This window comes from Xiphias gladius, chromosome 14 (assembly GCF_016859285.1).
Source record: "Xiphias gladius isolate SHS-SW01 ecotype Sanya breed wild chromosome 14, ASM1685928v1, whole genome shotgun sequence".
In the NCBI taxonomy this organism is placed as follows: Eukaryota; Metazoa; Chordata; class Actinopteri; order Istiophoriformes; family Xiphiidae; genus Xiphias; species Xiphias gladius.
The window spans coordinates 17,964,390-18,086,285 of NC_053413.1; the positions used below are offsets into that span (position 1 = coordinate 17,964,390).

A 121,896-nucleotide genomic window follows, 5' to 3' on the forward strand; every position below is an offset into this window, starting at 1 on the left:
TTTAACTCAGTAGTAACATGGCTTACAGACAGGGGAGCGCGAAGTGCCAAGGGAGAAGTAGGTGACTACCTATGGATTCACAGCAGCACATCCCAAGACCTTGGACTTGGGATCGTAGGGCTCTGTAATGTAGTAGCTTTGAGGCATGCATCCCATCTTAAGCTGGCGTAGTGGGCACTGGTCACAGCGCTAAAAAATGGATTCTCCCACCCAGATGATCTACTCCAGGCGGCGATAGCAGAGATGGGTACTAATCATGGCACCTCTCCTATCAGGTTTCGACCGGGTAAATTTGAAACCACAGGTGAAAGTGCTTACACATATTGTGGTGGAATCGGGAGCAATTCCTACACTACTTGAAACCATTCGAGGTCAGGCAGGTAGGAGCACTCCACCAGAATGCAGCCCATATTGCTGAATTTGTGTATAAAGACATGAGAGAAAGAAGAGACACCAGAGGATTGGAAGACAAGAGATCTTATCAACATGTCAGTGAAAGGCGACTTTAGCCTTTGCAAATTCTACAAAGGAATCAAACCACTGTCAGTCCTGGATAAGGTCACTCACAGGATTTCTTTGGAAGGATGAAAGATGTCGGTATAGGGCCAGAGGATGAGTGACCAACAGGTAGGCTTCTGTATTCCTCTTTTCATATTCATCTCAAGGACAACACATAATCAGACACTCCAGGAAAGACAGTTGAAATTTTAGGAACTCCTAGGCAAGATTTTGGGTCAACTAGGAAGAACTTTTGGGGAAAACAAAGTCAGAAAGAGGTGCTTGCTCTCACCATTTCTGCTCCTTATCCTTGTCGATTGGTTCACGAAGACAGAAAAGAAGATAGAAGATGAGATCAGCAAGGGAAGGATATGGATAGGGTACATGATAAAGAATACCAGCAACTAATGGTGCCACATAGGAAACAAGAGGAAAATGGAAAGCTAAAGATCAATTAACAGCCACGGAAGGGACCTTTGAGCTCTGAGCGCTACAGACGTCATGTAAAACTATGGCTCAAACTCTGTGGAAAGGACAACAACTTTATGTTCCAATATGCATCATTTTTGAAAAAAAGCATTGTGTAGTCATTCATTTATATCTGATTTTATAGAGTATACAAAGTGGTCAAAAATGCTGGTATTCCTTTATTTACCAGTACTGGTAAATTAAAATCTTAACCTTGAAGAACAAAACATTTATTCTTCAGTCATTTCTACAGTGTGTGTAATCCCCTATACTTATAAACCCACGTGATTTTTGAGTGATCTACCTCCTCTAATACGGAGTGATAAGGACAGAGGAGTGGGGACAGATGAAGGGGACTATTGATGCTTTTTCTCAGTGTCACTTTCATCAGACAGACACTAATTGCTACTTGAGAACATTTTGTTTCCTACTTGGGAACCACAAGGAGGGAAAATGTATCGAATCTTTGTGCTGGATGGGACTCCAGACTGGGCATCATAAACTCTCTGTGAAATTAAAAAAATATTTGAGGACACGTGCTAAATCATTGCTGTCCTATTGTCCTCAAACTACTCTCTCGTGAAGTCTTGGTCTGAAGTACGTGTACACAGAGACCATTTGCAGAATCATTTGTGTTCCCTTTTGTTTATGTGAAGATGTGTGCACCAAGCACAATGTCTCTCCCATTGGCATGCGTTGTATAATGAGGCCTAGTTTATGATAAGGAAGTCAGTTTTATTATCATCATTTCTGCCCCCAAGTTGATTGTCTCTTAAGGACATAGTCCAATTTAGTTTCATTGTTTCCCCTCTCAGTGTGAAAACAGATGGCCTTACACACCCATACTCATGCCTACTCTCTTGTGCATCCAAACATTCTGAACAGATGTACTGCATGTTTAAAAAAGTTGGACCTAGTGACCCCTCTTTATTCAGGGAAGGGCTCGACCTTGTCTCTTAACGCTGTAAGAGCTTACCAGTTATGATCACTCATACATGTTAGATCTCCATTTTTTTTAATAAAAACTAGTTGTCTGTAAATCGGAATGAAATGTGGACACATATAATTTGTGTGTAATTATATTTTATTTAAATAAAGGGGGTTGAGAAACACAGACGACTGATTGGCAACAACTTTTAAGGACATTTCCCAATTGGCTTTTTTTCATATCTGAACAAGCCTCTGTGACCAGTAAGAGTTTAGTAAGAAGGGTGTCTCCATCAAAAATCCGAGAACGTCAACCTTCCGGGGCAGCAAAGTATCCACCCTCGTCTAGAGACATTGCTCTGTTGCTGACACAAGGCTTTGACCTGTGACCAAGCAAAAGGAGAGATTACGTCACCATTGTTTTTAATCACAAAAGCAAAGGAAGGGTTTTCTTCTGACAGATCTAAAATAAGTGAAGTTCATTTCATGCAAACGTGAGTGTAGAGAGGGCTTGATGAATACTAAGCAAAATTTTCAGTTAGACAACCTTGCCAAAAGAGAGAGAGCAGATAATACTCATGATGTTTAACACAGATTCCTGTGGCCAGAACTGCGGACAGAAAAATTGTTTCTGCTATCTGATGTGCCTCTGTTACAACACACAATTACTCGCTGCTTTGTGTAGCTTAACAGTGTTAATTTATTTTCCTCACATTGGCATTTGTGTGAAATGTTCATCGAGATGTGTTAAGTTTCAGCTGTGGTCAGGAAATGTGATACACAATATTCTGCTATGTGATATGTCGGAATTTCTGCAGTTTGATTTGATTTGATTTGATTTACTTAATTGTTGCTATGGGGGCTCAGCAATGTGTTCATCCTGTTGATACTGAACAAATGTGCTGTTGGTATCTCCCATCAAGGAAGAGAAAGCCCTTCTGTTATATTTATGATAGCATTCATATATATATATTATATTTGCTAATTATATATATATTTGCTCATCTGAAAGAAATTGAATTAAATTGTTGATTTTTGCAGATTCAGCAGTTACTACTGCAGTGATCAGTAATATGTCAACGAGATAGTCGTGTTTTAGAACCAAGAAATCTTAACTTAAACAACACTTGTTTCAATTAATTGTTTGTGTATGTAATGTATTTTCTTCAGATTAGTCCTGCAATATGATTGCTGTTTTCATTTATTTATTATCAGGAAGCACCCAGCCTAGATATTAAATAAACCTTAAATTATCTCAGTGGCTATGCCTGTAAAATACATTGTGATACTGAATGTAAAGGATAATTCTTTGATTCGTTCTGCCTAAATAGAATGAAATAATTCACCTGATTCACTGGTACCATTTGTTATTTCTATTTCATATCTCAAGCACTTTAGAGTTGCTAAGTTTTAAAAGTATGAATGTTATGATAAAATATTCACTACATCACTGCTAAGATTTATTGCACATAGTATATGAAGAATCTCACTTTGACCTGAGAGAGACCTTTCTACAATTTACAGTTTAACAACTGATATATGAATACACATCAGTGTATATCTTGCCTCCCAGTGAACCACGTTTTTGCCAAGGAACCTTCCTGCAGTTTTAAGTTTAAGGATCTTGTCAGGTCATAATAAATAACTGCTGCTCTGTTTGTAATAAAAAGATCAAGCAAACCTCACCAGAAGACATACACCAGCATTCATCTGCCATAAAAGCAGCTTACCATCGGATGAAATATTGTTTTTTCAGATTTGCTTTTGGAAGGATATATGATTTTGTACACATATCCGTTTTTTTAACAAAATTGTGTAAATTTCAAGAACGCAATATTTCGTTCTGTAGAAATTATTGACAAGATAGTTACTTTAAAGCTATACCAATCAATACTTTTCTATAAACAATGGATCAAAAGATTGTATAATTTGAAAGGGGTCAAGCATAATGACAAATTCACACATAATTATAACCCCACTCTTCAATTCCCACCAGCTCTGCAGAGCCCACAGCGTTACTGTTTTGGTACACTCTCGCTGCTCTCATCGACCTTGTTTCAAGCTGCAAAAAGCAGGTGTTTTCAGCTCTGATAAATCGAATGAATGCCACGTGACCAGCACCAAATGGCATACGAGCAAAGTCTGCAACTTGCTAACAAGCTAAAGAGCCAGATATTTCCCTCAGGATTTGGTGGAGACAGCTAAGAGGAGCGTGAATATTGGACTTAAAAGTGGGAAAAACATGATCCAAATGATTGCTAACGCTCCTCGTCTGCGGCTTAATGTATAAATCAAGCCCCTGTTGCGTTTGCTAGCAGGTTGAACATTTATAACTTTATAAGGTGATAATATGTCAGTGTTGGGTTAACAGTTTGTTCAGCTTTAAATTAATGTTGTAATTGTGTGAATAAGATGTTTTGATTTCACAGATGTGAAATGCAGTACCTTTATAAATCAACCTTATTAATCAATAAAAACAAATTTTCTCTTCCCTGAGCACTTCTGCCTTTTCACTTGACAACAAATGTAAATAAACACATCAAACCCAGTTGCTCTCATGAGGGAGTTTAGGGCTAATCGTTTATCAATATCACTATTGAATTAAAGCCAGAGATGAGTTCGCAAACAGTATGAAGTCCATCCTTATCAGTTGGCACTTTGCATTTTAGTATTTTATAAACTTGTTTTCATGCCAGAGCGTTAATGTTATCCTGAAGCACCAGATCACCATAAAGACCTAATAAAGTGTAGTGTTATCTAGGGGGGGAAATAGATTTTATTGGGAGACATTACTATTCTACCATGTCATCGCAAAGTCATCACAAATGAATCTTGTGTTTTGTCCATAATTGTGGAAAGCAAAAAAAAAGGGTATCATTTGCACCATCAATTAATCAATTAGTCTTTTCAAACAACAACAACAACAAATCTGTTTGCTTTCACAAATCTTGTGATCAATTTCACATTAAAGTTTTCCTGTTGGCAGCTAAGAATATATTCAGCAATGAGCCACTGAGTTGTTCCAAAATCCTAATGTGGTTAGTCAGCAAGGTCTCCTCGGTGATCTCTCCACAGAGATGCGTAAAACATGATATGGTCTTCGAAGTGGGAAGATGTCTAAAATGTTGGAGCTGTTGTCATGGCATCACAGACCCCCGACTAAGCCTTTCAGAAATGTTTTTGTATAGGTTTTGTAGAGGTGGGGGACACAGGCAAGGGGCTTTACAATGCTATTAAAAAGGCAAAGAGCCAGGAGCCGCACGTAACAATTGAGGGGAACTGATCCCTCTGATAAAAGGCCCCCTTCGTGTTTGCAAGTCTGCCTGTCTCAAGAGAACACACAGAGTGGAAATATAAATCTCGTCGGAGATGGACAAATATATGCATCAGCCCGGGACCAAACTGCTGAGGCTTGTTCGATGCACCAACTCTCAAAAAAACTCGTAACCAAACAAAATGGGTTTTGATCAGTCTTGACAGTTCACCACAGTTGCCTCATTTAAAGACCTGAAGAAGCTGTGTGTCAACTAGCGAGCACAAAATCCCTTCAAAGACTAATCAGTTAATGTTTAAAGTTATATGAACCCACCAAAGATAAGACACTGTGAAGCTGTTGCAATTATTGTAAAACAGTCTGACGGTGCTAAAAAAAAATGATTTGTTACACCAAAGAGGTTTAGATGCCTTTCCTTTGCACAGATAAAGTAGATAAATACACAACCCAGGTGTTAGACTGAGTTATAATACATTTATTTGTTCACGCAGCTTGTTACACTAAAGTTGCTTTTATGAACAAACAGCTGATCTGCACAGTTGGCCTGGAGGAATTCACGCACTGAAGACCTGCCAAAATCTCTGATCAATGGTGTAGAGGGGCAGACAAATTTACTACTGTTCCTCCGCCACAAGACACATGCAGAATAAGAGGATATCCTATGATGGCTGTTGCAAAAATAAACAGTTTCACCTTATAACTCACTAATTACACTCCTACTGTGGAAGTCAGATAAGCCAAAAACCATTAAAGCGACATTAGACCTGCTAATGCTTCCTATCCTGAAAGAGCCACACCAGACATTACACCTTGGATATTTTCTAAACAAATAAAAGTGACGCAGAGGTAGCAGGAAATTTCTGGGATGTCATAATTCACCTGTTCCATCTAACAATATCTGGACTCAAGGCTACTTCGCCACATTGGTGTTGTTGAGAAAAACTGTCCGGTCGTGAAGTAAACAACCTTAAGATCTTAAAAATAGCCCATGAATGTAACATGCCTGACGAACCTGCAGGAAATTGTTGACGTATCCTTTTCTGATGATTCGGTTTTTTAAAACACCAACAACGAGAATATTGAGATGATAATAAGCCAAATTGGGCCAAGCCACTTTATTTTGAGAAGCTTCATGTTCGTTACATAACTGCAGTCTAGTCTGGGGCAGCTCAGCAGCGCACTGACCCCAACTCTGTAAGCGGCAGCAGTCTCATGACTGTGATTTGCTAGCTAACGCTACTGTCTCCTGGGGTTGAATAGAAGCCATTGAAGGAAGCTGTTCACCGGTGATAATGTCAGTGTGTGTATGCAGGGCTGTGACAATTGGTGTGTGTGTGCGTGTGTGTGTGTGTGTGTGTGTGTGTGTGTGTGTGTGTGTGTGTGTGTGTGTGTGTGTGTGTGTGTGTGTGTGTGTGTGTCTGTGTTTTTTTTCTGGGCAATGCAAAATACACGGTAAGGAATCTGAGCCCTGGCAGATCTTTTGATTGGTCATTTGGCTCTTTTGTCACTGTCCACTTTCACACGCTTGTAGCTAAATTCCTCTCCTTGTCAGTGTGAGATCACTGTGAAGAACGACCTCTCTTTATCCTGGCAATCAAAACATCTGTTTAGGAACAAAATTACCAGCCTTGCCACCAAGCGACTACTCTCTTTTTGTTTCCATTTTGACCTTAACAAAAAAATATGCTTTTTTCAGAGACGCAGGCAATGATGCAAAAAGTGTCGTATTTGCTTTGCTGTGAATAATTTTTTTTCTTTGGGAACAAAATACCTTGTGATTGAACTGTAATTAGATAAGTCTGAGCAATTAGTAAAATGAGTTCCTAACTGTCACAGGCGGTTTCGCGGGTCACTGGATTTTTCTATGATGTCCATGCTCCTCAACGTTTTTACCCCTCAGTCTGTTTGTTCAACCACCAACCCAGCGTATTTCCGACAAACACTCGGCGCATGCGTATGGTTAAATTCCATATTCCCCTTTTTCACTGCATTGTACCACTTTCAATTACTTTGGGAGAAACAGTGGGGTAGGAAAAGCGAGATTGGTATCTGTAGGCCAAACCATAATGACTCTTTCCTGTCGAAATTTTACGACATTTGTTGTGTTATTCGTTGTGGCCTGACAATTGCAACCGTGAAAAATGTCTATGAGCAGATGTCATGATTCCTGCCCCTGTCCTGTTCATTTTGCCCTTTCTGCCCCTCAGTCCCTGTCAGCCACAGTCTTTTACCACAGGAACTTTTATCGACTGTCATTCTGTCTTTCCCTCCTGTCCCAGTCACCTGACTTTCCTCTCCCACTCACACAACTGTTCCCAGCTTCCCACTTATCCAGCCTGTTCCACCTGCTCAGTGCCAGATAGTATCATGTTTCAGTGTCCTGTCCTTCGTGCTGTTCACGCTTTGGACTCCCGTTCTTGCCACTGTCGTGTTACCTGCCTGCTTGTCTGGAGGCCTTTGTTGTCATCATCAGATTTACCATTAATGTCTCTGAATTCCTTTTTGCGTTTGGGTCCTCCTTCCTGTTGCCTGCATCAGTAATTGTGGCAGTAGTTCTAATATTTCCAAAAACACAAACACAAACACACACACACACACACACACACACACACACACACACACACACACACACACACACACACACACACACACACACGCACACAATGTATCCATCATGTACTGCTTTCAGTCAAAGCTGGCACTTTTTTGATTAAAACTTTTTCTGCATGGCTTTTCTAAGTTTTCTCTTTTCTTGTAGTACGAGAATAATGGTGTTGTGATAATGCAGATAAGTTAGAACTTTAAATTAACTGGTGCACTCTTGCACTTTTTTTCTTAAATAAAAAGAAGGGAACTCCATCTACTCACATCCACCCAACAGCAATTTCTGCTGCCGTCAGCTGGCTGCAGATTCGAAATCTGTAGTATAGAAAGAAACAGCTTTATTCTAGAAAATGGAATGATTTCTATACAACCATTTGCATTTTGAATAAGAAACAGTTCCACTGTTTAATGCCCACAGGCTAGAGAGGGTTTCACTTTGCAGTTCTTTACTACTTTTTGATCAATCTACAAACTTTTATTACAGCTTGTATAATTATTTATTGCCCTATGTACAGGCTGAATGCCTGGTTGCATTATTAAGGCATAATTCCAGCAGTCTCTGTCTTTGCCATTTGACACCTTTGAACTCAAATACCAAACAAATTTCTCATGTGATAATCAAGCCCACCATGACCTTCACCTCCCCTTAACATTTACTCTTTTCTCTTGTTGTAGCAGTCAGTTCCATTAGCTGGAAATTTTAAAGGTTTTCAGAACACTCATTTCAACTCTTACATAAATCACTTGCACGGGTGTTTATACTTTGTGTGTTTTTAAGCATTCTCCACATTCCTTCAAATGGTGGTCCGAGCAGCTCGCTATTCAGTCTGATGTGCCTTCCCTTCACAAACTCCTGCAGGGGTATGTTTTGGAGGAAACGTAAGCAGAGGCAAAGCTGGAGTTTTTTTGAAAGTCTGATAAGATGCAGAGACATCCATCATACTATAAGCTGCGAAAGATTTGTGAATCACTTACCATAGCTGATGTCAAAACAGGCCACACCTGGATATGTTGATGTTCATCTTCTATTAGGATGCAGCAACACAAAATTAAGTTGATAGGAACAGAAAGTACCATAGAAAAGTAATTGGTTCTTATTATGGTATTTTCTGTGTTTTTATTTATTTTTTTCATCATTTTTTTGGTTACAGTTGACTTCAGACTGAGGTGATGGTTAAAAAAAATTAAAAGTATTATGATAGTGTTGAATATAATAGATAAAGGGCAAGAATACAATCAATCAGGCATTTCAAAAAATGTTTTAATATCTAGCTGACTCACAATTCTTTTAGTAAATATATGCACTTATAATTATTTTTCGCGACCTGAACAATCTTCCTCAGTGGAAACGCCTTCTTCTGAGGAAGTGCCATCCTCAGAGGAAATAGTTTTTTCTACTCTGAGGACATTTGAGTCATCTTGGTGTCCATGCAGAGAAATCATCGTGGTTCCCACAGGTTCAAGCAGCTTGAAATTGAAATTAAGTCTCCACAATCTAATTAATGACAAAAATGCAGAACTTCCATTAGTGCTTTCACAGATCTGATCTCCATCCCTCTGGAAATATTGGAGCAGTGTGCATGGCTACATAATTGTAAGTTACACATTACATACTGTATTATGCAAGCTCACTTCAAGATGCATTTTTTACAGTTTCCATCTGAAATCAGACCCTCGTTCTCTTACATTGTCCTCATGTCTTTGGCTGCTCAGTCATGGCGAAAGATGAGAGAAGATGATAGTAGTGGGGGAATTTAAGCATACATAAGAAAGGTTTATCGGGTGTGACCAATGGGGTGTGACAAATGGGAATTAATAAATTATTTATTAGTTATTTTATCAGTTATAAAATGTGCTCTTCTAAATGCTAGTAAGTCATTACTAATGTTAGTAGGTCACCTCTCTACTGCAAAGGTGCCAGCTGGCAGGGACCACGCTGCTTTGAAGGGACTGAGAGGAGCTGATATGATTGACTGCAAGTGATGCCAGTCTCGACGGTATAGTGCATGGCTCCAAATCCCGTCTTATTTTTTTACTGTGCTGATTGACTTGCACCGCACGCCCCCCTCCATGAGCTGACCGAACTTTCACCGCTCCCGCGCGCCGACAATTTCTTCCGCGTTTCCGTTATGAAACGATTTCTCAACCCTAATCTTTGGGCCACACCCCTCCTGGAACTTTCTGCTCTTGCGCTACTCTTGCACACCAAATGCAATAAAGGAGTCATAAATATGTGTTGCACTTAATTGCACCAGGCATACAAGAGTAGGCCTGGAACCAAATGTGCACAGAACAAATCTGGCTTGAGATCTGGCCTGAGAAATGGTCCTCCATCCACCACATTAATCGCTTGTGGATTTCACTTAAAGATGAATGCCCATGACTCAAGTCTGAGCGGCACTGCAAGTAAAAAAGTAGAGGCTTTAACCGAGTTACTTACTTGTGGTCAAAAATAGGGTAAACATAACCAAACAGACCTGGATTATTTGTCAGTCTGTCAAAGTACTGTGTAATTTATAAACTTTAGTCTAATTTCTTACACTCTTATGAATCAAGGCATGCTCCAGTATGGTCAAACAATGAAATGGAAGCAAAACATGTATTTTATGTATTTTGCATATTGTCTTGGCGGACATTGGAGGAAAATTAAGGTGATCAATGCCAAAAATAAAGTTCCATTTTCCTTCTCCTATTTTGTAGCGCTAATAAAATGCTTCCTGTCCACTACCACACATCCGTCCGGTCATTAAGTCGATTATCAAACAGATCAGGTAAACGCGGGTCACTGGGGAACTCAGGTAACCGAAAGCTGTGCAAGCAGTTTAATCACTATTACCTTAAACAATGTATTCACAGTAACCACAAGTACCGTATATGCGTCAACGGCTTCTGCCTCAGAAGTACATCATTGGCTTCATCCGCAGTTCATCTGGCTCTGTTGTACTTCGGGTTCAATGCCTTCATTAACATGCGACTCTTAGCATTGCAGTAATCTAAACATGATATTTGCAAAATGTATAGCATGCAGTAATATGGATACTGCCTCAGCGTGCAGCCTGATAAACTACAGATTAAGAACAGCTTAAAACAGCAGTACAGTAAATACTTACATAAGTGCAATTTTGTGGCACAAAACATCTGATTAGTTTATACAATATGATGCATTATTACAGATCAAACTGCCCAACATTGCATATAAAATAAACTCAGCATCACCTTCACTAGATAAAACATTGAAATGTTCATTTGCAGTCCCTGCACCAGTACTAATAACCCTAAAATAACTAATAACTCTAAAATAATGTACCTCTGACAGGGGGGATTCGGCAAAATACAGATATTTAGATCACAGGTTAGAAGGTTAGACGTTAGATCACATTTTTGCTGATAATCCTTCAGTACGTTTACTTGATTAAGATTTCAAATGCAGGACTTTAACTTGTAATGAAGTAGCCTATTTTGGTAAATGTCAAATGAGACTTTAGTATGCCTGCTAGTACCTCAGTGTGCTGCAGTATCTCTTAGGTATTTTCGAATGAAACAGTATTTCGTACAGGACTACAGGGGATATGCCATCATTCTTTACTGACAAATGGCCCTTATCTACATCCTGTTCCTGGGCAGCAACGCTCAGTAAAGGAACATACAAAAGACTGAGCTCTTGGTGTGTCCTGTTCAAAAATTTGATGTGATATTATGTGAAAGTCAAAACAGGTATTTTTATATCTACACCTCTTTTCCCATTTGCCCTTAAACTAAAAACTGAAGGCGTCCTTTGGTCTAAGGTATAAATGTTAAAAGAAAAAAAAAGAAAAAATGACTGCTCTTAGCCATATGCCGAATTTTGGTTGATATTCAGTTACTGAGCAGGGGGAATGGACTGACAGCCACCAGTTTGTTATAAATTACAAAGGAATAATAACGCTTGAGTCATGTCAGCTAAAAATGTATAAGAGTCATTTCATGAGTAATTCCACTGAAATGGGAGAATTGGGACACGTATCTCATTCAGACAACCGACGACCCAGCACTGAGCTAAGCGGATTTACGCAACATGCGTCATTTGAGTGTAAGGGATGGGGTGGTGTATGTTTCCTCACTAACAAGGAAGAGCCAAATGCTTGCACCGTTAACCACTGAGAGGTCATAAATCTGTTTGACAGGTCACCTTCCCTCATCCGTCTTTGATGCTGCTTAAAAACGGCCACTTAAACATGTGCTGCAAAGACAGAATCAGACACAACTATATTTATTCTATATATATATATACTGTAAATCCTACAAACTGTGTCAGCATCCTAATGTTCTATGGTTGCATGGCAAAGTGTACATTGTGACCAACACCAAAGGGAATTTTGTGTTTGGGTAATACAGTTGAATTTGTTTAATTTGGATTTGAATCAGACACTTGAGTGTCCTCAGAAATTTAAACAAATAAACTCATCCATGTAAGAAAAGATCACACATGCAAACACTCACAGTTGTAGCAAAGTAAATTCCAGGGCATATTTTGCAGTAGTCAGCCAGCTGTTTGTTGTCACACCCCCTTGATTTGGGGGCCAGGTGCAACAGGCAGCTCATTTCTCAGAGTTGATGTTTTACCCGGCGTCAACTTTTTGCCTTACAATACATCTAATGATTATTTAAAAAACATCCTTTCAGTTAATGAGTTATTGTTGTTGCTCCATCTATAAGAAATGTGTCCCATTTGTAAAACAAATTCTCTTTGCGCTTTTAAAATAAATTGCGTGTTTTAATTTGTTTGTTCATTTTCTAAAAGCTGCCTCCTTTAGTTGTCATCATGTGCTTCTTTTGAAAGTTAAAAATACCATTTTATTCAAATATAATATAAATATATTAAAAAAAGAAGCTCGCTTTTATTTGTAAATAAAATAAATGCATTTTCTTTTTATACTTTCAGCCTTGTTTCTGTGTCTCAAAGTGTGTTTCTCAGAAGTGACGTGAGAAGTCGTTTGGAGGGTCTTGTAAAAGCTTGAAAACCTTTTCTGTGAAAGGAAGGGTGAGACCTGAAATGACTATTTTGACAAAAGACACAGTTATGGAGAGTTTTTTTTGTTTGTTTGTTTTCTTGTTTAGTTTTTTTTACAGCTAAAGCAAAAACATAAATGGGACAAATTTGAATTCAAAATCCTTATAATTCACATGGATTCAAAGCAAAAATATTTTCCAACTGAAAACTCCTAATAAGAAGCTCTGCAGTACAACTGAGAGGAAAATGTACCTTTGGATACAGCTATTGTGGGACGCAGTTCTATAAATCACAAAAGTCCAAAGAGCAGAAAGTGGTGCACAGGGAGGTACTGGGAGAGGGGCTGGAGGACAGGGGGAGGAGGAGGGGGGGTGAGGGAGCAGAGGGAGGGAAGCAAGAGACCAGTCTTTTGGATTTCTCATTAATTCAGTGTGGCCCTCTCTTTCAGTTTTTTAAAAGCCCGCCCACTGACTATTATCAGCCCTGGCCTTATATATGCAGCCTGTTGCTGTTGTTTGTGAGTACAGACGCTTTACAGAGAAGCAGCTCAAACCCACAGCCGGACAGCCACTCTGCTGCCATCATGAGAGAGTTCAAGAGCAAAGAATTCTGGAGAGCTGTTCTGGCCGAACTGGTTGGCATGACCCTTTTCATTTTCCTTAGCATCGCCTCTGCCATTGGGAACAAGAACAACACTAGCCCAGACCAGGAGGTGAAAGTGTCTCTGGCCTTCGGATTGGCCATTGCCACGCTGGCCCAGAGCTTAGGCCACATCAGTGGAGCCCACCTGAATCCCGCAGTCACCCTCGGGATGCTTGCCAGCTGCCAGATCAGCGTGTTCAAGGCTGTCATGTACATAGTGGCCCAGATGCTGGGTTCGGCCCTGGCCAGTGGCATTATGTATGGAGTGCGTCCAAATGCCAATGATGCACTGGGGCTCAACACTGTAAGTAAACCCTCTCATAATGTTGTCGCTGACCGATCATGGGATAATGTGTGATTTAAAACTGGCAGCTCTAAAACACCCCACACTGCTAAGAAAAGTGACGCACTGCAATGTGATGCAATAGTACATATTTAAAGTTCCTAACCTTGACCTCACAGGGAAAAATGAGACTCTTGTGAGGAAGTGAGCACTGAATTGGCACTGTTTGTGTTGTTCTTTGGACAATCTGTCACTGCTTATTATTGAATAGTGATGACACATGATTAAAGCACACCACAGTGCAACAGCTTAAGGAATTTGCAAATAAAAACATGCAGTGCCAACACTCTGACATTTCAACTCAGCTTTTACGGTAAATTTGAGGGGTTTTTTTTATTCTAAAATGCTTAATGCTACGGTTTTCTTTGACCTGTTGGTAAAGAAGTAATATCAGCTCTCTTCTCACTAAAAATCTGAAGACTGAGGAGGCATAAAGTTTTCGCACTGTGGAGAAACTGTTCTGCCCCACACAGGGTGCGCTACAGCTAAATACTAATGAATAAAAAACGATCAGGTTTTTCTACAAATGAAATACGGAAAAGCAGCGTGGTACTTCTGAGTCTCTGCCAAATTGCTGTCGGACTTCAAGGGGCGATGGCAGCGGCCGCTAAGTGGGAAGTGATGGTGATGGGAAACTGTCCATCGAACTGACACGGACTGACTAACTCTTGTTGTTCTGGGTGCCTCTCTAACTCTCGCAGCTCAACGGCGTTACTCCCAGCCAAGGCGTGGGCATTGAGCTCCTGGCAACCTTCCAGCTGGTGCTGTGTGTCATTGCAGTCACTGATAAAAGGCGGCGTGATGTCACAGGCTCAGCGCCCTTGGCCATCGGCCTCTCGGTTTGCCTGGGACACTTGGCAGCTGTAAGTTGCACCTTACAACCAATTCCCCAAGCAGTGTAATGTTTATCTAGGATCAGGCACACTGCATTTGAGCAGTGTAAACCGGCAGCAAACATGACAGAGCTCCTGCCGTGGAAGAATTTCGTGCATTTTTATTGTTTTAGATTATACCCCTCACCCCCCGCCAGACCTTATTATGCCACCAGTTCATGTAGCTGAAGATATCCTCTTGATATCCTGTTGTCTCTTTGCTGTTGATCACAGATCAGCTACACAGGCTGCGGTATCAATCCTGCTCGGTCCTTTGGCCCGGCTTTGATCCTGAACAATTTTGAAAACCACTGGGTAAGTCCAAGAGGGAAGCAGACAAGCACCTTACGTGTGCCTCACATTTTTCTGTAGGCATATTGTATGTCAAGTCTAAATAATTTAAATTCCATAACAGACGGATGACTCCATTTCTTTCTTTCTTTGAGTTAATCAGTTATAGCATTCCCATTGTTTTACAATTAGCCCCGCTAGGATATCGACAAAAGTCAAACCTTTGAACCAGCATGGTATCTTTGTGTTATTCCTGTTATTTCCTCCTGTCATAATGATGGTCTGTGCGTCACACGTGTTGAGGAATACCGACCCAGGGATTGATTGAAGTTTCTCATTGCAGGTGTACTGGGTGGGGCCAATGTGCGGTGGTGTAGCGGCAGCTCTTATCTACGATTTCCTGCTCTCCCCCAAATTTGGCGATTTCCCTGAGCGCATGAAGGTCCTGGTCAGTGGTCCAGTGGGTGACTACGATGTTAACGGAGGCAATGATGCCACAACTGTGGAGATGACGTCGAAGTAGCGCTGTGCAGTCACAACCACTCAGTGTCCTTGCACATGTCTATACGCCTGTAAAAAAAAAAGTTCTTGAATTTAGTGTAGCATGTCAATGTTTTTGTGCTCTTTTTGAAATGCCAATGCGGACTGTGGTTGGGGGGGTCAGTTAGTGTCTCGTTCTAATTCACTCCTTTGTTTGACCCCGCACACAGTTGTTATCCAAGCTGACACTCAAACATACAGTATAAGTCAAGGTTGTGAACATCTTGACTGGGCAGTGTGTTGAATTTCCCATATCAGTATTCTATGTTGAGCCTTTTTTTTTTTTGTATACATATTTTTATGTGCCTCTATCATTTCTTATTTCTGATGAATAATGTGTTCTGTGTACACTCATGAAATGTCTGTCACTTTTTTAAGTAAATAAAACACTGATTGTTAACAGTTGCTAATCTGTTCTTTGCTATCTGTGGTTACAGATGTGAATTTTTTTTCTCTACGCAATCAGCACACAAAACCCTTGAGATTATGACTATAAGTATCAACACTTGCTTACACACTGGACAAGTATTTGCTTGTTAAAAAGAGATAATATACAATTACATTGTAGAATCTGTTTCACCAAATCAAATTACAGGAAAATATATATTGAAATTTAGCAACTTGTCAGTGTGTTTTCCAGAGTATTTCCAGGTGAAGGACCTCAGGGCAAAAATTTTCTATTGAGATGATTTTACAGAATAATTTAGAACCCACATTAGTTGATATTGTACTTTTAATGGTGCAAATTCAAATTAGCAGGTATTCAAATAACAACATCTGGGGCCCCTGATGTTTTCTCAGCTGGTAATGCAGCCTTGGATTTATCTGATGAGAAATTAGTGTGCGGAGGTGTGCCCCCCTGAATAATAATTGAGCCAAGACATCTAACGTATTGTTTATTGGCCAACATATTTCATCTATGTTCTTTCTTGATGCCAGGATAACTGAGCAAAATAATAAGCAAAGTTGTAATCAGTAAACAGTCGTACATGGTGGATGCTATGAAAGCTTCATCCTGAACAGATGATGCCTTTACAAAGAAGAACTTACTTACTAGTACACAGGGAATTACAGGAACAAGCCATGAATCAAATGTAAACAACAAAAGGGTCAGCCCCTTAAATTAAAAAAAAGGAAGAGAAAAAAAGAAAACGTTGTTTTGGAGCCCGGTATTAGACCCAAATGGATTGACTGGCCATTAAATACACCAGATTTTAAATATAAATATTAGAAAAGAGCGATTAATAGTTATCTGAGGTTGATTAAATCAGTGCGTGTGCAAACACAGGAGAATGGTCCCGTAATACACAGTCCTATATCTTTAGTTAGGACACACAAACGTTGAATTTTTTTTTCCATCTATAAGTAAAGCTCTTCAGTTATATTTGTGAATATACCTACAATTTATAGGCTCAAAATGACTGATGTGAGCCGGATTAATATAAACTTTAAATGGCAATCCTCCTCATCCAACATACACTTACAAAAACTTTAGGGTGCAGGCCAAATCCAGTGTATCTCTACAACTATATAGCATGTTTCAACTTGTGATTTTTTTAAGTTGAGAGAAAGAGAAAAAAGAGACAACATGATTAACTCTAACACACCTTGACAGTGTAAATCCTTAGCTAGTGTGAAATATTAGCCTAAATTTTGGCCCTGGTTACTCAGCTATGCTTACTATCTTCTCGTGTTTTCTTTGTAGTGCCCAGCTGTTGGTGCTGATTGATGGACCGCTTCTCCCAGTTATGTTTTCAACAGGTGAAGCATCCAGTGGCAGGTTGCCAGGCTGCTGAGAGTGTCCTTCAGCAGCCAAGAAACAGCGCATACACAAGACTTCCCTGACTCAAACTCTTTCTCCTTCTCATCTACTCCCCCATGGGTCAGCTCATGGAAGTTTGCCAGTGGAGAAGGATAGAAAAAGACTGAATAGCTTTTTGGCTTTGAGTCTGCAGCCTTCTGCTCATCCTTTGACCGAGTACGTTGGTATCAACCTTCCGTTATGTTCACACACGAGCAGAGCAGGAGTGTGGCTTCGCTGGGTCTAGGCCTACCCACTTCCTGCCTACACCCAGCCAATCAAATAGCTTTTTTTTTTTTTCTCTCTCTCTGCTTTTTTCTGCTATTTTTAAAATGGCTTCATGCGTGGTTTGCATTCCTGGTCTCTCTATCTCTGTCTATTTATGTGATATGAATACTCACCTTCATTTTGAAATTGGTCTGATGTGAAATATAAGGGAGAGCATGGGGTATCACTTCGGTACTGATTGGACGTACAATCTGTCTATCATTTATTTACCAACAAAAATTCTTTGTATTTTAAATCATAGGTGACATGTGCTGTGATTGGCTGTTTGTTCAGTTAGCGTTGCCATCTGCCATCTACCACAGTACGGCGAGATTGCGCCAAATTGGTTGTTTTCCAGAAACGAGCTTAAGCGAGTTAGTTCTACCTAATATCATTCACTTAAAAACAAGTAACCAACAGTTAACCTACCACTGGCTAAACAAATTGTACATTGCACATTATTTATGAAAACATTCCTACTTTCTGTTTCTAATGTAATGTAACGTTAGTTAATACAGGGTTTTCTCCGCCAACTATGCAGAGAGTCCTCTGCCAAGAGTAAGGATACGTATCGGCTCTATTACAAGACCATGTTTTTTCAGGACTAGACAACTGCATGTGGAATCACTACCAGAGATGTTCTTTTTAAATTGAGAGAGTACCAGTGTAACTACGGTCTTTTACAGTGGTGCAATATGGGTTGTTTTTAGCCTTAATGTCGCAAGGCTAGCAAGTGTTTTCAAGTCTTTGAGGTCGCAGGATAAACAAGCACCACACAAACCTCAAGTGAATTTTTTTTTTTCTTAAATCTTTCAAACTGTCAACTTACAAAGTATCAAAAGATAACATCAGAATCTTACATTGATTGCTGCTGGCTCATTCATATTCCTATTGGGTATTCTGACATGAGTACTAGGCATACTATAATTCACTACCAGTCGTACCACCATATCAATCTTATACATATCTAAGCTCAAAAAATTCAGGCCCATCCTGATTTTTCCAGGCTCAGTCCTTAGCCACATTCTGGATACTACTGGAGCAGAGTGTTCCCTCCAGTGAAATTTAGGAACTGCTGCACAATGGTGAGCCGACTCTGAAAGAGCAGGCAGAAAAATGAAACCACTTGCAGGGTATGGATAGGGTACTGGGTTAAGGTTCATTTTTGCTTCAATTGTTTGCTACAGAGAGGGACATTAGACCTTATCACGGTTTTTTGGAGGCCCAACTAGAGGCGGTTGTGTGAACAGAGTCATACTTAGGCTGCTAATGTGTGCCTTTGTTATGACATTAGGACAAAAGCGGTGGTGGATGAAGCATGGAACTGTCCCCATTTTTATCATCTACTCTCTGGTTTTTTTTTTGTCTTTTTCATATGCCCTTCTTTTAATTTGCAATTTTATTTTTACTTTTAATTGTAAAGCACTTTGAGCTACATCTCTTGTATGAAAAGCGCTCTATAAATAAAGTTTCTTCTTCTTCTTATTATTATTATTATTATCATTAACTAATTCAGCCACCGCTCATTCAGAAGCTGGATCATGGGCGAGATCCCAAAATGTTTTAATGTTGCATTCAGACTGGCTTTAGCCCAGCGTGAAAAAATACAGCCCTCTCACTCACTTGAATGGAGCCTGTTAAGCGACACAGTGGGGGTGCCAATGCAAAGGGCTCCGGGCGAAAAACAAGCGGTACTGCAAACGCAGCATCAGCCGGCAGTCAAACGTTTTTATCTGAAGTATTTCACAATTTACCTCTCACTGACCCATTCATACGCCCCTCGATGGCAGCGAGCTACCATGCAAGGTGCTGGTCTGACCATCCGGAGCAATGTGGGGTTTAGTGTCCTGCCCGAGGAAACTTTAACATGTGGATGGGAGGAGCAGGGTAATCGAACTGCCAACCCCTATGATTAGTCGAGATCCTCTCCACCCCAGTGGCTGGTAGATCATGTGATTGGTGAATTTTTACCTTGCAACCTTTCCCTTTCACTGCTTATAAAGCAAAGTTGATGGGTTTGCAAAAGTGACCCACTGTCCTGCTCAGTTACTTCATCATGTGGCTTTTTAAAGGTGCTCAGTCAACCTGTATTCGTACCCATTGCCCCACCCATGATTAATCTATTGACTCCCTCACTTGTTCTCTCTTTCTTCTTGCTTCTTCTTCATCAACATCTATATAGCAGAAAGCCAAAACTTCCCTTCATATAGACCCCAAATTATAGGGCAGGCAGTTTGATAGGATGAATGGAAGTGCCAGATTGTTCAAACATTTTTAATGGCTGTTTTGGTTTTTAGTTACGCCTACCAATGCATATATATATTCACAGATGAATCACATCTGGTCTTAGAAATAAACAATGTACAATGTTTTTAGCACTTGTATTGATTCATCTGTGTTTGCTTATGTGTTATGTCTACTGGCCCTTACAACAGATGATTTTATTGTGGGTGGCGACAGACCTTGGACAGTTCTTAAACAGATGTGATGGGGATATAATATGTGATTAGGAGCCTTATTTAAGGAAAACCACCAAGGCTTAGTAAGAGTCTTTTCCCCAACGGTAGACCTGCCCCTGGGGCTGTAATCTCTGGATTCAACTCAAGCTTTCGACCTACAGTAGACTCTGGATGAACTGCTAGTGATGAACTGGAAAATCCAAACTGGACCCACTGAACACCAGAAACTAATTTTTCACCATTTACGTCATCTTAAATTCATTTTTTGGATGTTTTTCTGTGGCCACACTTGCTATTTATACACCATGTTATGATTTTATGTTTTCACTTATTTTGAGCAACTGAGAGGGAAAACCTTTGAAGTTGGAAGTACCATTTTACTCCACTTGACAGACCAGTATACATATCGATTATATACTTGACCTGCTTCCATTTCTGCGTGATTAAATACTCTGCGTTCATCCTATAATCTCTTGAGTTAAGTTAAAGTCCAACTCTCATGACAGGCCGCAATAATAAATCCTCTCCGGGGCTCTTCAGAACACCTCCAACGTGATGTTATTTATGCTTCTGGAAGACTAAATTTGGGGGATGATTCATATTTTTGTCTTATTTACATCTGAAGGCCAAGCCGGGGGGGGGGGGGTATCCATGAGCATCATGAGTGAGTGAAGGTCACTCACGTAATGACATGTTCATACTGGCACAGGATCAAAGGAGGTTCTGGTGGGATCCAGAACTCTCCTCAACCAGAGACAATGCTGGAACAGTTGAAAGTCTTCCGTCTCTCTTGCCAATAAACTGGTCGGAAATAAGTCAGTTGTTTGATGAAATCAAACCACAACAAACATTTTTAGATTTTATTGGGAATTTGTATGAATCTCAGTAGAGGTGAATTTCTTTATAATTCCTTATTGCATTACAAAAATAATTCATTGATGAGTTTGTCGTTATTTCATTATTTTATTGAGAAAGGAGTGAGACCAGCTGTGCGCTGATTTGGTGGCTGTCGTGATAATTATACTATAGCCTAAGTTCAGTTAACCAACTCATGCGGAATACAGTATTATGTGAATATAGAATATGTACAGAGTTGACGTTTGGGCGCTAGACTCTGACCTCTTGACCCCCCACAAGGGAACGCCAAGTGAACAGCAGGGAGTGGGGGGAGTGATGATTACAACGTAGACTCAGACCTGATGCTGGGGTGGAGATGCGGCTTATTAAATACTATACGGTAGAGTAGTACAGTTTTAAAAAAGACTTTTGTTTAAAAAAAAAAAAGTAATGGGCAGTGAGTGTCCTTCAGACTTCTGATGGAGGTCCTTAACATGTGCCTGGAATTTAGCCAAATGATTGAAAATATATGCCATAATATTAAGATGCATTGCTTTTTTTTTTAAATTCCTGGATAAGTTGAAGTTTATATTTTCATTACTATGTTAGAGCTATACTAAAAATACTAATTTATAATTTATAATTTGAATATCTGCACTAAAACCTTGATCTCTTCCTTTTTATTCTAAAAAAGCACTTACGTCATTTAACACATTGTTTTTTTGAACATTTTTCCTGATCATTCATTTAAGGCTGTGACACAGTTTTGATGTGGTCTTAAATTAGTTCTGAGTAACAGTTAAAAGCAGCACCACATCCTGTTTAACTGGAAGAGCTGTGAGCAGAGCAGGACACTCTTGAGGCAACTTCCAATGGCTGAAATGCATATCTCTCAGCTGTTTCCAATTAGGCCTGATTCCTGAAAGGCACACACTTGTTGAACACTGGTGAATGTCACTCGTGATATTTCCAGCTGGGCTGCTGGTGGAACCAAATCTCTGCTTGTGCCACAGTCGTGGTGTCTCATCCACATACTGACCCAAAATCTGTTTGGTTAGCATGAGGTTATGCAAGTAGGCATGTCAGAAATTAAAATGTGGGCTTTCTGGAGGGCAGTTCTTGCCGAGTCTCTGGGAATGATCATCTTTGTCTTCATCGGCCTCTCAGCTGCAATAGGGGACAGAAATAATATGTACCCTGACCAGGAGATAAAAGTGGCTTTTGCCTTTGGTTTGGCGATTGCAACGTTAGCTCAGTGTATAGGTCACATTAGCGGCGCCCACCTGAATCCTGCCATCACCCTGGGCCTCCTGGCCAGCTGCCAGATGAGTGTCCTCAGAGCCTTTTTCTACATAATAGCTCAGATTTTGGGAGCAGTGGTTGGTAGTGCCATCGTGTATGGTGTTAGGCCAGAAACAACAGATTCACTTGGTGTTAACAAGGTAAGGTGGAATCCTCATGCTCACAGTTTTCCTGAATAATGTTTCCCTTTAATAAATGACGTTTAGTACTCGGGTTGAGTGGCATTTGGGGAATTGCCTCCATCCTGATCCAGTTTTCTGTGAAAGCCACTCATTGTTTAAAGTTTTGAATTCTAATCTCTAAGACTTCCAAATTTGCTAAGTGCTGGTGAAACATTGTCCAATTTAAATGCCAAATTTTAGCTATCACTGGTGTGTAGCTGTAATGCTTCAAAGGCAGGCAACTAAAATACTTGGGTTTTTTTTTTTTTTTTTTTTTTTTTTTTTTTTAAAGCATGCTTACTTCCAATTTAGGTTTTTCATAAAGCAGGAGTTGCAGAATGTGGAAGCAAAAGAATCACCTACCCATAACTATATATTTGCAGAGGTGAGCAAACTGAAGTGTTTTTTTCCTTTTTTCAGCTAAATGGAATCAGCCCAAGTCAAGGTTTTGTTATAGAATTCCTGCTCACCCTTCAGCTGGTCCTGTGTGTGCTTGCAGTCACTGACAACAGGCGTGATGTCAGTGGCTACGCACCTCTGGCCATCGGACTGTCTGTAGGGTTGGGACACCTCGCTGGGGTACGTACATCAAAACATTCCTTTATTTCCCCCCCTCATTAATTTGGTAGATGGTTTCTCCATCTTGCTGTGGCCTGATACAATGGCTTTACGTAGGATAAACTGGCTGTGAATCAGGCTTGCGTGTACAGCCAGAGGGGCAATTGCTGTTTTTCCTCTGATGTTTTACAGATCCGCTACACAGGATGTGGTATCAACCCAGCTCGATCCTTTGGGCCTGCAATTATACAGGATTCTTTTGATGATCATTGGGTATGTATTGAGGAGATGTAAATCAAATATTTTAAGTGCTGTATTCATGAGTCCTTTCTATTGGAAACAAGGACGAGCCTGTCCCGTTTTGTTTTCCAGATATACTGGGGAGGACCAGTGAGTGCTGGTGTGGTGGCGGCTCTTCTGTATAATTACCTGCTGGCACCCAGAGACGAGCCCTTCAACGTAAAAACAAGAGTCCTGTTCTGTGGCGGCTCATCACCAGAAAATGACATTGAGGAACCAATTCTGGAGAACGCTAAAGATGTAAAATGGTCAAAGGAGCCAGTCTGAGTGGAAATTACTCCTGTATACGGCTTATTTGTATCAAATAAAATACTTTTTCAACACCTTCTCCATGATACTCAAACGTGTGACCTGAAATCTTGTGCAGCGCATCTTTTTCCTGGTTCACCCCCCCCCCCCGCCCACAAACCTCTTCACTATAAATACTGAAGCAGGTGACACGCTGGTTTAACACAGCAGACACATTTGAAGCAGAGATGGCAGAAATAAAAACCTGGGTGTTTTGGAAGGCTGTGGCGGTAGAATTTGTTGCTATGTTACTGTTCATATTCACTGGGATATCGGCTATCAATCGGAAAGAAGAGAAGAATGATCCGGACGAGGTTGCTCAGGGGCTGAAAGTCTCTCGCTGGCCATCGCCACAGTTGCAGAAAGTGCTATTGTGAATGGATATAGCCAAACAGTATCCCTTGGTGTTAATGAGGTAAAGGGTTGTCCTTGTCTGACTGCAGGACAAAGCTCTGTCATCGAGTTCCTTGCCACCCTTCAGCTGGTTCTGTGTGTGATAGCTGTGACCGATAAGCGAGTGAGAGATGTTAAAGGCTTTGCACCGCTGGCTATTGGGCTGTCAGTGCGACTCGGGCGGGCACTTTGCAGCTGTAAGTGAATCACAATTCTATAATTCTGTTACATCTGTGGTTGAATTTTACAACAGTTTTGACAAGACCAACTGTAGATTGATCATAACTAATCTGGAAATCTCTCCTTTCAGTTAGACCATATTTACTCTTTTAGCTCATAACACAGTAGGGAGAGAAAGGGGTTTCATTTTAATAACAGTGGCTGGACAACATGAAACTATTATTCAATGAAAATAGTGAGTAATGTTTTTGTTTTTTTGTTTTGTCTTTTTACAAAACCATCTGCAGTGTTGTAAAGCAAATATCCTGTTCAGTCTGTATTGGTGAGGGTCCACTGCATGATGCAAGACTTTTCCTCCCTGCTTCATTACATAATTTTTCAGTTTGTCCAGCTGATGTGCCAGCAGTTCAGGAAATCACAATGACACGAGTGCCATATAAAACTGAATAAAAATTAGCAGCGTCAACGTTGAGAAATGGCTGGTAATCACCAGCCATTTTCTAAGTGTGTTTTCCTGGCAACATAAGGCCGCTTGCAGAGGGTCACTGTCTAGATCCCCAGTGCCAAAACTAAATATGCCATGTGGCCACGAAAAAAGGTCACAAGCAGACTGTTACCATGGACAACTTTTAAAGAATTGGAGAAATACAGTACATCGCCATCAAAAAAAGGGTTTATTTTGGTCAATCAACATATCTGAAAATCTCAAATAGATTTAGTGCAGGGCTACTGTATTGTGAGGTGATTCTTTAATTTTTTCTCCACTGCCAGCATATATTCTAAAAACTAATCAAGAATGGCCTGCACAGTTGATTTATACACAGCCAACATGAACGATTCCATCCATGATTATAATTTGGTGAATAACCATTACACCTAATTTGTTGCCCTTTTCAGATAAGTTTCACTGGAGGTGGTATCAATCCTGCTGGCTCCTTTGATATGTAGTAAAATGCAGAACCACGGGGCAATGTCAGCAAACAGTTTGAATCTTTTTGTCTAAAAGCATTTTTTTAAAACCTATTATTTTGTCAAAAACAAATGCAGCTGATCTCTGCTTTCATTCCAGGTGTACTGGCTGGGGCCAATGTTGCGGAGGAATAGCAGCAGCTCTTATCTACGATTTCCTTCTGTATCCACGAACACCAAACTTCAGAACGCGGAGGAACGTCCTGCTTCACGGCCCAGAAGATGAAAACGATGCAGTTGAGATAAATGGAGAAGACAACATCAGCCCAGAGCCAAGTCCGTGGCCAAAACACTGAACAGCAGGCACATTTTAGCTTTTCTGTCTGTCGGCACATTAATAAACTACAAGTGATCTACAAATGCGCCTTAGAAATGGCTATTGATTGTATTTTTAGTTTTGTAGTGAGTAATTTTATGGTTGTCTTTATATCATGTTTTTTTTTCTACCAATGAAATCTTATAATAAAAATCATTTTTCATTCATTTTCAGTTTCGAAATTGCAAACTTCAAAGTAAGGCTAACATATCCTTGTTTATATTGAGCAGTTACCAGGATAACACAATGTATGTATATTTAGATCTGGATGACCTAGCCACTAGCTTCTACATAATGTATCGCATACTGTGAACTATATTTTTCTATTCAAGGTGTTTGGCCACAGTCCCAAAAATCTCTCTGCAGTAAAACAACACAAGGATGTGAATCAGGTAATTGCACATAAAAGCACTTGAAATTCTTCATAAGAAAAAGCATGATTAGACAAGATGTGGCCATCATGGAGATTTCCTGTTTGGCTTTGTCGCAAGAATGCCCTTTTTCCATCTACGCACATGGCCAGTCTCACATCCCGTTTTATGGCATATGGAGTATTCGATGTTCCCCACACCCTGGGCTAATCATTGAATAACCATCAAATGACTTTAAACTCAACAGCCAAACATTTCCCAACAGAAAGCCTGCCTTCTGAGGGCAAGCCAGCCAAGGTTGTTTAAGTAGATGCAAGTTATTGTTAGCTGAGCACCAGTCAGGAGCAGGATAACCGCTGTGGTTGGATGCACATCCCCTTGTCGAGCATTGCTATTATTCTGCTCTGTGTGAGATGATCATTAACAAAATGTCTGTGTCCCACATAATTTTACAATGTCCTGTGAGGGAGTTAATACTGTCAGATCCCACTTCCACTTATTGCCACAGAACTGGGCAGGTGAAATCCCTGATGAAAAATCACGCTGATAAATGTGAAACAGAAACTTGAATGGAACATTAAGCATAAAGCATAAAAACAGACAGAGGTGGTGATGGTGTGAGCAAGGGAAAATATAATAAACCTACAGAGCCTGCAAAAATCCACACATTTCATTATATTTAATTGCAATGGCTGGAACAATTGGATGAAGAACATTCATTTACATTCAGTCTATATATCATTCTCTCTGGCTCTCCTCCCTTTAAAACCAAATGTTACTTTGCTCTGGTGCATGTTATCACAACAATGTCCATTTGGGTTCTCATAAACCTGTTAAGGTGCACTGGGCTTCTAAATGTGTCCATGAAGGGTAGCTGTGCTGATGGGATTATCTCACTTATATGACATGACACTTCTTCACATGATTTTTTATGTTGGAATCTCAGAGGCCGATCATGTGACCGAAGCCAATCTAAAATCTCCCTCCTTTGTGTGCTTAACCTCGGAGGTCAGAGCATTGTGTTGAGCCCCTTGTTTTGAAGTTTGTCCTCCACAACATGGACAATGCTCTTTTTGTTGCCCCTCAGTCATTTTGTCTGAGAGTGTCCTTCATCAAATTATTTGGCTCTCATGTTCAGCTTGATTATTCCATGATTTGGCATGGGAGAGCATTCAGTAGTCCTCTCATTATATTTATCTGGACAAATAAACAATTCGGAATATGGGCCTGATTTTTAACTGATTTCAGAGTGACAGGTTAAAATTGTAATATTCAACCCAACAATATGGCAAATTATGAATAGTCTTGACAGTTTGTTTGATAGAAAACGAGTGTTCTTTCTTATCACTTTACAAATTATCGGTAATACATTACACGATAACGCTGGCAATATTCTATATGTTTTTTATTGTCAAAAAATCCCATGAAAAGACCAAAACCATAAATGAATTGATTGTACTAACAAGTATTGTCTGTATAGCTAAAGCCTGAACGTGCAGGGCTGAACATCCAATGTCCTCTGTGCCATGGATGTCAGTTGTTGTCCAAAAACGATTATAAACACATTAATGAGTCACACCATTGAACTCTGTATTATGTTCCTTCATTACAATGAAGAGAACACTGTAGTTTATTTTTAAGACAATCTCACAAACACTATCATGCTGCATTAAATACTCACTATAGCACCAAATGTGTATTAATCTGCGGCCCAAAATAGTCCCTGACAATTACACTGTTTAGTCCTGTTTGAATAACATTTGCTAGAAACCACAGTTCCCAGCCATTTTAGAAAATTATGTAGCTTTAAAAAAAAACAAAAAACTAGTGACCTGTTCTTAAAGGTTAACGTAATTAGTACTGACAAAAATGTGGGGGGTTGTTATCCAAAAGAAAAATATAGAATATTACCTGAAATACCCTTTCAAGGGGCCGTACACCAGGTTTCTTAGTACCCAGCAAAACATGTAGAGTAACATCACCAACTTGAGGACTACTTGCATTTAACCGTTATCTTAACGCCACTACTAGCCCTCCTCACCCCACTCACTGATGCTGGGCCCCTATCTGTGACCCGGGAGCTACTTGCCATGCTCATTCCCTTTCTGCTTTTCATCAGTTATGGGCAATGGTTCAGTAAATGCTGTGTCAGAAGGGGGGAACTGTTGGAGGTGGGGCACAGTTAGATATCTGTCGAACTGTTTGGTGAACTCTGCTTACGGGAACCCATGTGCCAATCAAAACTCTAGAGTAAAAAAGCTCTTGCTTCCCCTTTTTATGACCACAGCGATCACACAAAAGTGATGAAAATGATCCCTACGCTCCTTCTTCATGATTTGTACTGGCCAAATTTTCACAGTTTTAGTGTTTTTCCCCAAACATCAGCAGAGCACCTTTAGGTTCAGTTAACAGCCCCTGTAACTGCACGGCTATAAACAGTTGTCAGACGGTGCAGAGGGTGAATGATCCCACTACTACAAACTACTTCAGAGGTCCTGACCCGTGAAACTGCTGGTAAACACAGATAAACACAGGCCAAAGTGTTCCCATTGGTTCTGCCAAGGTTAAAGGCACAGTACATGATTCATAAACAAACCAAAGGGTCACCCCACCACCAAAATCCAAAACAAGGGTTTAGAACCTGCTATCACTCTCATATGATTTACAGGTTGTTTTTAATGCACAGACCAACACTTGGCAACAACCAAATTAATGTTATTAATATTGTTAATGTTTTATGGCGTGTTAAAGGTTAGTTTACATAAGTAATGATCGTAAATACAGCATAAAAACAGGCTTATATTTTCAATTTAGCCTAAAAAAATTAGAATTAAATCAATCAAGCATGTTTATAGGCCTTGAATTTATGTGGTCAAAAAATTATGGACTGGACCTTTAATGAGATCCGGTCAACGAATTCAATCCCTGCAGCCCAGTAGTTGTCCTTTAAATCATATGCCCACAGCACACGGAAATGTGCGCTCACAAACACACAAATAAACACACAAATGTGACTGCTGTGACCTCTGTGAAGCGTTCTCATAAACGCTAAATGCCAAAAAGGACCTTAGCCTTGTCCCTAGCCGGAACCCTAACTACTGAGGACACATACAGTGTGACATTGTCTGCCAATAATTAATAAGGAAAAGAATGAACCTTTCCATTTCAGTGAAGTTTTGAAAACAAATGTATGGAATGGGGACAATAAAATAGACAGAGCTGCTATGTCAAGTAGGAATTCAATAGCTGCGTGTTCATACAACGTAAAATGCTGCAGGGACAATCATTAGGAAAGGGTGGATTTCAGGTTTATCCTGCATTGGGTACATGACTCGCACTTACACGCACAGAGCCAACACTTGGTATTTCATGTGTGCAGACAGAGCAAGACTGCCGCCCTCTGGTCTAAATTGGATTTCGGCCTGCAAGCTTATAGTCACTCTGATGGTCATGCTGCAGTTATATCAGCAGCTAACAAACTAGAATTACACCATCATCTTGATATGTTCCATCTAAATATCAGAATTAATCTTAATTTCCGCAAAACTATGTCCCTCTCCATTTCACTCAGGCCCTTCAGAGACCCAAGTGAGCCAAGTGAAGTAGGGGAGAAAAGGTTCAGTTGTAGCCCTCAATATCACCAATTTAGAAACATGTTTGAGCGATTATAACCCAGCCTCCTTATGCTCAGAATCATGTCTTGCTTGCAAACCAAGATGTGACAGTTTCAGACATTTCTGATTTTGAAGAAAGCATGTTTTTGTTTTTGTTTTATTTAATATTTTCCTCCGGTGAAGGTTTTGTGGTTTTACCAGCCTACAAGGCAACTGGTGTTAGAACTGTGTTTTCTGAGTAAAAGCATGATATGCAATGATTTTAGGGCTGCCACATTTGGCAATTATGTTCTCACTTAATCAATTAGTTCTCTTTGTCTATAAAGTGACAGAAAATTGCAACAAATGGCGATTACAGTTTCAAAGAGGCCATGGTGACGTCTTCAGGTGCCTTCAGGTTTTTTTCAACCAATAGTCCAAAGCCCAAAAATATTCAATTTACAGTGGTGTAAAAAAAACAGAGCTAAGCAGAAAATCCTGAAACCGAAGAAGCTGGAGGCAGAAAATATTTGGAAGTTTTTCTTATATGACTCCAATGTTTAATCCATCATCAAAATAGTTGCTGATTAGTTTTGTCCATTGACTAATGAATAATTAATCAACTAACAGTTTCAGCCATAAACAATTTACATTTATAACTGATGGAGGGATTTGTTTCTGCTCATATAAAAATAAATACTAGGGGGCACCTGCATTAGGTCTGGCCATAAGGCAACCATTAAGCAAAAATTAGCTAATTTAATATCATCTATTAACTGAACAAATGATTGATGATGAAAGATATGCAATTACAACAGAGTTGTAAAATTAAATAGACTTAATTTAGACAAAATACAAGTTATAAAAGTACATAATATGTCTTTAACTGCATAGTGCATAAAAATGACAAGTACCTCTTTTGGAAAATGATGAGCTTTCTATTTAATTTTGTACTCTAATTTTATATATCTTTTCTTTCTTTCTTTCTTTATAATTTTATAGTTTTGATGGTAACATGTGCCACTACATGTAAAATGATAAAACAGCTGGCCTAGTGCTCTGAATGGGAAGTGTTACTTGTAATTTTCTTCATAAATTCTTTGTTTTATAATTTTATAATAGATATTTTTTTTATAAACAGTATAAACACTGGGTCAGAGGGCTCCTGAATGCACCCCTCCCAACAGCGGCAGAAACCGGAAGGAGTATAGCGGCAGTTCCGGTTGCAAATGTGTAAAGATGTCGGCGTCCGTATTTAATTTTGTCGAAGCTAAAGACAAATTTACGGTGAGAAATCGCTGAATTGTCTTCCCTTGTTAAAATGTGTGTTATAATACAGCTTATGCCGTGATTTAAATCATAGCTAGACGGCAGCTTTGTTACTGCAACTTACTGCTTGTTCTCGTGTTATCATAGCATGTAGCAGATGCTAGCTAAGCTAAATATAAACGCTCTAAAACGATGCATTATCCCTCTTAAACGTTTTCTCCTTCTCTCTCACACAACTATAGGCTTCTGCTAGATTTGCCCTATCTAGTAAAACCAGCAAACCTTTGATAAATGCTTTCAACCAGATCAACGGCAAGTAAGTAATGTTTATTTAGCCTCTGCAGTTGCAGGCGATGAATACACCTCATTAACCTCATTAACCAGGTTAGTAACTTATCTATGCACGAGTAGCAATCACTTGTTTTTCTTCTATGTCACAGTGAGACGGAAAAGAAAACCACTCTTGACCAGGCTCTGAGAGGTTCTCTTGGTGATCAGATTGTAAGCAAATTAGTGGCTGTGTATTTCAGTCCAGCTCAGTAAACCTCTATGAATTAACCTGACTGCTGTAGGAACATGGAAAGCCTGAAATGAGTGTTTTGTTTTTTTTTTGCCTGTAGATTGAGCAGAAGGCGAGCTGTGATGACTACCTGTCCCTCATCTACCTGAGTATTGACGCCGTTAAAGAGGGTATGTTCCTCAACCAGTTGACTTAAAAGTGTCAACTGGTGGGGTCACCTAACCCACAGGAACCCTACATGCCAAAGCTAATGTTGTTGTCATGACAGGACACAGTGTTCTGATAACAAACAAATTGAAATTTTTTTTTATTATTGAGTGTTTTGTAAAGTGTTTATTTCTAAGCAAATTGACCTGAACTGCTAGTGTGGAAGTGTCTTACGTCTTGGGAGCAAAGTCTCTTACTGCACCCAAAGCTTAAGGTTTGTGCTGACCAAGCTTTTGCCCTCCTGTTTTCCTCCCTCCATGCAGGTATCTGCTCTGCTACAACACCTTTCCTGCTGCTGGGAGATGTATTGGACTGCCTTCCTCTTGACCAATGTGATAAAATATTCTCTTTTGTCGAGGAGAATGTCTCCACCTGGAAGTCGGTACATAAGCTACATCCTCTCAGTAAAGTCAGTTGAAGTATTTGTCCAACCTAATCGATGTCATTGATCGCTATGTTCTCTCCCTTTTCCTAGAACTCCTTTTACACTGCCGGGAAGAACTACTTGTTGAGGATGTGTAATGGTAAAAATCATATATCACGCCCGTTGATGAACAAGACTTTTATGTTTAAAAGAAAATAACTGCTTGTAACACACCTCTCCACCTGTGTAGATCTTTTGAGGAGGCTGTCCAAATCTCAGAATACAGTATTCTGTGGGCGAATCCAGCTTTTCCTGGCACGCCTCTTCCCTCTGTCGGAGAAATCAGGTATGAACAGTAATATCTGTATGTTGTCTTTGAGTAAATAAGACAGCATCAGCCCATCAGACCCTCAGAGATGCAGTTTACAATAAATAGTCTGTTAAATAAATGTTTCTGTTTGTGTTTTTTTTCCAGGTCTCAATCTACAGAGCCAGTTTAATCTCGACAATATAACAGTTTTCAATAAAAATGAACAAGAAAGCACTCTGGGCCAGAAGGTAAAGTGTCGACACCTGATAATGATTGCGGGCATTTTGAATTTAATCTAAAAATGTCGGTTTAATCTTATTTTATTGTTCCGTGTTAATAGCACACAGAAGAAAAGGAAGATGGTATGGAGGTGGAGGAAGGAGAAATGGGAGAGGATGAGGCTCCTGCACCATGGTAAGTTTAAGTCTTTCTCTAAAATACACCATAAAGTGTCTCCATGTGTCATGTCATGTTTTGTTTTTTTTTTTTTTTTTAATTATTATTCTTATTTAAATGGTAATCTGGTTTGTCCCTGTTTATTAAAACTGAATCAAATTTTACTTTTAGTTCCATTCCGATCGACTACAACTTGTACAGGAAGTTCTGGACACTGCAGGACTACTTCAGAAACCCTGTGCAGTGCTACGATAAATTCTCTTGGATGACGTTCCTAAAGGTAATACACCTGACCACAAAAGCAGAGAGATTTTTTTTTCTCCCTTGCTCTCCATTTGTCAGATCATAAGAAACACTAAAGCAGATGTTAAAAAAATAACAACTCACTGCCAATGTGGACTCCTGTTTGTCCTGCTCAGTACTCCGATGAGACCTTGATAGTATTCAAGAGCTACAAGTTGGATGACATGCAGGCTTCTAAGAGGAAACTGGAGGAGCTGAGAGCATCTGGAGGAGAACATGTCTACTTTGCCAAGTTCCTCACAAGTGAGAAGGTGAGAAGACTATTTTTACCCTGGGAATCATTTGCAGTTTGTGTCAATTTATTCAGCTGTGAGACTGCTCAAGGGCTGGATGACATTTGAATCCACTTGGTAAACAATGAGCTGGTGTACTAATCTCATTTTTCAATACAGCCTACTGCTTCATTTTTTATTTAAGTTGTATGCAAATTAATAGTGACTTTGTGAATCCCCCAGTATAATATCAATAACACAATAGTCATTAAATAAAACAGTTTTGCATACCAAAAAAAACATAAATCCTCCTGCCGTGGAGATGACTACACAGTATCTGTTCTTTTCGCACTGTGTTGAGATCACTATCTTCTTTTAATGTATTTAAATTAATTATACTATTGTGTTGGTATTGAATATGTTCACTTGTATTTGCTAGTGAAAAACGAAAATCTCCCACAAGCATAGGTTTGACATTATTTTTTATTTTCTCTTCTCAGCTGATGGATTTGCAGCTCAGTGACAGCAATTTCAGGCGGCACATCCTACTTCAGTACCTCATTCTCTTCCAGTACTTGAAGGGTCAGGTCAAGTTCAAAAGGTGAAGCATTCCTCTGACCTCGTGGGACATTAAACAAACTTTCATTTGTATGGGAAAAAAAAAAAAAAAAAACATTCACCAGTTGTTGCAGGTTCATATCTTGTATGTCTTTGTGCTTTTGCAGCTCCAACTGTGTTCTGAATGATGACCAGACTACGTGGATAGAGGAGACAACTGAACTTGTTTATCAGGTCAGGCCCTAAATCTCATTGACATAATCATACATGCTAGTAGCTACTTTAGATAAATGTGCCTCACTGTCTTCCCATTACCTTACCCTTTTCTATGTTAAGATTTATCTGCATCATTCTAGACTAACAGTAGGTACTTAGAAAGGGTCAGCACACTGAAATCAGGAAAGTCATTTTTCCACTTACCACCCGCGTTATCTAGCCATGTTATCTGCCATTTAGACCGTTCCTCTTTGGTGGTACAATGTCCAGAGAGAGAAAAGCAAACCTTTTATTAATCCGTGACTGTTCTGTCGTAGCTGCTGAGAGAGATCCCTCCTGATGGAGACAAGTTTGCCACCATGGTTGAGGTAAGCCATATTCTGGGCTACTACTGATATTAAATGAGGCTAGTCTGTAAACACTCACATTCAGTAAGGTTTGTTATTGGGAGTTCTCCGTCCACAAGTGACACTGGAAATGTATCTCATTTTTGACAGCATATCCTCAACACAGAGGAGAACTGGAATTCCTGGAAAAATGAGGGGTGCCCTAGCTTTGTCAAAGAAAGGTACAGCAACCTAAAGTTAAAACTTAGTTACAAGAGAGGAGATCATTATTTTCATTTTTTATTTATTTATTTTATTTTCGATTGATACATTGAGTTGTCTTTTTTTTACAACAAATGAATGTGGTGTGTGAGCCCAAAGCTCACACACCACATTCATTTGTTGTGTGTGAGCTTTGGGCTATCATGCCAAATGACATTTGGCCCCACTTGTTTCCTATTTAACAGGACAGTAGATGACAAACCCAAAAGACCCAGCAGGAAAAGACAAGCACCAGAAGACTTCCTTGGAAAAGGGCCAGACCGCAAGATCTTCATGGGAAAGTATGTGATCTAATACAGGGCTGAGTAGTGCAGAGGGGACAGAGGTGGTGATATTAAAAAAAACAAAAAACAACAAGTCTCAGGTTTACTTCTATAATTAGGGCTCTTCTGTGTTTTGTTAGTGATGAGTTGACTCGACTGTGGAACCTGAACCAGGACAACATGGAAGCCTGCAAGTCAGACAGCAGGTCAGTGGTTCGGAGGACAAAGTAGCAGTTCCCATCTACAATCACATTCACCATTTTGTAAATATTTGAATTTTTTTTTTTGTTTTGTTTTTCTTCCAGAGAGTTCATGCCATCACTGGATGAATTTTTTGCAGAAGCCATTGAACAGGCCGACCCTGCTAACATGGTGGAGGACGAGTACAAGTAAGTTTCTACTGTCACATGTGCTGTTAGAGCTTTTGAAAGTCAATTTGCAAGAACAAAATGCTGTAAAAGTCCAGCACGTTAGGGACTTAATTCCAAGTGTCCTGTCGGTATCTGTTTGCATTACTCTTCTGCTGCTTCCTGTAAATCTATGTAGGGTAGTACGGAACCCAAACTACGGCTGGCGTGCTCTGAGGCTGCTGTCCAGGAGAAGTCCACACTTCTTTCAGCCAACTAACCAGAAGTTCAAGAGCCTGGCAGACTACCTAGACAGCATGGTCAGCAAACTGGCCAAAGAACTGCCGGTGAGGATTTTAAAAAACAGTATTCATCATCCTAAAAAAAGACTGTATGCTGCCCATGTTAATTGTTGACTAACACTAATATCCTGATTTTTTTTTTTTTTGTTTGTTTGTTCCCTACATGCAGAAGGATATCCCTTCTGAAGAGATCAAGACAGGAGAAGAGGATGACGACGACAATGGAGACAATCTTCTCAAAGACAGCAATGACAGTGAGTTTAAATTGTCAATAATTGAACACAAATGAGTGTTGAATGAGTGACCCTGTCTTTCAGGGTCGCATCAATTGTTAAGACCAAAGTCATTTTTACATCCTAACATGCGTCTACAGTTAAATTTCTGAGTTAGCTTCAACCCAGCTTGATCTGTGTCGTTTTAGATCCTAGTTATGATAACTAAATTACCTCATCCACCACGTGTCCACTCATTTCCATCCTTTTTATAGATCTCGTCTATTTTTATCCTCCCTATTGTGTCTGTCTTCCAGGTCCAAGCATACAGAGCAAGTTGGTGACAAACCAGCAGATGGATGACATAGCAGCCAAACTAGGCTCTCAGTGGAAGATGCTGGCTTCTCCTTTGGAGATGAAGGCGGCAGAGTTGCGGGAGATCGAAACAGACAGCGAAGATGTTGACATGCAGGCCAAACTGCTGCTTGTAGCCTGGCAAGACAGAGAGGGAACACAAGCTACTGTGGAGAACCTGATCACAGCTCTTAATGCTGCAGGATTCTCCCAGATTGCAGACAGCCTCAGTGAGGCTTAAAGATCATTGATCATTTGTTACTTAAATCAATACCTATTACATTGTTGCAGCATTGATTTTTCTTACAAAAAAAAACAATTGGATACTGAAATTTTTGTATGTAGTTTAAGTTGAAAACCCTGTTTGTTTTTTTTCCACTGTAGAAAATCCAATAAATGTTTTTTTTTTTTCCAAATAAAACATTTATTAGACCATTCATTATCACATTCTTACATAGAAGAATCTCACATTTTGGTATAACAGTTTATTTTCACCACCTATGAAAAGCAGTCAATAACTTATTACAGAGTGTTGATGGTTAGGGCTTACACATTGTGGCAGGGTGAGCTGGAAACCTGCACGGAGAAACAAAGTGAAGCATAGCATTTAAACGGGATAGATGTCAAAGTCTGTAATTGGTGTCGGCAAGAACAATGTTCAAGGCTTGTCGAGTTAACCATCGTGGCTGAATCTTAAATCTTTATTTAACTGCGCACAGTTCACCACAGGGGCAACCTGTTCTGAACCAGTTCCCCACACACTTCCCCCAAAAGAGCATTAGTGAAGTTTTGGCAGACATAAGCTCATCTGTCAACACATCCAAGAACAATTCCAGGAGATGATGCGAGCCAAGCACTTAAGACAAGACCTTAGATTGAACCCAAATTTCCCAGAGGGCCAACAGGTGAACAAGGGCACAGCCTTTACAGTGTCAAGTGAAAATCTCCATAATACATCTGAGAAGATACAAGCCAGAATGTCAAGAACAACAGCTTGGCTAGGCATTGTCGTACAGGTTGATTAAATGACTAAGAATATTTTGCTTTTATGATATGAGCACCTTATCAAAGGCTTTAAAAAATATACAATGTGTATAAAACATTTAATGAAACTGCAAAGCTAGACTTTAAAACCTCTTTCAAGGATCCAGTCCAGAGATTACCTCTCCTCAATCTCCAATTTCAAAGCCCACTATTGTTGAATATTTAACACCATTTGACAGAATTTGTTTTACAAGCATCCGTGTTGATTACAAAAAACAAAACGAAAAAAAAATTAAGGTCATGAAATCTTTAAAGACACCAGTTTTATTGCACATCTATGCAGACAGTGCTTGGAAATGGCAATTTGTATGTGTGTTGGATGTTGTCTTTGTCTTCTAGGAAATCTTCCACAACTACTGTTCCTTTTCAAGTATTTCCAGCCGCCGGGGGCCATACAGTAGAACATATGCTATATGCCAGTCTCCGCCACCAGACAGTCGCAGGATATCCTCTGGAGACACCAGACTCACCTTGTCATCATCAAACTTGACCCACTCATCTATCAGAGCGAGAGACCAAAGGAAAAACAGGAAACCATAAGTTCCTGAACAATTGTGTACACTTAGGATTTGTGAATGGCACAAACATGCGGAAGGTGCTGCAGTACGAAACACCCGCGGTTACCTTCTTTCCTTTTGACCCATCCCACATAGTGACCTGATGAGCTAGAGCGGCCTTGGTGTGTCAACACAGCCTGCAGGTCGTAGTAGCCGCTGTTGTTGGAACCAACGTCTGCAGAAAAAAAAGCAGCAGTGTATTACAATTCAGCTTTGGCTCATAACTGACGGAAACTGGTGAGCCTTAAAAAGGAAAATCCAACCTCAAATGCTACTGCACTTCTAGATACCCAAAAATAGTACTTGGTGTTGTGGGACTGAGTTTTGTGACCGCTATATTGCAGGGACTTAAAAAAAAAAAAAAAAAAAATCTGACATTTAATTATGAATTTGTAAAGTTCAGGTTCAACAAGAAATAGTTTTAGCAGTAAGAGAAAATTGCCATCTGCCTTTTGTAAATAGGGTTATAGCTAAATATTAAATATTGGTGGAAAAATTTAAAACCTAAATTAAAGTCTTTTCTGCTTCTGGAGAAGTGACACTAAATCCTGATGCTAATGATTCAGACAAGTGAACACGCTAAAATTGAGCTAAAATTGAGCTCATACACAGTCTATTTATATAAATGTCCATATTTATTAAAGGATGTTTACTGTTCTATGCTTGAATGAAGGCATGTTTCTCCTCTTATGTGGTGACATGTTCTAAACTTCTAGGAACAAACATTGACAAAAACATTTTTAGCAGCATGCAAGTGTCTTGGGGAGGAATCTCCCTTTAAAAAGGGTGCAGTGGGTGTCAGTGTCATGTCTCCACATACCCTCAGGAAATGAGAAAGGCTCATATTTCACTTCTTTTGCTCCATCTGGCTTCTTCAACAACTGTTACAAAAAAAAAAAAAAAAAACTGAGAAACTGTACAGAAATGACACTATGTTCAAGTAGGAACTTTTCTGCTACTAAATTAGACACCAAAATAAGACGTATACCTATATCGGCCTTACCTTTTGCTGCTGTTTCTCTAGCTTCTTGTCCTCAACTTCCTTAAACTTTGACCTGATGGGCAGCATTTTCTCTTGGACCTCCGCAGTGCACAGCTCATACACATCCAGCATGAGTGGGAACTTGACATCCTTGAAAAAAAAAAAAAAAAAACAATGCAGTATTGTTTCAGCGTTAAACTGCCAATTAAAGTGACCTCTTACAAGAGCTTTTAGTGACTCAAGGCAAACCTTAAGGACTTTTGCATTGACAGACTCCTTCTCTTTGTAGTAAAATCGGACCATTTGAACAGTCAAGTAGGCAGGGAGGCGGCTGAGTTTTGACTGGTGGTAGAGGAGGTAAAAAAAGAAAAGAAAAATACAGAATTTAAATAAATTTCAAACTCCAGTTTTCAAGCACAGCAGTAAATGAGATCGCATCTTTCAAATGTTCAAGGGAAATTACAAGGAAAGAAAAACTTACAGATTTTATATACAGGGCATTTCTCTCCAAGGATGGAGACATTTTTGTGATTTCTTCCTGCAGTCTCTGCCGAGATAAAATAGGCAGAAACATGATTAGATCCTCATTACAATCATATGCCAGTTTGTCATATGTATGTTGTGTTCATTTCTTTCACATTGACTTGACCTGGACAAACATACAACATCCAAGTATAGTTTTAATATCAAAGATACCCATGGTGCATGACTGGTTTTAAAGTTGATACTTCACTCATGAAGGAATCTCACACAATCCACTGTTTGCACACCCCAAAGAAAGTACTCAGTTTTTTTCAGAAAGTTATTTTCTGATACCTACCAGCCTTAGTCCTGTTGCAAGGTATTTGACCTCTTGGTTGATGAAGCAACTGAGCTGGAGCTGGTTTTCCTTGCCCTTGATTGGCTCCTCTTCCTCAGACTCTGTGCATTTCATGCTGAACAAGAGAGTTAAGAAAAAGCCTGGCAGAGTGATGCCTCACTGCTCCGAGACCTTCACTGGATATTACTTTGTTTCAACACAACTATGATACTAAAGCTTGCTCTTTGTGATTCAGACATATAGGGTCAAACAACACTAAACCGAGAAATAAAATGCTTAAAAAAAAATAAAGAAGGAGGCACACTGCAAGGATACGAGGTTTCAAATTCTACGCCAAAATACTGGTCGATGAAGTTCTTCTTCATAGAGGCAGAAGCAGCTCCGCTCTCAGAGTCAGTCTAAAGATTGAGAGAAGATCTTACATTATTTGTCATCAAATTATGAATTATGCAGACATCCTGTCATATCTTTTCATTATCAAAAACAACCCAAGGTTAAAAAAAAATAATTAATAAAAAAATAATACTTAAGAGGACTAACCTCCATGGGAGTCTCTGGCTCTAGTGGCTCCAATTTTTGCTGAAGCACTCTCATCATCTGCAGCCAGCACTCGTTCGCATCCTGAAAGAAAGAAAGAAAGAAAGAAACAAACAAACAAACAAACAAACAAAGAAAAAAGCAAAACAATGCCAAGAAGTGAGACCACGTGCTTTGTGCTCTTTTAAGAACATAGGTAGAAGACGTATGGCATGGCTATATCAATTTCAGTGATAGTAAGGAGTGAAGAACTGCGGTGAAGAGTTTCTCACCTGCTGGAGGTATTGTCCCTGGTCCCCCTTCTCAGCAAACTGTGGAAAGGCCATATGAAGGAACTGCAGCAAAATAATGGGTGGGAGGCTGGACGAGGTCTTGTCCATGGTCTCATATAAGTCACGAAGGGCTGAGGACGCAAATATTACATTACATTAATTAATTAATTAGATATGTATTAGTAAACTGAAGACATTAATATATACCTGTGATTTCACAAGGTTAAGAATTCACTATGCCTCATACCTGCTGTGATATATTGCGATGGTGCATTTGCCCCTGAAGATCGCAGAGCACCTGAATACCTGTAGAGGGAGACAGATGATTTTAGCAGAAGCAAACTTACAAAAACAAAAAATAGGGAAAGGGAAAAAAAGGCTTAGGCATTTAACAATTTAGGACCACTTAAACACAACATCTCAAACTTCTGAATATATTGCTGAGACCCAAAAATAGCAAAAAACCCCACCTTCTGAGGGCAGTTTTGAGCTCTGGCACAGAGCGCAAACACTGCACTGTGGCGTTCATGTAACAGGTGTTGCCCAAGTTTGTCAGCCCACAAGGCAGCTCCATCTGAAACGAACAGAGTTGGATAAGTTCCTCTACAGTTACCACGGTAAAATACAGACAGAAAAAAATATATTACAAAATAGAAACACAAATGTTTTCTTTCTTCTACTTTGTTATTAGCCAAGCTTTGTTATGAACAGCCTGTATTTGTCTTTCCTGAGGGCTGACAATACAGGTGGACCAACATGTCACTTGGTTTGTATAAAGAGCTGACCATGTCCTTCAAGTGTTCAATACTGGCGAGTCTTGTCATCCTCTGTCAGTGTGATAGAGGCCCCTCCCATCAGCAGAATTATGATTTTTCCTTTCTAAATTTTTTTTTAAATCAAGTAAAAAGTTCAATTAGGTCTTTGAAAATTCATCTTTAATTAACAGGCTTATTTCCAGTATCCCAGAGTTTCCATTAGTGCTGAGCAGCTGCAGTGAGTCATTCTGCTGTGAGGACTTGCTAACACACAAAATAATTACATTTGGGTTTCAATGAAGAGCTCTAGATGCTGGCATCATCACAGGCAATCAAATCACAAACTTGCACTCCATTTAAAACATGACGCTGCAAAGAGGAACTGATCACTTCCTAACTGAGATGAGACTGCAGACCAAAAAGCAGCACAGTATCAGTTTGTAATTCATACTACACTTTCTTAGTTTCTTCAGTAAAAATATTCTGTAAATAAATGGCATAAACGTATGACAACAATACACCTTGCTCGTAATGACTCAATTTCTCACTGAACCTCACGAAAACTGAAATGATGGAACATGTCGTTTTCAGCAGCAGATGCAGTGAAGGACATATACTGTATATTTAGTTTATTATGTACTCTACTCGGTACACATCACATTGAGGAAAGCACATTTCAAGCGGCCACGTCAGCATGGAAAGCAACAATCACGTATTTGTTTTAGGCGTACTGGTAATTTTGAGGCTTACTCACCGCTGAGGCCAGCTGCTCCTCGGTCATGTCTTCTACAAACATAGGCCGGACAGCAGGCTCCTCAGGCAGGGCATCTGCTGAGCCCATCATCAGCAGGGTCATTCCCTAAGAAAAGAATAGAAATGCACTCGAATTTACTAATTTGTGTGTTAAAATGCTCTGCAGACTAAAAACTGCTTGTTGTTGAATATGCTTCCTAACTAGGTTTAAATACTCACATTTTTCAGTTTAATGTTTCCCCACTCATCATCCTAGAATGGACACAAGACATAGATTAGCAACAAATCCCATGAAAAGACCAAAACCAAGAATATGTTAGTACATCTTTCACTACTCCTGACTTCCGTAGCCAGTCTTTAGCACTCACCCCCATGTCCATTCATTCATACTGAACAGGTACACCCCCCCCCCGCCCCAATGGTCACAAATATAGTTTCTTTTTTTTTTTTTTTTCCAAAAATGCTCAGTAAATTCCTAAAACAGCTGAGCACTGTAGTTTAAAAAAAAAAAAAAAAAAAACACTAGAAAAAAGCGTAAATAAATGCATTTGTCTGGGACAATTTTCTGATGTGAATTAATACACATTTGATGCTATAATGAATATTTGACAGCAGGATGTCATGTGTGGGATAAACTCAAATTAAACTACAGTGCCCTTGTTTAGCATAATAAGATAAAGGAACATGTTAGTGCATTCAATGGTGTGGCTCATTAATGTGTTTTAATAGTTTTTCTACAACAGTGGAAGTCAATAATGCTAGCTTTATATAATAATGCAAGCTTTCCTTTTTAGTAGGATCAGTTAATTATTATGATCATTATTGGTTTTGGTCTTTTCATGGGATTCGTTGACAGCAAGAAAATATACGGAATGATGTCTTATCCTATAATAAACGAAAACCTGTAGCTCAGTTTTGACTGTTGTTTACATGAGTACCTTCAGAGTGCCTCCCTTCACCATGACCTTCTGTCTGTCTGGCTGAACTCCTGTCAGGGCAAAGAGCTGAGCCTTGAAAACCATGGGTGGCTCCTCAGTGTTAAGCTCTACTGCATCAAACTTCTCTTTGCCCCATTTCACATTTACTGAAAAGGAAACAGTGGACATACACACCCATACGTTAGCCTCCCAGAATAAGTGTTGGGAACACGCCATAACTTTGTAGAAATGCTGACATGTATGACACAGCATCTTGTTGGTAGAAGTTAAGTGTTTCAAGAAATCGTGCAGCTAACGGACTGTCCAACTCACTGTCGGGCTAAAACAAATGGTCGAAAAGGCTAACGACTATACAGTTGTTTAGCTGCCAATTTAATGCCATAAAGCCATTTTAGAAACCTATATAAGATGACTGTCTTTTTAAAACGGCAAGCTAGTGTGATTTGAGCGTGGCTGATCTCCAGCAAACCCCGACTGCAGTAAAAAAAAAAGCGTATAAACTGTACACTCATCATTTGGCTAGCCTTGTTAGCATTGCTACCTGAGCTAGTAAAGGCGTGATTCAGTCTTTTTCATACTAGTTCAAAATTAGACATGTGAATGGCTTAAAATGACAAGAAAAGAAATCAAGTAGCTGCGCTGCGCAAAGAAACAATGGCTTGAAACGTCTACTTTAACTACCTTAGCTACTTATCTGTTGCATGAATAGCCTGGCTAGCTGACAGTTAGCTAGTTGTTTTCTGGTTTGTGTCAGATGGCAGTTAGCGTAGCCGGCTTCACCTAGCGCATCGTCTAAACACCGCGAACAAAGAGCAACACAGGTAGAGCAGAGTAACAATTTTATATGTTCCCTTATGTCAAAATATAGTTTTCCTTTTAAAAAAATAACTCCAATAGTGGCCTTATAAGGCTGACAGTATGTTTGCTACAGTTAGCATGCTAACTGCATATCATGCTAAAGCGAGCTAAGCTAACAAGCTAATGTAATTTACGCTGCTGCACTAAAACACGTGTAAGGATTCGTGTTTTTATTCTCTTTTTCCATGGCAATTGATGTGCTGTGTTAAAATGATATCATACCTGTAAACACCGGCATATTTGGCAAGCTTTCACTTCCTCAACTCTTTATTTTTTCCTGTTTCACTCCACCGGGGCGCGAATGAAGAGTTGGCTAGTTCTCAGTCTGAACTTCATTCAAACAGAATGACGCTGCAACAACACGCTGGGAACTTATCGATGCGCTCTGACTTCTGCCAGCCACCCTGCTGCATGCAACGCACCCAGACTAAACACACCCAGATTATTTATGGGCTTATCATTTTGAGACACATTAATTACAGTATGTATGCAAATTAGGGTTATTGTTACTGAGGCTTGGTCAGTCTGAACAGGTGATCGTCTTGAAAAGAAATTATTGTATCTGAAGTGAAAACTAGTATACAATGAATGATAAAGATATGTTTATTGACATATCCATCAGTGCGGACTCCAATGCAATTAACCATGCAAATTATCCAAGACAAGAGTAGATCATAGTTCCAGTGCTTTTTTTTTTTTTAAACCAAACAAAAAGTTACAAATGAAAAGATTGCGGAGGTATTCCATAATCCTTATGTCTCTCTTATTATATACACTGTTGGGGGGGGGGGGGGGTCTGCATTAATGGGACATTACCGTGTTAGAGACACAACTTGTAATTGTTAAGGACAATCATTGACATGGGTAGGCTCGCTTTAAGTACACCATCCCAAAATTTGTCATGATATGAACCGAGTCTGGGGACTTTGTTTTGACACGCTAACTCTATTGCAATGTGTCCATAAAGAGGTAATCTAATATATATATTTTATATACTCAAACCAGAGAAAGTAAGTTCCGATAAAACCACAAATGTGTGGCAATTTCTTAAAAAATAAATGATGGAAGAGTTAAGATTTGTCTTGTTTTGGAAGAAAAAAAAAAAAAAAAAACAAACAAACAGATATGGCAGTAAAATCAATATCCAAACGTTAAGGCACTAGGTGGGCCAAATGCTACACCTGTTTAGTCTTCTACAAATAATTTACAATTCAAACAGTGCAGTTTTACATTTGTTAACTTAATGTTTTCCTTTTGAACCATTTATCTATGAATCAATGTAAGGCAATACATTACAAAAAATAAACAATACAAAAAAAAAAAATATTACAATGTACCAAATAAAAAAAAAAAAAAAAAAAAAAAATTAATTAAGTTTTAGGACTCCTATATGCCGATACAATGGAATATTCCTTATGGCTTGGAGCAATAAAAATAATTATAATAAAAATAATGCATAGATTTAAATGATGATCTTGCATGCTCCTCACTCAATACTCAAAAAATCTAATACTCATGTCCCAATACTCTGTCCAAAACCTGATAAGTGACTTGCAGAGTGATAAGAATAAAGGCAAAAAGGCCAGAGACAGTAGATGAAGGCATCAGTCATTTTTTTGTAGCTGGAAACAGAAGTATGCTTGCATTTAGCTTGAGTATCTGTCAGGTGGGGAAAGAAATTACAAAACAGATATTCATTTTCCACCCCTGAGACACAACCACTCACTGCAGATCTGAAATCCCTGTATGACAGTACCTTAAACCGAACACATACTTGCAGGAGTCCCAGCGAAACCCCCTTTTAACTTCCCGCTTCCATCAGAACTGTCATATAGTATGAAAACACAGATGGCTCCAGGAGTCCCTCTATATTGCTGCACTGTCCATGTTTAGTTCAAGACAAGTGTGCCATCTTCTGGTAGAAATGGAGAGCTGCAAGTTTGCTGAGTTGGATGATGGTTTTCTCTTGAAGGAAGGCGGCAGAGGGGGTTTCAGGCCTCTTAATGTCCATGATGCCTTGTGTCTGACATGTGTTGCAATTTTCCAGCGCTGGTTATTTATTGATATATCTTTTCTTTTTAGTGAATTTTCTATGTAATACAGGTTTCTCCATTTTTTGAGGATGAGGAACGGTTCAGATGGTTAGCTGAAAGAGAGAATAGAGATAGGTGTCCAGTAAAAGAAATCAAATGTCTTAACCTTGGTTAGTAACCCAATTTAAGTCAACATACAATGGAAAAGCTTGTTTACAGACACTGCAACACCGTTAAAACCTTTGCATCATGTTTGACGGGAATTGTAAAAATCCTTTATGTGGACCATTTTAAGGAGAGTTGTATAGTAAGTCTATAAGTTAGTTACTAAACCCAACAACACATTAGTGCCAATTAGAAAAACGAGAATCCCCAGTGTCAACGGGAAAAAGCCCAGGAGTCAACCAACCAACCAACCAGGAAGTGTCTCATGTTAGAAACACCCAGTAACACAATTAATAAATAGACGAGTTTAAAGCTGTAGACAAAAAGTCTAAAAAAAAAAAAAAAACATCAACACTTTCTGAAGAAGTTCCTGTCAACACGTGCTGGATGTTGTGTCTGCTGCTTGGAGGCTGGACTGCGCTCTGCTACAACACAGGAGACAAACAGCAGGTCATGTGACTGACTTGACCACATCTCAGCCCACCAGATGGGATAAAATACGACTTCTGACTGCAGCACACCCTCACTTACTGCATAAAACCATATTACGGTGTCTCATTAAAGGCCATGCAGTTAGCCATAGCTATTTGAAGATTAGTGTCTGAAGGAAAAAAAAAACAAAAAAAAAAAAAAACGTATTTATATGCAACCAGGGTAAAAAAATAAAATAAAAAAATAAAAATCATAAAAAAAAATAATAGACAGCTCGAAAGCACAGAAGTTAGTCCCAGATTGTCAAGTTACCTCAGCTTTCCTGTATTGCTTTTAGGGTTCCTGCGGAAGGACTGGTTTGGTCCAGAGCGAGTGGACATAGAACGAGGAGAGGCTCTTGAAAATGTAGATGGTGGGGTCTTGGGAATCTTCTTTCCAAGGTGACCAATCCATTTCTTTTGCTCATCTTGGGTCAGGGCCAGCAGGAGCATGTCCCGGGCAGAGGTCACATCATAATTTACTGGAGGGGACAACATAAGATGATGTTTATCAAGACTCATCTCTGACAAATATGACATCAAGGTAACCTGCATGTAAAGGCTTTACGGCAGCAACTAAGGATTATTTTCATTACTGATAATCAGCCTTTTATATTCTTGTCCTTATAACCTAATTTTACAAAGCCCAACTGCTATATTTCAATGGCTTGCTTTGTCCCACCAATAGTCCATAACCTAAAAAGATCCGGTCTACTATCATAGAAGACAAGGAAATCCAAAAAACATTTAAGGAGCTGGAACCCTTATATTTTTGCAATTTTTGCTTTTTAAAAAAATGATTTAAATGATTAATCTCTATCAATCTATCAAGATCATTCCAGGTTAATTTTCTGTTGATAGGGCTTATCAACCATTCCTTAAACTTTACAATGTAAACATCAACTGTAAAGTACCTTAAAACATTTAAGGTTAATTACAGCTCATCAGCTATACAGTAATTATAAAATAATTCTAGGTACAATATATAATAGCTGTAAGAGTAAAGCTATGTCTGCCATCATCACATCTTAGACCAACGAGAAGAAGACTGTTGGCAGGTTACCTTTGCAAGGAGCAATAACGTCCTCCTTTTTGTCGAGGTGGTCCTTGTGGCACTTGACGTGGCAGCGGCGACACTCCAGGGCCGGAGGCGGCTTGAAGACGTGCCACAGAGGCTTGGAGCAGGCCTCACAGTTTGAAGGGAAGTGATATAGCGTGGGGATGAACTCGTGGCCTTTGTGTGGGAGGCAGTTGGTCTTGTCGCCCTGAGGGACCGTCTCCATGTCCGCCTCCTTCCTGCACTCCCCCTCGTTGGCATACAGAATCTGAATACAGACAGAGAAAAGGAGTGCCTTGTCAGTCACTCTGCCTCAAAGTATGCATTTCTAAGACAGAGCAGAACTTCAAAAATCTGACATTTTGAGATCAGAAGTAAATATAGAGGAGGAGATGTGGTTGGAAGTGAATTTAAAAATCTAGAGACACCTCCAGGACAAGAAAAGGCCTCCTACCTGGAATATCCTTGGAATCTCTTCTGTCTCAGCCCGGTACACATCTCCTTGAGTGACTGGTCTCACATGAAATAGTTTGCTGCACCAGAAGACACAAAATTAGCATTTACATATAAATAAATCTATCTGCAACATCACCTCTGTAGATAAATCGTTTTCTTGTAGTACGCATTTTTCTGAAAAATTGTGACCGTCAAAAAGAGCAAACAACAGGAACAAAAAATACTTACTCGATATCTAGTACCATTGAGGGGTTGGACTGTTCCTTATCCAGCTCATCATTGTAGAACAGAATTTTCTTGCTGCTCACCACCACATACTGCAAATATTAAAAGGACAATGAAAGGAAGGCTGATGTTGTCTATGGGTTTGGCAGCATTCTTTATAGCAGCATAACAAAGTTAAATAAAATGCTGGTGAACAGAGGAAATGCCAGAACAACACACCTGCTTCTTCCATCCGTATCGCTTGATATTAGCACGATTAGGAATGGACAGCCAACCCTCCAATCTGGATTCTGGAAAGCAGCCGAGATGTGAAAAAGTTACAAATCAATGCAGTGGGTTCAGAAGACACTGGCCATGCAGTGATAAAATCCAAACTAAACTGGGGAAGAAGAAAAAAAAAAAAAAAAATCAAGTCCCATAGGTCATAATTGCTTGTAACACCAGGTGAACCTCTCAAGGTGTTCTGCCAGCATTATGGAAACTGCACTGGAGTAGGTGACAAGGGATGAATTTAGATATCCCATGCTGGTACTACACACTCCCCATGCCGGAGGAAAATATTAGACATAGGTAAGTCCTTTTTACAGCATGTTAACAGAGCATGGAAGATTTTATCGTTTAAAATTATGCAAAAAGCTCTATTATAGCTTTGCAGCAGGAATTACGTGTTTATTTTCTTCCAATTAGCTTGACCACTCACTCCTTTAATAGAAACAAACACATACAGTATATGCATTATTTGGTGTTAAAATTATAATTTCAAGTGCATGCAGCTGAAAAAACACAAGCTAAACAGGAACAGTGAACTAAGAGGGGCTTGTCTGCTAAACGTGACATTGTGAGGGAGATCTTTGTGTCCAAAATGAGCAGTACCTCTACGTGAACATGCCGACGAAAAAAAAAAACAAAAAACTAAACAATAAGAGTGTTAAGTGTTTGAAGCACACAGTGCCATGAATTAAAACCAGGTTTTTCAGCTTCAAGACACATTTTGAAAGGTGCTAAGAGTGATATGGTAATCTTCACACAGGGTGTAGTCAGTAACCTCTGATCTAATGTGGTCACTTTACCATTAGGAATGACCTTGTGACATTAAGCAAATTCACTGCTGGCATTTTCATTTAACACCCTGTTAATATTAGTCAGTGAATTTTGTTGTTCAGACTGTTTTGACAATTTATAAATGTAATTTACTCCCCACTCTATAAGGCTTCTTTCAAAAGTGTTTCATGAATTCCCCAAACAGAGATGGCTTGTATCACCTCTGGAAAAAGAAAGCTTAAGAAAATCAGGGGCAAAAAGACAAACACACAACAGCTGCAGCAGCACAGGCCAAGCAAAAGGGGCTTGTCCGCTCAGTTACTCACAGAGGGAAAGGAATAGAAGTTACAAAGATAAGAAGAGCAAGGAGAACCAACTGGACATGAGGGAAATAAAGAGAGAATGATTTAACCACAAACACCAGCAATACATGAAAACAGACCTGATGAGTTTACCGTCATTCATTTTGAACAACTGTTAATCAGCATAGGGCAGTTAAGTACAGTAGCTTGACTTTAATAGGTCCATGACTGCCTCAGCTTTCTACCTAAATGTACCAAACTTAAATCCACAGGTACCTGTTGTACAGTAAGTTCAATAAACACCTGCTGCTATGTTCTAAATATACACAACAAATTTTCTGACAGTAAATCATTTCTTTTAACTCCCTAAAAGCATGAATTAGACATTCGGCACAAAAAGGAACAAAACTGGGTGCTGAAAGCACCACAAGGTAGCAATCTCTAAAAGTGGTAAGTCCTTTTTGTTAATAAGTTGATTTAAAAAAAAAAAAAAAAAAAAATAATCGCATACACAGGATTATTATTTGGGAATCCTGTCTACATACAACCTACGTTAATCAAGACACAGTCAAGTTCTGTAACAACAGAAAAATCTTAAAACACTTTATAATTGGAAAATACAGTGTGTTATTAAAAGAAAATACAGGGAGGAAGACAAAAGCATGGCCATTTCCCAGCTATGTAGATGCTACTAAACGTTTTACCTGCAGAGGAATCCTGTATTTGAGACTTGTGTTCCTTAAGTGTAAGTACCAGAAGCAGCAGTGTCCAGTTAGCCCCTGTGGTGACCTTACCTGCGATGTTGCTGTCCGTCTCATCTGTCTGCAAACTGGTGACACTTGAGTTATCCATGCGCTGTTGCAAGTCGTTCAGTTTCTCCCGAAGCTGCTCGATGTCGCTCTCCTTGCTGTCCAGCTGCATCTGCAGCTCGTTGCGATATGTGCATTCTTCTGCCAGTTGCTGTTGGAGAGAAAGTGGAGAGTTAAAAACAAGGAAAAGTCCTACGTGATTATACTATCCTCTAGCCAGGGTGCTATGTTATCTTACCGCTTGCATCTCGCTCAATTCCTTCTGATACTTGATGGCCATGTGGTTAAACTTCTCCTTCTCCTGGTTAAGCTCAAGCTGAAGCTTGCGGTTCTCTTTCTCTTTCTTCCGCAGATCCGCAGTACTGCCCTTCTTCTTCTGGTCCAACTTCATGTCCTTGCGGTTCATGATCTCTGCCAGCTTGTTCACCGCCTGACAGATAGGGGTAAATAAATCAGCCACTGTTCTCCACTTGCATTACCACCAACTTGATTAAAAAGGCGCATCTTTACCTGAGTCTTAAGTGTGCGCTCTGTGTTGAGGACCTTCTCAAAGTTGGCCTTGATTGTATTTGCAATCTCCTCCTTCTGAGCTGCATACTCTGTAAAGGAAAAGAGAGTCAGCTCGTACAGAAAAATAATTTAATAACAATACTGCAGGGAGACATAAAGGTCAAATGGATGGTACCTTCTTCCTGAGTATGAAGCTTCTCATTCAAATCAGCCTTCTCTTTGCTGAGGTTCTCCACATCTTTGGTCAGAGTTTTATTGGATTCCTCAAGCTGCACAGATATTTCAAAGTTATTATTTTTCCCACTCAAAGTTGAGACTATAAATTTGATTAATACTATATCTTACTGAAAGAAGAAATTATGCTGTCATCGTGGGGGGTTGATAAAACTAGAGTTGCAGAACTACATTTCAGGTTTTGCTCACCCGTGCAATAGTAGCCTCCTTTTCCCCAATCTCCTGTTTGTGTCTAGTCACTGCCTTCTTGTTCTCCTGGCTGAGCTCAAAGTACTGTTCCTCCTGAAGTGCCCGGGCAAGCTGCTCTGACTCAGCCTTGGTCACTGTCAGATCCAACTGGGCAGAAAGCGAGTCCCTTTTTCCAGGATAAAACAAATTTTATGAGTTAGTGAAACAAAATCCTCATCAAAATCCTCTCAGATATCAGACAACAACAAAATCTCAACAAAGCAACAGGACATAAAAGCATTAGCTGGTCAACAATCAATATTTGGACGGTTAAATCTATGAGTCACAGGACTGCAGTGTGCATAAAGAGAATTTAGTTTCTTACCTTTCACTGCACAATTCCTGCACTTTTTTATGAGCCTCTTGTACCTGCCGGTTCCTTTCCTCAATCTCCTCTTTTAGTTCCTTGACCTGAGTTTTGTAAAGTGTCTGAAGGAGGACAGACAGATAAATTTAGACCATGGCTTTCACACTGAATAAAGAGGACAGAGACACTGGAGGACTGGGACTTGTACTTACAGAAAAATACTGTTCGGCTTCAAGCTGGTCCTGAAGTTCCCTCATCTGTCCCTCGTTGCCTCTGTATTGTCTGGTAACACATCACAAACATTAGGTACTTAATTTAAATTTTTTTTCATTAAATCCAGGTATCTGGCTAATTTTACATACCCACAAATTTGAGCACTTTCTAAAAAACACTCTTTAGCCAGGCAAACAGAACCAGCCTCTAAGTCAGCCACTGTGGTAAATGCACCTAGCAGCACAACCAGCAGCACAACCTGCAGCACTGGCTGCTGTGCTTGCCAGGGGATTAGCAATGGAGTGGATGGCGCTGGACTCACATTAAACCCTAATCCTGTGTTGTAAACACCCTGTCACAGAACAGCTTTGGCATAGTCACCCTCTAAGATGGAATAATAGCACTTATTTGAAAATAGCAGGCAATTGTAGGGCAATTTACGCCTTGACTTCCAAAGAGCATTACTGAGCAGTGCAGTAATGACATAAAATCAGAACTCCTGGCTGGAGCTATTGCCAGTTTGTTTGAGAGTAAAAATAACTGGCACAATTGCGTAAGAAACCTCAAATTTCCTATTTTCCTAGAAAAAATATAAAAAGGAAATAGTCTGTTTATTCTAATTTCTGTTCTGCTTCTATTTGTTTATTCTATACACATTAAATTAGACAATGTCTCGTGTAATTAAAGTAGTGGATGGACTGCATATATATTTCATGAAAAAAAATAGCAATCAATTATACAATTAGAATTTTTTAAACATTCTAATGCAGAAAGACCACTCACTTGGTCAGCTGTGCCAGCTGGAACTCCAGCGAGCGTTTACTCTCTAGTGCTGTGTTTATCTCCTGTTTGAGCTGCTTCTCTGAACACCTAAGACGGTCCACCTCCTGCGTGCGGCTTTTCAGGTCATTCTGAGCCAGGACACGCTTGCTCGACTCCTGTTCTACCTGTATCCGCAGATTCTTCACCTGGAGAAGGAAAACATAAGAGAGGTAAGAAATCACAGATACAAGGCACAGTAATGCTGTGCAAGGCAAGGTGAAAGGGATCCCTTACCTCATCTTCAAGCCTTTCCTTTTGCTTCATCAGCTGCTCCATCTTCTGCACAGACTGCTTGAGGTCAAACTCTAGCATTGAGCACTGCTTCTCGACCTCCACTACCCGGCTCTCAGCTCTCATCCTCGCTCCATTTTCCTCAGACATTTTTTGCTGAACAGCTGGAATAGCAAAATGAAAGACTGAATATCAAGCAAACTGATCACCTCATATGATAAATTTGGTGTTTTGGTCACTGGATAATCCTGGATTCCTGAACAATGCATCTGTCCAATATGTACCAAATCTGACGGTTACCTTCCATATTCAATAAACATATAGAGGACTGGAGGAACCCAAACTATGTGTTGTGATCATTTATCAGTGTCTGAATATCAGTTGGAATAAATGTGACAATGTGACAGCTGGATTAACACAAAATCTGATTATCAGCGACTAATGCACATTTTCTCACTTTTTTCCCTTTTTTGATCTCTGTTTTTTTCAAATGAACCTTGTTTTCTGTAAAATAATAGTGGGAAATATTCAGGACTTTTTTTGATGAAAATCAGTAGACATGGACAAAGATGGGCCCTAATTTTTATTAAGAGAACCTCAGCATGGAAGAAATTTGCCAAGGAAAGGCTGGAGTCTATTCCAGTATACACTAGGTGAAAGGCAAGAAATCACCTGGGCAGATCATCATTCAATTGCAAAAACTGCTTTAGAGTCCAGCTTTAATATGCAATGAGGTAATGCCCTGACACGCTGACTGGATTACACTCCTTGAATTCCTCCCACCCAAACAGCCCCTGGAGGCGTGTCTGATCAGATTGTAGAAAAGAAAGACAAAGCAGGAAGAAGGCGATGCGGCGAGGAAGAAGTTAAATAAAATAAAGGTGGAAAGGCAATAAAAAATTAGAAAGAGTGTGAAGGAAAAAAACAGAATGGTAGAAAGAAAGAAAGAAAGAAAGAAAGAAAGGAATTAAACAGAAAAAAGCAGGGTGAAAAACAGTGAGTAGGGCATGCTCTGACATAGGACTGGCATACCATTCATGGCAGCTGATTTGGCTTCTTCAATAGACTCATATTTGTCAGTGAGCTGTGCCCGCGTCACCCTGTGCTCAGTCTGTTCCTGCTCCAGACGTTGCTGCAAGGTCTTCAGTTTGTAGTTCAGGTCTATCTCCAGGTTGTTCTTTTCCTAAAGGGAGGGTAAGAGCGAGGCAAAAAACATGAAGCAAACTGAACACACCACTCTCCATATATCTAATTAAAATTACACAAAATAACAGCAATTCTTAAAACTGTAGAGGGTAGACGCACTTACATAAATGCAAAAACATTGCTACTGCTAGTACTTCCTGTATATACCTTCTCCAGGTTATTGCTCCTTTCCTGGGCCTGTTTACGTTCTGCCTCCACTTTGGAGAGGCTGAGCTTCAAGTTTTTGTTATCCTCTTGTAGCCCTGACATCCTCGCTGGGAATGAAAGATAGAGACAAACAGAATCATGGTGTTTATGATCTGAATCTGGTATTTTCGGATATTTGATAGATTTCACAGTCTGTCTCTTGAACTTCTTTGACATACTGGTTGACTTGAAGAAAATCACTTCAGAGTTCCTCCAGCCCAACTTAATTATGACTTTCAAATCTTGTTTCCCATTAAAAATATAACTGTCTGACAGATAAATCAGAGACTGATTTGGCTGCTGTGGGCGTTGTCAGTGCTTGGGCATGTCTGATATCAGTGGGAGAGTGAGGGATGACTTCTATTACATGGAATTTGTCCAGCTGTGTCAAATGTCTGAATGAGAGAGATTATTAGTCTTAAAGAGTGATTTGGAACCACGCAGAGTTGGTTTAAAATATTCAAATTCTGCCTGGGGGGATTGTTCATTTCTTTTCTCCTGAATCTGTATTTTATACACCCCTATGCAGCTTTGTCTTCAAAGTAAGTTTTTCACTCTGTTGTGACAAACATCAAATCCCATTTTAAAATATAAGCAATGCAGCTTGGATTTGGTCAAAATGTCATGGATTTTAGCCTATGTTTTTTGAAGTGTTGAATTTGCATGTGTCTGTGGGTCACCTTGCAGCTCCCTGATCTCTTCTGATCCCTGACTATAGTTCCTCCTCTCAGAGTCCAGAGTGCTCTGAAGAAGCAGGATGTCCTTCTCCAGCTGCCCCTTCTCTCCGTCTGCTGCACGGCTCCTCTCCAGCAGGTCACGGTTCAAGCTTTCCAGCTGGCTCATTGACTTTGCCATCTCCATGTGGCTCTTCCTCAGTCTCGCTGCCGTGTCTGACTCTGCACGCAGCAGGTCATTGGCCTCCTCCAGCTGCCAATCAAAACAGAGAGTTGGAAGGGATAAAGTTTAATATATTGTCCTCGAGTAGTCCAGAATGTGTGTGCGCATGTGCATGTATACTGTACCTGATTCTGAAGCTGGGCAATCTTGTCATTGCAGGCCTGTGAGTTCTGGCTGATCTTCCTCATATCTTCAAGCTGCTCCTTTAAAGTTGAGACTAAAAATAATCAGACAGGAAATTAATTAGACAGGGCTTCATTTAAAATCCTATTTCAAAACCAAACAAAATAACATTCCTGATTCCTGATTAAAATTATGTGAAATTATGTGCAAAGTATATCAAGTCTTCATTCCTAACAGTTTATAGTTCGTTAATCCACTTAGAGCCATTTTATCAACAGCTATCTACATCTGCAGCACCTCATAATCCTTACCCTCATTCTCTAAATTGCGTCTCTTCTCTGCCTCCTGGTCAGCTTTTCTTTGGTACTCCGTGAATCTGTGCTGCAGCATGATCTTGTCCTTCTCCAGCAGAGACATGCTGGCCTCTGCACTCTTCCTAAGGTTTGCCTGTGGCAAGGAACAACAGAGCAGCCATCATGTGGCAGGAACAAACAATCCTTAATCTAGCCTCTGATTGTAAACAAATTTACTCAATTTAATGGCATTACCAAAACATAAAAGCTGTAGCTTCAGAGTATTTTTTTTAAATATGAATATAATTGCAAAGCAGCAAACATCATGAAATTAAAATATGTCCATAAGAAAAAATTGAGAGAAAAAAGGTTTCAGAATTTCACCTCTTCATCCAGTTCTTTCATGATCTTGTCAATCTTGGTGTTTGATGTCCTAGGAAGAACAGAGTTTGAGAAAAATACTTATTAATAAATTGAATGTCTCTTAGAACACCAAGTACTGTATAGGTTACATGAAAATCTAATGTACATTGCTGTGTGCAAAAGCCTGGTTTCCTCTTTATAAAAAAATAGTCATAACTACTTATCTATGGCCCTTTTTGCATTTACAAATATCACAATTTAACTAAAGACAATAATATTATTTTTTTTAAAGTAAATTTCTATAGGTTCTCAATAAACCTCAATGCTTCTTCCTTTATCTCTAACCTTTCTTTCAACCTGTCTCGGAGCCAAATAATTTGCATCAGGTCTTCAGTTTGAATAAGTAAACAGCTGCCTTTTTTTGTATAAATAACTGATGTGTTCCTTACCTGCATTTCTGCTCCAACTCATCCTTCAGCTGCATCTCACTGTGGAGCTGCTCCTCCAGATGGTAGATTCGTTTCTGCAGGTTTTCCAGCTAAACAGAAATATATCATTTGAATGCATGAGATAAGATAAGATGGAAAAATTGGCAGGTATGCTATATCTTGAAGCCTTTATTTATTTAATTATTTATTTTTAGTTGTGGTCTTCTACTCACATGACTCTTGTCTTCTTTTGTGGAGCTGCTACGTTTGTCACTGGTTTTTATGGTGGAGCTGCGCAAAAGGCTGGAAAAAAAACATTTTTTTTATGGTTATCTAACTATGACAATTATATTAAAACCTCTTCTCAAAGTAAAAACTTACAGCTTCCATTTCCTTCAGTAAATTTAAAAGTATATATAACAATTTTATAAATTCTAGTAGCATTTACAGGCAAACAGAGGAGTTGATATATCTGTGACATTTGCTCTAAAATAAGGTACTCAAACAATATTGTCAAACTGATTTCTACCATGAAAATAATTAATTCTGTGGACTGCTATTTAAGTCACGAGTCATTTTAGGTCATGAAATATAGACTGAACAATGGATCATGTTATAGATTGAGTACATCACTGTAAAAATCCAAAATTTCCATATACATGCAATTACAAGGAATCAAACTGGCAATTCTGCACATTCATAATGAACACGTTGTGGAGCAATATCTGGCAGACTTACTGCTGATTGCTGTAGTAAGTGAAGCCTACGAAGGGGAGCTGGTTGCCCACAAATGCCTTTGGTATGGGAAAGGTCTCCTCCTCTCCCCGATCCTCCTCAATGTCATCAAAGTTACTGGTGTCAGTGTCACTGCTCAGTTCAGGCACTACTGGAGCAGCCGCTACAAATGGTCCAAGAAGATGGAAGATTCATGATTATACAGGAAAAACAGAGCCACCACAGTTCATTACGTATAATAAGTCTTGATATGTTAAAGGCACAATCCATGCTGCAAAAATTCAAAACAACTCCAGATCTTCAAATACATGGACTAACACTGTACGACACAAAAATCTAAGTTATTAGTTAGTAGTTGTTCTCTGATGTTGTTAAAGGTTTGTTTACATCAGTGAAAACAGCAGTAAAATAATCCTAGAATTTAAGTCAAGATCAGTTAACAAACATCAAACTGTTAAATAATATGATGCAAATATACCCGTAACTTATATGATCATATTTGGCCTTGAAAATGCTCAGGTTTATTACATATGTTTGACTTATTTTTTCTCTCCCACAACTATCATTTAAAATTCATATTGTCTTTTGTTTTTATCTGTCACTACTGTATTTTGAGGTAGATTATCTGGGACAGATAAAAGACATAGAAACCGTTGTTTCAATTTTCTCTGCACAGAGTTTCTGGATCACAGATCTCTTTGAAACTCTTTAAAACAAGGGAAACCAGTCAGCTAGCTGAGCTGATCAGCCAGTGGAACGACAGGGGTGGCCAACACCAAAGTGCTGACTTCAGCCTAGTAAAGTATTAAATATAAAGCCACTAAAGGACTGACTCTAGCTACTGGATTTAGCCCTACATTTCTAATCTCTCTCTGCTCCAGTGTCAATCCCAGCGCATTAACATTTGCATTGAACTGCTTCCCCTGTTGTTGGCCCCAAAAACGCTGTGCTGCCAATTATTACTCTGAGCAGGAATTACGTTTAGTCTTGGAAAGGATGCTGAATGAATGGCTCGTCTACAAGAATTTCCTGCAACTGTCTGTAGTAGGTCAAATGGCAAACATGAATGCTGGCTACACGATTGCAGTAAGAGTAAGCGGCCTGTCAAATGAAATGGGAGGTGTGAAAGTAATCTGTAATCTTAGCAGTGAAAATGTTCTTACTCTCTCTGATGTTCTCCCATGTCCACTGGTCATTCTTGAAGAAAGGATGCCTCTTGATCTCATCTACACCATTACGGCCAAGCCGAACTTCCCTGTAGGGGTCAGGAGGACATACTTAGTTTGATACTTGATCATTTCAACAATTCTGTGTGTGATTTTCATAATAGGAGCAGAAAAAAAGCAGTGATGCATCTTGATGCAAAGAGAGAGCTTTTTTTGGTAGTGTGAATATTGCTATCAAGATTCTTTCCAAATAAGGTCCTCTCCACCAGAAAACACTTAACACCTAAACAAGGAGAGGGTCTAAGATAAGAACCCTCTTCATGGTCCAGTGCTTGTTCTGTCATTCTCTAACCTGTCAGTCAGGAAAGCACAGATGAGATTCTTGGCATCGTTGGAGATGTCGCTGTCTTCAGGGAAGGTCAGGGCATTTTTGTGGTTCATAATTTTGCTATAGGTCCCCACCAGTGAGTCTGCATAGAAAGGAGTGTCGCCTGTGCACAACACAAGACAAACAAGAACCAGTGGTTACTGATATGTCCACAGGAAATTTAATAAAGCATACACACTGTAAACACCATAAAAATATACAGGAAAGCTAAAGCATGTTAAAAGAAATTTTCTGTTTTATATTGGAAGGTAAAAATGATCCAGGGTTTTTGTTATGATTTATAAAGAGCATAAACTTCATATTATTAGTAAGCTTTATGATTGATCTAATAAAATGGACCTCATATTGTTGACTTTTTTTCAGCAAATACTTAATCAAAAACTCACCAACTAGCATTTCATACAGGAACACTCCCACTGACCACCAGTCACACTCTCTGCCATAATAGCCATCTCCTCCTTGCGATTTCAGTACCTCAGGTGAAATGTAGTCTGGAGTTCCCACTGCTGTGTCACATCGTACCATACCATCCTGAGGGGAGAAAAAAAAAATGAAAAACTATCTCAATACTTTGCTGCAATAATGAGTTACTCAAAATAACAAAATGGAGAGATGTTAATCATAAGCTAACTAATCACAATGACTTGAATTTTTATACTTGAAATAGTTTTACCTGTGTTATGCAAGAAAAGCTATTTTTGAGGGGAAACTGAATGTGATACCTTGTTCATTTTCATGCAGGTCCCAAAGTCGGCCAGTTTTAAGTGGCCTGCTTTGTCTAGCAACATGTTATCAGGCTTCACGTCCCTGCAAAGGCAAAAAGGAAGTGATAAACACATACACAGCACACAAACAATACATAAAACTCAAGATATAACAAGAAAACTGAAGCACATGGCAGGTGTGCATGTGTACAGTTAAGGTTAGAGCTGCTTGGGAATGCCAAAACAGCTCTTCAAATCTGAATTGTCTGAAGATGCAGCACTCCACTGAAGTGATAGGTCAAATGTAATGAGGTATGAAGGGAGCTTGGAATTGAGAGAGCAGAATTTATGTCTTCATGAAATTTCCTTTCGCTACACCTTCCAGCAAGCTACAGGGAAAAAGCAGAGAACTATTTAATACAACTCTATCAATCAATGTTGTGATTTTTCACCCACTGCAGCTGTGTACACAACAGAAATGACACAACAGTGACAGGAACTACAACTCATTTAAAAGCCTATAACTGTTAGTTTTTGGTTTATAATATAAATTCAGAGGGAATTTTGTGCCTAAGTAAATTGAATCTCACTTCTGAAAACAAGCAGTAATGTAACACAAGACCTATAGTGGGAACACTAGCAGCTTGCATTAATGCTAAAAAACAGTGCCTCTGTCCCTGGACTACTTCCTGCTTATTACAAAGCCCCCTTAGGTCAAAGATTGCCACCACACCTTGACACCCTAAATCCTACTGCATGCCTCACATTTCTGTTGTTACCTGTGAATGAAGCCCATGGAGTGGATTCCATCCAGAGCAAGCACCACCTCAGCTGTGTAAAAGCGGGCCCACTTCTCTGGGACGTCATAGTTGCTCATCAAGTTAACCAGGTCACCACCGGGCATGTATTCCATCACCATGTAGAGGTAGCGATCATCTTGGAAAGCAAAAAAGAGCTGTGGAATGGAAAATAGCGAGAAATGATTGGTGAAAAACAACAAGTATCAAAGAAAACTGCTATTTCAGATCCACATGAAGCTGGGTTTAATAACAACTAAATAGGTTAAATAGGTTTTAGATGCTTTTTCTCTATCACATCATACCTGCACCACCCATGCGCTGTCGGCAAAAGCCATAATATCCCTCTCTTCCCAGAAGAAAGCAGAGTCCGACCTCTTGATCATCTCAAACTTGCTCAGCAGCTTCATGGCATATACTTTGCTTGTGGCTTTGTGTCTTACCTGGAATAAAGTGATGAGGTGACAGTCAAATCAAACTTACTCAAGTTCTTCTCGCAAACTTAATTTGTTTTAGAGCAGACATAGACAGATTATTTTTGAACTAATAAAAAAATACTGACTATATTAGAGGTTTATAGACAGTGTTTTTATACACACACACACATAAAATACCATACTTACCAACTGCACCTCTCCAAATGCACCCCTTCCAATAACTTTAACCACCTCATAGTCTTCTGCTTTCATGCGTAGATCACGAATGTTACTAATGGTTTCCTTGTCTGAAAAAAAGCAAAGATAGAGGTTACAGAAAACAGAATCTATGGAGGGAACAATACTCTGCTTAAGTTATTGGATTGACCTTTAAGTGTCAAAGTTGGCCAAAGCAGTGACATCAAGTTAATGAAGTATAAAGTCACCGGGAGAGCTTCTACTTTTTCGTTTTTGTTATTAAAATACAGTTTCTAGTGGTTACATTTTCTATTTAGGATCACTCTCCCACTCACTGCCACACTGTTTTTATTACCTAACATTATTAGGTGTAATGTAAAGTCTACATATAGCAAAAGCTGAGTTTCATAGGAACATCCCGTATGTTGGCAAACAGACCAGACCTCTCACGGATGTAACAATGCTAGCTCCCCTAGGGGAGATAGTATTCACTGTTCAGCCAAATTTGGTCATAGCTGGACTAGGGGGATAATTTTCAATTCACATGGGTCACAACTGGCACGGGAATGCATGGAAAAGGGGGGTGCAGGGGCATCCAAGTTCAATTGATCTAAAAATAAAAAGCAAGCCCTGAGCTATTAGAATAAGAACATTTGAGAGTGAGTCATTTCCACTCTTTGCAGTGGTTCCCGGGATCATGATCCTTAATGGAAAAATCCCACAGGAGCAAACAGACATATGAACCAGTTTAGAAATGATACAAATAGGATCTTATGTTGCTTTTACAGAGAATATATTGTATGTATGTGCATTTGCATGTGTGGGTAAATGGAGGAGGATTATCTCTATTAGGTCCCAGCATATACCGCATACAGTAGAGCAATCAGCGGATATGATCGGGGTGCATAGCGCAATATATGGAGGAGAGAATTTAGAGTAAAGAGCCCTTCAGGCAGTGCATTCAACTGAGGACCAGTGTCTCAGCAGTCCATTAGTCCATATCAATCAATGCATTTCCAACACTTTGGCGCTATACACAAAAGTACAGTACCAAGAGTAATCGAGGAGATGCCTAATGGCATTTTTTGCCCAAGGCTTTATAGCATCTTGGTTTGATATTCAAATATAGAACACTGAATATTAGTTTCCCTCAAACTGATCAAATGTTTATAAAGTCCTGCTCAGACTACAAGACTTGACAAAAATAAACTCCCAGCTCTTAAACATCAAGTAAAGAGACTAAGATCACATTTTCTCACAACTATGTCTTACAAAGGCAGGTTGTAAGTGCTGATTTGGCCTCCATATCAATTCATATCATTACATATAAATACATTTTATACACTGCTGGTAAAAAAGGCACAGGGTATTCATAGGTTTAATGTATATCTGCTTTTGTTGAGACGGTGAAAAAAAGCACATACATACCCATGTATGAAATCACTACCTGACCCGTACTGGATATAAATATGAATCTTTTTTTAACAAATCAATGTGCAAAGTGTTTGTTTACAGGAGGAGTATGAAGAGAAACCAAGGAAAATGAAAAGTTTTACAGAAAGCTGCAAAACCTGCCGCAAAGACAGGGAGAATATTTTGGGTCATAACGGAGATAGAAACAAAGGAGGCAGGGAGAGTAAGCTTATGTTTGGATATTGGTGTTTTGTAAAATTATATGTTTTTCTATGTGTAATTCAGGAAATTAAATACGCATATCCCCAAGGTATAACATTGGTTCTTTGCCCCCCACCTCAGAAATTCTTGGCTTAAAAAGAACAAGTCCTGTGATAAACACTGTAACATGATAGTTTCCATTTCCTAGAAATGTAAATGCAGAGAATTTGGCAGTTATACTAGATCTGTTGAGGAAAGGTAGATTTATATCATACCATACTAGCCTTCTATTGATACTTTTTGTTTTGTCTAAAACATAGTTATAGGGGTTCCCCAGTCTGAGGGCACTGTGAAAATTAGAAGCCATTGCGATAGGCATCATGTGGGTCACCAGCCATTTATGAAAGCCCCTTTGTTGGGGACACTGAGCAGCAGACACCTATTGTGTCCAAGCCTACATAGAGGCAGTGACCCAAAAACAGCCTTCTTTTCTGAGCCTAGGCATAAACCCACATGTAACAGGGGTATGCAAACACATGGTTAAAGCGAAAGACATGGAGAGATGAGCATAAAGGAGGACATAAGGAGGAAGGCATGATCTGAGCTACTTACATCTATTCAAAAAGTTGTCAATGCTCTTGTTTTTCCTCAGGGCAGGAAAGTCAAGGTCGTACACCAGTGCGTCCAAGCCATCCTGAGGGGAGAGGAGAAGGGTTCACAAGCTGGCAAATAAAGCTATACAGTGTTTACTACTCCAACATCATCCCAGACAACATATAAAATGCAAACACAGGGTCCTGTCAAGCAATTGGTCTCTGCAGGACGACTCTGAGCTGAGACTTGTGCACAAACCAAGCAGTGGGCTTCCAACCTGTATTACATTAATAAAGTCTAAGAGGGTTTTAGCTTATTACAAATACCTGGATTTCAGTCCCAGCATTCACAGTTTTTTAAAGTGATTAATAGAGGAGGGTGCTTCACAGCAGTACTATAGTTTTTCTTTGACATATTTGCATAAGAAAAAAGGCTGTTGTAAAAAGCAAGTACCTGGAAGATTTTAATAACCCAGCAGTCATCCTGGATGGACAACCAGAAGCTGAATGTCCCACCCTGGTCACAATGTTTCAAATAAAAGGAACTGGAGAAACTAAGTAGCTTTTGATAACGGAGGCAAAAGGGTGGTGCCTTACAATAACCATACAGTCAACTGTGTGACTTTGGTTCAGGGCTGCCTGCAACACCCACTGAAATTACTCGCACCTCACCAGTTCCTGACACTCACTAGAATCCCTTTCATGACAACTTGAATACCATTGTCCCTGTAAGATGTAAAAAATGGGGCTAAGAATGATGATGCCATTAAATAAAATTGAAAAGGACCGTGCATGAACAACCATTTCAAATTATGATACCACAGCTACAACATTTGAAATATAAGAGCTGTAAATAAACACACAGTATGGGCTACCTCAGGCTAGGCAGGAGCACAAGTGCCACTGGCAGGATTCAATCTAATCTTCCATAATCCAGAATGGCTGAAACAAGACAGGCACACAAACACTTAACTCAAAAGTGGGGGTGACCCAGATGTTGAAAATGAGCCTTTCCTGACACTGTCACAGGTCAGCTAGCCTAAGTTTAATTTCTTCAAATGTCTGTGGCAAATACTACAGCTGAGCTGCCCATGAACTATAAAAGAAAACAAGTTTATTTCACTTGTTGACACAGGGTACATCATCTCTGCACTCACTATCATAGCAAGAATCTTGGCATTCTTGCATTGTGAATGATCTTCTATTAAATAATGTCAAATTTCATTTTGTATCTCTGAACAAAACAATGATGACACATGGTGAATCAGCAGCTCAGAGAAGGCAAGGAATCCTCTTAAGTAACTCTGCTGCTTCTGCTCAGCAGTGGAGGTCAGGGCCAAACCCCCACTCTATGGGACATGAAAGAAGCAGACGCCCTACGGGATGGGTGGAGGCAAGAAAAAAGGCAGGTGGGAGGGCAAAAGGTAAAAATGGGAGGTGAAGAATGGGAAGAACAAAAGCAATGGAGACATTCACGGAGCCAGAATTTGGGAAATTAATGAGAGGATAGGCTGTGATCTGCACACATGGCAGAGCTGAAAGCCATCATCTGCTCAGCTTAAAAAAAACAAAAAAAAAAACTTAAAGTTAACTTTCAGGAGGGAGCATTTACACAAGACAGACCAGACCATAGGCTGGGAGAAAAAAAAAAAGGGGGCCTTGTTGGCCACACAGTATCCAGCCAGCCTGAACTGGAAAAAAACGCTGAAGAACTGCGTCCTTCAGGACCCTAATCACAAGGCTCTGTGCTCAGCAATGCACGTTTGCATAACTTCCTGCCGCAGAGAACTCTGGACAGCCACAGTAACATTCCTTAACAGGACTGTACACGTCAGAGAGCTATTTTAAGTATGTGGCCAAACAAGTTCTCAACAAAAAGTAAAGGAAGGGAGAGAAAAAAAATCCATCCCAAGTCCAGAGTCACATAGTGAGCCTCATTTTCAATCAGTGCTACTGCTTAACGGTATGACGGAAAGGAGTAGGGAGTGGAGAGCTGGTGCATGTGAGGTTGGCTAGACCAATCGGAAAACAAATGAAGGAAAAAACAAAGAAAATAGGAAGACAGCCATGCTCAGAGTCTTCTACTGAAACACCAGAGTGACAAAAGAACCAGGTATAGAAAAAAAAAAAGAAAAAAATCACTGTTGCATAAAATAGAACCACAAATTCGACTGGTGAATAGAACATAGCTGACTGAAGAAATAAACTGGAATAAGGAATAAACATTAAATTAGAAGTAAAAAAGCACTAAAAGTAAGTAGCACTGGGTGAGTGAGCTGCAACTGTTCCAAGTTTGAATCGCAGCATTTGCATCTCTGCCATGGCATCTACCAGCTATCCTAGTGGAAAGACGAGCCGTCTCAATATTTTAGGGGCATTTGTATTCAGAGATACAAGGGTGTTAGGAGTGGACAATATAGATGAAATCCTCTATGATGATCTATAATTTTCGTGATATGGTAAATTTTTTGGAAAATCTATTGAGAAAATAATGGACAAAATTACCAGGTAGGAGTGTCTGTTTTTGTCTTATCAAGCATATTTAATATGTAAAAGTGTTGAAGTCATATAAAAATCCAATATTGCCATAATCTTGCCTGTATTGCAAAATCTCTGGCTCTAGCGAAATTTATATCATCTCAAATTATGTGTCGTCAAATCAGACAACCATAAGAAAGTGTACCTGAGTCCTCTAAATTTGTTTATACGTCTAAAGTATATTTTGTTTAAAATCACTATACACACACAGAGGCAGGGTCATCAGGTTCAATTTATAAATAAGAAACCTAAGGTACCCCTGGCGACTGATTTGTGATCATCAAGGGTGTAAGTCAGTGACCAAAGATCATCTGTCTCCGTTTGGTTTTGGCTATCAAACCACTCAGATGGAGCAGCCAGAAGCACCAACATGGCTCAGCCAAAAATTAGCTCCATTCTAAGCTAACGAATATGACAATAATAGTCTACAATCCCTGACAAAGCTCTTTCTAAGCTAGTAATTCAAAGTTATTTCCAGAGGTGAAACTGTTCCTAGATAAGCACTTCTACAGCACTTCTTGCAGCTCTGAAATTTCCAGTGGCTCAGGGGTTTTTTCCTGCTTTCCATACAAACTGAAGAAAAAAGGCATCAATGATTAAAATGTACAACACAAAATGGAAAAAAATGCTATAGTAGTACAAATATAAAGTAATACACCAGGATCTAAATTCTAAATGTATGTGGCTCCAGTCTTCAGGCACTGAGATATTTTCATACACTGTAGTGACAGCCTTGAATCAACAAGGCAAGAGCATATGACAATCTTAATCAAATTTAAAGACTCAGTGAGACTATGTGCTGTTAAAAATGGAACACACACAATATTGTAACAATCTATCCTACTAGAGACAGAGTAAAACCATGCATATGATTGACTCATTGCAACAAGCACTGGGCGGTAGCAGTCCACAAGCTAGTTTTCATTATGTGGCAGTCTTGGGGGAAAAAAATTGCTGGGAAAACAAACCAGAGCTTGCAGGGCTCCATGTTATCCTATTTCTGCTGATGCTGCTTCAGGCAGAGGGCGACACATCCCTGGGATTACTAAATAATAATATGAAAAACCATATCATCACCCTGTTAATGAAAATGTGGTAATTATGTTAAAAAATGTATACCTGTAGTTATACAAAACACACAAAGCCAGTGGTTGACATGACATATGGCAATTATTTCTTTAAACTTTAGGGAAGAGAAATCCTCACACAACACACAAGCTCTTTTCCAGACATTAAAAGTCTGAGTTAAAATTTCCATGGGAGACTCAGCCACATCATCCCTTTCTACATGCCAGCACAAGGCATGTGGACTGGCCCAAGTCAAGCCCTACGTCTCACTTCCTTTTCTGCCACCTCTCTGAGACAATATGCTTTCCACATGTGAGCAAATCTGCAGAGGGCCATTAAGTTCGCCATGCAAATAAAGGTAGTTCCATCGCAGGCTGCACCCGTGGAATGACAATTGTGATCATACAAACCAACGAAGCCATTCAAAGCTTGAAATACCACATTGCTTCCTGGCGACTAACCTTCAGGTAAAGGCTTTAAGGTAGACATGTAAATCTAGGGGAGTACATATCCATTTGCCTCGGAATTTATTAATTTGGTACACTTTGGAACCCACCAGTGAGTTTCACTTGACTTTTTCTTAACTAAACATTTGGTCCAAACTCCTTTTGCACACTCCTGCTGTACATAATATCTACTGACAGGAAATCCCACTTACCTAGAAAGACTGCATAACTAACAACTCTACTGGATAAATGGCAGTGACAGTCAAACCCAGGGGTGGCAAAACAGGGGCATTCCATTTCCTTATGAGGTCCCAGTGAGGGAGAATCACTGTCACAAATGCTTTCATGTCAAAATATAATTGAGTTATTCCAACAGTGGAGAGCACTCACGTGTTTCCACTGACTGAGCTCTGTCTTCTCAAGTAAAACTCTGCTATCCTGCCTGCACTGACCAAGATTTATAACCTCAACCCTACAAATAAGCATCTTATTAAACATCAACTCAGTTCACTTTTACCATCTTCATTGGACAAGGGTCACAGAGTCCTCTGTAAGTGGGACAAACTAACTGGGATTGTAGCCCTTAAGAAATTAGCTGACAGAAAAGCAGGAGGCTGTAAAGTTCAATGGGTGAATCAAAGGAAAAAGCGTTCCATTATTAAAAGACTGAATCATTTTAGTATGCATTCCTGCACATAATCAGTCAGTTGAGGGAATGCAGAGCTACAAATAGCTCAGCCAATTGTTGTTCCCATAGCTGAATAGCTGAGTAGAGCAGTTTACGAACGGCGGCCCCAAACCTTTTAGACAATAGGGATGGATTAAATGCTGACTATAACCGTTACTACAAATACATGTTTTTCACCTCAAAGTGATGTAATTCATCATTAAAAAGGACCAAACTAGTGGGTTTCGGATATTTTAGCCAATTATCTACAAATTATATATAACCTAAATAACTTCTGATGATTTTCCAAAGCATAGGAAAAGTTATTAGCATGTTTTGTTGCTTCCAGGCAGTATGCTATAAAAATCCACTTGCAGAGACTTGAAACACATTTGAAGAAAGTGATCCATAATCATGAAAATGTAGTCACTTTTACTTTTTTTCAGAGCTCCATTAGCCTTCCAGGCTATAATGTAGCAGTGAGCAAGGGCCCATTTGCAAAAAAAACTGGTGGTGCATTCAAGGATGCTGTGACATCCAAGATTCAAGTAAGTTTCCAAGTCAATGTCTCCTGTCACCTGCATTACCATCCAACAATAAAGAGGCTGGGCAGTAATGCAGAGGAAATAATCAATATTTCAACATATTACATATTTTTATTACAATTATCATAAATTGGTCTACACATTATATAAATGCTATTTATCCTAAACCTTAATTTAGCATTAAAAGGTCACTTTTTTTTTTTGAAAGATCATGTAGAACAAGAGCAAAACAAAGCAGAGGCAGGTGACTGGACTGCACTGGCATAACCTGAAAAAAATGGCTGCTTGGAAGGTAAATCAACCTAAAATCTTATTGCATGTTTTATTAAATGGTCATAACTAATGTAGAGTATAATCAAATTGTGTATACATCAAGAAAAAAGTACTTGGTACAGCCTGTAAAAATATTATGTATCTAATGTCAATACACCTGACTGGCAATTATCTCCCTCTGTCAAAATTTTGCAGATCTGTGTGTGTCTAGAACCAATAAGGACTAGAGCTGCATTATCAGTGCAGACAACACCTTGCAGGTAAAGTTTGTCCATTAAAGGCAAAGGTCAGTGAGACAAGGGCAGGCACTATACATAGGCAAGACAAGGATTGACTGTGCTCTAGCTGTTACTCGAGTTAGGCCTTAGCAGATTGACTATGCAAGGCAATTAGGAAGCATGCCAGTAAAACAGTCCTTCAAATTATTCTCAAGGCCCAATTCTGCTATATGATCGTTTCCTTTGAATACAAAAGTCTGAGAACAGGGCCAACCGTGCCCCATTCTGACTGTGGCAATGCAACCATAATTAGAGGTGAAAAAACAAAGACAAACATTACCAAGTAAAACATTTCGCATTAGGAATTTTTACTCTATAGCTTCTTTACCACAAAGCATCATTAATTAGGTATAATGACAAATAATAATGAGCACTTCAATCAGTAACAGATATCGCTTTAGGATGAAATCTAATTTGAGTGGTAATTACTGGCAGATGTTAACCTGCAAAACATTAATTATCAAATTCATTTAAGAAAACAAGTATTTCTTCATTTGTAAATTGTGTAATAACTCAAAATTTTAAACCTTATATGAACTGCTAAAACTAATTTTGCCTTTTTGCTTCAGAGCATCCTACCACACAAACTGTAGTATTTACTAGTATTTAGTATTCAATGTATTATTCAACTTATATTCTAAATCACTTCAAAACAAGAGAATCCACCCTAACATGTACATGTAGCATTCACACAGTCAATCACTGTCTACAAATCTGGTTTACTAGCCTTGAAGTTTCCTGTAATTACCCTTATTACAGATGTAGAGTCCAAATAGCAGATGTAAGAGGGATCAAAATACAGAGAAGCTAATACACCCCGAGTGCCAAAGTAAGAACAAAGGCTATGCCAGGAAACCTTTATATATATCTCAAATAGAGGCAAAGCCCATGCAAAACAAGTTCTACCATATCAACTCAACCATTTTAATTTACCAAATGATAAACTGACTGTGCCACTTAATGGTCAAGTGCAAACGCAACTAAAAAATACTGTTTAATGTATTTACAAACTGAAAATCACACCACTTCCTCCATGCTAACGTTCAGAGGTGAGGATGTTCAATCCAGACACATCAGCTGATAAAATAAGTTGATCTAAGCTATTGATGGTTGCCAACAGTAAAACATATATGGACAACGCTCAGTCCCTTAATGTCAGTGAGCTTTCACATCACAATGTCAGGAATTCTTTCTGTTCAGATTGGTTCTAAGAAGCCTGCCTAAAGCATAACGATTGGAGAGGGGGCAGCGCATCCAGATAAGGTGCTCTTCTCTCCAAGCAGGATTTATTTACTGGGTGAAGATAAGAGCGACAGGGTTGGAATACAGTGCTCGATAGGCCAGCCCAGAGCTGAGTGGTAAGGTGCAGGCCAAGTGTCGCCGTCACACAAAACAGGTCAGGGTTCTATGGGAAAAATGTAAACCCAACATTGCTCTACTTCAGACAGTAAGCAATGCCGGCTCAAGACCCAGGTACAGAAACATGGCCAGTAAAAGGCTTGCATTGTGCATTCTGATGGAACCTATTACTCATAGCCAAGCATGCTGGCTGCTTTATGAGTTAAATGTCCTGATTCACGGCCTTCAGAAACATGAGTCTTCAGTCCACATAATTTTGGTTTATGGGTAGAGAGCGGAGCCCACACCCAGCTACCTCAGAGCTGCCTGCCTGGTCTCAACTCTCTCCAGACGTGCAGAATGGCTTTGAGACACACAGGGAACTCCAGGCCAGTCAAAGACAAGAGGTTATTTGATTAGCAAGGAATTTTATTAAGCTGTGGGTGGAGTTGCATGGTGGCAGAGAGAGCCTCAGCAAAAGGCTTCCATTCATTGATCAGGGGAGATTGCAGAGAGGGGGGAAAAGAGGAACAACACCCTTGTGTGTGTAGCTGCCAGCAGGAACAGTCCCTACAGCTTTTTGCCATTAAAAATGCAGAATGTGTGCACTTTTAGGTGAGTTTAATTGCCTCTTTCTGCAACAGGATGGGAGGTCATGGAGACTAAGCAAGTTTTCTTTTCAAAAGACAGCTATCTACAGCAGCCTATACACAAACACTCCAAATTTGATGTGTGGGTGGGGTTTTAGAATAAGCCCCCTTCCCAAGACAGATTGCTTCCCTGATGTTCCTTTGCTTAGTAAGTTTATCTGCCAGGTAATACATCCCATATAGTACAATCAAGATACAGGAACTGTTAATCAAGGAGTCTGACCTTATGTGCAGAACACCTGACAGAGTTACAGCAAAACTACTGTACACAAAGATGCAGAACTACAAGTCATTCATTGCTAGTTCGAGCAGTGGAACCTTGGTGAAAAACTTAGGCCTACCTGGAAACACAAAACGTAAATGCCAAGGTCAGTCCCACGACATTTTGGCAAAAATAGTCCATCCGGTGACCCCTTTGAATTTTGGTTTTATCACACTATACATCTGAGCGCAACTGCTCCCATGAGTCACTTAGAGCCAAATCCTTGTGAAAACACTCAGTGCCACCGTCACCCAAGCCGAAAGGCTCCTGATATCAACAAACACTTCACACAACAACAGCCTCTTGGCATCCACTCCATGGTGACTCAGTTTCCTAGGATCGCCGCATGTAATAAAAACCTATGAAGGTTTTGCTAGGGTTTAGCACGTGGCAGGAGCCGCCTTCTTTCCTCAGAAAGGAGAATCACTTCATGAGTAGTTGCCCATGGACAGGAAGCAGCAGGGGCAAACTATAGCAAACAGGTGTACTGATGCAGCTGGGGGCCTACAGGTTACAACAGGCTTGCAGGCAGCCTATCACTTCAAATGAAGCTTAGATACGTAAATCTAGAAAAAAAAAACCGCACACTTAACCACCCTCTTCCTAATGATCTAGGGCACACTGGGGACGACACAAACTATTATAGTGGGTGACAAAGAAACCGTTCCAGTTGATCAGACTTAATAAAGCTATTTGTTTTTACCTGGCCTAAACCATAAATAATCTGACGAAGTGTGTGTCTTTGTGAAGAACGGCAAGACGGTTGCCATCTGTCAGACTTATTTAGTTACCACTGCTTTTAGATTAGTTACTCTCTTTTAATGATGCCAGGTTATCAAATTCAATTCCAAATCCGATTGTTAGCAATTACAGTTACACTGTTTTTGGCTGCGAGTTTGTCCGGTATCTGACTGTAGAATAAAAGAGATTTCATACTGCTGGTTGTGGTCTTTTCGCAAAACCTTTACTTTATGTACCACCACACACACACACACACACACACACACACACACACACACACACGTTTGAAGTTAAGTGTGAGAGCTAAACTGGCCAGTCGGAGTCAATATCAACACATTTCTTCAGTGACAAATGAGACGACTTGTTGGTCTCGGAAAGAATGTCTGCTCCAAGGAGTAGACTGACCCCGAATGGCTGACTCGCTAGTTACCTAGCCAGCTAGCAAGCTACAAACTTACCAGAAGACAATCCGTATTTATTTCTGACTTTGGGTCCTTCAACATGGCATCGATTTTTTCAAATCGAGCCTCCAGACTTTCCCCAGCAGACATTTTTGCTCTTAAACTCAGTCCCGATGTTGGGTTATGAACAAAAACAGCTCACTGGCGAGGCAGAGGGCTGGCTAGCTAGCTTTAGCAGCCAGCGGTAGCTAGCTAGCCAAATGTTCCTTTCTTCGTGTGAACTTTAAACCGCACTTCACAGAAAATACATCGTTCTCTTCGAGTTTCCATAGACAATGAAACGTTTAAGGTTTCGCTGAATATACAAAAGCCACATTTTCAAAGTCGAAAGATGTTTTTCCAGTCTGGGTGGCAAATAACTTCAGTGGCAAACGATAAATGCGGCGACAGATTAGTCAGCCTCCGTAGGATGTCACTGATGATAAGGGCTTAAAATGTTGGTGCATCCAAACAAAAGGCAGTCAAAACTCAAATGTAACGTCTCTCTGAAAAGCACAGTTTTTGGGAAGGTTAGTCCAGGCCGGTTCCCATTTCTGTGCCAGGCCCCTGCAGAAAACGACAAAAATTTTCTGACAGCTCAAAAGTAGAAGTGGTGGGGAAAAAACTTCTGCTTCTTCCAAATTTCGATCAGTTTAAACACAGACTCGTTACAGCGTTTAACGGTAGTCCTTCCGCTGCACCCCGTGCATTGTCACTGGCTGTTTCCTGTCCAAACTGCTTTAACCCCAAGATCGAAGACACATAAATCGGGTTTTGATGTGTGTTAGTTTTCGGAAAAAAAACACAGCAAACGGTGACCAATTTTCTCCCACAGCCTAACCAACATGTCCGCCTTCCTGTTCAAACACCCCGGAGAAGCAACTTCAAAATGTCAAGTACTGCGCATGCGCCCTGTTGAGGAGCATTCAAAGAGTTCACAAACGGTTGTAGGCAACATGTTTCTGCTCCCCGATGTTACAACGGAAACGTTGGGATCTCACTGAAAAGATGCCATCGGACGGACGGGAAAGTTTAAAAAAAAATAATCGTTTAAAATTTATTTCCACGGTTTCAGAAAAAAATATTTTATTTTATTCTATTTGGTAATTCACCCATATGGGTTGTAGATGCTCTTAGTTCTGGACCATTATTAAATAGCCAATTCTATTTTATTTTATTCTGTTCTAATCTATTTTATGGATTACTACTGCTCTTGGTTCTTGACCATAATTAGCCTAGTCTGTTCTAGTCTATTCAGTAATGTAAATATTCATGTGGGTTTCTGGTGGTCTCGGTTCTTGATCATGATAACTTACTCTATTCTATTCTACTCATCTATTTAGTAATTCATCGATAAGGGTTGTAGATGCTCTTAGTTCTGGACCATTATTAAATAGCCAGGTCTATTTTATTGTATTCTATTCTGTTCTATTCTATTTGGCAGCAAAAGTCCCGCTATCCTTATCCCATAATAGCTTCAGCTTCAGTCACCATAACTTTATCATCAACTTTTCTACCTTACACTGCATTTAAAAGTTCATCTTCAGGTCCCAGAGATGTATACCTTGATAACCCTCAGCTTTGTCGTTTTCTTGTCCGTCTTTGGGTTCGATACAAGATGAGATTGGCTTCAAGAATCCAAAGCTCACCTCAACTCAAACTTTAAAACTATCAATTTACTATTTTTCTCATGTGTTCGCACATGCAGTTCTGCGAATGAACAAATGACGAACAGGAAATGCTTAGGACCTGCTGTGAGTTGCTCCCTGGAGAACAGCTGTTGGAATCATGCTTTTTTTTTTTTTTTAACTGTGATTTCAAAAAGGAGATTAAGTTTGTGTTTTCTATCTATCTATCTATCATCTCTCTATTTATCTATCATCACTCTCTCTCTCTCTCTTTATAATATATAGCTATCTATCTGTTATTTATTTATTTTTGTTGTTGCACATTTGTTTTAGGTATACTCACCACTCTTTCTTGAACACAATATCAGTAGTGTAGAACCCCCACCCACCCACCGGTCCTCTCTGTTCTGTCGGTTGTTCATCCTGTCACCCAACAGACGGCGGTGTTCTACAATTTATAAGGTGATAACTCTGCATACGTTCATAAACTTATTGATTAAGGGCTATGATCGTGACGTTTACGGCTCCGAAATAAAGTGTTTACTGAAGCTGCTGCCTCCTTAAAAAGTAGCAGTCAGCTTTCATTTACATCACGTTTTTATTTTGCAGTGAACATAGTGTTTGTACAAGCTGCACAACATGAAGCCCATTTTTTCAGTGTAGACTGTTGAACTCAGTGCATCAAATCTGTATTTCTTCCAACAGAGGGAGATGTTGTAACCGGCAAAGCCATAGCCGGAGAAATACAGCGGCTACTCGATCAGTTGTGCCTAGAGACTCGAGTCAGGCACCGGCCTGTATTTTTAGTTTAAAAAGAAAATGTAGCCTACAGGTAGGCTGTAGATAACTTTGCAACATGCAGTTTAATGTATACATTTCTGCAGGTATCAATGTGTGTAGCCATTGTATGTGTGCGTGAATCTATGTGTGTGTGTGTGTATCAGTGAATCAGTGATTCATTAGCTATTCCAGTCTTTTTTACTATGTTTGCATGTAGTTATTTATAGCTGTTTATTGTTCACTGTAATCCCTTTTCTAATTCATTTTATTTTTGCTCTCTATATCTACCTCCCCCCCCCCTATCTCTCCATGGAATTGTGAGGTGGTCTGTTTTTTGTTGTGAAATACAGCAGGCTCTGACTTTCAAACTTAATTTTGCTCGTTTGAATTTAACCGGTCGATCGCAGCTGCAAACGTCTGCGGTGTGTCAGTTTCGTATCTGCCCGTGCGCTTCTCTCCTCCCATCACAGCGACGAGCTGCACTGAGCCAAACGGCACGCACAGTCATTTCCTGACGTCACTCGGCGGCTCCCTCACCGTGCGCAGGTCAGCTGGAGCGGCGCCGAGCGGCGGGAGCAGCAGGGGCGGCGACGGCGGCGGCGGGTTGGGTTGGGTTGGGTTGGTGTCGACGCCCGACTCTACATGGACGTGGCCGCATAACGCGTTTTCCGCGCGGGCAAAGGTAGGTGGGCACGCGCGGGGGTTACGTTCCCGCACCCTCACGTTCAAACACCTGTTCGGTATCACTTGTCGCATGACAGAGCGGGAGTCCCTATAAGCAGCGTTGGGTCGTCGACGCTCTCCAGGTGATGGTCGTGCGGGAGCCTGTAGCTCCGTCAACGGGGCTTAAACAGATGCTTAAAGTTCGCTTCACCCGGCAGTTTCCTCGGAAATTTAAACAAGTGATGGCACGGTGCGGGTCGTGTTGTGTTGTGTGTGTTTGTTTTGTTTCTTGAAGACACTAAGTCCTGACTTGAGGCAGTTACGTTATTCATGTATAGGCAAGGTCTGTCCTTACGCCCGTTTGAATGCTCGAAATGTGAATCTCCCTTTTAAACCTGGTTTTCTAGTTCAACATTTGGACAAGTAAACGCGCCGTGGCTGTCAGTGAAGCTCGGCTGCAAAAGTGTGTGTAGCAGACCTACATCTAATAGCCTCATTAGTCTTTTAACGAACGTATTTTGCAGTGTCATTTCAGCGTCAGTGCCTCTCTAAACCTGCGGCAGAAAAAAAAAAAAAGTCTGATGACACTTTAAGATACTTTACTTTGCTTAAGATGAGCAGTCAATTAATTTATCTCGTGGGTATTTAAACAGTCGGACATCAGCCTGTCCTGCCTCACATGTAAATATTTCGTTGCTCGAAATGTCAGTCCTGCTGATTAATCACTGTTAACAAAGTCGTGTCAAATACACCTGGATCTGGGTCATTAATTTACATGTTTGTCTGTAGAATACTGGTAAAGTTGCCTGAGGCTTGGTGTTGAAACAGGCTTCAGCAGCTTAGATAAAGTCATATCAGATAAGTATGACCTGGAGATGTCTTTGGTGGTTTGTCATTGTAATTACAGGCAAACCAGTCTGTCTTGACTGCATCTAATCTTGCCATTCCTCACGTTTGATGTCCCAAAGGTTGCATTTCTCATGTCTCCAGTACCCCGTTCTATAATCCCAAAATGTCAATAGAGCAAATGACAGTTGCGTGCAGATTACAAGATCCTAGAAAACTGCAGCAGAGAAATATGATTTTAACATATGCAGAGAGGTCCTTATAATTTGGCTGCTTCATTTCCAGTCAGGCTTCACTTTCATCTCAAATGCTGATCAGCTACTTTTCATGTTAAAGAAGCATTTTGATCTAGCAATTTCTTTGTCCAGTCACCTATAATCTACATTTTCAGCTTTAAAATTTCCAGCTACAGAATGTATACATGATTAGAAATCCAGATTTTTGCTATTGACTGTGTTGTCATTATATCTGACAGTAATGTTTGTCCTCTGCAGCTATACATAATATAAAAGGCGCAGTATTCGACTAAAGAGAAACATCCGTTAAAGTCAGACAGGTAGTACAGTATCACGTTGAGTACACCGAACAAGCAGTTAGCATTGTGAATTTGCTGGGTGGTCTGTCTCGCCTAGAACACGCACGGCCCTGTCAGAGAGAGCCAGGGCTGAAGGGGTCAGGGGGCTCTGAACGCTGACCATCTGGCCCTTGGGGGCTGGTTTCCTCACTGGCTGCCTTTGTTCCTGGCGAACAATTGGGACTTAATCTGGGAGGAGATAAGTAAGGCCCCCGTGACACCACTCCTGTGCTCGGACAGGTTTCCCTCTTTAGCCTTTAAGGAGACGTCTCTTTCCCATGTTGCTTTGTTTAAGGCCTTGAATTTTAGGGCTGGGCATTTTGTTTGTGTGTGTTTGCTGCATCTTAACTTTTTATTTTATAAAACAGCAGTGATGCATCTGATCTGGAAATACGGCAGATGAGTTGGATATAGTTTTGAAAACCAAAAATTGTGGCTCACATTATTCAGACATTATTCCCTTTTCCACACAGAGTTTACTATAAACTTCTAATAACCAAAATGTCCGGATTTACTGTATGTCATTGATGAGTAATAATCACATGCAGGTTCTGTCCTTGCTAAGAAAAAAAGTGCACCTTTAACAATTCAAATGAATTAAAATGAAATACACCCAGCTACAAATTAAGTTAATAACCTGTGGCTCAATCCCATTCACCCTCAAAATACGACCTATTTAAGATAATAACACATCTCTTTAGCTTGCTCAAAATGCTGTTTTGTCAAACCTTTTATCTTGTTATGATAATGGTTCCCCTTCTATTTTTGCCCCAGCTCTCATTCACAGTTGTTTTATTGTGCAGAAAACCTGCTGTGAGCAAAAGAGGTTTTTCCAAAAAATGCAACATGACATTTCATGACATGACATTTCTTACGTAAAAAGCTCGACCAAGCTGTGGATAGATGACTATTTCATATCCATTTGGACATAAAGCACTTGTCACCAGGGTAACATTGATTTATTTCCTCTCATTGCTCTTTCACTATCATTTGGAGCACATCAGGGCTCCTCTTTTACCGTTCATACCTTGTGTTTGCTCAGTTGTCCATCAGTGTTTCGCTCTGTATTTTCTCGGGAAAGACAGAAGATGCATGTTCAATTGAAAGCCCACATTTTTCTAATTATTGCCCTCTGTTATGACAAACCAATGTGTGACAGATCACTCAGATTTGTGTTCAGTGTCATAACACAAAGGTATATAGAGCAATTGATTACCAATCCAGTCAGTAACACAGAGGTTTCAGTTTCTGCTGTTGCCTCAGCCAGCTCCAGAAACACATCTTTTTCAAATAATGATCTGCGAGGCAAAATCTTTCACATGAAATACCCTTGCGGATCGTTCGCAGCACCAGTTTAGATCACAAAAACATCACTGGGACTAGTCCGCAGTGCAGGCAGATGCTTCTCTTGATCCTTTCAGAGGTGCCTCTTAGTGATTGTGGGCTTTTCTGATCCTGATTGCAGATGGTACAAGGGAAAAAAAAAAAAAAATTCTTATGCCCCACGTTTATGTTGAGATGGAGAGATGAGTGTGTCATTAAAACTCGCTCTGTGATCTGAGCATAGCTTATCAAATACCAGTGGTGGAAGAAGTACTCAAATCTTTTTTTTTTAAAAATAGCAACACCAAAACATAAAAAATGCTCAATTACAAGTACGAGTCCTGTTGTCAAATTCTTACTTAAGTAAAAGTACATAATCAGCAAAATGTAGTTAAAGTATCCAAAGTCAGTGTAAATTATGGCGTCTATGAGTGTTTTGGTTTTATTGCCTCTGCCAAGGAGGTTATGTTTTTTCAGCTGTATCTGTTTGTTGGTTTGTTTTAATCTTCTTTCTCTGAAGTCTAGTGTATGTTGTCAGACATCGCCCTTGGCAGAGGTATATGCTCTACTGTGTGCATTTGTAGTTATACATCATATTATTTAATTATTATTATTACAGTGGTATTAATGTTTGAGCACCATTAATTGTTGTAGCTCTTGGAGGTGAAGCTAATTGGAACTTCTTTCTATACTGCCTGGTAGTTTAATCTGCAACAATGCATCGCATTTTATACATAGATTGTACATTTTTATGTTTAAAATATAGATCTGCAAAGTAACTAGTAACTGTGGCTGTCAAATAAATGCAGTGGTATAAAAAGTACATGCTTTCCATATCAAATGTCGAGTAGCAGAAGTATAAAGATGCGTCAAACGGACAAACTCAAGTAAAGTACACTGTAAGTATCTGAAAACTGTACTTGAGCACAGTACTTGAGTTAATGTACTTAGTTACATTCCACAACTGTCAAATGGAGATACATTTTCATACAAAACTGGATTAAATCATACGTTCATGCCAAATACAAATAAATCACATAGAAATCATGGATTCATCTTGGTACCTATTTTGTGATTCTCAGCAACATCTTAATTGCTTTAGCAGTAACATTGTCCAATGTAAGTAACTCAGTTCACTCAGTTAAGTTATGCAGGCTACTTAGAATCAGACCAGAAGAGACAGGATTAGCTAATTACCACAGCCAGGTCAGTTTTAAATCAGATAATGTCAGATTGTCTATCTCAGTTAAACAGCAGAATTAAAAGCATATCTCAGATCTGATCTGCAGAGCCAAATGTGTTCAGCACGGATGCTTGTAAACTTTTAACCTGTCCTTCTTATTGAGGGTCGAGAACGCCAGGAACACCGTGTTCACTGGTAGTGTTTGAGTCTAAATAAAAGGGAGAAAAATATTCACAGACTGTAATGGCACTGTCAGGGTTGGGTGTTTTTCTGTTACTGTTGCAGGAAATCAGATCTACATACAGTTACGGGTTCTCTTACTGAAAAGCAGTAGTTTAATTTATTGCTGTAATTGAGTGTATCTTGAGCAACCCATTCACCCGTGATTTGATTATTAGATTTATTTAAAGTCTTGCTTCTTGCTCATGTGGTTTCTATAGAACCAAATGCATCAAAGTCTCTTAGAAAGTGGTCATCCTCTCCTGCCTGGCTTTTTAAGTGACCAAAGCTCTCTTCAAAAATGCAGCATGAAAGGAGAGGGAGGGAAATCACAGATAAGGTCTGGAGAGGAGTAGGGGATGTTAAGGAGGAGAAGAGATGGGAGAAGAGGTTAAAACAGATGTGGGAGTGATGAAGAGCGAAACAAGGCAGCTGGATGCAGACAGCATATGGGATACAGGGCAATGCTTTTTATCTCGACCTCACACTTGTGGCTGGCAGGTTTGGTGAATAGGCCTAAGGGTGGAGTGGGCACAGGGTGGAGCGAAATGTGAACCAAACTGTATGTACTGTATGAAGGTGTATGACGCAGTCGACAATTGGATCATTAAAGCCAATCTCACAAAGGCCCGTGCCCCTCCCCCAGCTGAAAGGGGATGTCAAAGGTCTGTGACCTCTTCCATTTATGTGCATTGATCCCTCTGGTGGGGGTGGGGCATCTTCCTCAAAGCCCTATACCATCAGCTGTTATATCTTAGTTTCCCCTGCAGGAAGCGCAAAACTTACTTTATTTTATTTTGTCTCAATCAATCATCAATTCATTTTTCATCTTTTAATTGTATTTATTCTGTTTGGTAAAAATGTTTAAAATTAGCTGTGTTCCAGTGATATCTGTGCCCTCACACTGGAAAAGTGACAAGAATCAGTGTACGCGAATATGTCATATTTGGTATACAGACTAAATTCAGGTCTTTTCAGACTAGATTCAGTTTGTGTGTGCGTGTGCATGTGTGTGTGTGTGTGTGTGTGTGTGTGTGTGTGTGTGTGTGTGTGTGTGTGTGTGTGTGTGTGTGTGTGTGTGTTGATTGTGAAAAAAAGGTCAATCAACCCGTTGATCAAGAGAAAATGATGGGTTCCTGAGCAATTTGAAGAAGTCATCTCGAGCTCAGAGAACATGTGATATGCATTTTTCACTATTTTCTGACATTTCAGAAACTAAATATTTAATGGAGGAAATAATTAGTATTTTTATAGAAAATGACAGTAATTATTTACCTGCAGCCCCTGCTATTGTTCCATAATGCAGAGCACAAAGCAAATAGAGGAGCTGCTCACAACAAAAACAAAATTGTGATGTAGATGTAGGTGATACAGCTCAAGGAACATTTTGAAAGAAAATCCTCAGAATATTGCCTCCTCTTTGTTACGTCTTTCCAGCTGTATTGTTTTCAAGAGTCTCATGTTGATCAGTGTCTATCAGCTAGCATCTTTTATCATGTCCTGTAATTGCAAAACAGTGACAGTGTATTAAATAAAGTAATTATAGTGCATAGTAATTAGTATATTGAATCTTATGTTTATATGGATAAGGGATTTTAGGTTAGAAAATGTACATGTGAACAAATAGCACGATGATTAACTTTTCGAATGAGCATCCAGTCACCATCCAGAACATTGTGTGAAGAAACAGTTGCAGTCAATTAAATATTCAACCTCATTCTGGGACAAATCAGTCTTGGCTAAATGTCCGACCATGAATTTGTGCTGCTGATTGTAAGTCTGCTTCATGCCTCTGTGTTTATGGCCTGCTCAGGAGTGAAAGGGAAAGGTTGTGTGTATAACATTCCTTTAAGATAAAAAAAAAATGCTTTACTTTCTCACAGTCCTAGAATGTGGCTTATAGTGATGGATGGAAGGAACTTTTAGTCAGGAAGGTAGGACATGCAATACAGAGGAGTACTGCCAAAAGACTGGCCTGGACATCCTGCTCTTTGTTGCAGAGGAGGCTCCTGATGCTTACTCTGTGTGTGTGTGTGTGTGTGTGTGTGTGTGTGTTGATGTGCCACTTCCTGTTGTCCTGTTAGTTATCTCTCATTCTGACATGCAGGACAGGTTCTTATCTGTCACTGCTGGATCTCCTGGTTGACCAACCAACTGACTCCATGAACCCAGCCCGTAGTTTATTGTAGCCCTCTGTCTCTATAACATTAATAATTCTTATTCCTAGTCATACAACTGTTTTATGGCACTCCTACAGAGCATTTACTAAAGCCATCTAAATATAAAGCTAAAACAAGCATTAAAAGTTTAAAGCGCCAAATTTTTCCCTCCATTGCCCTCTTTGTCTCTGTACCCCCACCCCCAGATCAAAGTCGAAATAGCTCCCTGAAAGAAATGGATGGAACTTATCTGGATGTGCCCCCATGTCGTTCACCAGGAAGCGTGTCCGCTGCAAAGTCGAAGGGTCGCCATTAAACGCGAGTGGGTTTGCGTGTGTGTGTGTGTGTGTCAAGGTGAAGGAGGAGTTTCAGTGTCTAGTTCCTTGAGTCGAACGTTTTCATTTGCAGCCATAATAAACAAATGAGGTTAATAACCATGACACCTGAGTTATCTTTTATCTCACATCACATCACAGGAGGACCGCAGCATGAAGTGCGTATCTCACGTCTGCAGTGTTCCTCCTTCTTTTTGAGATCAATCTCTTGGATTTTTGTGGACTCCATTACACCAATGTGAGCCCACGAAGAGCAAAGTATGCGTGTAGCTCCGTGGAGAGCACTTAGTAATAATATATCCTCATTCTTGCCATTGAAACCTGGAAAGCATCCAGCCGAGAATCCCTTCTTGCACCGCACTGATATGGAACAGTGTGTTCTCACAGGGTGTACCGCTGTATTACTCCCCCTTTGCCAACTCCAGTGGAACAGTACCTGTGGCCAGAAATTACTGCCTGCAGCTCATGTGTTCTTTTTCAAGAGTGCAGTGTGTGCTGTGCCACGGGCTAGATCATAGCACCATAGCCTGAAGGAAAGTTAATGGTTTTTAGGTTGAATCTAGTTATTTTGGACTTTGCAACCAATGTTAGGTTTTTTTAACATGGCAGTTAGACACAACTGTGATCATTTTCTAGATTCCTTATTTTACTTTGATTGCATTTTTACTCTGTGCCGGCTGCAACAGGCCCGCTTAACATATTCAGTAGTGCTCTACTTTCGATTACATACCACATCTAATATGTGTGAGGCAACTTTAGTGGTACAAAGAGAGAGTACACAGGCAAAATTATTTATTTGTGCAAAACATATTTCAATAAAATTAAATATGTCAGTTAAATTTTAGACTTTTCACATATTAGTCAATGATTAATGAGAGTCCACAGTCCAGTTCTGGATTTAATCTTTTTTTTTTAGTGAGTTAAAATTCATTACAGGGCTGAAAGAATTAGTTGATTAATTGACAGAAAATGAATCATCAACAATTTCGATGGTCAAATAAATATTTCTGTCATTTATGAAGAAAAAATATTAACTTTTTTTAGGTTCTTCCAATGTGAGTATTCAGAGTTTTTCTCTATTGTTGGGCTTTGGACTGTTAGTCAGGCATTAGTTTTGGACACTTTAAAGAGTAAACGATTTACAGATTAAGTGATGTTCAAAAATGATCGTTGAATAAAAATCATTACCTGCGACCCTAATTAACTGTGGTTTTATTGCAAATCTATCTGTGTAATCTAAACATCAGTTTTTTAGCAACTACCAGAAGTTCGAAACAACATTCAGAATTTTGTGTTTGGTATTGTTGCTGTGAATGGCAGGACGTGTGCTAACAACAGCTGGAAACACTCAGGCTTGTGGCCAGATTTCCACATCAGCATCATCGCCTTTGCCCACATATATTGTCCTAAATCTCCCTGCCCACTCATAGACACACACACACACACACACACACACACACACACACACACAAACATAGACACTCACAGATACACAAACACTATCCCAAATCAACAGTTCACTCTCTCTCACTCTCCCTCCCTCCTCAAATTGAAACACAAGGTCACTGTGTGTTGATCGTGCCAGGGTTTGTGGGGGAGAGGGCTGTCTGTAGCAGAAGGCTTTTCCATAGGCTGTCACAGCTTGTCCAAGGCTACGGTGACCAAGACCCAGCCCTCTGCTGCAGGGACTCAATGTTCCTCTGTGGCAGGGGAGGTCATTCTGTGTGTGTGTGTGTGTGTGTGTGTGTGTGTGTGTGTGTGTGTGTGTGTGTGTGTGTGTGTGTGTGTGTGTGTGTGTGTGTGTGTGTGTGTGTGTGTGTGTGTGTGTGTTTGTGTGTGTCTCTCTTTCTCACTCTTTCTTTTGCAATTCAAGAACATCCAGAAAAGAGGTAGGAAATAGAGAAGTATTGAAAATGGAGAATTCTTTATTGATTTTCTAAGTAGATTTGTGTATTGACTTGCTGATAAAATCAATAGCATTAAAGCACAGATTAGCATTTTCATCAAACTAATTCAGTTAAACCATAACAACCAGTTGTGTAGCTGGACAATTATTATGTTGATTTAAGCTGAGCTATGTGTGAGAGAGCTTTGTATAAAGCTTGGCCAACAGCTAGACAGTCTTTCATTTGCTTTCATACCTTTTCTTAAAAGGTTATATAGACAAGTTAAAGGAAAACCTGGATAAATGAGTGATTGCAAAGAACTATGCCTCCATAGAGGTGGTGAGGGATCACTGTCGTGAATCATAATCTTTGGCCTTCAAAATCACCAGATCTCAACCTGACTGAACAGAGGGAGAGTTTGTATCAGCATGTGAAAAACACCCAATGAGGTGCTATCTTGTGGAAGAATGCTGTCCTTCCCTTCAGTAGATGTACAGGGACTTAATGCCAAAAACCTTATAATACAATAATGCCAATCGACGGGCATTAAGTGAATGCGCCTTGGCTTAATGCCAGTATCTGGGGGCCAGTGGTGGCCCAACACCTTACTATAACACTTTGTGTCAGATTTTCCTTTAATCTGTCATTTGTCTATTTGTTATCTGTTTCGACTAATGTTTTTTGCTGACTACAGCAAACCTTCAGATTCTAAACTCTGGTCTTTAACAAGAAAAATACTAAATACTTCAGCACATTTTTACCTGCAAAGAGTCACTCTCTCTGTCTTTGTTCACCACGATAAGAGCAGCCGGGCCAAATTAGGAATGTTTAAACTGCACTTGGCTATGCTTGTAGTATGGTAATCCACTCGGGTTGTGTTCATGCTGTCCCCTTTCTGTGCAGTTAAGAATACAAACTGTGCCCTTAGCTACTGTAGGAAGAAACAGCTGCCCTTAAAATTGTGGCTTGACACTTTTACAATACAACTTTTTTACAGATTAAACAAAGGAGATATAAAGTGTTGACTAATGAGCTTTAGAGATGCTTGTAAGTGGCATTTGTTGCCTTTGGACAGAGCCAGGCTAGCTGTTTCCCCCTGTTTCCAGTCTTTTTGCTAAGCTAAGCTAATCGCCTGCAGGCTATGCCCTTATATAAGAGATATATGATAGATATTAGAGTAGCATCGATCTTCTCATCTTACTCTCAGCAGGAAAGCGAATAAGCGTATTTTTCAAAATGTTTAACCATTCCTTTAAGTTTACCTTACTTATTTATGTTGCAGAATAATACACCGTGGTGGTGGAATGCAACGCCAGTGTTAACTCTTGTTTTGCTTCTATTTCTGTCACTTCTTTTCTTCTACTGAAGCTAGCATGCTAATCAGCCCCGGTCCATCAGGCCTTTCTCGTAATACTACATTTTGATAGTGAGTCACTGTAGGGTCCAGTCTGCCCTCAGTCCAACATGAGAGGATGAAGAAGTAGAGCTGCTCAGAGGACGTATTCTAACCTCTTATCCTGTAAACGCAACGATGGCTGAAGCTCTTGGTAAGTAAACAGCTGTCGATGCTAATGTTGGCTATTTAGCGAAAGCAAAAACTTATATATAGCACCTTTAATATTAGTGTTGAGATCTAAGATTTAGGTTGCTCATTCATGCCCCCTTGCCTCAGGGTAAATGTAGTTCTCCTGTTGTTTCACAGTTGTATATTTTACCGTAATGGGTGTAACAGCAGAATTGGGGGTGTGATGTGAAACCCGAGAGAACACACAATCCAGAGTGAATGGAGAACACTACCCATTATGAAATCAGGGTTACAAAGAAATCTACTGTGGCCAAATTTGCTCTGTGTTTATGTGTGACAAGTATTTCTCTTAAATGAAAATTACCCATCTTTTTGTGCAACACTGACAAGTAGGAGCATCTTGAAATTTACTTTTAAATGCCCTTTTCTCCATCAGCACCACCACGTAGGCCAAATTAAGGAACATGGCTGAAAAGAAAGAAGGAACACACTTGAAATCAAAAAATTTTTTGCATCTTTTTATTCAAAATTTATATCACTTTGCACCTGAATGCCTTATTAAACACCATTTCTTCCTGGTACACCCCTGTCTTAACTGTCACATCTGCCAGTTGGTAAAGAAAAAAGAGGGATCAGTGCAGAATGAAGTGGCATCAGTCCTGAATAGGTTTACCGTCACTTTTTCTCATCAGCAAGGTTTGTGTGTGGGGTGAAACCCTTAACAAAGGAGGGCTCTGCTTCCATTGTCCCATTAAGACAAAAAGAATCCTGCTGATGCCGTGCCTCTTACTGCAGTAAGGAGGACTGATGGGATTTAAGTGTGGGTCCTGTCACCGAGGGCAACCTGGTGCTTATTAATCAGGAGGGTGGGGGCTATTGATTAAGATTGTGTCAAGAGAGTGAGAGGGGTAGACGGGGGTGGGGTGTCCTGTGGATGCAGCAGTGCCGCCTGGGGTCAGGAAGAGGGGCATGATGGATACAGCTGATCGCCCAGTAAGGAAGTTTAGAGAGAAAGGGGCGGAGGCTCCTTCGTCAGGACATTAAGAAGCCTCTTTGTCACGGTGTCACTCAAATGGATTCAAGGTGGCTGAGGCTTTTTTTCAGGGAGGAAAAGAAATGAGAGGTCCTATTGTGAAAGATGGGTCTCTCTCTGGATGCCTGATAAACACAACAGACCTCTTTCTTATGTCCTCTCCATGAGCACCCAGTACTTCTGCATGGCTAAATTAAGTTAGTGTGTCAGTGGTGTGAACTTTCCAGGGAACAAGGTTGAGTGGATCGCCTGTCTTTTGTATCACTGCCTTTTATCTATATTCCTTTCTTTAGAAAAAAGAAGCTTAAGGCATCTAAAATGTTTAGTGAGGATCCTTAGACACAGACATTGGATGTCTTTATCTTCAACTTGACTTCAACATTTATAATGAGTAAAGCAGGGTAGTGCTGCAACTAACGACTACTTTCATTATCAATTAATGTGCTAATTATTTTCTCTAATTAACTAATTAATTAATCATCCATAAAATTGTAGAAAATAGTGAAAAATGGTCCAGCGTGACTTCACGTCTTGTTTTGTCCAATCAGCCGTCCAAAACCAAAGTATGCTCAGTTTACTGTCACATAAGACAAAGAAAAGCAGCACATCCTCAACCTTGGAGTAGCAGGAACTTGGTATCGCTCCCCATGTATTCTTTCGAAAAGGCTCTAAAAGATTAATACATTTTCAAAATAGTTGACGATTAATTTTCTATCCATCAAATAATAATATAATTGCTTAATTTTTAAAAGCTTTAGAGCAAATTGTTGAACCTCACAGCTTTTGAAGTACCAGAAGAGTATCAAAAACTGTCAAATACCGAAATCTGACATTAAATCCTTGGTCAGATTCATAATTAGTTTTTCAATTTAAATAATAATTTTGGTCATTTTACAGTATATTTTATTTAAGATAAGTTCATTTTCTGACTTTTAGTCTACATGTAAGCGTACAATTCAACACAGAGAATAAATGAATGAATGAATATTTGCTTGAGTTTAAATGGAGCTTCTCATTCACACAAATTCCAGTTTTTTGAATAATTAGGGCAAAATTAATTTGTTGTTAACATATGATCGATATTCCACACTTTTGACACATAATGATACCTGAGCCAACTCCATTCACTGATGGAGACCTGAAAATACACAAAAATGGCTAATACAGAAATTCCAGTAAGTGAATCTTGAGTTGAGATTGTTTGTCGCAAATACTGTATGTTTTGCTATTGGTACCAAAACTCAGGTGTTATATCACCAACACTTATTTTGTTTACAGTTTTTAAAAGATTATACAACACGATGATCATCTAATCATTGGTATCACGTCCCACCTCAGTTGGACTGACATGTGATGTGGAGGCCTGGTCGGGTGCAGCTCAGGCCAGCTCTTGGAAGCAGAACCTGACCCCTTTGCTAGCTGTGTCATCTGATAAGAGCCAGTGTTTTGATAGTGCTGGCCCTCTCAACATGATCCATGGCTCTCCTTTTACACCCCATAACAAATAGGGCTGTCTAAACAACAGTTTATGGCCAGGACAAGGCCTGGTCAACCATCATCAAAGATCTACTCTGGGATGAGCCATTAGGTGTGGACCAGATGTTAGAAGAAGCTGTGGTGATGGTGGAGGATAATTTTCTGTCTTAGAGTAGGACACAATTAGGTAACTGATAAATAAGCGGTTTCAATTGTGTAGAATTAGTTAGATTTTTGGTCCCAAATTACTTTTAAATATTTTTTCATATACGGCCAGTGATGATTTTTGCAGTTGTGGAATAACAATATAGAGTATCTTGTAACTGCTCATGTTTTAATCTTTTTTTTTTTCTCTTGCTCTTCCTCTTGCCCTTTACCATTGACCAGTGTTTGACCACTACCAGTGACAGCTTTACAGTATGAAATAGAACTCATTGTTGTCTTATTCAATATGGCTAAACTGAATAAGTCCATAAATGCATTAGGGTCCTGTGTCTCTCCCTGTTGTTCCGACTTAGGTGAACTGGTGTTCAACCCGGCAGCGTTGTAAAATGCAGATAGGGTTGACTGACAGGCCTTCCTTTTTATTACACAGTCATGAACGGCATTGTAAACTGTCACTCGTCCTTCACTTTAATTATTCTGTCAGGGATAACAGCCATGGGAGCAGATCTCTCTGAATGCTGGTCACATTATCAAGGACCTGGCATTTTTTGCAAGTGACGATACTTTTTGAACTTTTTAAAGTCTTTCTATATTTGGCATCTAACATTTGCAAATGAAACTGAGATAAAGTTAGATGTGTTCAGTTTCTAGAACAATAACTAAAGCTGGGGAAAGGTAATAACTTGTTCATTGACTGAATGTCAAAATTGACGGAACCAGTCCGATTAGACCGCCTATGTAGATCAATAGAAACGTTTAAAAATATTCTATTGATTAAAACTTACCGTACAACATAAAAATCACAAATACATTATTGTAAATGTGTTGTACATATAGGATTGCATCTAATGAGTATTTACATGATTAAATAAACAGTCAGTTAGTCTGTTGGTTAAGCAATGAATCATTTGGTCCACAAAATGTCAAAAAATAGCAAACAAAAAAACAATAACATTTTTCAAAGCCAAAGATGATGTCTTCAAATGCTTTGTTTTTGGACCACAGTCCAAAACCCAGAGATATCCAGTTTAATATCATAAACAACTGAGAAAAAACAACAAATATTTCCGGTCAAGGAGCTTAAAAAATGACTTAAATGATTAATTGATTCTCAAAATAGTTGCTGATTAATTTTATAATTTGATTGACTAATCCAGTAATTGACTAATTATTACAGCTCTAGTCACATATTTAATAATATTTTCAGGCAATAAGATGAAATATGAGTTATTATATTTGTAATTTTGTTGTTAAGAAGCAGCTAGAGTCTGCAGTTTCATTCAGGACTTGGCTACTTTTAACAAGGTTTGTTTTCGTTTGTGCTGCATCAGCTATCTGTTGGGTAGGCCTTTGCCATTAAATGATGCTGCCCTTTGTCTGTGGCTCAGATTTAGTTTAAGGTTAAATGCCTTGCCCTTAAACTCATCCGCCGGGCCAAAGTGTGTGGCAAGGTCACCGCTGCAATCAACCTAGTGTTAACACAAAGGCCGCTTGTCCCCTAATGGATTAGCTCTACAGTTCCTCAGTGAGTCACTACACCACCCTCCAGGCCCTCAGAGCCCTTCCCAGCCCTGCTGCCCTTTCACACGCACCCCCTAGCCCCTAATTTTGAAATGAGTTTTATAACTGGACAGTAAACTTCCAGTGGCTTAATGATGATGGCTTCTTCATCTGCCCAAATGCTCCTTTTGTCCGGCCCTCCTCAGGCCCCGGACCCTGCCCCCGTTCCCTCTGGTCACACCAGGCCTTAAACCCTGGTTCACCCCACTTTATAGTTCCACAGATAATCCCCTAGTACGCAAACACACACACACACACACACACACACACACACACACACACACCCTCAGGCTATTATCTCCACTGAGCCCTGCTCTGTCTCCTTCTCCCTCTCTTTCTCTCTGTTGCTGCCGACTTCAGCAATGGCATTCAGCTGGAATGTTTGCCTTTGTTTGTGTGGCCTACTGGAAAGCCAAGAATGACCTTAGCTCATCTGCTATCCTCACTAGCACCGATTTGCACTTCAGGGCCCAGCAGGTAGTCCCGAGGAGAGGGAGGAGGGAGTTCTGAAGAAGGTTGTGGGGCTTTTATAAGGAAATTAGAGCTGTGGACTGCCACCCGGATAGTAAACAACAGTGCGAGTCCTCACACCCTTGGCGTCAGGTCGCCCATATGAAGCAAGCAGAAAAGGGAATTCTGCTGCGGGAATTTTCACATGGTAGCTATTTCGTTTTCATCGTTTTGTTTTTTGACAGTTGAGCTGTTTTTGTATTATAAGAGTCAGATGTGCTAATTAGCGCCATTAGGTTGTTGGACTTCCTCCCCACCTGATACTCATCTCTCATCTCTCAGTTTGTCGGTTGAACCTCATCTGCAGATGACTTTTCATTTTTGCAGCAGTTTCAGAGCCTCAACTTACCATGTTATGTAATATATGGAAGCCATCCTCATGTGGTAGCTTAGATAGATCGATTAAGTTTGTTTATGATTGTCGGAACAGCAGCAGTTACACGTTTAGGTAGATGATTCTCCTGTAGCTCAGTCCAAGCTGCTCCAAACAACCGTCATGGGTTCGGCAGCTGCTGAGTCGGCTGAGACAAACCTGTGGCACTGGGAATCCTAAGAGAGGAAGAACCCCTCTCCCCTACCCCCTCCAAATTTAAGAGTGGCAAGCACAAGATCTCCTACATCCCCCCCACAGCTGGTCAGGTGACTCGTCTTTCCTCAGGTGGCAGTGGCAAGGATACTTCCCCTTTGTCAGGGATTTTAGCAGGAGCTCAATGCAGCGGTGAAGGATGGGCTCGGGGGCGGGCAAGCATTCAATCCACCCTCTTTTGTTTTTTTGCACAGTCTTTTGAGGCCAAAGAAAATGCTGGGTTTACTCATTATCTCCATTTTAAATGGGCTTTTTAAGACAGGCCATGTCAAAGTCAGGGGCTTAGACATAAATCACACTGACAGCTCTTTTCCCCCAGTTGAACTTGTGGTTTCGCTGCAATGAGATGGATCACTGTAGAGATTTCACTTTTGTTACACCTGATAACTAACAGTTAATCAACAATATTTCTACCACTTGAAATGTCAAATGCAATCTGATGCACTGCTTGAGACCCAATGATATGTCCCATGTGTGGTCTAAATCAGCAATAGCTGAACAAATTTCACAGTCAAACTCAAGCCCAATGTATAGACAAATGTGGCTGATTGAGAGAAATGAGTGCATGAAAGCCACGTAAGGACTAATGGGGGCCCTGATTGGCTCTCGTGGTGGTTTACAGCCGCTCTCACACTGACTGCGCCCTAATATAACCATTGGAGAGGAGGTGAGAAGAGCTGCACACAACTTGATTAAAACAACTGTTGACTGTGTCTGTGGTAATGAACTGGAACATCAGTCACACGGCCCAGTGAAGGAAGACACCTGGACCACTAAAAGGAGATAATGAGAGTATTCATGACAACAGAAATGTAACAACGGATTCCAGTTTATTTCAGACATTACCCCGAATTATTATTTTTTGTTGTAAGTGGGTATTTTCAGTCGAAACTCACACAAAAACCCAATTTGTAGACAATTCAACGTTAGTGTTTTTACTTCTCTCATTTGGAGAGTCTTCATTAATCTAATCAACTTATTTCGGGGGAAATATTGGCAATAAGAAGATACTTGATTGTTGGGTGCATCTACCGTGGTATCAAGTAGATGTGAGTTTACTCAGACCTACTATTTACCTGACAAATTCCTGGTGACTTGACTTGATATTAATTAGTTGGCAGGCAAACAGACATAGCAGCCTAAAGGTGCTGTACAATTCATATTGTAACATTTGGGTTAGGCCACAGTTAATGATTTGTACTAAAAACAAGAAATTGCAGTCTAAATAATGTCCTGACAGTATACAGTTAGACTTGACAATTGGACAGCCGGTCGCGATTCCCTTTCAGTGCCAGGAGATTGTCGAGTGGGTTTGCAGCATTTCAGCAAACCTGAATTGAAATTACGTTTTGTAAATGTAATCACCAATATTTGAATATAGACTTTTTAACTGTCTATGGGGAAACTTGACTCAAGGGAAAAAAGTGATTTCCTACATTTCAATATAAACTGAAGTCCAATGTTGTAGATCTGTATGTTTCCCAGCAGTGATGTGACACATACCTAACTTCACTTGGTCTACATACAATGTCATCAGTCTTTAACTCCTTGGTTATTGCCTTAAAATGAGTTCCCTCTCTTTTTTGGCAACATCATGATAAGGTACTAAGACTCATCACTGAGCTATAATGGCATATAATCCCCAACATCTGCCAGCGCCTGTTGATTTGTGGTGCATTTCCGTTTATTTATTTTGACCAGATGAGCCTCTGGTATTTATAGCGGGAGTAAAACCCCAGTGTGGGGTCAATCCCTGGCAAGGCCACGAAGACAAAATGCTCAAGCTGACCTGAGACGGATTCTCCTGTCTCTGAAATGGCCCCCAATAAAAAAGTCGGGTGCGGCAGCGAGAGACTGAACTGAGCTTGTGTGTGAGAGCGAAAGTTAAATTGAAAGATTTCCTCCCTTTCTCGAATACCTCCACATGACACAGTGCCCACGGCAGATGTCTTGACGTGCTGGGGGTCACGCGTGGCAGGGCGCCGTGGCCGTGTGGCAGCGGCGAGATGCGGCTCCCCTTCTTTGTTTCCCCCCGCAGCTCTGTAGGCCTCCAAGAGCATCTGTCACCATAGGGGGTCAGCAGGGCCAAGATGAATGAGCCCCCGGTGGATTCCCTCCCTCCTTGGCAAATGGCATAGGACAGAGGAGGGCATAGGGGGACTTGGGGGAGGGGTCTGTGTGTATGTGTGTGTGTGTTTGTTTGCAAGTGAGTGAGAGAGAGAGAGAGAGAGAGAGAGAGAGGGAGGGTTTTCTGCTGTACTGAGGGAAAGAGTGGGATTCCCATTTCTTTCTATAGAGGATCATGATAAAGGTGACTTGAGAAGAGTGAAACTACATATGCTGCCTGGATATCAACAAATTCTTCCCCAAAGGATTTATTATCTAACATGGACTGTATTTGAAAAAAAAAAAAAAGCTGCTTTCACATTTGGGATTTACTGCATTTGATCTGGAGTTTAAGGGTTCATCCACTGGTCGTGGAGTCATGGAAGGTACAGGAGAAGTTTTTAAAACTGCTTGCTGTGTGTCACATGTGGCCCCGATGTAGCATTAATGAGATGGGCTTTTAGCACCTAATTTAGAGAACATGGAGAGATGTTTGTCTTTCTTTTTTCTCATTTCTTACTCCCATCCCCCTTTCTCTCATGTCTGAAGGGCAGTGTCTTTTCACCAGTAGCTTTTCTAATGTTAAAAGTGTGCTGAGCTCTTTCCCGCATTTCAGCAATTGGTATGGGCTTCTGCATGCTGAAGAATAACAATGAGGTGAAAACGACTGAGATATTTATCAAATTCCCATTAACATCTTATCTACTATTACACTGAGGACTGAAAAAAACGAATTCATTCAAAATCTTGTTTTAATTCAAGCAAATCCTGGATTAACACATTTTTAGATACCTGTAAATGCTTGATCAGCAATTTTTTAACAGTTTAACTGTATGGACGGTATCAACTGTAGAAGGATTTCTTCACATATCTTTGTCTTTGACATGAAGCATCTGCTGATTCAGAATGAGATTAAGCCAGGTAAAGATGGAAAGAAAATTTAATCTTAATTCCGTGCCTCCGTTTTTAAACACTGTAATGATATCACTCAGTTGAGGGAGAAACAAAAGGACTGCAGAGAAAGAAAAGGCAGGATTAAAAGTAAAGTCGGCTCAGAGGGAGAGAGTTAAAATTTCTAAAAAAAAAAATGCAAGGATTAATGTTTGTTATTGCCTTGAGGTTTAATTTAAAACATGTGTTATCAGTAAGACTTTTAATCGCTTTACCCAAACCAAAATTCTGACCATTTGCAAATAACTAAGCAAACCAAATCCTGGCAATTTACAGAATATGAATATTCAGGCTTCATTAAGTTTTACTTATTTACTTTTATATTTGCCATTGTCAGTAAATTAAACTGGCAGCTATAGATTACTATTATTGCTAGATTTTACACTGGAAGAATTTTCTTATCTCAGATAGAGGTCACATCATGTTTGATTACAGTCTTCAGTGTAAAAGCTAAGCAGTAACACCACTAAAGATAGCACAGATGGAGGAACACAAAAAATACGTAACAAAGTTAGTGGAAAAATCTAAAAATAGATATTTGTTAACTGTGATGTAATCAATATATAAACTGTGTCATCTATTGTCTGCCATTGAAGAAATCTTTTTGTATACATTTTTGTGCCATATATACTACAAGTAGCCATATGATGGCGTAATTTACATAAGATAGGTGTGTGTGTGTGTCCGTGCACAGGTAGTTGCACTTGCATTAGAGTGTGTTTGTGAGAAATTTGTCGGTCTTCCACCATCGCCTTGAAGCCCGCCTGGCTTTAAGTTAGAAACTAAACCCGCACGTCTGGCTAAACATTCCCTCAAATGTCATTACTGGAAAATCGGGACCTTATTAAGCGCCTGAGGCTGGGCTTGTGTTGGTGTCCAGATTTACGGCGCCCTCGTCTTCATCTCATGAGCCATCTGCGTCTCCTTCTGTGTCGTCTACCCTTCACAACTAGATAAGCATCAAAATATTTCAAGACCCTGCTCCCTGGGTAATTGGCAGAGTGTGAAACCTTCAGTGGAGATTCATCTCCTTGGTGGGAACACCCACTGGAAGATAAAGCATGAACTTGCATTAAGCTGGAACAGTACATTTCACGTGAGCACTGCTAGGTTGATTTCTGTTTTTTATCTTACACAAAATTTGCAGTAAGCAATTTAGTTGCCCGGGAGGTAAAGCAGCACACGTTTCGGTCTGACATATTGACTTTTTTTTAACTCTTTAGTTTGATCAGTTGTATCAAGCTGGCTAATCATTCACAAAATAAGTTCCAGTCAGTAAATGCAAGTTGAACCCGCTTGTGTACACTTGCTATTTGAAGGACTTGGACCCCAGACCAGCCTGCCTCTTTACAGAATAGCAGCACACAGTCAGAAGTGATGACTGGGTAGATTGTGACAGTCAGTGTTTTGAGGGGAACTTTGCTTCTGTTATATCAGAGCCTGAGTGGCTAAACAATACTTTGTCAAAGGGTCAAAGTAACTGGCAAATCTATTCACAGAGTGACTGTGTGGTGAGTGCAGATACAAACTAAAACACCCAATTGTGTTGTATGAAAATAGCCCCGGGGCCGTGGTATCACATAACGGCGCTTCGGCCTTGTAATAATGAGTACACATGTCATGGTTTGAGCCCCTCTTAATGTTTGAGTGGCCATAAGTGCACCCATTCATTTTGAAAATGGGCATGTTCTTTGGACTGTGGTGACCTGTAGTACCAGATTATCTGTTTCATACATGTTTCAGAAAACACTGAATGTTTTCTGCTTTCCATACCTTGTTTTTTATCTTGCAAAAAAAAAAAAAAAACATTACTGAGTCCTATAATTTTATTTTCTCATTACAAGTGAAAACTGAAACTGCCAGTGGACACAATTATTTCACCTGTTTGTTAAAACGTAATAAAAATGTCCTTTCAATAATTTTCCCAGGATAAATTGTGGTTTTGTAGAGATATACTTCTGCAATCTGCCTTAATCTGTCAGTGTCCTTTCAAGAAACGAGTGTCATATCGACCGGATGAGGCAGTTTTCTTGAAAATTCCGATAATGTGAAAATGCAGTGGGAACAAGTAGAATTAACTCAGACACTACATGTCTTGTTAAGATTAATGTTTGTTTTTTGGGGGGGTTTTAGCCCTAAATTAGGTGCTTTTAATTTGAGTTTTTAATTTGATTTTAATGAGATCATAGAATCTACAAAACTGCTGACCTAGAAAAAAACCTAACCCCAGTATGCTACAGCATACCTCGTAGGAGGCTTAAAATGTTTCATTTGTGTTTCACTGTATCATTGACAGTGACAGTCTGTGAGCTAATCAGAGATCTCCCCGCTCTCCCCCAGGTCTCGAAGCACTGAGTGAAATGTCTTTGCTGAAAGTTTCTGCTGAGTGGTAGCGACCCAGCATGTAGGAGAGGTGAACAAGTCCCTTCACGCCTGGGAACAATCTGACAAGGTAAGTCACCTTGTTTTTAATGCGCTGCTCATGCGTTGTCTGTTAGAAATTCAGCTGTTACTTCAAGGAGTCCGTCTTCTCATATTTTCTCTGTCTTGGTCCTCTCAAATCCACTGAGTGGAGTTTAGTTTAGCTTATTCTGACCCCGGGGGGCATATTCGTGCAGTCTGTTGACGCCACCCAGGAGGTGAAGCATGGCCTTGACTGACCATCCGACTGGATGAGAGGCAGTTTCTAAAGTCGCCTCTCGCTGACATGAATGCCCCCTTCAGCCAGTAGTCTTTGAACATTAGACTGCTTCTCCCCAGTAGAATCTACTCCTGTTTGACCATCAAGTAGACTGGAGCCGCTGACTCACCAGAAATTACCCCCCCCGACACACACACACACACACACAGCGGCACACACCACCACCACTACAAATGACCTTAGCAACCACCTGAGTCACACCCCAGAAACATCCATTAAGTGACCTCTGCCACAGTGACACTTTGTTTTAAGTTGTGCAGGCGATAAAAGGTCATTCTCTGTGTTCACCTCCGGACTATGAGAGGTTAATGACAAACCTGTCCTCTGAGGCTTGAGGGTCAGCCAGCCAAACAGAGCTCCGGAGCCTCCTTTGACTTCACAACCGAACAGGCAGCGGCTGCTTAAAAATGCCCTCAGGCACTAATTTTCTTTCATTTTCTTTTTTTCTTTTTTTTTTTTTTAACCCCTTCTGTCATTGTTTCTCGATGCAGCCACCATCCTCCATCAGTTAAGCAAGAAATACTGTAGCTTCATTCTGTTAAGCTGCTTATCTCTTTGACAGCACAGTCAGGCATGGTTAATCTTGTCTTTTGTGTGCGTTGGTCAGATTCCTCCCCAGGAAGGTTGTTAGGTAAACACAGGGTCTGGAACCTGTCCAGGCGTGGACAAAATGAGACCTGGGAGAAGAAAGGCAACTCCAACTTGATTCCCACCCTGCCCATTATTGACAAAATAAAAAGGTTCAGGGCAAAAGACACCGTGTATCTAGTACATATTAATTCACTGACTTACATATTCAGTCTGTGGTACAGAGGAAGAACAGTACAACTTAACATAGAAATCATTTAATTCATGTAAAGTCTATTTTTTATTCTTAGACTGGACCCACCTCCGTGTCCCTGTTTCAGATGATGTATAAATTAAGGCATGGTTACTTTCACTTTACAACTCGTAATAGATTTTGACTGGAAAATACTGTATGTGCATGGATTTTAGAGATTATATGAGTAGTCAGTTACTCGATTGGTCGATGAACAGAAAATTAATTGACAGCTATATTTAATAAGTTAAAATTTTTCAAGCAAAAATGCTAAACATTGACTGGCTCCAGTTCCGAACATGTAAGGCTCTGCTGCTGCTTTGTCATATATGATAGTAAACTGAATATTTTTGGACTTTAGACTGTTGGTTGAACAGAGCAGTACATTTGTATTACTCAGCTTGGGGTCTTAGACATTGGACATTGGACATTTTTCAATACTCTCTGACATTTTATAGACAAAATGAGTAATTGATTGATCAAGAAAATAATTTGTCGATTAACCAATAATGAAAATAATTATTAGTCGCAGCCCTAATACATTTTTAAAAGTAGTTGTCATTAACTCATCTAGTTAAATCTAATCCTTAAAAAAGAATCACACATTTAAGTGACCTATGTTAAGTAATAAATAGTTTCAACTATTTCAGTTTTGTCAAGTGTAAGATGTTTTCATGCGGCAAATTTGCTGCAGCTACATTTCACAGTCAGCCCTTGTGCACCTTTGCACCTTCCTAACAAAATGAATACTGCATTTAACAGCTGCTTCAGTAGTAACAAATGCAAATATTGTGTATGCACATCTACAATCCAGGGATAACAGTCGTGAAAGGCCAGTCTGAGGTTAGTTAAATCATTATTAAGCTCAGAGCTCAAGTTTAGGTTACTTATATAACTGAATATAGTCAAAGTTAAAGATACAAATAACCTTGTCTTGTAAGTTCTTCAACAACTATGAATGGTCTATGTTAGGTTAGAATGAGGAGTTTGAGGTTTTTCCAAACAGCTAATGTCTACAACCTGGGCCCCCACTTGGCTGTTGTAGCGTTTATGAATCACAACATTGGTCTCCACCTGTCAAATGTAATCCAAGGCCAAACATGGAAGGTATTTCAGGCTAAATTTATGTTTCAAGGAAGCAGCCAAAAACTCCCTTTATTTTGATATTAAAAACAGATCTAGTAACATGTTTTGACAAACTAAAAAATGGGAGTTTGGGTAGGAAGTGCTCTGTTGCAATGAATGGACACGATGATGTAGCATAGCCATTGGTCAGTGCTGCTTTTTCACCAGTGCCTTATGTCTGTCCTACACTCTGTCTCTTTCCCTTGCTTTCGTCTTTGAGATCACATGCGTAGCCCTCTGTACAACTGCCACCTGCCACCAGAGAGCCAGCCAACCCCAGGCCCACACAGCCGACCCCAGCAGATGTCTCAGAGTGGACACTGGGGTGGAGGGGGCAAGGGGACAGAGCAGGCAGAGTGACCCGACAGACAGAAGGAGAAAGAGCCACACACAAAAAAAAGAGATAGGAAAAAGCCATTGGGCTTGGCCATTATGTTTGGGCTGACATAGAGAAATACTGTGTGTGTGTGTGTGTGTGTGTGTGTGTGTGTGTGTGTGTGTGTGTGTGTGTGTGTGTGTGTGTGTGTGTGTGTGTGTGTGTGTGTGTGTGTGTGTGTGTGTGTGTGTGTTATAATTATTTATTATGGAATAAGACAAAAGATACATTACATGCTAAAGACCTGCGGCTAATGATTATTCTCATTACTGATTAATATAATCATTGGTTTCTTGATTAACTGATTGTTTGGTTTATGATATGTCAGAAAATAGTGAAAAATGCCTATCACAGTTTCTCAGAACCCAAGGTGATGTATTCAAAATGCCTGTCTTGTCCAAACAACGGCCCAAATATTCATTTTCCTATCATGTAAGTCAAATAGAAGCAGCCAATTTTTACAAATTTAGAAGCTGAAACAAGCAAAGTTTTAGCATTCTTGATGGAGAAATTTACATTCTTTTTATTAACGAACCCTTTCAGCTCTGCACACTTAATATGGGAAAGACAGGTCAGGCCCAAATCTACAGCACAGCCTGATAATGCAAAACACATTAGTCTGGTGTTGCACTGGTGCTACGACAATTAAAGGGTTAAATCTCATACTGAACTGTAAGACCATTCCTATAAAGGCATCTACAGCGTGACAGCTCAAAGAATAAAGCTTAAATCCAGTTTAAGGGTTCCTAATAGACAACCACTGATGAGCACGGATTGTTTATACAATAATCAAAGACTTATCATCATGCGCTGATGTCTAATTTTAAACAACAAGCCCACTGACCAACACTACCCTAACCCTCTGGGACACAGCTGTGCTCATTTGAAAATATGACTGCATTTGGTGTGAGACACCTGTTGCTGTTATGCAGTTCTGTAGAGCCTTATGTAAGGAACTAATCAAAGAACAGAGATAAACAGCATCATGTCTGTGTATCTTTTCTCTTTGCTCCCACAGATAATGGGGAATTCATACGCCGGGCAGCTGAAGTCTGCTCGTTTTGAAGAGGTTCTCCATAACTCAATTGAGGCTTCACTGCGCTCGAGCAGTGGAGATCCACAGCCCATCTTCACACAGCTCTACCTAGAGCCAGAGCCGTATCCTGGTAACGTGGAAGGTAGGATCGTCACAGTGAGGAGCAAAACAGGAAATGGTTTTAAATTGCATTAGGATTATAGGAAAGATTTCGTTTCAAAATGGTTTAGTTACAGGTTCATTAAAACTTTGAATGTTCTCTTCCGTTGTCTTAAGGCTGCAGTAAATTTAAATGATAATATTTTCTGAATTATTTGGCTTTCATGAAATTGCCCAAGTTGAAATGAATGAATGATGTCTGCCGTCATGTCTATATTACTAAAGATTACTTTTGACATGCACCTCTGCTTTACATTTTATATGAAAGTGCCGATTTTCCTACATTATCAGTAATGAAATATCAAGTCAAAGCCATGGTCAAGCTATTCTTTTCATCAAAATTCAGTAATACTTGATTTTATGGGGTGCATTTCCTAATAATTTCGTAGGAAGTTTACTAGAAAAAACTATGTCATTTGCGACTAATGATAAAGGAAATAAGAACTTCTTTGACAGAACAGCTCCACTAAACCCACATAAATACAATTCATTTATTATTAAAACTAGTAAACTTACTAATTGTCAGGAATTTGCAAAACTGTAAAATACAGTGTTGCGCACAACTGTAATCCAGCTCAAATCTCCATTAGACATGAAGTCGAAAGCCGACCTCCACGGTGGGGAGCCACCAGGCCACGAGCTTATGAACGGCCACTCTAACAATGATCTGGAGGAGCTGGAAGATGAGGAGGAGTCTGACAGCAGCAGTCCTCCACTTCCCTACCTACAGGCACCTGCACCAGACGGCTGCTGCACGCTGGACGGTAACCTCACAACCCGCAGCCCTTAATTGAGACTATGAAATCTCAACACGGTTATTATAAAGGACGAAAAATCTTACAAAGCATCTATGAGGAAAATACAACCACTAAGCTCATTGTTAAGATGAAATGATTATAGAAGAGGTTGAGGTTTTCATTACATAATAAATAAACTGATAGCTAGGCCAATCTACTCTATAGTCCTTTATTTATCAGTTATCACATCTGCTTCTTCCTCCTCTCTCAGGGTTCTGTCAGGCTGGCAAGGACCTCCGCCTGGTCTCCATAGCAACGGAGCCCATCGAAGTCCCAGCAGGCTTCGAACTGGTGGGTGCCAAGTCCCCCAGTGTCCCCGAGCACATCCTGGTGTGTGCCGTGGACCGCCGCTTTTTGCCTGACGAGAATGGGAAAAATGCACTTTTAGGTCAGTCTGTTCCCATGGTCTGAGATGAGAGGGAATGAGACAGATAGCTATCGTTTCCATCGGACAGCATCATTTTAAATCATTCTGTTTTTTGCTTGTACTGGTCACACACTGGACTGGACCGTAAATATTTGAAATTATGTTTGTAAAATAATGCAGTCATTTTGGCTTCATTACATCACCTCCAGGTTTTTCAGGAAACTGTGTGGGCTGTGGTGAAAAGGGTTTCAGATACTTCACTGAGTTTTCAAACCACATCAACCTGAAGTTATCCACCCAGCCCAAGAAGCAGAAGCACTTAAAACACTACCTGGTGAAAAATTCTCAGGGTGCTCTGTGCAAAGGTCCCCCGATCTGCTGGAAAGGTAAGAAACACAGTCTGGAATCTAAGCTTTTCAAATCCTTTTCCGTATTACACTTTTGCCCTGCAGTGCACTGATCTGTTCTGTGATGATGTGCTTTTACATAGTGTAAGTCACCGCTTTTGTCATTCCTTTCTGTGCCTTCTCAGACTGTAAAACCCGTCAGTTCTCCAGCACCGCGTCAACCTCCAAACCCAGCTCGTCCTCCTCTCTCAGCAGTAAAGAAAACGGCGGCACCAGTGGACACAGCTCCTCTCCCTTTTCCCTCTCAGGTGAGACTGCACACAACAGAGATTTAGTGATCCAATTCAAGCTGTTATTAAGTTATTAATGTTGTTGCCACAGAGACAGGTTGAGGTGGCTAAGCCTTGAAATGTATGAGGTGAGCAGAGTGACGCTTGAACCACTACAGTCCATTCAGCTATTTATGAGTCAGTTTGTGACGAAAAGGGCTTTCATCCCATTTTGTTGTAAATATACTTTGACATAGATTCTGCTATCTTAATTGGTAATTTATCAGTACTAAATAACTTTTTCAGTATATGTTCATTATTGTTGTTACTATTATTAGCAGTAGTTGCAGTATTATCTGATATCAGTTGCCTGTGTCAGTAATATTTTCAAACTAAAAAGGCCATTTTATACATTTGAGTAGCACAATATTTTACAGAAAACAACTTCTTTCTGACTCTTTTTGTCATGAGACGTCATGCCAAGTGAAAATTCAACAATAGTGTAATGTGATATAAGCCTGGATCATTTGCTGAGGTGAAGTAATTGCTGACTGTCATATGAGGGCGAGAAAGATTCTGCCTCTCTTAGAGGAGATGTTGTTCTTCTCTGATCTGTCACAACGAGAGTGCCTGTTCCCTCTTTGATTGAAAAAAGCTCCTGGGCTCATGGTATTGATTTTTTTCTGAACCTGAAGGCTGCCTGTCAGCAGAGATCTCACACATCAATGTGTTGTTGGGATAACTCTTGCCTGAAAATCTCCTGACTGCGACCTTCAGGTACATCCTGCCCCCAAAGAGGTAACTGACACTCGTTTAGGAAGACAAGAGGTTAGACACCGTAACATGCACCTCTCAGCCAAATGACTGTCTGTCCTGAAATGATTAGTGAAAAGGGGAGTTACCGTCTGTTTGTATTGTGTAATGGACATTGGATAAAGACACAAAAGAGTCTTTTAGCCTTTCACATTTTTTTTGATACTAGCATGAAGTCCAAAGGCAACCGAATGACCTATCAGAGGAATGGAAGGTGTTAAGGCTTTAGTTTTGAGCTTTCCAAAACATTTCCAGCCAGTCCGTGTACAAGGAAATACCATGCACCGGACAGTGTTGGTAAGTGTTATATGTGTGTTTCTACAACATTACGCTTCCGTTTTCATTTTTAGATTCTCCACCCACCAGAACGACGCAAGCATCGTCTGTGTTTTTCGGGAGTCAGGACCTCAACAGAGACTGCAATTTCCTCAAACCTCTGGCCTCCACACCTGGAAACAAGACTCTACCAATAGGTGAAGCTCTTTTTTAGCACGCCAATACCTTTTGCATGGTTTCATCAGCAATTTATATTCTTAATTTAATTTCATTCTGCATTATAATACATGATATAAAAAAACAAACATAATATCATACATTACATTAATTTTAGTCACACTGACACATTCCTAGGTGCATCCTGGTTTTGACACTGGCATTTGCAAAGCTCTAGGTGCTGATAAGCCTTTGCCTCTATGTGAATGACACCTAAACGGCCTTGCCCCCATGCTGAAAGGGGTTGCTTAGCTACAGGTAGTTGTTTTTTTTGTTTGTTTGGGTTTTTTTTGTTGTTTTTTCTACGTGGTTCAGCATATGGCAGATGGAGCTGTCGGTGACAGCGGAGCTAAGATTAACCTCTACCACAGCCTGCTTGGACACACAGAAACAAAGACATACACGTAACATGTACACATAAAGACATGTGTGTTTGCACTTATATTTACATACAAATCAATACTGGAGGAAGGAATGCTGTAATGACTTTTTAAGGCCTTGCTATCCATTAGCCCCTTTACAAGGTTGTGGTATTGACGAGCAAAGGCTACGCACACCAATCAGTGTTTTAGTGTATTGCATGCACAGTGAATATGAGATTGGCAAAAGTCCAATCAGGTCATTGGCAAAAGACGATCATGTGTAGGAAATCAATAGGCCATTGTTAGTACTGATGCATTTTTATGTATTGCTCTGTCCCTGCAGACTTCTACAGTTGTGAGAATTTTTCTTATATGTACATTTTATTTATGTATTTATAAATGCATTAGCCACTAGCATTTCCTTAGCCACATTAGCCGCAAGGCTCTTGGGATGGCAAAGATGGTCTGTCGCTTGGTCCATCACTTTGACTGAAATATTTCAACAACTACAGGCTGGAGTGCCGTGAATTTTCTTAGAGACTTTCAAGGTCCCCAGAGTATGCGTCCGTATTACCTCCGCCAAGGAGGTAATGTAATCAACCTTGTCTGTTTTTTGGTTTATTTGTCTACGCAAAAAATACTGAACCGACTTGCACCTAACTTGTTGGAGGGATGGGGCATGGGCCAGGGAAGAACCCATACAATTTTGGGGCAGATTTGGATCATTTTTTATGAATTTGAATCTTGTCTCTGACGTTTGATTGTATGTTGTTTGACACTGGCCTCGGCGGAGGTCTGCCTTGTCTGAGGGCCCTTCTAGTTACCACTGTGATCTAATGAATTTTCCTCTAGCACCATCAGGTCAAAATTTCAACTTGTCCAAAACTTTGGTTTATGACTAAATGCTTGCAAAGCTAATGACATTCCCAGCAGCATCACCTGTTCTTTGTGTGTAGTGCTAATAGATAGTTGTCGGCATGCTACCACTCTACACTAGGATGATGACCATGGTAAACATCATACCTGCTAAGCATCGGCATGCTAGCATTGTCATTGTGAGCGCGTTAGCATAGTGACGTTTGCGTTCAGTTCAAAGCTATGTGCAGCCTCTTTCCACAATCATTAAATACTTTGTCTGTGTGTGGTTAAATGTGCAGTCTTAATTGTCTCTAGTGTATTAATGTGTGAATGTGTGTCTGCCTCCAGTACCCACGGCTCTGAGGGTGAATGGGCCAACTAATGTTCTGGGTGTTGATGGGCGTCCTCCCTTACTGAGCCCCTCCCAGGTCTCCTTGGGGCCTCAGGGTCAGGGGTTTCGCACAGCCGACTTAGGAGACAGTCCAGGTAAGCCCCTCTCTCTTCTCTCTGACAATAAACTCACATATCTGTAGAAGCACAACAGGTTATGCATTCATTATCAGGTTCTTTTGCTCCATTTTCTATTTTGACGTTGCTCTCTGCGTCTGTTTTTGACCTTCAGTATCTTCTGCCATGAACTCGGGTCCTCCGAAGAAGCGCCACCGGAGCTGGCATCCCACCTCATTGGTGCCTGTCCCACCAACAGCCGTCCCTGTTCCAGCCATTAGACCAATTGTTTGTTCCCCAGGTCAGTTCCTGAACCCATCAGGATGGCTCATTTAGCTATAATGTATTTTACATGAGTCATTGTGAGCTGGGTTGTAGATTGACCCTCATATGTCATGTATCTCCTTTTTAGCTCATTTCACTGTGTGTGCATGTGTGTGTGTGTGTGTGTGTGTGTGTGTGTGTGTGTGTGTGTGTGTGTGTGTGTGTGTGTGTGTGTGTGTGTGTGTGTGTGTGTGTGTGTGCGCGCGTGTGGTGTTTTTCTGTGCTGTTTGAATCATAGGCTGTGTTGTTTATAACCCCCCGCCTTCCCTCTACCTGGTTTGGGGATGAGTATGCCACATCCCTGATGTTCTTTGGTTGTTAGGGATGATTCACCAAGCATCTCCATGGAGATAGAGATGGAGAGTTTGTAGCAGAATTGATTTAAAAAATTGAATGATTGACGAAGACTTCTGCCACATCATGTAGTTGTTTATGATTATATATATATTGCCATTATTTAAATTGCCTGTCCTAATTTTTTTCTGCGATCAAAGTACAACAGCCACATATACTAATTCCGTGTTTTCTGGCTAATTTAAAAACAATAATGTGTGAAAAATTTAACCTAAGCAGCAGCTCAGCAGTACCTGCCTATTATTGACATGCCATTCCTTTATTTCCATCCAGGCTCTGTATTAGGAGTGTCCTCTCCTCAGCCAACGGTAGCTGGAGTCATTCAGCCCCAGCCCGTCACAGCCGGCGAGACGGTCATCGTCCCCGACAACCTGCTTAACTCCTCAGGTGTTCGCCCTGTCATCCTTATCGGTACAAGCTTTATTTCAGTGATCTGCTCCTTCTTAATGCTGCAAATTAAGCATCATCCTGCAGGACCTAACAAAACAGCCTTTATCAATGTAAGAAAAACAGAATCAGATTCTGTTTCACCACTGAGTAGGAAAGGAAGGAAGGAAATTAAAAAAATTAAGTTATCCAGTTGATGATAATCAGCCACTTATAGAAGTGCAAAGTTTACACTTTACACTTTTCACTTTACAGGAGCGACCGTAAACTGCACTATATCCCTACATTCGACTTGTTACATATCGCACTCATGCATGCCTAGAATTAAGCGATACCTATTTTTTCAGGGGTTTTCCTGTATTTCAGCCCATTTTTTGGGCGTCACAGTTTATTTTAAAAGATACTGTGATTTTGCTTATATTTTGATTTGGTCCAGAAGTCTGACTTACGACCTTTTTCTGTGCGATGCATGCCCATTTTATTTCCCGTCATGCTGACAGCTTCATCACTCCCAAACAGAGAGGCTTGTGTTCAAAAAATCAAGCTGATATTGTAATGAGTTTTAAGAGTTTTAATTTCAGCAGAACAAATTATACATTATTGTTACCTGTTATTACATATTTCTAGCTATATGTTACAGTTTTGTGTAATGAAGACTTTTCCTTTCAGGACATGGCACTTTACCTTATTTCTATGGGAACGTTGGGGATATAGTGGTGAGCCCCCTGCTGGTCAGCTGCTATAAGAGCAGCCAGCTGACAGAGAAAACCCTGGAGACTTTGGGCCTCAACAAAAACCAACTACTCAGTGTGGAGACGATGATCCTGCTCACTTTACAGTATCTTGCACGTTTAGGTAAGCAGCAAACACAAAACTCACACAAAGAAACCTCTCTCTCATTTATGTTTTTGCTGAAATGTTTCATTTTAGCTGTTATCAAACAAGCAGGGTAGTGGGGTGGGTGAACGTGAGGTGCTGGTGTCTTATTGAAACAGAAATGTATCACAACCGAGGTGAACTGACGTGCACCTTTCTAGGAAATGACTCATCAGTGGTTTGGGTTGTCATATTTCATATTGGTCGGAATCTGCAGGCTCCGAGCAGATTCCACTGAGGGAGGAGCTGGAGCAAATAGTTTTGAAGGCCATGCTGTGCTGTCCCGGGGGTCCCGCCATCTCCCCAGCCCAGCTGCCCTGGTTGGCTCGACTGGAAGCCAGCGTCTCAGGGGGCAGTGTCCAAGTTGTGGTCACCCATAACTCTTTGGGAGAGGGCATTTCTGAGTCACTACGTTCTCTCAGTGAGGGTCCCCACCACCAGCAGTGCCTGCCCACCTATGTGGTCATCATATGTGCCTCTAAAATGAGCAGCAACGAGTTCTGTGTGCTAGTCTTGGGTGAGTTTTTGCAGCCTGGCTTATTATGTGCACTGAATTGTACAAGGTTTGTATGTAGAATTTGTAAATCTATTCGTTGCACGCAGGAAAGTACCAAGCACGGGCCTTGGCTGAGGGCATGCTGACAACTAATGAGTTTCTAAAGGAAATCAGCTATGAGCTCATCACAGGGAAAGTCAGCATCTTGGCATCTCACTTCAAAACCACCTCACTCGGTGAGTTCTGCATCCATAAAACATGTGCTCTTTGTTTTGCTTGTTGTCTCATGAAGGAAATAAAGGGAATTTGTTTGGAAAAAGATCAAGATCCTGAGTTGTCTCAGTTGTCTAAGTGTCATCGTATGTTTTCATTTTATCCTGTGAATCATTGCGTATCTGAATGTAGTCATGATGGCCATTTAGAATTGTAGATATTTTAATTACTGAGCAAAATTGTTTGAAAGATGCATCGTTATGATAAAGACGATATATGACTTCTTTAATCTGTAATCACAAATGAAATATATCGATCTGTAAACTCAATGATTTATGGTGCAGCTGTGTTTGTTAATGTCCACATATTTTGCAGAATACGACAGAGACTAAAGCAGAACACATACATGTGGTGTTACATCATCAATTTTTGATTATGTTTATGACAAGCGTGTTTGTGTGAATACACAATATATTAAAGGGAAAATTTGGGCGCAGCTGTAACTTGTCGCTCTGTGTCTTTGTGCGACGATGGTGACCGGTTGTTCGTAGGGGACAATCTGGACAAGCAGCTGGTGCGATACCAGCGCCGACGGAAGGGACAGGTCATCCAACCCTTTCAGGGGGATGTCACTGACCATATCCACTCCCAGGAGGCTGGCAGCATGTCAACACCCTCAGACAGAGGTTAGACTGCTCTCCATCATACTCACTGTCTAAACTGATCTGCTTGGCTCATTACCCAGGGGCAGTTTTTTTTTGCCAACTAAAACAATCAAAATATATATACTTGACATATAATTTTATCCCCCAGTCCACATTTAGAGTTATTCTGCAAATACACCCTAGTGTCTGACGGTCAAAGGGAGTGTGCAGGAGTGAAACAGTATGAGGCAAGGACCAAGCACCACGGAAACAAAATATGGCTCAATATGTTGCTGACCACTTTAGTGATCTAGCTAGACTCCAGATTCTACTGGCATCTGGCGCATGTGGGTCTAAATTTGAGGCCACGGCCAAAGTCTGGATCCCTCAGGGATATCACTGCCTCTTATAAGTGAAAAGCTGTAAATTTCAACTGTACTGGTTGGCAGATTCTCTCAGTACATAAACTACAATAAATCTATAGCAATGTTTGTCATTGATGGCAATTTTTTCCATATTTTAGATGTCTGTATTACTTGAGGTAATTCTTATTTTATTGCACATTGATTCGACAGCTATATCGATGCTGTAAACTCATTTTTCTCCTTTTATGTTTTCCCGTAGCAGAGCTCTTAAGTAAGGTATTCCAGATCTATCCAGCCCAGCTGAGTGTGGCTCGCAGCCTTCTCTCTCAAGTTTGCTCCATTGCTGACTCGGGTATCCAGAACCTTGACTTGGGTCGCTTCTGTAAAGTGGACTTTCTTGTTTTGGTCCCGCCTTCTCACATTCTGGTCCACCAGACGGCACAGCGCATCCGACAATCAGGTTTGTGTCCGAGAGCTTCAGTGTTCAAAACCTTCCGTTCCAGTGTCATTTCAGTAGGTTGTGGTGACAATATCGTATTAAACAGTTGAGTCTCATCGTCATTGGCCATTCCTTGTGGGGGTTTTTTTTTCTTTTTTCAGGAGTGCTTGTGGACCTGGGAATCGAAGACGCCTCCTCAGCCCACCACAAATCAGACAAGTACGTGGTGCGTTTGGACGGTGACGTTCACGCCAAAATGGAGGCCTTCATGAGGAAAGTCAAACAGAACCCCTACACCCTGTTTGTCCTCATTCACGACAACTCCCATGTAGACCTCACAAGGTACACTGACTCTCGAAACACTGGAAGACACACTACAAGACAATGAGAACTGACAGTGTTTTGCTCTGTTCATAATCTGAGGCTGTGTGAAAATACGAGTTGTTGTGGCTGAAAATGTAGCCTTGTCCTTTTCATACTCTGATTAAAGTGGAGAGAGGAGAACAGCTGCGAGCAAGTGAAAACAAATACAGAAAATATTTAACCTTGAATTTTGGTAAAATGTAGGCCAGAACATTTGAGATCCCTATGCTTTTTTTAATTATTATTCTTTTCCTGGATTTTGTGTTGATGCAATTTGAGAGGTTATTTGCGTCTATTCAAAGATGGTTTCTTCTGCTGCTCCTGCCAGGATCTTCTGTTTTTTTTTCCAAGCAAACTGCTGTTTTCCCTGCCAGAAAAATAAAATAGATTGCTTCCTGTTTTCCAGAGCATTTTTCTCAGGAATGACCTACAAAACACTGGGTAGTTAGAAGAGTAAACGCAAAAGCTTTCAATGAACCATGTCCCTAATTGAGTCTTTATTTGTTAAATGTTATTAACAGTTATGGTAGGATTTGTGCAGGAGCCTAAAATATCCATCACAGCTTCCTGACAATTTGCCCCACTCTCTCTCCAGTGCTCTGTCCGGCTCTGTGTGCCATGGGGAGCTGCAGGGTCTGGCTGACCGGGTGGTAAACTGCCAGGAGGTCCTAGATGCCATGAACCTGTTGGTCCTGCAGGTCAGCTGCTTCCCATACACACTGCAGACCCGCCAGTCCCGCATCAGCATCCACAACGAAGTTCACTGGCCCTCCAACAACAGTTTGGTAAGTATTTTCATTTTTACACCAACGAGGCCTCAATTGAATTTGAAGCTATTTTTAAAAAAAAGGCTACAAGTTAAAAGGCGTCAGTTGAATTAGAAAAACTACTGGCTTAGGTAGAAAGTCAACCAACTGTAAAGCGGTATGGTGTAGTAAAAGTCCTAAAGGGATATTTTGATATCTGAGATGTTGTAATTCTAAGTGTTGCTACATTACAACTTTAATGCAACATACAGAGGCTAGTTTGTAACTGTCATGGTGTAGCTACTCCATCTGGTGGACTTGAATGCACTTACATTAACTGGGAGGAGGCCTAGATCTTCACTGTTGCTTGAGCTCCTAAATGAGTTATATTTTCTTTCTGCTCAAAATAGATCTTTTGCACTATAACCGTATGGTGCTATTGAATCTTCAAAAGGATATCAGACATGATTTTTAATTCATTGTACGTTAAATTGAGACACTGTTGACATTTAACACATAACATCGTTAACGCTGTCCGTTATTAATCCGTTATTAAACATATCCAACCCTTGAAGATGGGTTGCCCGTGAACACTGCCATTGTCATTTTATGGGGTCACAAGCCAAAAAGGTCTGGAAGCACAGATTTTTGAGGACAAATTGCCTTGAAAAAATTTTCAAAAGTTAAATGTATGGACACTTCCGAGAGAATGCCATGTTCCTCGTGGATGCAGTAATTTGCCATGCACTCTCAGCCATGCGTAATTTTCCTCCAGCAGGGGGAGCAGTCTCCCAGCGAGTTGCTCTACTTTGGCCTGAGGGACTACAGCAGCTCCTTGCAGTGGGGCGTGGCCAGTCCTATTCTCCGTTGTGATGATGCATTTGAGAAGATGGTCCTCACTCTGCTGGAAAGGTCAGTATGGGGGCGAACACTGAGAAATCAGTGCAGCAGAGGGGCTGTGGTCATCCGACATAAAATCTTTTACACAGCTTGTTTTTTGTCAAATGGCACTGAGCGAAAATTTCAGGAGTTTCAGTCATTTTCAGAAACTTAATCTTGTAAATATTGTCACTGTGATCATATGAAATAACGTAGTCACCTGAAAAGCTCACAATAAAAAACTCCCCCACTTGTTATCCCAGACATCCGCACCTACACAGCATGGTAATCCGCAGCTACCTACTGATCCAGCAGTACACAGAGGCCATGATGGCCCTGACCTCTTCCCCGTCTCTGAGAGACCACATAACCCCAGAGACTCTGGCCATGGTGGAAGACCTGATCAATGCACCGAGCAGAGAGGGCTCCCAGGGCCGGGGCCACATGCTGCTGGTCCGCGTCCCCTCACTACAGCTAGCGATGCTGGCCCGGGAACGACTGGAGGACGTAAGGGACAAGCTGGGGCTCCAGTTGTGCTTTGCTGTGCTGCTGGGAAGTCCTGCCTCTGAACTCAACCTGCCCAGGAACTTCACTAGCCGCCTGAGGGTGAGAATGATGTGGAACCACATGGGTCAATGCAGATACCAGATTTTACGGAGAGGTCTGAAGTAATTATCTTTGGTCTCAGACTTTTTTCTCTCAGAATATTGAGATCAATCTCAAACCTCATTTAAACCACCATGAGACACCAAAACTCTCTACTGAAACCCTGGCGGATGATGTGTTAAGGCTTTATTCTTTCGCTCTTTTGAACAGTGTGACTCGTTCACCTTTTTAGTTTAGACTACAAGCTGAAAATGAGGAGTTTAGAAAAATATCTTATATTGTGTAATTATATTACGAAATCAGTGTCAGCCCAACATGCATTATTGGCCTAGTTTTAAATGACACATATTTAACTAAACAGTAAACATTATGCAATAATGGTGTTTTGTGTTTTGCTGCAGGTGTGGCGAGGCTGTGAGAATGAAGACTGGGTACCGCACACCTATGAGGATCTGGAAGGGCTGCCCTGCATCGTCATCCTCACAGGGAAAGACCCTCTCGGAGAGACTTTCCCCAGGTAGTCTCATACCTCACAATACCCCACTCCTCATAAAACATGGCAGTGTATCAGATTCCCTCATGGAGCACGTAGTACAATTCCCTTTAGCTCATCTGTAATTGCTCTGGGTGTGCTGTTGCCTTGTCTTTTGTTTATCCAAGTGTTGTTTTACACGTCTACATTCACCAATGTCCGTTATCTTTTCTACAAGAGAGGTGCTGTTACTTTTTGTGCTGCACCCAGTGTGTCAGTCCCGTGTTGTGTATCTGTGCCGTGTCAGTATCAGCACATTTATACTTGTAGATTTATAGCACATGCACTAAACTCAGTGTACAGTTTACAAGTAAATACCTTTGGCTATGCATTTTCAAAATTAAAGTTCTGTGGGAGAGAACGTGGAAATATACATTAACTAAAAATATACATTTTTAACATTTTCTCAGCAACAGTCCTCTTCTTCACACTTCTACTCTTCTAGGTCTCTGAAGTACAGCGACCTGCGTCTGATAGACTCCAGCTACCTGACTCGTACAGCCCTGGAGCAAGAGGTGGGTCTGGCCTGCACCTACGTGTCCATGGGTGTTGTCCAGGAGCCCAAGAAGGCCATGGCCCCTCGGGAATCAGACGGAGAGAAGGCCACCACTAGCTTGAATGAAGGAGATGAGCTGGAAAGACCTCAGAGCAACGGCAGCGCTGCAACCAGAACATCTGGTGAGTCCTTTACCTCACTGAGATAATGAATCTTAGGATTAAAGATACAAACACACACCAGAGCCATCAGGAAGTATGAGTCTGTATACTGCATTTTACATTATATTCAACTAGGAAATATGTTGGAGGGTTTTACAGCACAAAATTTTTTATTATCTTTCACATTTTATTTTTCTTCATGTCTTCACTCAGGTTCTTTTGCAGAGAACGGAGTCAGTTCAACTGACGTTGCAGACTCTTTCCCGAAGCCCTCCACTTCCACCTGCCCCCCTGAAGGTGCCGCCGTCTCGGACATGGGCACAGTGACACAAGGGTTCAAGCAAGAGTGTGATTCCCTAGGAAGCCAGCTCTCCTCCAACCCCTCCAAAGCCTCCAAGGCCCCTCCTTCCCTTTACTCCAGTTCCTCTTCTTCCTCCCCCTCCCCATCTTCCTCCTCTGTCCAGAGGCCCAGCCAGTCTACGCAGCGCAGTCGAGACTCTAAGCCCACTCGAGTGTCACCGCGGACAGTCATCATGTCCCGGGCGGCGTACAACCTGCTGGCGGGGGAGTCGGGGAGTCAGCTGAGCTCCTTCTCCCTGCTGCCTCATGCAGATGTGGCCTGGAGCAGCCCACTGAGGCCCCTTATCACTCACAACCTGCAGGGGGAAGAGCAGAGCATGTACTACCGCCAGTGGACCATCACCAGGCAGCATCATGCCGATTATGAAGCTCCACCTGTGCCGCATCCAAGACGCCTGTTACTCAGTGGACCCCCGCAGGTAACAAGCAAAAGCACTGCTTTCACTGCTTTCCCTGCATCATGTGACTGATTGAATCGTGTCACCTCAAACATGAAAATTTTCAACAGAATATCAAACTAGTTTCAAGTAAAGAATATCAGCTATTCACAAGTAAGATAAAAGGAGGATGAATGACAAACTGATCAATAATGCTCTTATTTTAAAATAAAATCCCTGATTTGCTATTACTGTTTTTGTTGAAAATGTAACAATAAAATCAAGATATATGGTTATAGGCAATTAATTGTGTATACCTGCATGTAATTGTCACTGCAGTGTTACAGGGATTGTTTTTTTGTTTTTTTTTTCTCGTCCTTTGCCAGGTTGGTAAAACTGGTGCCTACCTGCAGTTTCTCCGTATCCTGTTTCGGATGCTCATCAGACTGTTGGAGGTCGATGTGTACGATGAGGAAGAGGAAGAGGAGGAGGGTGAGGATCCTTGAGACTTCCTGTTTAATATTTTTTTTTACTTCATGTGTTGTTACATATATCAGGTAATGGAAATCTAATGGAAATGGAAACTAATGACAGATGGTCTTTTTTATGGTAGTGATTCAGTTTTAGTTCTCATCCTTTCGCGTTCTCCTATCATTTTCAGAAACATCAGAGGTTACAGCTCCAGTGAATACCCAGTGGCCTGACATTGAGGAAGTTCGAAAGCTGCCCTTTGACCCCTACCCCCGAGACCCAAAGTTCAGGAAGGCCAGCCCAGTTTTTTCTGACAAGATGCCAAAGTGCTCAAAAGGTCAGCACAAAGATGCAAACAATCGCCAGCGGCACTTTCAGCGTTAAACATTTTAGTCTGCCAAAATAAATAACAACATTAATGTTAATTTAATATTAACTTCAGCACTCATGGACATGTTTGATTTCTATATTTGAATCTGCAGACTTTAAGCAGGAAGGAGAGAGCCAAGCACCAGCCAAACAAGAGACAAAGTCAATACGTCTGAGCAGGTTCGCCGCCCACAATGCCTTTCATCACTGTGAGCAGTGTCACCACTACTGTGAAGCAAGCCCTGCCACTCAGGTGAGTGCAGTATACAGTCTTACCGAGGCACGCAAACATCTGAGGCACTCAGCTGCTGCCGTATTGCAGGCTTACGGATGCACGTACGCATATCCTGACCTGTCAAAATACTTTGACACTTGAAAGCTTTTTACTCTTTGGGGTCATGTCTAATGGTGGTCTCTGTGTTAATAATGCATGTACTGTGTGTGTGTGTGTTGTAGCTGTCGGAGTGCACCTTTCATGCTTTTACCTTCTGCTCGTCCATGCTGGGGGAGGAGGTCCAGCTCCAGTTTGTCATTCCCAAAGCCAAGGAGCAGCACTTTGTCTTCAGTCAGCAGGGCAGCCACCTGGAGAGCATGCTCCTGCCTCTGGTCTCCAGCAAGGTTGGTTTACCACTCCCTGTATATACAAATAAGCACAAGGATTTTTTAGTGAACAGTTAAGTATATTCTCAAAGGGGGGGGCCTGGGCTTGTTCGTCGCTCCATGCTGAAGTTCAAATAGAGGCATCTGTCAGAAATGAAACCTTTGAATCATTCTACGGTGTTTATCTCAGCGGAGTCACATTGTTACTTCGCTGTCTCTTTGTCTGTGTCTGTCTCTAGGATCCTGATCTGTTGAAGAGTCCAATCTTCACCCCGACTACAGGACACCAAGAGCACGGCCTGCTCAACATTTTTCATGCCATGGAGGGCGCCACTCATGTGCACATCCTGGTGGTTAAGCAATTTGAGATGCCCAACTACAGGAAGTACTGGCCCAACCACATCCTGCTCGTCCTGCCAGCTATGTTCAACAATGCTGGAGTTGGTGAGCAACCTACTGGCGTAACTCATCTGAGATATCTTGACTGTGTGCAGAAATGGAATTTTTCTGACCCATCCTGTCCCTCCATGGATGCACGGGGGCACCGTGTATAGGGAGGGTGGCTATCGTTTTACTGCAAACAACAAACTTATGGATGCCATTGCAATTGTTTGAAAGATGCTATGATATCACATTCTACATGTAGTGGCTTTAATTGAAGCAGCATTAACTTATGCCCGCTTCCAGCAACATTTAATCACACAAACACAATAAACTAGCCCAGTGTTTTACTGTTTTTTTTTTTTTTTTTTGGTTGGACCTGAATAAAGTCACAGGTGCCCTTGAAAGTTTCCCTGTAAACAAACAGATTTTCTGTTTGTGCTGTTTCTCACCAGAATGCACTCTGTAAATCCTTTTTTTGAACATTTTGAATGTTTGCCCCTGCATCCTCTTTTGCATGCATGCTGCAAACCAAACAGCGACCCACCCACAAAAACATTGCTCCACAGGGCTACTAGTGGTCAAAACCTCCACTGTGTACCTTTAAGCCTCAGCACCTTGCAACTTATCTCTTTGCTGATAAAGAGTGGTTACAGTGATCATACATGGTCACTCACTTATTACAGTCAGTCACCTTTTACCGTTCGTTTACAGTAGGTAAAAAGTTATGTCTTGTCTTACCCAATTGGAGAGAGCCATTGTGTATGAAAACATCTACAGTCCAGTAGCCTGATTTGTAAGTAAGCCAATCAGGCATATGGCCTGTCTGAAATGGGTGTAACCAAACTAAAATGCTCTCAGATAGGCAGGAACAGGGATCAGTCACTTCAAGAGACCCTTGTTCTTTGTCTCACCGTGAACCTCAGTGTCAACGTGGCCACACGCAATATATCTGGTCAGGATAGACCCAATACACTTTGTACAGTATATTCAAACATTTATGCTAAGTACCTCACAGCGCTGACTAGCAGCCTTTTCTGAACTGTAAGAGTTCACTTGTAAATTTGTAATGCCACCGCACAATTTGCAAATTTAATGTTCAGCTTTTAAATTTGATTTGCACTGCATATTAGCTCCTGTAGTACTGTGCTTCGGTCGGGGGACTGTGTAGGTATAACAATTTTTAGAACATATGAATGAAAAAATGACAGCTGTGCTCCTGTCCTGTTTCAGGTGCTGCTCGCTTCATGATCAAAGAGCTGTCATACCATAACCTGGAGCTTGAGAGAAACCGCCTGGAGGAGCAAGGTGTCAAGAGGCAAGATGTGTGGCCTTTCATCGTCATGATGGACGACTCCTGCGTGCTGTGGAACGTCCACCAGTCAGCAGACGGCAGGTAGTAGCTGTTTGTGATTTGTAAAATTTGCAGAGAGAGCATTTTAATTATTCACACGAATTATTTTTCACTTTTGCTAAATTTTTGCTTTAAGTAACCCTTTTTATGAAGTTCACAATGTATATAAAATTATTTTTAAACACTCCTCTTAAAAAAATACAAAAACATTATGTTCATATTTCCCAATGATTTAATAAATGGGTAAAATCAATATTTTTAAACTGTGTTGTCCCCAAAAAAACATTCTGATTGTGAACGCTGTACCCCCTTTGCTCTATCTCTCAGCGAGACATCAGATGGAAGTTCAACCCTCACCAACGTGTCCCTGAAGACGGTGCTGCAGCATATGGAAGCCACCCCGAAGATCTACCTGTATGCCATGTGCGGTACTCGCAAGTGGAACAGCGGCCTGGCTCGCAAGTCTCCCAGCCACCCCTTCAGTCGGTGTCATCTCCACGACTTTCTCATGCTTAACGTGGACCTGACACAGAATGTTCAGTACGACCTTAACAGGTACGTTCGTAGAAGATTGTGCCAGTCGTGCATATAGTGACGTGTGCAGTGTCTTGATGTGTTTGGCATGGCTATTTTATGCAGGTACAGCTGTGAAGAGGTGGACTTTAATTTAAGGGTGAATAGCAGTGGGCTGCTGCTTTGTCGCTTCAACTATTTCAGCCTGATGAAGAAACACATTCCAACAGGGGGAAACAAAGACTTCCTGGTCAAACCTAAACTCATGGTAGGTGTCTTGTTCATACAACGTTAGCCCACTTCTGAGTGAGTTTGTCTTCAAACGATGTGAAACTCCAAGTCTCCACATCTTAACATTAAACTACTTTCCTTCTCTCTCCAGGAAATAGAAAATCCCGCTCCGATAAGCCCGTCCCAGTATGTTTGCGCCCCAGACAGCGAGCAGACCCTGCTGGATGCCCCGGCCCAGTTCCTGCTGGAAAAGTTCCTGCAGAGCTGCAGCCACAGATTGTTTCCAAAGGCTGTTCAAAACAGAAACAACCCAGTTCTGTCCATCGACAGTTACCTCAACATCAGCCCAGAGGTAAGAGCTCCCAGGATATTGCAGTTGAAAGCAAAAGAGACGACTGTTTGCATCATTCCTTCAACTTAAACTTACAGGAAGACTAAACAGCCAGACTATTGTGAAAACCTCTTCTGGGATAGGAGGCACATGCTGAATTTCATATATTTCGAACATACTGTTTCAGGGGATTCACTAAAGTGTTAAATCTTATCACAAAACCTGAAACCTGCCGACTGAGTTTATTTCAAATATTCTCATCAGTCTAAAGTTTGTTGAATTTTCTTAACCCACAGATACACATGTTGCTTGATTTCACCATCTGTTTTGCTAAGGACATTCTGACATGCATCCACGCACATGTGCAAACAATGAATGCTGACGATGTATATTTGTACTGTACATTTGTGCAGATGAGGTGTTAACAGCCCACACACTGCACTGCTCAATTATCTGCATACCTAGCCACGTTTCTTGTGTTTTCTCCTGCAATGGAAATAAATCTTGATGCGCAGTTGCACGCCACGCAAGCTTTAAATTTGCTTGTAAAGGTGCCCCAAGTTTCGATAAGAATAATTTCATTAATTCTAAGCTAAAATATTTGCACTTCATGTTTCCTTTAGTTTGCTTGAGTGGGAACTAGTAAAGTTTATCTTATCTTGTGTCACAGATTTCAGTGTGCTACATCAACTCTCGCCCACACTCCACCAACCTGAACCATCAGGGCCTGGTGTTCAGCGGCCTGCTGCTTTACCTCTGTGACTCCTTCGTCGTCTCTGGACTCCTCAAGAAATTCCGCTTCCTCAAAGGTGACCCAGTGGTGCAGTTGAAGCGAACGCTACTGCCTCTGTAGTCTGTTTGTACATCATCTCTTTCAAGTTGTCTTACACCACCTGTTATGTACGCGCGGTATGTGACACTATGTTGCCACAGTGGGGATTCTGTGCATATGTTCCGGTGTCTTTCATTGTGTGTTGACACATTCTTGTGATCACAGTAACTCCATAACACTGCACGGTATAAAACAATATACATAGACCGCCACTTAACTGCACTTCATCTATACAGAGTGGGTATAATTTGGGTGTAATTTCAATTGGAGCGTTTGGCTCTAAGACAGAATTCATAGCAGCAAGGTGTGAATTAGAGTATGTTGGCATAAATATCTGCTAATCAATGCATGGTCTTATTAACAAAGTGACATAATTTGTTATGTGATATTCATGCCAAGGTGACAATAGAGCACTGATGAATATAGATCCTTGTTAATGTTATTTTATCACTGAAGTGGCTCTTGTTAACCCCACTATACAGAGCACAAAGGTAGGCCTCAAATGGAGTTCAGTGGCCCAGTTGGGTTTAAGAAGCAACGTCAGGACAGGCAGGGCTTTTAGACTAATATTCAAGTTTGGATCTACACTCTCTGATCTAGTTTTGACCTTGATGGTGTCCACAGGTGCCACCCTCTGTGTGATCTGCCAGGACCGAAGTTCTCTGCGTCAGACCATCGTCCGCCTAGAGCTGGAGGATGAGTGGCAGTTCCGGCTGCGCGATGAGTTTCAGACAGCCAACTGCAGTGAGGACCGGCCCCTCTACTTTCTGACTGGCCGCCATGTTTGAACCTTTAACTGCTCGGGTCAACTTCTCTGCTGCAGAAGCACAATCAGGAAATGAGGGTAGATTTGATTCCAAACCAGCCAGCAACCAAAATTCATGCTATCCCACTGGAAGGTCAGAGAAGATATGCTGGAGCACAAGACCTGAACTTCCACACAAGTGGACACATGACCACCTATTGTGGCTTCTCTTCATCTGTACTACCACAGTGCACTATGTCTGGCTCTGGAGAGGGTCAGCGCATGTTTTTAACTCTTGCTTGTAGCTGGGCTTGTCTCCACTTGAGCTTGTGTTCTACTGAAAAAACACTGCTGTGGAAAAAAAAAGCACAGCTGAAACTGAACTTTATTTGTTTTGTTGTTGTATTTGGCAAAATGGACGCTCTCCGATCGATAATGTGACTATTTTGAAGATTGTATGTGACTACAGTATGTCCCATCCTGGACATATGTGTTTATCTCAGGGTTTTTAAGGGAGATCTAAGGGTGGTCACTTAAATGGGTAACGCTTTTCTCCCTGTTCACCGTGTATTTTTGGCATTAACGTATGCTGGCACCAAAGACATCTTCAGCTGCACCTTGCCTTTTCCCTTTGCTTTCCTTGCCCTGTCTTACCTGCTCTGCCACTCAAACTCCACCAAGCTCATCAGCTATAAAAAGTCAGCTCATTACATCAAAGAAATATAAACATAGAGATTGGCCTGCATTGGATTTTTATCATCTTGAGTATCAGATTCTATTGTAACACCAGTGGGATTCAAACAATAAACATCTATTTGAGCTATCACATTTAAACTGCAAATAGGGAGTCTTTTTACTCTTGTGCCTCTAAAATATTTATATGGCATTGATAATCCCTCTCACAACGAGCTGTGGTAGAGTGAGTGTGGTAGTAGTTTCCAAATTAGTTTCACGTGAATTTATCCAAAGAATATATTCACAACCAAAGAAAAGTACAAGCTGTGTCCTTTCAAGAATGTAAGACAATTATGCTCCATTATGGCTTGAAGGTACAACTGTGAAGCTCTCCAAAACAGACTTAGGTGACTTGTCGCAAGTTTTTATTTTTACAAACTCATCTGCTAATTTGTAATGCCAATCAGACACTGCAACATGGCCGTATATTCTAAATGATATGTATTTTGCATTTACTGACTTAAAAACTGGGTAATTTTAAGCATAATCACATTAAATTAGTAAATGCAATACAATAAACAAGCCTCTTCACTGCCAAATATCCTGCTACTGACTGTGCCTCAGACCCCCCCCTCCCCGTTGTAACGTTCTGAGACTGATTGTACACTGATGATCTTGGCTATCATCCACACACCTTAAAGAAAGGGTAATCAAAGAAAAAGGCACACACTGTCAAAAGCAACTGACCAGGTCAATTTATATACTTGAAAGTCGAATGTTTTTATATTTTTCTGCACAGGGTTGTCCAAAGAATATGCCTTAGTCGTGTCGTTTCATACAGTCACTGCTTAAGTCACGCATTTTTCGGACCAATGAGAATGAAGAAACCATTTAACTGTGAGGAGAAGAAATGTTTATCTAAGTGAATCAAGATGAAATAATTGGATTTTGGACTACTGTACTGTTTAAAGGTTTGTTTACATTATTAATATATTGTATCATCCCCTTAACCACTGAGGGTAACTGGTGTTATTTAGTCCTGTGTAACTTTTGCCAGTATATTTTGGTCATAATGTCTTTCTGCATTTTATGTAATGTTGCAAAGGCAAGACGAATCTACCTAGATGTGTCCTTAACCATTTGTCTGTATCCTTTCCTGTTCTTGTGTTGGATTTTTGTTGAAAATGAAAATCAGGTCCATGAGGGATTCTTATTTATTTGACTACCAATTTGGACTGATAATCATATTGTGTAATATTGGATTGCATCCTGAGCTCGCTTAAACCAAGGGAGTGTGTCCTCTTCAAAACCACCCATCAAGGCTTTGCACAAGACCCAAACGAATGATTCTTAGATTTACTGAATGTCATTGGGGGTAGCAAATGTGAACTTGCACTATACAAGCTGCCAGCAGAAAAAAAAAAAAAAAATTGCATATAAACAAAAAAATTAAATTAAGTTCCCCAATCCCCCAGAATTGGTCCAATTATAAGACTGGTGATCAAAACTTTTTTTGTCAAACTCCGATAGTCCATAGAATGTGTCTTTCGTTTTAATAATTTAACACTTAATATGCAACTTGCTTTCACAATCTTCACTGAAATGTGTTTGATAACCATGTACAGCCCATTGGTATCCTTGGTGTCTGGGTGATCTACCTCATGTTTACCATTGCGGTTGTGGGCTGTGAACATATGACATTAGAGCCACATGATTGTTGAAAATTTATGAATGTAATAAAATGTCTTCTAAATTCATTTATGTGTTGTTTTTTTAATGCATCATTTTTTTCTGTGGTTTTCAGCTGGAAATCTGTAAACAAAACATGTAACAGTAGTACAAATACAGTACTCAGCATTCAGATGTAAATATACATTCTAATGTCCAAGCACTCCATATTTAAAGCCAAGCTTTTACAAACCAAATCTGTGCATACAAAGATTATTTAAACTCACAGAAGTGTATTTTTAATTCTGGGTGGTATCCTAAGACACGGGAAAATTGTATACAATGATGCACAGGATATCTAGGATACTTCCACTTGATGGAATAGTGTGGCTATAAAAAAAATTGGATTTGAATAGTTCAGTTGGTATAAACATCTTTCACTTCTTCCCCTTTGCAGTTTGGTCAATAATGATACTATAACTCTTAAAAGATGAACACATTTCCTTAACTGAAAGAATAACTTGATACTTTAGCCTGAGAAATTCTTTAACAGGACACTGCGCTTTTCCTTGAGGATCAGCTTGACACCAATTTCTTGTTATAGCATTTTTGCTTGATACAAAAATTTTACCGGGTATCTGTTGTTAACTCTGTCACAGTACAGTTGTTTGGAATGGCAAATCCCATAATGTCTTTTACGGTTGATTTGATATAGTCCCAGAAAAGCTTTAGTTGAGTGCAACTCCAGAAAACATGAGTGTAGATTGTGTTGAGGCCATTTTAGCATAGACAGATTTTAAAATCAAAAATGCTCAAAACCAAAGCAGCGGACGCCAAAATATCCCAAGTCGAAAAGCATAAAAAAGGTTCATAGGTTCCATGGTGGTTGGAAATTGTTTGTTGGAAAATTTCCCATATGGCTCACATTAATAATCGTTTTGTTTCGTTTTCGTTGTATAATCTCTATCTAGTTA

General features: G+C 40.4%; 6 protein-coding genes and 1 pseudogene across 16 annotated transcripts; 5 read left to right on the plus strand and 2 right to left on the minus strand.

The window, feature by feature from the left end:
- Positions 1–13,268: 13,268 nt before the first annotated feature.
- Positions 13,269–15,836, plus strand: LOC120798560 (aquaporin-1-like). Its single transcript, XM_040142920.1, has 4 exons — positions 13,269–13,707; positions 14,448–14,609; positions 14,853–14,933; positions 15,253–15,836. The coding sequence occupies exons 1-4, from the start codon at positions 13,345–13,347 to the stop codon at positions 15,430–15,432; spliced, it is 786 nt and encodes a 261-aa protein (XP_039998854.1). The 5' UTR covers positions 13,269–13,344; the 3' UTR covers positions 15,433–15,836.
- Positions 15,837–21,689: 5,853 nt separating this feature from the next.
- On the plus strand, positions 21,690–23,471 carry LOC120798559 (aquaporin-1-like). Its single transcript, XM_040142919.1, has 4 exons — positions 21,690–22,255; positions 22,697–22,855; positions 23,027–23,107; positions 23,207–23,471. Exons 1-4 carry the CDS (start codon positions 21,881–21,883, stop codon positions 23,399–23,401), a joined length of 810 nt encoding a protein of 269 aa, XP_039998853.1. The 5' UTR covers positions 21,690–21,880; the 3' UTR covers positions 23,402–23,471.
- A 110-nt stretch (positions 23,472–23,581) lies between these two features.
- On the plus strand, positions 23,582–25,260 carry LOC120798561 (annotated as a pseudogene).
- Positions 25,261–30,424: 5,164 nt separating this feature from the next.
- Positions 30,425–36,095, plus strand: thoc1 (THO complex 1). The gene is made up of 21 exons (XM_040142912.1): positions 30,425–30,531; positions 30,756–30,829; positions 30,954–31,014; positions 31,134–31,203; positions 31,504–31,622; positions 31,716–31,764; positions 31,855–31,950; positions 32,080–32,162; positions 32,255–32,328; positions 32,482–32,590; positions 32,730–32,864; positions 33,326–33,426; positions 33,551–33,617; positions 33,917–33,967; positions 34,097–34,167; positions 34,393–34,488; positions 34,611–34,676; positions 34,776–34,859; positions 35,017–35,164; positions 35,289–35,373; positions 35,649–36,095. Exons 1-21 carry the CDS (start codon positions 30,484–30,486, stop codon positions 35,924–35,926), a joined length of 1,965 nt encoding a protein of 654 aa, XP_039998846.1. The 5' UTR covers positions 30,425–30,483; the 3' UTR covers positions 35,927–36,095.
- Positions 36,096–36,970: 875 nt separating this feature from the next.
- Positions 36,971–43,630, minus strand: usp14 (ubiquitin specific peptidase 14 (tRNA-guanine transglycosylase)). Its single transcript, XM_040142913.1, has 16 exons — positions 43,424–43,630; positions 42,344–42,489; positions 41,625–41,657; positions 41,407–41,511; positions 40,368–40,471; positions 40,145–40,203; positions 39,898–40,028; positions 39,629–39,709; positions 39,404–39,486; positions 39,089–39,203; positions 38,750–38,815; positions 38,518–38,610; positions 38,290–38,418; positions 38,107–38,167; positions 37,354–37,461; positions 36,971–37,228 (listed from the first exon to the last, which is right to left on the minus strand). The coding sequence occupies exons 1-16, from the start codon at positions 43,437–43,439 to the stop codon at positions 37,083–37,085; spliced, it is 1,476 nt and encodes a 491-aa protein (XP_039998847.1). The 5' UTR covers positions 43,440–43,630; the 3' UTR covers positions 36,971–37,082.
- Positions 43,631–43,790: 160 nt separating this feature from the next.
- rock1 (Rho-associated, coiled-coil containing protein kinase 1) lies at positions 43,791–72,547 on the minus strand. Of its 3 annotated transcripts, none has more exons than XM_040142911.1 (33): positions 71,676–72,547; positions 62,431–62,512; positions 60,214–60,314; positions 59,896–60,033; positions 59,573–59,748; positions 58,812–58,896; positions 58,476–58,620; positions 58,054–58,192; positions 57,699–57,790; positions 56,539–56,698; positions 56,034–56,103; positions 55,822–55,910; positions 55,394–55,442; positions 55,028–55,163; positions 54,719–54,810; positions 54,377–54,623; positions 53,658–53,764; positions 53,337–53,487; positions 52,308–52,468; positions 52,035–52,219; positions 51,251–51,320; positions 51,057–51,160; positions 50,693–50,858; positions 50,445–50,538; positions 50,270–50,358; positions 49,998–50,189; positions 49,745–49,910; positions 47,827–47,897; positions 47,611–47,699; positions 47,381–47,459; positions 46,933–47,194; positions 46,144–46,351; positions 43,791–45,347 (listed from the first exon to the last, which is right to left on the minus strand). In XM_040142911.1, the coding sequence occupies exons 1-33, from the start codon at positions 71,766–71,768 to the stop codon at positions 45,344–45,346; spliced, it is 4,092 nt and encodes a 1,363-aa protein (XP_039998845.1). In that variant the 5' UTR covers positions 71,769–72,547; the 3' UTR covers positions 43,791–45,343. The 3 variants fall into 3 exon arrangements, 2 of the variants coding, with proteins under 2 accessions (XP_039998845.1, XP_039998844.1); XM_040142910.1 differs by having other exon boundaries at positions 43,791–45,824; XR_005708717.1 differs by lacking the exons at positions 43,791–45,347; positions 46,144–46,351; positions 46,933–47,194 and adding an exon at positions 48,975–49,024 and having other exon boundaries at positions 47,425–47,459.
- A 2,144-nt stretch (positions 72,548–74,691) lies between these two features.
- On the plus strand, positions 74,692–121,011 carry greb1l (GREB1 like retinoic acid receptor coactivator). Of its 9 annotated transcripts, none has more exons than XM_040143330.1 (34): positions 74,692–74,747; positions 95,506–95,617; positions 99,206–99,365; positions 99,973–100,146; positions 100,391–100,567; positions 100,756–100,932; positions 101,079–101,201; positions 102,326–102,448; positions 104,036–104,173; positions 104,310–104,435; positions 105,086–105,223; positions 105,869–106,054; positions 106,293–106,592; positions 106,679–106,807; positions 107,336–107,470; positions 108,053–108,253; positions 108,394–108,574; positions 109,191–109,380; positions 110,117–110,253; positions 110,484–110,826; positions 111,228–111,343; positions 111,804–112,036; positions 112,229–112,794; positions 113,139–113,244; positions 113,414–113,560; positions 113,706–113,845; positions 114,049–114,210; positions 114,432–114,636; positions 115,807–115,969; positions 116,255–116,482; positions 116,567–116,708; positions 116,823–117,023; positions 117,673–117,811; positions 118,435–121,011. In XM_040143330.1, the coding sequence occupies exons 3-34, from the start codon at positions 99,209–99,211 to the stop codon at positions 118,620–118,622; spliced, it is 5,871 nt and encodes a 1,956-aa protein (XP_039999264.1). In that variant the 5' UTR covers positions 74,692–74,747; positions 95,506–95,617; positions 99,206–99,208; the 3' UTR covers positions 118,623–121,011. The 9 variants fall into 9 exon arrangements, with proteins under 9 accessions (XP_039999264.1, XP_039999265.1, XP_039999263.1 ...); XM_040143331.1 differs by lacking the exon at positions 74,692–74,747 and adding an exon at positions 84,775–84,800; XM_040143329.1 differs by lacking the exon at positions 74,692–74,747 and adding an exon at positions 92,355–92,600.
- The last annotated feature ends 885 nt before the right edge of the window (positions 121,012–121,896 follow it).

Excerpts from the sequence above, each read along its gene's own strand:
- LOC120798560 (XM_040142920.1), top strand. The coding sequence starts at position 13,345 with ATGAGAGAGTTCAAGAGCAAAGAATTCTGGAGAGCTGTTCTGGCCGAA. Across the intron at positions 13,708-14,447 it reads ATGCACTGGGGCTCAACACT|CTCAACGGCGTTACTCCCAG; the intron begins GTAAGTAAACCC and ends TAACTCTCGCAG. Across the intron at positions 14,610-14,852 it reads GCCTGGGACACTTGGCAGCT|ATCAGCTACACAGGCTGCGG; the intron begins GTAAGTTGCACC and ends TGTTGATCACAG.
- LOC120798559 (XM_040142919.1), top strand. The coding sequence starts at position 21,881 with ATGCAAGTAGGCATGTCAGAAATTAAAATGTGGGCTTTCTGGAGGGCA. Across the intron at positions 22,256-22,696 it reads ATTCACTTGGTGTTAACAAG|CTAAATGGAATCAGCCCAAG; the intron begins GTAAGGTGGAAT and ends TCCTTTTTTCAG. Across the intron at positions 23,108-23,206 it reads ATTCTTTTGATGATCATTGG|ATATACTGGGGAGGACCAGT; the intron begins GTATGTATTGAG and ends TTTGTTTTCCAG.
- thoc1 (XM_040142912.1), top strand. The coding sequence starts at position 30,484 with ATGTCGGCGTCCGTATTTAATTTTGTCGAAGCTAAAGACAAATTTACG. Across the intron at positions 32,591-32,729 it reads CTTGGATGACGTTCCTAAAG|TACTCCGATGAGACCTTGAT; the intron begins GTAATACACCTG and ends TGTCCTGCTCAG. Across the intron at positions 34,677-34,775 it reads GCCTGCAAGTCAGACAGCAG|AGAGTTCATGCCATCACTGG; the intron begins GTCAGTGGTTCG and ends TTTTTCTTCCAG.
- usp14 (XM_040142913.1), bottom strand. Across the intron at positions 39,487-39,628 it reads AGCCAGAGACTCCCATGGAG|ACTGACTCTGAGAGCGGAGC; the intron begins GTTAGTCCTCTT and ends CTCAATCTTTAG. Across the intron at positions 38,168-38,289 it reads TAGAGAAACAGCAGCAAAAG|TTGTTGAAGAAGCCAGATGG; the intron begins GTAAGGCCGATA and ends TTTTTGTAACAG.
- rock1 (XM_040142910.1), bottom strand. The coding sequence starts at position 71,768 with ATGTCTGCTGGGGAAAGTCTGGAGGCTCGATTTGAAAAAATCGATGCC. Across the intron at positions 62,513-71,675 it reads TAAATACGGATTGTCTTCTG|GATGGCTTGGACGCACTGGT; the intron begins GTAAGTTTGTAG and ends CTCTCCCCTCAG. Across the intron at positions 56,699-57,698 it reads ATGGGAGAACATCAGAGAGA|CGGCTGCTCCAGTAGTGCCT; the intron begins GTAAGAACATTT and ends GACCATTTGTAG.
- greb1l (XM_040143330.1), top strand. The coding sequence starts at position 99,209 with ATGGGGAATTCATACGCCGGGCAGCTGAAGTCTGCTCGTTTTGAAGAG. Across the intron at positions 113,846-114,048 it reads AAGCAAGCCCTGCCACTCAG|CTGTCGGAGTGCACCTTTCA; the intron begins GTGAGTGCAGTA and ends TGTGTGTTGTAG. Across the intron at positions 115,970-116,254 it reads CACCAGTCAGCAGACGGCAG|CGAGACATCAGATGGAAGTT; the intron begins GTAGTAGCTGTT and ends TCTATCTCTCAG.